This window comes from Chrysemys picta, chromosome 1 (assembly GCF_011386835.1).
Source record: "Chrysemys picta bellii isolate R12L10 chromosome 1, ASM1138683v2, whole genome shotgun sequence".
Lineage (NCBI taxonomy): Eukaryota > Metazoa > Chordata > Testudines > Emydidae > Chrysemys > Chrysemys picta.
The window spans coordinates 240,830,928-240,961,810 of NC_088791.1; the positions used below are offsets into that span (position 1 = coordinate 240,830,928).

Genomic DNA, 130,883 nt, shown 5'->3' on the forward strand with positions numbered 1-130,883 from the left:
TATAGTCTGTACTTAAAGCACACTGCAAGTAAAGCTGTTAGAATAACTGGGTTTTTGGTTTGCTGGCAGTCCTGAAAAATCAGGAAGAAAAAAGACATTTTGGGTTAACCTAAAATAAAAAATTTGAATTTTTTGGCAAACTGAAAAGTAAAAAAAAAATCATTTTGGGTTGAGTAAAACATTTCATTTAATTTTTGAGCTTTTAAAAATATTTTTTAAATAAAATTCAATAAATTTCTAATGAAAGGTAATTCAGAATGGAAACATTTCATTTAGAAAATATTGAAACAAAAAGTTCAGATTTTTTTGGATTCTTTAGGGTTTGGGTTTTTTTTACCCAAATAATTTTGTCAAAATGAATGCATAAAATGTTTTAATTGACCCAAATCTGCATTTTTCAATGAAAAAAGTTTCAGACAATTTTTTTTGCCTAACTCTAATAGTGAATACTACTGACAACAATTAAATATGCAGTATTGTTGTAGCTGTGTTGGTCCCAGGATATTAGAGAGATAAGGTGGGTAAAGTAATATCTTTTATTGGAGAGAGACAAACTTTTGAGCATACACACAGCTCTTCTCCAGGTGTAAGCTCAAAAGCTTGTCTCTCTCACCAGCAAAAGCTGGTCCAATAAAAGATATTACCTCACTCACCTTGTCTCTCTAACAGATAAACAGGAATGAATATAGATTGAGTGTGCATCACAGCAGAATTAATATTCCTGAGGAAACATTAACTTTTTGAATTTCCTAACTTTCGGGTGCTTGATATTGTAACTGTCTTATTATTATTCATTATTTATATTCTGGGACAACTGAGAGGCCCCCATTTGTGGCCCCATTTTAGCAGGTGTTTTACCAACACATAGACTGTCTCTGCCCACAAAAAAAGGTACAGTGCTCATAGGCAAAACAGATGAAGGATATGACAACATACAAGCCAATGGTCAATTTGTCATGTTAAATACAAGGTGTTTTTGTTATTTTAGGGTCCTCGGTGAGAACTATATAGAGATAGAAAAAAGGGGTGGGCTTCAGAGCCTGAGCTCCAGCCCAAGCCATAACTTCAAAGAGCCGTCTACACAGCTATTGTTAGAGCACTCTCACTAGCCTTGCTAGCTGGAGTATGTTGACCTGGACAGTGCAGACATAACCTTATAGGTCTCCTCAGAATCTCCCTTCTTGCTTGTCCAAGTTACCTGACATTATAGGGGGAGGGGGATGGTAAGCCACTGAGGTTTTGTATATTTTAATGTAGTCAGATTTTGGACAAAGGCTAGCACTTTCCAAAGTGCCTAAATGACTTGAGTCTAAGTCCCATTTACTTTCAATGAGGCTTAGGCTCCTAAGTCACTTAGCACTTCTGAAAATTTTACCTGAGATCTGTGGATTTGTACATTTGAAGTTAGGCATTGATCCCAAATTGTCTAGGATTGTATTTTTCTTAATAGCCTTACAACTTTCAATAGATACAACTTTCACATTAATTGGGAAAAAGCTATTTTATGTTGCTTCACTAGCATCACAGTGTCCAGATGGTAAACGGAGAAGCCTTCTTCAGTCATTTAAAAAACATACTTAGACTGTAAGCTCTTTGGGGCAAGGACTGTCTGTTTGTGCTGTGTTTGTATAGCGCCTAGCACAGTGGGGTCCTGGTACATGACTAGTTGCTATGGTAATATAAATAATAATAATACCTTGGAATTTTTGGGTCCATTCAATTACTCTTGGACTTTGCAAGGTAAAGCAGTAATATATGGTACTTAATAACTCAATGACAGTGTTTCAAATTGTTAGTATTAACAGGTGCTAGATACAAATCCAAGTCAAAAGAGACATGCCCTATACCAGGGTGTCGCATTTCTATAGTCTTCTATATCTTGGTGCTTGACTACACTACAAAAAAAGACATCGCAACATTTACAAAACACTTTTGGTTGGCACTGAAGGTTGCACCAGTCATTCGAATACCTTTGCATTAACTTGAGCTGGTTTTGACAAAATTGCTTTTCCAATTAAACAAACATTTTTGTGAAAATTATTTTCCTGAAATGTTCCAGATTTTCAGTGAAAAATGTGGTCAAAATTACTATTTTTGGAATCTTTCAAGAAGATAAATGTACATACTTACCTTGGCTCAGCATTGGCATGACAGTTTGGGATGTGGCTGAGAACCATTTCACTCAATCCAGGTATCTGAGGGAGACAGCAGACAGAGGAATAATACTAGTAAAACAACAGAAAACTCACACATCCAGTCACTAGTCAAGCTAATCCCACTCCTCACAAAATCTTAGATCCCAAACACAGGTTACAGTAACTTTCCCATTTTCCCCTGAAGTGGTGCACTCTTCTATCATAGTGCCTTTAGAGATCACCTCTCTCCTGGGGATGTTACTCCTTGTGAAATCAGCTGAGGTTCTTCTCTCCTTGGAATGTTACAGGTGAGATCAGCTGAGGTTCCCATAAGGTGATATGTTGCCAACTCTCATTATTTGATCACGAGTCTTACAATATTTGTTGCTTTTCTTAAAGCCCCAGCCAGGACTTGGATGGAATCTCAACTTTCTTTTTTTTTTAAAGTATGTTTCTACCTTGATTGCAGAAAACATGAACCCTAAATGCTCAAAAACCCAAAGACAAATAAGTTCACTCCCAATTTTATTATTATTTTTTAAATCTCATGATTTTTAAGCCAATCTCATTATTTCTGTAGGCTGATTTCGGAATGGTTGAGAGTGGTAATACCGAGATAAGTCCCTAGACTTGCATGGCTAAGGGCAGTGTATTCCGTGCAGAGAGTTCTTGACTCTGGAATCAGTTTTTCCCCTTTGACCTGACAAACCCCCAGTTTGTGGACTTTCGTGATGTGCTACCTAGCCCCTTTATTTATTCCGGGTTCCCTGAAGAGATGGGCCCAGTGTATTTCCTTTGTAGAGATGAGGGTGAGACTTGTTTTTATTTTATTGCTTTTTTTAAATGTGTGTGTGTGTGTGTCCTAGAAATTGTGACAGGCACACTATGGAAATCAACAAGATAAATAAGGGCTTCCATTTATGCGAAACCCATGTCAGAGAGCTTATGCAGCTTAGATTGGCTTGTTTAGCCACAAACCACTCCAAAAAGGGGACAGTTGATTCAGCCTTCCTGCTTATTTTTGGCAAACAAAGGACAAGGCCACATCACTCGATCAGGGATACAGCTCCAGATTTAGAAAACCTGAGGACTGTGCCTAACAGCTAGGCAGGTGCTGAGCTATGATCACTGTTACTAATTGATTAATGTGCATATGCTATTATTGCTATTCCTTTGGCTCCCCTACCCTCACCCCAACCCACTTCTCTCTTCCACCTGTTGTTATTATTATGACGTTATGAGCTTAAAGGGGAAGGGATTGTCATTTCCTATGTTTGTACAGTGTCCAGGACAACAGGGTCCCCATCTGGGCCCATAGGCAGTATTGCAATAAATACTTGGCACTTATGCAGATAGATCTTTTCATCAGGGGGAGGGATAGCTCAGTGGTTTGAGCATTGGCCTGCTAAACCCAGGGTTGTGAGCTCAATCCTTGAGGGGGCCACTTAGGGATCTGGGGCAAAATCAGTATGTGGTCCTGCTAGTGAAGGCAGGGGGCTGGACTCAATGACCTTTCAGGGTCCCTTCCAGTTCTAGGAGATAGGTATATATCTCCATATGTTATTATTTATCCATACATTTCAAAGCACTTTATAAATAGATCAGTATCATTATCCCTATTTTACAGATGGGGAAACTGACATTGAGAGCTGAAGTGACGTCCCCAAGATACCCAGCAGGTCAATGGCAGAACCATGAATTGAACCCAGGTTTTGAGTCCCAGCCCAATCCACTGTTAATAATGATCAATGGCAAAAAAACCAACCCTATGTTAATGCAGAGTTAAGGTGGCTTGGTGGTATGTTGTCCCCTTGCAGAACTCTGAGTTGAGCAAAACTCAAATATCTGAAAAATGGTAAATGCACAGTTAAGGTTGCCCATGCAACCTTAACTCTGCCCTCTTTCAGCGATGCCCCATTATGTTTAGTCTGGTGACTCCACAGTAGCTGAAATGCACAGGCTTTTCACTTTCACAAGTGCATTATTTAGTGTAAACTTATTTACACTTTTACAGAATATTATTTGTATTGCGGTAGTTTCATTGATGATCAGGGCTCTGTTGTGCCCCAAATAGCTTATCATCCAATACCAAAATGCTTTATTTTAATATAAAGCTTATAGAACCAATAAAAAAGAAACAGGTCTATTGTACCAACTGAGAGAAAAGAATATATGTTGTATAAAGAACTCACAAAAAATCAAAGCTCCATTTTATTGGATAGAAATCTGTATTTGCATTGAAGGCACCAGACTTTTTTCCTTTAAATTTTCCCCTTACCAGTATCATTAAAGAAACATGGCTGTTATTTCACAAGATGAAACCCAGCTTATATTTATTATATTTCTGGCTCATCTCCTTAATCATTTGGCCATTCCATGTGTGTATATGTAAATGTCAGTTGTGCCGGATGTGGCTGCTAAATTTGTCATGCTGACACATTTTCAATAAGGCTGAATGGGAAAAACCAAGACCACTCATGTGGGAACTTTTACCAAACATTTCTCTGGAATGTGTGTGTGTGTGTGTGTTCACTTTAATAAGAAGCACAGTAAGTAAGCAGATATATAAAGCAAATAATTGTTTAGTTCAAAGCATTCAACTGAGAGGTTCCTAGCTGTGTCAGTATTTAAAGCATAATGTAGAATGTAAGCTGAGAATTACATATTTCTAGAGACACGGAGCAAAGCATTCTGGAATAATGCTGACTCTATACCTATACCTACAACCCAGTATTCGGATTAAGCCGGGTAAGAAGAGTTATATACATCCTTATAAGTTGCTTATGGTTTTAACATTTTAAAAAGACAGCTAAATGGAATTGGGCCAAATCTTGGACCAAAAATGTATGGCTGAAAATATATTATATTATTATACTTTATAGGGTTTTTTTTCTTGCTGCTTCTTGAATTAACATTGACTGGCTCAACACCCTCGCCCCCCACCACCACCCTCCAACCCCCGGAAATCCTCCCCAGACCCAGGACTATGCCCAGAGTGTCAAGATTCAAGAACTGCACATCCTGCCCTCGTTTCTTCTCCATCGGAGAGGAGCATCAACGGTGCTTGTTCATCTGGGTGAGGCACATATTTCTGCAAAGTGCAGTATCTGCCGATCCTTCCCATCCAGCACTCGAGAGGCCCAAGAGCTCCAATTGAAAAAGTTCCTGAAGGAGGACCCTGTACCCCCCTGTACATCAGTCTCAGACGACCAGCAGTGCCCCTCCATGCACATGCCTGGGAGTGGAGCCTTTAACATTGAAGCCCAAGGACTCTCCTGACAGCGCCCCATGTGAGAGTAAGGGGGACACTCAGAGGCATAAGAGCAGACGCCTGCAGAGAACTGTCTGCAGAGTTTCTCCAGGTTGGGGGGAGACGTCGCATGTGGAATCCCCGGAACCAGCGCCACTGAAAACCCCCAGACTGGAGGGCAAGGGGCACAAAAAGAGGGATCTGCAGGTACCAACAGTGACTGCTGTACCAAAGTGGAAAGACAGACTTTCACCAGCCTCATCTACGAGTGCAGGTCCAAGCTCATTGTCAGTACTGCCTCATTTACTCAAAGACCATTTGGCTGCGACAGATGAGCCAGGTCCTTCAGGCATCTCTGCTGGAACTCCCTGGTCTCCAGGCCACACAGAGACCTTTGTAGCATCAGAGGACCTACTCCTCCCCTACTCCACTCCTTTCCGGCCCTACCTTCCTGAGGGATGTCCTCACTCCAGAGGACAAATCGTTGCCAATGTCTCAGGAGCAGTTCCATCTGCAACCGTTGGTCAGGAGCGACCGCTGCTACCGACGGAACTGTCCTTGGCACTGGAGGAGTCAGAGGAGATAGCTGCACCAGTATCTCCAAGGAGGCATAGGAGCCCCAACAGACAGTCGAGAGGCTGTGCTTACCATGCCTCCAGATACAACGCCCCCAGGGACTGTTGGTATCGAGTCCCATGGGGCCCACCGCAACTGATGGATCCCTCCTCTGACCTAATTGGGGCCCTTAGGATTCTTCTGACAGGTGTCTGGACCCCTCTCTGGGGGTCATACCACTCCTCCCCTCTCATCAACTGGAACCATCAGTGCACGAGGAGGAAAAGCTGGAACCAGTTCTGCTGGTACTGACTGTCCCAACAGGGGCTCCCTTATCATCTCCAGATGACGGCATGACTCCTTAGTCGCCTTCTCCACCAGATGATTACGGTCTGTACCAGCAGCTATTGCAAAAGATCACTAATGATCTGCAGAGCCCATTAGAGGAGATCCAGTTTTAGAACATGATTAAGAACAGTGCGCTGTGTGGGTCCCAGCCTGGTGGCAGATATGGTTATAGGCTCTTTTGTGGATGGGGGAAGCAGTCGCTATTAAACCTCTCTGTGAAGGTGGCTTGTTCTCCTGGAAAGCATGTAGGGTTCTGCAACATGTTAGAGATCACTGACATATTCCTTAAACTAAGGAAAAGAATTAGTATTTTCAGTGTTCACACTTAGTTTTTGATGCAGCTTGCATGCTGCGTCAATCTGTTCTCCTCTCCCCCGCATAAAGCCTGTTTAAGAATCTAATATTTATTCTAATAAACATGACGGCAGCTCCCTTTATCCATCTCTGTAGATAATACTCATCCCTTCACTGTGAAGACAGATGTCAAAAATTAAAACTGTTATGAAGAAGCCTAAGAAAATGTGTGCTTCAAAATGTTTATTACACAACCATTTAAAGCATCTTCTGAATCATGTCATTGCCCTCATTTCATTTGTTCCTTTGGTTCATTTTTTCCCCTTGTGCCATTTTCCTCCTCAAACTGTTCTTGCTGCTTCCTTATTATTCAGATGTATAATTAGAAATCCATTATTATGTTTTATGGAGATGTAAAGTGTAGGAAGAAAGCAGCGTAACTACTTTTTACATACTGCATGCAAATTATCCACCTTGTGTATTTTGGCAGTGGCTCTGAATGTTCGGCAGATGTAGTTTTCATTTCCCTTGGAGCTCTGTTTACCCATTTTATTGCTAGTCATCAAGCAGAGCAGCAGAAAATCTAAAGAAGAGGGGGGAAACTTTCTATACAAGGAGCTCAATATGTGTGGATTGTAGCTCTTTGGCTGGAATGTATATACATTAATGAGCTGCACCTACACAATGATTTTCATGGCTATTATATATAATTGATGGCCGTAAAACACACGAGTAAGAAATATACCATACAAGAACTGTCACTCCAAAATTACAATTGTTAGACTAGCATTTTATAAGATACGATTTTAAATATTCTGCCCCAATAAAGTACGCGTGGAATAAAGGAGATGGAAATACAGTGCGACTGTTTCCTTTGTACCTCAGCACTGAGAATTTTAAAAAAGCCTGTTTCCTGAGCATGCTTCCTCTAACTGAGCATATTTATGGCCTCATAAATGTCACTAGTGCCTTGGTTACCTAGGTGGTTTGATGTACTTAGAGCCTGATGAGGTCTTTTGCTGTGCACAAATGTGGCACTATGGTATTATTCATAATGTGCATACTGTATATCATGCCTTGTCTGCCTAAGTGATGTGATGTACACAAACGAACAAATTCTGGCCTCAGTTGTGTCTGTAGAACCTTGGCCCATTTTATGGATGTTCATTACAACTGCCTAGTACCTCGGCTGTGTAATGGACATATTATTTTATACTGGTGTTGGTCACTGTATCTGGGACAACCGCATGGAAATAGCTTTTACAAGACAGCAAAAGAGCAACATTTCTTCCACAATTACTTTCTTCTTTTCCTTAAGGTATTTGGAGAGGGGATAGCTTGAGGGGAAATAGGGTATTTGTTAATTGAGGTACTATGGAGCTATGGTATGTAAATGTATTATAAATGTACATAATGTATAGATGCACATAATCTGTGGTAGTGAATTTTAGCAGTTCGGTGTAAATTTGATTCCTGTGTTCTAAATATTGGAAGTGCAATGGGGGAAGTCCTCCTATGTATGGTTTAAAATGAAAACAAAGAAAGAATAATGTCAGAAAAAGTTACTATCTGACTCTTTTTATCAAAGGGGTATTCATGATAGCTGGATGCACCACAGATAACATATAGTCTTTTGCCAAAATGAACAGTTCTTTGTTTTTTTCCTTAAGATCTAATTTCATGCATCTGACCATAACAATGCAGTATTTCAGAGTATTAGGGCATGTCTATACTTAGGGCTAAATCGGCACTGGTGCGATCAATGCAGCAGTGTCGATTTAGTGGGTCTGGTGAAGACCCACTAAGTTGATAGCAGAGTGCTCTTCCATCAACTTCTGTACTCCAGTCCCCCGAGAAGCATAAAGTAAGTGAGTGGGAGAGTGTCTTCCGTTGACACAGTGCAGCGTAGACACTGCTTAAATTGACCTAAGTTACGTCGACTTCAGTTATGTAAATTATGTAACTGAAGAAGCGTAACTTAGGTCGACTTACAGCTTTAGTGTAGACCAGCCCTCAGTTCCCTTTCAGTGGTGGAAAGAGGAGGAAGCAGATTTTAGAAAACCAAACAGCACCATTCACTTAATGCTACAACATTCACCTACCATATTATAAACATAAGAATTAAGGATGACTGTTTCTTTTTTCACTTGACTATTATATTTGTATTAACTTGTTTGCATTAGTAATGGCACATAATGAAAGCCTTTTGTTTGGGAACTGAAACTATGCTTTAGTTTTGAGGGAGGGAGTTGAATTGCTTGAATTGATTTGGAACCCCAAAATTATGTAAGAAAAGAAGGATGGTCCAGTGACAGGTTTCTAATCTGCAACTTAAGAGACCAAGGTCCAATTCCTTGTTCCATCTGCAGACTCCCTGTGTGATCTGGAGCAAATCACGCCGAGCCGGACTCTCAGCTGGAGTTAATCAATAGAGCTCCAATGAAGTCAATGGATTTGTACCAGTTGAGGATCTGCCTCTTAGCCTTTCTGGCTTCAGTTCCCCATCTGTACAATGAAGATCAATTGAGTACTTCCCAACCTCATAGGACAATTGTGAGGATAAATGAATGATTGAAAGGTGGTCAGATACTGCAGGAATTGGGGTGTTAGATAGATATAGATATGTGATAAAAGATGTCAGTGAGGTAGAATGGGCTTTCTTCTACTTGCAGGTGTGTGTCTTGTATTTTGGCTTTTTTGCATAAAAGGGAATTATGATGCCTTCCTTCTCATTAGAGAAATAAAGGCATCTCGAGGACCTTTACATGATTCCTATAAAGGAGTAGAAAATTAGGAGAGTAACTTGATGAAAATAGCAAGATCCATTACCCTCCTCCTTTCAAACCTGCTTTTTCTTCTTTTTCTAAGAAAAAATGTGCACTGAGTGAAAGGTAATAAATTCACAGCCTTGGAGAGTAAAGTCTTTTATCCATGCACAGGACAGGCATAGCACAGATGGCACTGCAGGCTACCTCATACCGCTCTGTTAATGTGCCTCACCTCTGGACTAGAGGGAGCATCTCCCAGGGTAAAGCATTGTTAGATTTGCATGTCATTCCATTTGTTCTCTGCAGACTAAGACTAGTGATTGGTGAGCTTTAAAGATAAACATCTAAAAATGTATATGTCTGTCTGAATTAATCTCACTCTTAGAAGATGGCATCTTTGTGGTGGGTGTTCAGAAGAGTCCCCCTTGCCTCTGATACGGCAGTCTTTGCGAAGCCTCTCCCCAAAGCTAGGCTCTGAACAGCCTTATCTTCAAAAGGAAGATGCTAGAGCAAGAAAAATATCCAAAGGGGTGGAAGGATGGACTCCAGAGGAAAAAGTAAAGTGCTAAACATGAGTAACTTGGTGGGAGGAGGTACAGTCTGCAAATATTTGAAGGGCATGAACGCAAGAGTGGCTAAGTTCTGAGGAAGGAGAGAAATTATTTACAGTAACAATGGGTGCAAACCTGGATGAAATTAAGAATAGGAAAGGTAAGCCTGAATATCATGACAGATTCCCTGAATGTTAGATCCATTGTGTGACAATGCCCCTCATAAGGCTTTATGGAAATATGCTTATGGATGTATATATGACATAACTCAAATATGTTTTATGCTACATATGCCATGTAACATATCTCTGTAAAGGTTATGATCTACTGAATCTATTAATCCTATTTGTATGCATGTGTCGTTGTATTCGAAGTTATGAATATTGGCTGTGTACTTGCTTGATTTTTAAGTAGCCTTTGTAAATAATTTGGTCAGCTTCTTGAGAAAGGAATGTGCAAATTAAGTGCCCAATCAAGAAGCACTTAAGGGACAATGGATCTTGGAAGGCTCCAATCCACATAAGAAGTCTACATGAGGATGTTCAAAATAGCATGTGAGCAATGGACATGTGACTTGCCCAGGTGACTCCAAAACTCCATCTTGGAGCTGGACTTTGCATAGGAGAGAGGAGGGGGTCTCCACCCACAAGAGAAAGTCTATTTAAGCCCGTGGGAGACCCCTTCATTTGGTCTTCAGCTGGCTAAAGAGAGAGCCTTTCCACCCCCAAGGATACCTGAAAGAAACTGGAACAAAGGACAATAACTACAGGCGGTTTCAGTGATTGCTGGACCCAGACTAGGAGGAGACTAGTCTGTAAAAGGAAGCTTACTGGAATTCCTCTAAGGGTGAAGTTTTTATCTGTACTCAGTTCTCTAACTGTATTAGACTCAGACTTGCGTGTTTTATTTTATTTTACTTAGTAATTCACTTTGTTCTGTCTGATACTACTTGGAACCACTTACATCCTACTTTTGTATTTAATAAAATCACTTTTTACTTATTAATTAACCCAGAGTATGCATTAATACCTGGGGGGGAGGGACGACAACAGCTATGCATATCTCTCTATCAGTGTTATAGAGGGCGAACAATTTATGAGTTTACCCTGTATAAGCTTTATACAGGGTAAAATGGATTTATTTGGGGGTTTGGACCCCATTGGGAGTTGAGCATCTGAGTGTTAAAGACAGGAACACTTCTTAAGTGGCTGGGTTTGTGTCTGGAGCAGACGGGCGTGTCTGGCTCAATAAGACAGGGTGCTGGAGTCCCAGGCTGACAGGGAAGGCAGGGGCAGAAGTAGTCTTGGCACATCAGTTGGCAGCCCCAAGGGGGTTTCTGTGATCCAACCCATCACACATTGGCTGTGGAATAATCGCCAAGGGAAGTGATGGACATGTCATTGACTGGGACATTTTAAAATGGTGGTATGCAATGTTGCACTGGAAAGGAGATAGACTAGGTGACTTACTAGGCCTAACTCACCTCTAAATTCTCTAAAGTGAGTGAAATATAACCATGTAAAGAAATTCTGGTGTGCTTTTATCAGACATGCCCACTGACTGTTGAAATCCCAGCTCTTGTTCTAAATTATATGTAGATAATGATTTGCGATAATGAACCACTGGAACATTGTGCAGGCCAAAGGTTGATCCAGATGAGGTGAGAGATGTTGATGACAGTGCAACATAAAAGCGTGTAGCAGTGGACCGGTAGAAAAGGTGAGTGCTGTGATTTATGTTTTTACCTTAGGTGCTATTATCAGGCTAGTTGTGCACCTATCCTAAATCTATTGATTGTTGTTAAGCATAGTTTTGTATACTGCCTCCATGGTTAAAATGGCAGGCTTCTTCTGTTCCCCTACTGAATATACTAACACCTTTCTGTCCTTCTATTTTAAGCCTCTTCACCTTGATTTATTGAAGTAGCTGCACATCTCTCACTGCCACCAAGATCAAGTTGACGCGTCTGAATTCCTTACAATTCTATCTAGAGTGCAGAAGAACCACATGAGCATGGTTTGGGGTTTTTTTTCTCCTCTTCCTTGGGATGGTTTTCCAGAAGACAGAAGGAGATTTCTCAGAATGTATTGGTCACATCCAGGGGCGGCTCAATGTTTTTTGCCGCCCCAAGCACAGCAGTCAGGCAGCCTTCAGCGGCGTTTCTGCGGGAGGTCTGCCCCGGTCCCGTGGATTCGGCGGCGGTTCTGCGGGAGGTCCGCCAGTCCCGCGCCTTCAGCGGACCTGCCACCGAATTACCACCGAAACCGCGGGACCGGCGAACCTCACAAACCTCACGCAAACATGCCATGGAAGGCAGCCTGACTGCCGCCCTCACAGCGACCGGCAGGCCGCCCCCCGTGGCTTGCCGCCCCAGCACACGCTTGCTGTTCTGGTGCCTGGAGCCGCCCCTGGTCACATCCTGTTTAGCCAAGCATGTGTAGAGCTCGGTTGTTGCAAGGACTCGGAACTTTCCTTCTTCCCTTTGCAGGACTTGTTCTCTTAATGGCTTATTGATACAATTTGCTTAGCTAATAAGTTAAAAGATGTTGTTTTTAATGTAAACTATATGTAATGTAATGTAAACAAATGTAAACTGACTTTCAGATCCCAGTTTGTCTGGGTTCTATACTGCTTGTGCAACATCACCGCTAATAAGGAATCTTCAGGCCAAATGCTGCCCTCCTCTACATTTGTGCTACTCCAGTGTCTTCAAATTCTGCCCTCAGTTACACTTCTGCAACCCCATTGCCTTCAGCTGAAGCCTTGGCCCTCTAAGTGTAGGCCTCAATCCTGCAGACAGCCTCTACACTTGCACTTCTTGAAGTGAATAGCTCCATGTTCACCTTTGGGGACCAATTTGCAAGGCTAGAGTCTGAGGCCTCGTCTATGCTGGATGTTTGCCATGATTACAGCCATTAGTGACTAAGCAATGGTGTAGCTGAACTGATGAGAATCACTAAAGAAGCAAAACCGCTGTTTGCATTGGTGGCGCTTACCTTTGCTTGAAAGAGAAGGCAGAATTTGAAGACAATGGAGGTGCAGATGGGTTGCATCAGTGCAGTTATACTGCAGGCTGGCCACTCATGGCTGCAATTAGGCAAATCCCCAGTGTGGACAAGTTATGTTGGTGTGTGAACCCGAAAGAATCCGGCTCACTGTCCCATAACCATGTTGGCTCTGTGGTGCCAAAAGCTGTAAAGACTAATGCAAACGACAGTATTTTTAAATCACTAAAGTAAGTAGATACAACTCTGGATAGACACAGGAAGCAGAGGAAGCAGGTGTCATTTTTACATAGCTACTTTTCAGAGCAAAATTGCGCTTTAATGATCATTTTTAATTTGAAGGCAGTACTGTGTAAGAAAAATTGAAGTGTTTTTGAAATTCATTTGATCCAGCTGGAGCTTGCACTTCCTCTTTAACTTTTTCTTTTGTTATTTAAAAATCTTAATTATCTGAGACAAAATTGGTAAGGAAATCTGCAGAATCTGGGGATTCCACAGAGCTCTATCTGCAAACACTCATGCTATTCACTGTTGCCAAATAGAAATGTGCCAGCATTGAAATACCCACCCACTCCCTCCTGCTGCTGCAGCGAACTAATAAGCACATTGACTACATTCATTTAAAGAAAAATGCTGTTCTTTTAATCTTTACATTCTGTAGGCTTTAGATTTCTGATTGTGAGTAATGTCATGTTTATCACACATCAGATGGTGCAAAAGCTACTTGACACACCTCAGTGCATTAGGTATTTTAAAAAAATGCTTTAAGGGTGCCAGCCAGTGGAAGTAGCAGAATATCATCATTGCCTGCAAGTTGTCATATACCTTTTGTGTGCCAGTATCACAGCGAATGAATCAGAGGCCTCTGAAATCAGAACTGATTGTTTGTTTGTTTTGGGGGGGAAGAAGTGCTAGTCAGATTCACCAGTTGACCTCGATAATCCTGAAGCCAGCTGCTCCAATAATAGCAGACAAACTTATTCAACGTCTTCCACAATATTTCCAAACTAAATCATTCTGACAAGGATTACATTATATCTACACTGATGTATAAAATTATATGTTTAAATTAAGACTGGATGACTCTATGACAGAGGTGGGCAAATTACGGCCCATGGGCCCCGTCCGGCCTGCGGGACTGTCCTGCCCAGCCCTTGAGCTCCCGGCTGGGGAGGCTAGTCCCTGGCCTCTCCCCTGCTGTCAATCCCTCCGCCGCAGCCTCAGCTCGCCATGCCGCCAGCGCTCTGGGTGGCGGGGTTGTGAGCTTCTGCTGGGCAGCGCGGTGGCGTGGCTGGCTCCACCTGGGTGGCGCGGCTGCCAGTCCTGCTGCTCTGAGCAGCATGGTAAGGGGGCAGGGAGCAAGGGAGTTGGATAAGGGGCAGGGAGTCACGGGGGGCAGTCAGGGGAAAGGGAGCAGGGGGCGGTTGGATGGGGCAGAGATTCTGGGGACAGGATACGGGGGGGTTGGGCGTGGGAGTCCCGAGGGGCCTGTCAGAGGGCAAGGGTGTGGTAGGGGTCGGGGCAGTCAGGGGACAGAGAGCAGGGGGGGTTGGATAGGGGGTGGGATCCCAGGGGGGCGGTTCGGGGCAGGGGTCCCATGAGGGGGCAGTCAGGGGACAAGGAGCAGGGGAGTTGGATGGGTCAGGGTTCTGAGGGGGGCAGTCAGGAGGCTGGAAGTGGGAGGGAGCGGATATGGGGCAGATGGGGGGGCAGTCTGTTTGGGGAGGCACAGCCTTCCCTACCCGGCCCTCCATACAGTTTTGGAACCCCGATGTGGCCCTCAGGCCAAAAAGTTTGCCCACCCCTGCTCTATTAAGATATATTCTAGTTCAAAGACAAGATGATGGTCTTGACTGGGTGAAATTCTTTGGCCTGTGTTATGGAGAAGGTCAGACTAGATCAGTGGTGTCAACCAGGGGTGTGCATACCCCTGGAGGGATGCAGAGGTCTTCCAGGGGGTGCATCAACTCATCTAGATATTTGCTTAGTTTTACAGCAGGCTGCATAAAAAGCACTAGCGAAGTCAGTACAAACTAAAATTTCATACAGACAATCGCTTGTTTCTACTGCTCTATATACAGTACACTGAAATGTAAGTACAATATTTATATTTAAATTGATTTATTTTATAATTATATGGTAGAAAGGAGAAGGTAAGCAATTTTTCAGTAATCGTGTGCTGGGACACTTTTGTATTTTTATGTCTGATTTTGTAAGCAAGTCGTTTGTAAGTGTGGTGAAACTTGGTGTGCGCAAGAGGGTACAGTAGTCTGGAAAGGCTGAGAGCCACTGGACTAAATGATGCCCTTTCTGACCTTAAAATCTATATCATGTAAATGTCACATGTATATGAAAGCTGGAGCTGGGCTGATTCATTATTTATAAATATGCTTGTTGACTAGGATGAATTTCAGGATGTATGAGGAGCATATTATTTGACTGATTTTTAAGTTATTCATGAGGCTGGGAACTGGAAGCTCAGAGAGCCCGCTCCTTCCTAGGTGCCTGAATCGCAGCCTAGAAATCCTGTTCTTCTTTTGCTTCATGTTTAAACATACAGCTTATTGGGGGGGCAAGGAACAGGTGGGTGCCAAGACACGCTCTGCTGGGGTGTGTGTGTGGGGGGGGTCCCTGGCATACAATGCACTTGCTGCAGCCCCACCTGGGGCAAGTCAGTGAGCCGGGGGAAGACACATCCCCCAGAGCAGGGAGCTGTGATGAGTCATGACCCGGCTCTGGCTCTTCTCCCACCGCCCCCGAGGATTGCCGCTCTCTCCCCGGCAGCTCCCTTGCTGTTCAGTGGGAGGCTGGGGAGCGCCTGGAGGGGGCGATCTCGGGCGCTCGCTGGGCCACTCCATGCTCAGGAGACGCCAGCTGTTGAAATCACCCCGCAGCTTGGGCGGGCGCCTGAGCTCCGGGCTCGCCAGCCGCAGCCCCTCCGCCCGCTTCCCGGGGCCGCTGCGTCCCTGCTGCACCGGGGTAAGTGGCCCTTGCCTGAGCGCCGCGAGTTGGCTTTTGTAGGGGGATGGGTGAAAGGGTTGCTGAGGTGGGGGGCTGCCCCCCTGAAGAGTTTGGACGGGGGGTGGGGCTGCTTGTGTCACTGCCCGTGGGCGGGTTTAATCTCCCTTCTCCCCAAGAGGAGGTTGAGCAGGCGGCCCTCCAGCGCTGAGGGTCAGCGTGGTGTGGGGCTGCCCCCTCTGCTGGCTGGGGGAGGTGCTCAGAAGTGGCTGTGTTCCCTGGGGCAGCAGCCTGGCGGGTGGACCCCCGTGCAGGCAGTCCTGCCTCAGAGCAGAAACTGTGCTGAGCCCCTACACACAGAGACCCTCCCTGAGTGATCCATCCATGAGGAGCCCCGGATGTCCCCGGGTCAGTACTACCCCTCTATCTCTTCTTTCTTCGTGGGGTAGTGTGAAGGGCTAAGGGGGCCCTGAGTTTTATCATTAAATGTTTTTCTTCTGCTTCTAGTGCCAGCTCTTCTTAAAAAAATCCCATTTAACTCAATAATAAACTAGATAACTATGGAGGGTGAGGACAAGGACAGGCGCTCTGGGAGTTTTCTGTCCTGTACATTTGTTTTCCTCCAGGCACTAATGTTGGACAGATCTAATGTTAATACTGATGAGAAGTTAGTAAAATGAGGACCAATGACAGGTCAGCTGTTTGCTGTGGATAACCAACTGTTCCATGTGTTGCAGTAATTATCTAAAGTTTTCCATAGCTTCATGGTATAAGTTATGTCTTTAGGGGCCTAATCCAAAACCTCATCTCAAGATCTAAATGAGCTTTGGATAGGTCATGCTGACAAGAGCACATCTTATCTGAGTAATTTAATACCTATCACTAAAAATGCACATTCTTTAATAATTTATACCTCAGTTCTGTCACTCTCACTCATAGGCACCTGAAGATGCGATGCCTTTGAAATTCCCACCAGGTGCATCTTCAGGTGTCTAAAAACCTTTAAAAGTCTGACCCTAACTCCACTAGTAGCGGGAACGGCAAACCACAGCCACTGGGAGCTGCGGAGGGCTATGCCTGCAGACAGTCAACGTCAGCAAAATGTCTCGTGGCCCGCAATCAGATAACCCTGATGGGACGCAGGTTCCCCACCACTGTAACTAGAGGATTGTTCTAGAGTGTTTAGAAGAATGAGGAGCCCAGGATCTCCGGAATCCTAGACTTGGCTTTGCTGTTGTTTTAAACTGTCCACTTTTTCCATCTGTAAAGTAGAGATAATACCCAAAATCTAACAACCCTTTAACAAAAATCCTAATCCCTTCCCCTCAAATGAAAAAGCAAACTGCCAGAATTTATGGAAGGTGGGACTTTGTCCCCATTTTCTTCTTGTTCCAGCCCCAGTTGCAAGCTGGCAACATGCTGGTGTATGATGGAAGCAGCATCATAGTATCTTTAGTGACCATGAATGGTCAGAAGCTGTCAGCCATTTCATCTGAAAGAATTGGCATTTATATTTGGTACTTCTGACAGCAGGACTGGCTCCAGGCACCAGCTAAGGAAGCAGGTACTTGGGGTGGCCAATGCAAAGGGGCGGCACCTCCGGGTCTTCGGCGGCATTTCGGTGGCGGGTCCCTCAGTCCCTGTCTTCCTTTTTGAGCTGCCGCCAAAGAGGAAGGGAGTGAGTGAAGGACCCGCCGCCGAACTGCCGCCGAAGAATGGAGCGGCGCAATTGAGCTGTCGCCGAAGTGCCGCCGATTGGCTTTTTTTTTTTTTTCGCCGCTTGGGGTGGCAGAAAACCTGGAATTGGCCCTGTCTGACAGCTGTGCTGTCAAATCATATGGATATTACTGGTACTTGTCCTAGGTGTACATGTTCTGTAGAGCAGGGGTTTTCAACCTTTTTCTTTCTGAGCCCCGCCCAACATTCTCCAAAAACACTTCACGGCCTGCCTGTGCCACAACTGTTTTTCTGTATATAAAAGCCAGGGCCAGTGTTAGGGGCTAGCAAGCAGGGAAATTGCCTGGGGCCTCACGCCACAGGGGGCTCTGCAAAGCTAAATTGCTCAGGCTTCGGCTTCAGACCCAGGTGGTGGGGCTCGCAGCCCTGGGCTTCAGCCCCACATACCGGGACTTCGGCTTTTTGCGCGGGACACCAGCAAATCTAATGCCAGCCCTGCTTGGTGGACTCCCTGGAACTTGCTCGTGGCCCTCTAGGGGGCCCTGGGCTGAGAACCACTGCTGTAGAGATCTCCCATCCAAGAATTGTACTGCAGCCTCAGCTCAGCTTGCAAGATCTTGCTGGATCAGAGCAAAGAGACGGTGGGATAGCTGCAGACAGTAGTGCAGTTCTTTAAGTTGCTTCTTTGCTAAGATATCTGCTGCCACTGAATTTTGTTTTCTCATGCTTCTGGGCTCTTTACTCCTGTGTGCTCTATGTCAGTGGCTCTCAACCTTTCCAGACCACTGTATCCCATTCAGGAGTCTGATTTGTCTTGTGTACTCCCAAGTTTCATCTCACTTAAAAATTACAAGCTTACAAAATCAGACATAAAAATACAAAAGTGTCACAGCACATTACTGAAAAATTGCTTACTTTCTCACTTTTACCATATACTTATAAAATAAATCAATTGGAATATAAATATTGTACTTACATTTCAGTGTATAGTATATAGAGCAGTATACAGTCATTGTATGAAATTTTAGTTTGTACTGATTGCGCTAGTGCATTTTATGTAGCCTGTTGTAAAACTAGGCAAATATCTAGATGAGTTGATGTACCCTCTGGAACACTTCTGCATACCCCTAGGGATACACGTACCCATCTTTGAAAGCCACTGCTCTGTGCTACAGTCAGGGAGTAGAGGTATCTAATGAATGGCTGTGGGGGGCATGGATCAGCTTTCATGTTGCACTCCCCGTCAGTACGTGGCCCAGGCTGGGGAAGCTAATGATCCAACCAGTGGACCAAATTCTGTGATGAATCCTGGTCATGTGCCACCTGAGGCATGTTGCACATACGCTAAAAAGATGATGAATGGCTGTGAGGGCAGTGGTATGGAATAGCAGCGATGTTGGTAAAAACAGCTTGTGAGAAGGAGATGGTGGGAGGTTTTAAGACTAACTTTGCCCTGTCCTTGACATAAATCTAACCTCAAAGGTTGAAGGTCTGCAGAGACCACTGTTACGTGTCCAATGCTTGAATTGGAGTGGATACAGGTAATACCCCACTCCCTCTCTTTTTCTACTTCTGGTGAAGTAAGCCCAGAGTCCCCACAATTCTAGCTCTTCAGGCTGGTTCCTGTTACATTATCCAGTGAATACATCCATAATTATGGTAGCCAACAAGGTGAGATCATTAACACAACTGTTTATTATTAGTCAAAAATACATACAAAAAACCCTCTTCTTTTTTCCCTTCATAGCTTTTGACATATAAATTATTGACAATCACATTTTCAATCAAATATTAAAGAGAGACACTAGAATGAAATTTTTCTTGACATGTATGCAACTGTTCTATACAGCTGTCCTAGTAGACTTTCGGTGGTGAAATTTGCGAAAAATGTTCCTAATATTATTACTGTTAAGCTCCTCTTTCTCAGAATAGCTTTTCTATAGGAACGTGGCAGATAAAGCATTATTATCATCCCATAATACACAGTGACAGGGGAATGTTAGAATTATACTAGGGATAGCCTTCTGTATTTTAACCGGTTTTCCTTTCCATCTTCTTTGTTGTCACATTTCTACTGTCTTTCTCCTCCCCCTCCCCCCCCCCCCTCAAATGAGCCCAATCTCCCAGAAGGGTTGATATCTTTCCTTCCTTGTTACTTATAAGTTTTCTGCTCCTGACAGAACAATATAAAATAGCTGACCCTGTCCAGAATAATAGCATTAAGGTTACTCAAAGAAGACAGTTGTATTATACTATGTGTTGGTTTGAATCTGTGTGAAGCTCCTTCTGAATTCTTGTGGAATAAGAAAATGTGATTTATTTGTTTTAAGAATTATAAACAAATGATGGGTTTGGTACTTGGTTAACTTCCAACTTACTGAATATAAAAGCATTAGTATTTTAATACCAATGTTAGAAAAAGGGAAATCTGGAGCACTGCATGCCTTAAAAACTCGTTTTAAAATTAGCATTATTTTGATGTATTAAATTCAGTGACCATATGTTAGAATACTTTAAGAACTGTTAATTCTGTTTATGTGAGGAGAATGGCAAATTCATTCACCTTTGGGTTAGGAACATAGGACTCAGAGTGCCCTCCTGGGTTATCAAGTCTAGGTCTGGCTATCACAGGCCTTTCAGGTCAAAGTTTGAGTAGTGCACAGACTCCCACCTCCACCAGCTGCTGCCTGTGAACCAGACACACAGGCTACCTCTATCAGGTGTGATTCCCCTGCTCATGTACATGTAGTTGCACTTGCTGTCAGAGAGCTAGCATGAAGGTAAATAGCAATGTAGCCATGGTAGAGTGGGGAGCAGCAGCGGGGGCACTGCTGACCCATGCCAAGTACAATCCTGTCTGAAACCAGTGAGTATGTACTCAGCATGGCTCAGCCATACACCTCTGTGGCCACTACCCATGCTACTGCGGCTATGCTGCTATTTATACTCTCAATGAGAGCTAGCGCGAATGTGTGTGTACATAAGCAGGGGAATCTCACCCCTAGCTTGTAGCGTAGACATAGCTGTAGACAAGACTGAGAGACGGAAAGTGCCAAATACAATGGGCTGGTGTTAGCAGGCACAGTCAGTTGAAGTCAAAGGAGTTGTGCCTGCTTATCCCATTTGGCATTTGTCCCAGCAAGTTCAGTATCCCAAAGTGGGGTGGGGGGAGATCAACCACATGGAGCCTTTTTTTGGCCTGTTGCTGCCATTGACAGTGCACAAAATGATCTGACTGGGAGAAAGGACACTAGCACCACTAGAATCAAGGTGAGCTGAGGAGCCAGTGAATAGTAATACCAGTCAGTGAGGAAGAGCACCCACAGCAATTACCCAGTGTGACTATGCTAAGAGAAAATGGAATGTCATTGTTGCTAGACTGACAATAAATCTAGTTTACATCTTTCTTTTTCCCTTGGTCAGGAAGGAACCCCACTATTTTTATATGTGGATTCCATGCACACAGCCTCTCTTTGTGCATGATTTTAATTGTGCAGGAATTTAAGTGTTCATCTTCTGCTTCTTCAGTCCGCTCCTGAGAGAGTTAATGTTCCAATTACTTCCCCAGGCTGTGCTCCCATTTATAAAGGTTAAGTCATCCAGGGATTTAGGTGGTCAGTGAGAGATTGGACCAATGAATTCTAAATATCAGATGCATGAAGGATGTTGCATTGCAAATGGCTAATGAAAATCCATAGACTGAAATAGGTTAATAAAAATGATTGACAATGATAGACCAATTGTGATTTTTCTAAGTTAAGGGAAAAGATCCAAATCTGCTGCCCACAATGGTCAATTCAACTAGCTTCAGTAATATGATTTGCACCTTATGGAAGCCACATTGGCTTTTATCTTTGGGGAGTTCCTCTTACACGTACCTGACTCTCTCAGCTACCACAAAGGGCGTGTCCATTTCTGAGGGACCCAGCAATGTTTAACAAATTTTCTGCCTCCACACTGTTTGGCTGAAGAAAATACTGGAGAAGGCACATTGTCTAACTGCTGCTGATGGACCATGCTTAGGGCTAAGTTGGGAGCTAGATACTGCTACATACTGATGCATAAAGAGGACATACGGTGCAAATAACTTTGTGCAGGCTACTCACATGGTGGGCCCCTATTCCCCTTCCTCTGCACCTGGGTGGCACAGAGTGGGAGGAGCCTTGATTCCAGACCCCCCAGTGCACCAGCCAGGGCAGTATAGCTAGTACATTTTCTTTGCCCAGAAAAGCGCTGGCACAAATTACTTCCCTCATGGAGCAAGAGGGAGGCAGAGTCCCTCCTTTGTCCCTGGGATAACACAATCACATCCTGCCCCTTGCTCAGGGCCCACTGGAAGATGCCAATGTTTCTGCCTACGGTTTCTGTTTTCCACTTCAGGCAAGTCTTTATGGCAGTGATTCAGGCTGGCTTGAAGAGATCTACTGCAGTGACAGTGGCGCTGTATTAACCGTCCATTGTCTTAAATTATTTCAGAATAAAATATCAAACTTTTAAGGACCCCTCCGCTTCTGGAAAGGCTGGCTTAGATACTCTGTCACTGCAGAGGTACCTATAAGTCAGTCTGAACTCATATTGTCCCGAACTTTCTCCCTTGCATTCGATGTCAGCCTTGATCGTCATTGTACTGTAGATGTGCACAACTAAATGGATCAATTTGATAGAAGAATAATACAAGTAGTTTGATGCATGATGCTACTAAATAATAACTTTTTCTGATTTCCCGTTCTGACTCTAAGCTGAATTTCCTTGTGCTGTTCCTTTAACCCTGCAGGGCTCAGTTGTGAGCTGCCTTATATGCCTGTGCATGCCCTCGTGCAGTATGTGTCTGAGGGGGAACAGCAGCCTGGAGGGAGGGAGGCACTACTCTCCTTTCCATAAGGATGGGTAGGGAGTGGGCAGGCAGGGGCACTGAGTGGAGTCAAGACTCTACTTTCCCTTCCCTGTCCCGTTATGTGTCTGAGCTGGCTTGGAGTAGTGTTAGCCTGGCTGGTATTTGACCGACAGGCTGGCTGGTTTTTTTTTATGGATTTGCCAGTTGCCAGAAAAATAATTAAATCTGCCGGGTTCTTTTTACATGGGTCTGAAGATTTGCATTATTATCACAATACACTGGGATAGCTAATGTTAAAAGTTTGTGTTCAGCTAAAGATGCTGCAGTGTTCCCACTTCTGCCATTTAAGTAATCGTATCAATATGTGTTATCTCTCTAGATATGATAAGTGGCTGTTGAGGGAGGACGGGTTGTGGAGTTCATAGAAGATTAGGGTTGGAAGAGACCTCAGGAGGTCATCTAGTCCAACCCCCTGCTTGAAGCAGGACCAACACCAACTAAATCATCCCAGCCAGGGCTTTGTCAAGCCAGGCCTTAAAAACCTCTAAGGATGGAGGTTCCACCACCTCCCTAGGTAACCCATTCCAGTGCTTCACCACCCTCCTAGTGAAACAGTTTTTCCTAACTAGTTGCCTTGTGGTTGGGGTTGTGGTGGGCTTGCCTTGTGTGGAAGTGGGTTCTGGGTTTTTTGTTTTTGTTTTGCATTTCAAAGGTGGTAGCCCTAGTGTGGAAGGGAAACTAATCTGCGCTAGATAGAGAGCGGATGGATGTGGTGTAAGTTGTAAATGTTTAGAGCAGCTGAGCTGGCAGAGAAAAGGCCTGAAAACCCCAGTGGCCAGAGGGACCTGCTGGGGTGAGTCCAGGGAGTGAGGATGAGACCATAAGGAACACCAAAGCTAACGCTAGGCCCACAGCAGCACCAGTTTGGTTCCTTTAATGATTAGGCTACCTTACGCCACGTAGGGGCAACCAAGAAAAAAGGAGGGTGCAGGGGTGTTGGAACAATTTGTATAGTGGGGATGCCATTGAGCCACACTGTAAACCCTATATATGATGGAAACCACTTCAAGCCAGAGGGTGCAGCAGCATCCCTAGTTCCAGCACCTATGGGGTGGGGGGCACAATCAATAGTCTGGTAAAACAGCAGAGATGGCTATCTCTGACCCGGCCTATTTCTTGCACAAAGAGGAATGGCCAGTCTGGGTAAGCAGATTCCATAGTTCCATCAAGTTTTGGGGTTAGATCAGCAATCAGAGAAGAAACAAGTTAATACCCTGCTCTGTAAAATTGGATCTGAAGCAGACACATGCTCTTTTCCAGAAGCCTCTCAGCTGCTCAGATGAAACAGTTCAAGACTGTTAAAAAAGAATGGGATAAGCATTTCATGCCATGCCACAATGTGATTTTCTTTTTTCTTGTTGTGGGCACAATTTCACTTACACAAGCAAGGGAAGGGTGAGTCAGTGAATGATTTTATAATAATCCTCTACAACCTAATCCAACACTGTGGCTAGTGGGAGATAAGTTCTTCCCTCATCACAGACAGTCTTGTTGTAGGCTGAGGGACAGCCAAATGTCAGAAGGAATCCAAACTGATCCTAATGTCATACTAGAGCAGGGGTTGGCAACCTCTGGCACACGGTTCGCCAGGGTAAGCACCGTGGTGGGCCGGGCCAATTTGTTTACCTGCCGCGTCGGCAGGTTCGGCCGATCGCGGCTCCCACTGGCCGCGGTTCGCCACTCAAGGCCAATGGGGGCGGCGGGAAGCCGCGCCCAGCACATCCCTTGGCCCGCGCCGCTTCCCGCAGCCCTATTGGCCTGGGATGGCGAACCGCAGCCAGTGGGAGCCGCGATTGGCCGAACCTGCCGACGCGGCAGGTAAACAAACTGGCCCGGCCCGCCAGGGTGCTTACCGTGGCGAGCCGTGTGCCACAGGTTGCCGACCCCTGCACTAGAGATATCCAAAAACATAGTCTTTCAAAGTCAGTACATAAAGAAGCAACAGACTCTGCTCAGAAATAACTTTGAGAAGGAGTCCACTTTAGAAGCCATAGATACAGGGAGGAAGATACCTCCGGATGCCCAGAAACAATACCTAACTCAACCAGTATAAGCACAAAGGGATCCAGAGAGGGCTATGCTAACATGGAGTAAAGAAAAGAAATACAAGAGTGTGAAAGAATGCTAGTGGTGTGGCAGATCACTTCACAGCAGATCTCTTTCTCCAGCAAGGGATACCACATGCATAATGTCTTCTTTTTAGACATTTCCTGCAACAGTCTGCTGATCTAAATGTGTGGTGCCAGCTGTCTTTCAAGAAGACCCAAAGACTGCTGGGGTTGTATACCTTGAAGCCATTGGAGATACTAAAAAGAACCACTGTGTAGCCCCATAGAAAACATAAAATGAACTTCAGAATAGGCACAGCTGCTGATATAACTGATTCCATAATTACTTTAGAGGAGGATGAAAGCACCAACGTTTCAAGAGCCAAAAAAGATATTGAAAGGACCAGGACAGTCCCCATTAAACATGAAAGGAAAACATTTGGCCACTCAAAGTACATCTGAAGACGTCTATGTTTTAGATGGCCTATGCACGGTTTTGTCCGCCCAGCAATCATAGCCTTAGGCCTGGTTATAAGGATAGAACCAGTCACCATGGACCTAGAGCCAAAAATTTCTTAAATTATTCCAAGGAGTAGGGAAACTAGAGGGGGAATAACACATTAAGCTTGTACCAAATGCCAAGCCTTTGTTCTGTTGTTGCCTAGGAGAGTCTCTCTTCCTTTTTGCCCAGGGTGAAGGCATAGCTCAGCCACGTGGAGCAGATGGGTGCCATTTCCAGAATAGGCACACCAACTGAATGGTGTACAGGCATAATGATCCCAAAACCAAATGACAACGTTCAGGTCTGTGTAGACCTTACCAGACTTAATGAGAAAGTCTGTTGAGAGTAACTTGTACTCTCATGCATTGAAAATGCCATGAACAACTTAGTAAAGCAAGTCTTCTCCATATTGGATGCCCAGTCTGGTTTCTGGCAGATATCAGTTGCTGCAGAATCTATACTAGTAACAATTTTCATCACACCTTTTGAAAGGTTTTGTTTCAATCAGCTACTATTTTGGCATATCATCTGCTCCTGAACACCGAGGAAAATATCACAACACCTCAAAGGTCTGCCTGCAGAAAACGTAATGGATGATATCTATGAATCAACTTAAACCCAACATGACCAGTGTCTCTTTGTAGTCCTGGAAAGACCGGAGAAAGCACTAAATGACAAATGCAAAGTCTCAAAAGACAGAGTCAAGTTTCTAGACCAGATCATTGGTGGAGCGGGGGTCAGGCCAGATCCAGAGAAAGTGCAAGTGATTACCCAGATGAAGGTGCCTCAGAGTGTCAGTATATTATGTCGATTCATGTGCATGGTGAGACACCTGGTAAAATTCTTACATCTCCTGGGAGAGAAGTAAAAGCCATTATGAGATTTCCTGAGGCCACACAATCCTGGTATTGGAGAACTAAACAGAGTCTGACATTGGGAAATAAAGCAAGATCTGAGCACTCCACCAGTTTTGGCCTTTATATAAACCAAATACAACCACCACAGTTTTGGCTGATGCTTCATTCTATGGGATAGTGGCAGTTCTCCTTCAGGAACAATCGCTTTCACCTATGGCATCCAATAGCATATTCCTCACAAGCACTCACCAGTACAGAGCAGCACTATGCAGACATAGCAAAAGAAGTCCTGGCCATTAGATGGACTTGTGAACATTTTAGACACATTCTAGTGGGCATAACATTTCATGTGGAAATTGACTACAAACTATACCTATCTCATAGAACTGGAAGGGACCTTGAAAGGTTATCGAGTCCAGTCCCCTGCCTTCACTAGCAGGACCAAGTACCGTCCCTGACAGATTTTTGCCCCAGATCCCTAAATAGCCCCCTCAAGGATTGAAGTCACAACCCTGGGTTTAGCAGGCTAACACTCAAACCACTGAGCTATCCCTTCCCCTAGAAGAGTTACTAGTTACTCTTCTAGGTTCAAACAACCTAGATGAGTTACCATGTGGGATGCAGCATTTTCAAATGAGTCTCCTGAGGTTTCAGTTCTAGACTGCTCATATACTTTAGAAGAATCTTGTCATAGCTGATACTTTCCAGGGCACTGGTCCCAGACACACAACAGCAAGAGTGTAAACAGAACGAGTTGTTCATAGAAGGTTCTGTAGATACAGTCCTTACTACTTTGCCAGTCACAGAAAGATGCCTGCAAGAACTGAAAAAGACGTAAGAGGCAGATGAATTACTGAGCCACGTCATAATTAATTGCAAAGAAGGCTGGATCAAAAGACACAGTCAGAAACCTCTGTGAAACCATATTTGGTGGTTTCTGGAGATCTTACCATAAACCAAAGTCTGTTGTTGGTGGGGTCCAGATGAGTTATCCCTACATCCATGCAATAGGAAATCCTTGACAGACTTCATGAGGGACACCAAGACATTACAAAGTGCTTGAAGATAGCTAAACAGTCTGTTGGTAGTCTGGGCTGAGCAAACCACTACAAAAGAGAGTTGAGAAATGTGATGTTGTGATCCCATGAGAACGAACCCACTGGAATTGTTGCTACCATCTGCTCTACAAGACAGGCAATGGCAGCAAGTTGGGACTGATCTTTTCTGTCTGGATAATACAATTTATCTTTTGATTGATTATCTCTTTATTCTTTGAAGTTTGCCTGGTTGCTCGTCAAGTGCAGTTGTGGAGATTAAACCCCATCTTTTCCCATTTTGGGATTCCACAGTTTTCCTCTGAAAACTTTAAGAGGTTTGCAAATACCTATGGTTTCACTCATGTCGCTGTTGTCAGTAGCTACCAATGTGGTGCTCTGCTCTTGTTCGATGATGATAACAGTTGGCTGCGTGCGTATTCCCCCTGTGAGCTGCCCTGGCTCTGCAGATCGCTGACAAAGCAAACCCCGAGAGAACCCCCAAAGACCACAGAGCCTAGTAAGGTACGAAGGAACCCAAGCCAGGTTTATTGTCAAACGAAGCACAGTAATAGTTTCTTATAGACTCTACAGGACATACTACGAATATGTGCCCCCTCGCAATGGACACAGCTCAGTCAGTGGCGGGACACTCCACTGCCCCCTAGGCTGGACAAAGATGCGCACTCTGGGACCTACTTTTATACAGTTACAGGACAGATTACTCATCCCTACTGACGTATTGAGGTACAGCCCCTTGGCTCATTAGGGTGCTGTCTCCCCCTTTGATCATGGTGATTCAGACAAACAGATCTATCCATCATGCTGTCCTTTTGACCGTGTCTTTAAGAGGCACCTGCCTGTTCCTTGTTATGTCTGTGGAGTGTCCTGATGTCATCTTGGCACAAGTTCCTCTTATTAGCACTTATGTGTGGATGCACCTGCTTCTAGCAACCCTCTTCTGTGAGTGGGGCCTGCCTCTGGCTCACAACCCAGCTTTTGCTTAGCAATGCCTGGAAGTACTTTGGTTCAGGATTCAGGCCTCAGACTGGGCCTCTGACACAAGAGTTTGTTTCAGGACCTCATCTTACTACAGTCGCATCCAGCCCACAGTTCCCTCAAAGCAATGGTGAAGCAGAATATGAAGTAAAGACAATAAAACAACTTATTTCTAATTCCTCAGATCTTCATCTTGTCCTGTTGCATACTGGTCAACGCCCCTAGCAAATGGATTCAGCCCTGTGGAACTGTTGATGGGGAAGAAGTTGAGATCCATTATCCCAACCATCCCAAGACTACAGAAGAAGGAAGGTCAATATAAAGCCTGTCGGAAGAAGGACTTGAACGCCATAGTCAAATCCTTGAGGGTATTGAATTCAGGAGATTGCATTTGGGTGAAAATTTCTCAGGAAAAGGGGACAGTGTAAGGAGGGGCCAGAGCTCCTCGATCCTGCTTTGTTAGGCTGCCAGGGGAAATTATCTGTCGGAACAGGAGACATCTTGTTCTGGAGGTTCACCTTTTGATGCAACACCCTGATTGCTACCCCAAGACTGAACCTATGAACAACACCCTCCCTGTCCACATAGAACTGCCAGCAGTTTCTCCAGCTCCTTTCCCTGCAAGGAGATATCCAGTAAGAGAAACACTGCCTCCTGCATTCCTGGAGAATTATATAAAATCTTGAAGGTTCAAGGAAGTCAGAGAACTAGTAATCAAATGTCATAAAAGGGCAGACTAAATCCCTGGTGCAAGGCTGAAGGTTCAGGCAGCCTACCCTGCTCTTCACATGGCTTTTTGTTCTTGTTTTGTGTTGATATTTCATTTTTGCTATATGCTTTAATGTAAAGTTTGGATAAAGGTCTATCAACCGTCCCTTTTCAGAAAGGAGGATGTGGTATTAGTCGTGAATCTTTAGAGTGGCCACTAGAGGGCATAGAGCAAGCAGTTAAGAGCCTGAACAGGAAATAGTCATTTTTGCATTCACTTCAGCCCTGATATACTGGCTGTCTGAAATCTCTACCATGGAGATTACGTCCCCCCCAGAGGAAGGTGGGTGCAAGAGACCTGAGTGTGACTCTAAAGCATAGTCTTCATTACATACTTACTTCAACATAACTATGTTGCTCACGGGTGTGAAATCACCCATGAGCGATATAGGTATACCAACCTCAACCCCCATGTCGATAGCTCTATGTTGGCAGGAGAGTTTCTCCCCTTGACATAGCTACCGCCTCTCGTGGAGGTGGACTTACTAAGCTTAGAGCGTCTTCACCAGATGCGCTACAGTGGAGCAGCTGCATCGGTACAGCTACACTCATGTAAATTTGTAATGCAGACCTGCCCTGAGATACAATTTGGTCCTTTTTTTCCTTCCTTGCTCAGGGGATGGAGGGAGCAGGAAGACTGGAGGAATAATCTGAGTTACCTTGTGTGTCTGGGCGGCTCCTGGCAGTGTAACTATGCACTGCCCATTACTTTAGGTTTTGTGGTAAAACCGAATCTAGTTCATGGATATTAGCTCACATCAGAGGCTTGTTATAATTTGGGGCCACTCAAAATACTTCATGGCCCGGAGGCTGTATTTAACACAGGTGGCTCTTATCGCTGGATATATGTAAGTACCTTAGGTGAATGCACTCTCGGCTAATATTTAACCAAGCACATTTAGTGAATAACTGATGTTTCATTATAACAGGAAGCTTTTAGTACCAAAAGGTTAAGTGGTTTATTTAAATATTGCCCAAGTATCTTTGCCATGTAAATTAAAAAAAAAATTGCCCCTCTTGTGGCCAAGTCTGACAGGCAGTGGATAAAAATAACGGTAAGTTACAGGAGTCTGCTGCCATGACATAATTTTACTGGCATTCAGCAGGTAGAAAAAATTTTAATACTTCCTCTGTAGACTTTTATAAGCATGGATCCTCATTCAGTCTAATCATAACCTGGTAATAGGTCATCCTACGATGGGAATTATTGATTGGTTAGATCTGAAGCATTTGCTCTTAGAAGCACTAAGGGATTAGGGGGGAAGTGTTCCTGATACTCAGAGTGCATCAAAAGCAGCAGCTATAGCTAATGGAGATAGAAGAGGGTCAAATTCTCTGCAGCCATTTACCCAGCAGAGAGCTCGGCTCAGAAGCCATTGGGGGGTGGGGGAGAGAGTAAATCAATTGCTGAATGCCAATTAAATGATGTGATGTAAGCAGACTCCCATAACCTGCCATTATTTTTACCCACTGCCTCTCAGCCTTGGTCACAACAATGGCAAAATAACTATAAAAAATAATGTTTCTTGGTTTACTCTAAACTTTGAGATCTTTGGATAAGGGTGCTATAAACAAATTATTATTATTTATTATTCAGTTTACCATATTCTCCTGTTCTGCTTATTGGGGGGTGGGGAATGCACCAGACATATTGACTGTGTACTGTTCTGTTTTGATGCTTTGCCAAATGGGGAGCTATTTCAAACTTGCCTTCCAAGTCTTGCAATAATAGTCTGTTTGTTTTCATATACTAAAGCAGTAACAATCTCCAGAATAACCTCAGTGGGGTTGTCCCTCCAGTGACGCGCATAGTAAATGATTTGTTCCATCTGTCAGTGTTTTAGCAATACCAGTATTGATTGTTTAACTGAGTACTAAGCCTACTTATGTCCTTTCATCTTTTACATGGGGTTCTGATACTTTTCCATTGTATTTTCCATGTGAAATCCTTTGTGCTAGTGACTAATGATGATCTCCTTGCAACTTTACACCTCTGGAAAACAGATGTTACTTATCAGAGCGATGCAATTCCAAGAGAAATGTGGCTTTGATTTAGAGGTAGAGGTGTGAGGGTTGATGGGGAGTTGGAGGGGAAGGGGGTCAAATCAAATTCTTTGGATGATGTTGGGTTTCTATTTAAAAGGCTGCATTTGTCTGTAAGCAAAGTATGGACTGGTTTCCTTGCCTTATAATTAAGCCTAAAATGTTAATACATTCAAGTATTTTTTCCTGTTTAAGTATAAAACCTTTTTGTTTAATAGGTAAGGTAGAGTGGGGGCTTCTTTAATTTCTTTTCATTTCTTATTTACACCACTTTAGATTCTTAAGTATTGATAGAGTGGCCTATGGGAGTCGGTCCAAGCATAACTGAATCTATATTAGGGTAAGAGGATCTCACTTCCCCTTCCCCTCCGAGTTTGACCCACGTGCACACCTGAAGCTCTCTGAGACAGTGACTGTGTTTTATTATATGTTTGCATAGTAGGGCCCAACCTCACTGTGCCTGTGGGTGCTATTGCAAATCCCTATTTCTTTTTTCCAGAGTGCATCACTATAATTTTAGAAGTGGGGGAGGAGTATCCAATCCATCCTTTCCTTAGAAACAGGTCTAATTTTTTTTTTCATTTACACCACAGTAAATCAGGAGTGACTCCACTGCAGATAAGGGAGTTACACCAAAAAATGAAGGCAGAATTGGGCCCTGAATCTTTAAAGAATTCCTCAGAAGAACATCCTCCAGAGAGCATCATGAGGAGAAGAACACTTTGTCTTCTACTGTTGGAATGAGTTGAGCTGGACTCTGTGCTGCAGGAATAAACATCAACTGCTCCTGTTTCAAAGACCGTTTTCTCTCTCTCTCATTTTAGAAACTCAGTATTCCAAGGTATGTAAGGGTCTATCTCCATGTCCTAGTTAATGTCACTCGTATATGGGCTGCATCCAGCTAGGTCCTGAGTACACTTGCCCATATCAAGCCAACCACTTAAGCATGTGCACATGAAGCATGTGCTTAAGTCCCATAGACTTCATGTGCTTAAGTGCTTTGCTGGGTCAGGGTCAGAGTGCCCAGCATCTTGCAGCATCCTGTTCCTGGACAGGGATCAGGAACTACAAATTATGAGTTTGTGCAGGGGAAGGATATATAAACATTTGAGAAATATCCTGATCTTGTTCTCTGTTGGAGCTTGTCCTCTCTGTTTCCCTTCATGTGTCACTTCTGCCTGTTCAATCCGCAGAATCCGGCTTTGTGCGCTGGGTCAGTCTGAGTTTAGTGGACCTCCAAAGTGCATCTTTCAGCAAACCTCTTCAGAATGTCACTAAGGATCAGGCAACTAGGTAAAGCGCTTGAGACCAGAAACGCAGTCAACAATTAGGCTTGGAAAAATACGAGAGCACAAATTGAGATCAGACAGCATGTACAGAAACAGGAACTAAATGAACTGGGAACAATTTAAAAATGGTATTTATTAGGAGTGTGCATTTCCTGCAAGCAAACACAGCTGCATCTAATAGAGATTTTGCAAGCTCTGACTACAGGAAGGAGTGGTGGAAGACTGCACAGTTGTTGATGCATCTTCTCTGCTCAGTGGTTTAACATCAAGTAGAGAACTTATAAAGCAGTCCGTGTGCAACTGCAGTGTGAGAGAAGTTAAAGAAAATCTTCTGTCTTTGGACTGCTCGTCTGTTGAAACCAAAGGCATCAGAAATAAATTAACCAACTATCCAGGCATACTTCTTGGATATATGAACAAGAGCTGTATCCAGTGATGCATTTCAGTGCACTGCCATGCAGTTTCTTGGATAGAGGCCCAGGCAATTTGTAATGAAGGATCACTGTTGGCATGCGCTATCTCCTCGGAAGGTTATCCCTCAGAGGTACAACAGTGCACATGTCATGAGCAGCAGCTGTCCTGGCGTGCAGGCAATGATATGTGAGTCTCCCCTTCTGTGATCATTACTCCATATGCCATGTGGATGCAGACAATTGAAAAGCAAAGCATGAAGCAGGTTTTGGATTGGTTTGATTTTGGTGTCTGAAGTTAGTTTTATTGTGGAAAATGCCAAGTGCAAAATTGTTTGGAGAATTGTTAACGTTTTGGCTATCTCATAACCTGACCGTCTTCTCCACCACCACCATCCTCCCCCCACAGCTCATTGTGAAGTGTTGAGATTCTAAGATCTTGAAAGGCACAGTACTGTGAACACTTAATGTAATGCCGTTTATGGCATTCTATTATAATGCAAAGCAAAACTGGAGATATGGTAGATATCTAATTTACAAGCTGTTTACACTCTAAATTGAGAAGCCATGTTGTCATCTGCACATATGCTTTTTTCTTACATCTTCTAAGGCAAATACAGTATATTGTTTCTTGGCAATATCCATAAAGTATTACCAAAGCCAAGAAGTTTGCATATGATGCATTGTCATTTCTCTCAGCTAGTCAAGGTGATGTTCTGGCTGGGCTCGGAAAGCAAATAGGAACAGGTACACAGCAATGGCATCTCAAGGTCCAATCAGACCCTTGCAGAATTACGTATACTTGAATCGTTAGTTAGCTGTATGTTCTGGAATGACAAACTGATCCAAATAAATTCAGCAATCCCTAGTCCACAGTTAAATAAGCTTGTTTCTTAAACTGCCCACTCCAAAGAGTAAAGAGTGCTATTCTCTCTTAGAGGGCAGGGAAACTCTGACTCTCTGAAACCACTGGGTTTGGGTTTTTTTACAGGAAGGCAGTTGAAGAAGGCTTATTGCTTAGAAGAACTGCCGTGCAGTTAGGTTAGCAAGCAGCCCATTGTCCACACAGTTTTTTCAATGTCTTGCATGCATTTCAGTCTTCATGGGTAGACTGTCTAACAGTCATCTAGTGTAATCCACTTCTGAATTAGGTGACATTTTTATTCTTGCTGTAACTGTAGTGAAACTTGCTCTAAGAAACCACTTCAGTAGGTATTTTAAGCACCTACTTTAAAGTACCCCTAAGATTTCCAGTACCATCTTCTCCAGCCTTTAGTTAAACCATCCGTGTTAGGCAACTGTTTTTGCTGGTCCCTGGAGGTTGCTTATGATAGTTTCAACTTCATTGCCTTCACTCCCCTGAAATCAAACCTATCTTTTTGTTGTTTAGCTTCCCACCTGCCTCACAGTGGCTTAGCATATGTGGATGATTCATTTATTCTTTGCATTGCATTGTTTGATTACATTTTTTCTGCCTCTATAACCTTGTTTTCTTTTTCACAAAAACTTATTTAGACGCTAAGATTCTGGGTGAATCCTCTATAATCTTTGTTTGTTGGAGATCTAGTTATTATTAGATTGTTTACTTCTAATTCTGAAGTTTAATTATGTTTTTCCTTCTGCCGTTGGTACAGGTGCAGCAATTAGATGGCATTAAGTCTGTCTCAGGTTCATTAAATAGGCTTGTTATTGCACTCTGGTATATTTTAGGTGCTGTAAATAAGTCCCCCCCCCTTTTTTTTTTTTTAGTGGATTGGACTGAAGTTGGTGAATCTTTGGTGTTCTTCTGTTTTAGTACAACTGAGAAATTTCTTGCGTTAGGTATCTCCAGTATCATGGCTCATTAACCAGTTCAGTCCAAACCACCCTCTTCCACTGAGGCTGAAAAAGCCAGAGCTGACCAGAGTTAAAAAAGGGTAGATGGTGCACATACACACACATGTGCTCGCTCTCTTTGTTTTAATGTACATTTTGATGTATTTACTTGCACCTTGTAGCCGTTCCCATATAAAGGGAGCTTGCAGAAGTGGTTTAATAGTCAACTAAGATAAATGAACCTCAGCAAGGGCGGGGTGTGTGGGGGGTGTGGACAGTTCCAAGATTCCCAGGGCAAAACTGGTTATACAAAGTAGTTTGCGAATGTACTGATCTGGTTTCCTTGGCAACAACTGAGATGAAGGTTGAGAACAGCAGTTGCATTAAGGGAGCCAGTTCTGTCTATGACAGCAAGGAAGATATCGGTTAATTCCTAGATTTAGCAAATGAGAGCCCTATTTTGAGAATGTATGTATATAGGAGAGCGAGAGAGTAATCATTCCCCTAGGATTTACAGGAAAACAGTCTATTCCACATGTAGACCTCTTCTGTGCGAAAGGAAGTGTCAGCTGCTCTGCAGCACCATCTCCTCCATCTTTGATCTGAAAAGAGCTTTCTGAAGATCTCTAGATCCCCCTGTGGGGACAGCATGGACCAGGGCGGGGAACCAGGTAGGTTATGTTCAGTCCCGGCGGCAATGAGCTGAGGATCGACAGAGGAGTTAGTGCAGTCTCAGACGACATTAACTCTCAGCTGCTTCGCTCTGCGCTACGGTATACGCGGTGCATGTCACTTGCAACTTCTTTTATTGCATCTTTAAATATCTAAGAGTCTGGCTAGCTGCAAAGCTACTTCCATTTTCTGGTGCAGCACACTGCAGAGGAAACATGCGTCATGCCCTCTCCTGGGGAAATCTTATTTTTGTTTCTTTTTCTTGTTTCTATTTAGAACTGTGGAATGGAGTCAATGGGCATAAGTAAAAATTACTATAGAGTACTTACTCCTTAGTGGAGTGAAACCAGACTCTGGGGTAATGTTTCAGTGCTGGTCCTGTGTAGAACTCTCAGTAATAGAAATTAATTATGCAGCGTGAGTAGAGACCATTCATCTACGTTCTCTCTTGACATTCAGAACATGTAATGTATTTACTTGCTTTAGTGCATGAAGACTGAAGCATAACAAAGTAAATTTACCTAAGACCCCAAATTTCAGTGGGCAGTTCATTCAGTCCTACCTGAAATAACATTTGGTTTAGTAGTTAAACCTTGTTACAATGAATACTTCATTTTATAAAATATATGTCAAAGTATGTTTTCTTTTCAACTCTCCTGTACTTAACCACTGTCAAACAGACATGTATTTTGGTCCAGTATTTGCAAGAGGACTGTTCACTGGCCACTGCAACATGAATCCATTAAGTATAGAAAGAGGGGCACAAAAGCATCTACAAATATTTGAGCAGTCAATGATCTTGAGGATGGAAAAAGTGATGCATAATTAAGAGTAACAGAATGAAATTAAGAAAAGGAAACTTAGACTGGATAACCAAAAAAATATTTCTTGGCAATGAGCTCTGTCAGGGAAGAAAAAGTTCCAGCTGTTGAGACATAGAAAATTAGACGGAACAATGAACTAGAAAATCAACTGTGGGTAAGATTCCTGCACTGGCAGATGACATAGGTGTTTTCTGTTTTTCACTTCCACCTCTACCCCGATATAACACTGTCCTCGGGAGCCAAAAAATCTTACCGCATTATAGGCGAAACCGCATTATATTGAACTTGCTTTGATCCGCCGGAGTGCACAGCCCCCTCCCTCCCCCCCGGAGCACTGCTTTACCACATTATATCCGAATTCGTGTTATATCGGGTCGCGTTGTATCGGGGTAGAGGTATATATTATTCTGGCTGTTGTTTGAAGTGAAGTAAGTATGACAATTAATGGCAATGAGCCACATTTAGAGGTAAGTCTAAGTAAGTTTAGAGGGGACATTAACTGATGTAACTTTACACCTACTTCCAGTAGCCACTCTACCAATGTCTGAGGAAATCTATGCTGAATATGTACCCCTAAAGAGAGTTGGGAGAAAAGGTCCCTTGAACTGCATATTACTTGCAAATTCATGGACAGAATGTCTGAATCATGTCTTTTGAGAGCTAGTTTTACTGTAAAAAAGAGGCTCCCCCTTCACTGTTTCTAGAAGAAATCTACATTTACGTCAAACTCCAACATAAGCTGTTGTTTTGCCTGCATTTCTGATGATCAGTCTGCAAACTATCTCTTGTTGCAGTGACATTTGTTCAGCGAAAGGAATTTTGACTACTGCGCTAGCCTGCTGAGTCTTGATTCATGTTTTACTTTTTCTTATTAATGTAACCCTTCTAACAGGTGGGGACGGCAGCAACCAGGGCCGGGTTCGATATCTAGGAGTTCCTTTCCATCAATACAACACAGAACCAGCTCGAGCCCCCACCCCTGAGTGCCTCTGAGAGGCAATATTTCCCCACTCACAAACACAGAGTCTGAGTGTAGAAAAGAAACTTTTAATGAAAGGAGGGAAGTCACCCAACATTAATTAGGGAAAATGCCACAAGCAGGATTCATAAACATAAAACTGTGAGCAGGACACTCACCCCAGAGTGCGAGGGACCATGTCTTCTGCCTCATGTTCTTGAGTTCTATAACCAAAGGTTCCTTTTCTGTGCCCCTCTCTGCTCCCTCAACAAACCCCACTCACTGTGGTTGTCTTTGGTCAGTGAGGACCCAGGGTGCAGAAGTGCATCTGTGTGAGTTTTACCTCCCTCCCAGGGAAGAAGGCACCTGGCTTGCTCCGCCAGCTGAGCACTTGCTTTGGCTGGCCGCCCTTGCTAGCCACTGTTCCTCTCCGCTGGCCACCTCGCCAGCCGCTGCTCCTCGCCACCTGGACGTCCTGTCAGCAGCTGTTCTCTGCTCGCCAGTCACCTTCTGCCACCTGCCTCTCTTCTGTGACCTCTGCAAGTCAGTCTCTTGAGAGGCCACCCAGCTCTTTGGGCTTGTCTACATTACCCACTGGATTGACGGGCAGCGATCAATCCAGCGGGGACTTGATTTATCACGTCTAGTCTAGATGCGGTAAATCGACCGCCGAGCGCTCTCCTGTCAACTCCGGTACTCCACCAGGGCGAGAGGCGCCGGCGGAGTCAACAGGAGAGCGTCAGTCGTCGACTTACCGCAGTGACGACACCGCGGTAAGTAGATCTAAGTACGTCGACTTCAGCTACGTTATTCACATAGCTGAAGCTGCATAACTTAGATCGATTTCTTCCCCCTTCCCTCCAGTGTAGACCAGGCCTCAGTGATTGTCAGAGAGATGCTGAATGCAGGTTTATTTGAACAAGTGGAACTTTATTAAACCCTCCAGACAGCTCTAACCTAATTGGTTCTAGTCTAACTCCCTGCATTTCTATTGTCCAGTCAATAATAGTCCCTCCAGGAGACAGGGGACCTCTGATTGCAGTTCTACTGGTCAAGATACGCCTGGTTCAAGTCCCCATTCTTGGGGTTTGAACTGGGGTCTGCCACAGCACAGTTGAGTGCCCTAACCTGTGAGCTGTGGGCTAGTCTGTTGTGGGTGGCCTCAATTTCTCCTGTTGAAGCTGTTCTATTGGGGATAAATAAACTTATCACAGCAGGGGGACTCAATCATGGCTCTTCCACATCCCGGGTGAGTGCAGTAACCATTAAGTAACAAGTATTGGGGTAGCCGTGTTAGTCTGTATCCACAAAAACAACAAGCAGTCCGGTGGCACCTTAAAGACTAACAGATTTATTTGGCTTTCGTGAGTAAAAAACCTCACTTCTTCAGGTGCATGGAGTGAAAATTACAGATGCAGGCATTGTATAATGACACATGAAGAGAAGGGCTCATTAGGCAACTGTCAGTCTTGTGTGTGCACTCAGCCAGTGACTCTTATTTATCCACAGTGGAACAACTTCAAGAGGAGAGATTGAAAGAGCCTCACAGCTGAGAGATGGCAAATCCCTGTTTAAATTCTCTCTCCTTCTCACAAGTAGGACCTGACGCAGGGTCTCTTCCAATGTGAGTAACCACTGGACTAAAAGTTAGGGGTGGGCTCTCCTTCTCCCTCCCCCCACCATTTTGTGTAAGCGTGCCTATAGAACCTGATACACCAGGTGAGTTTGAGCACACTTACCAGCTAGGGCCCCACAAGCAAGCTTGGTAGAGGAACGCCTATCGTCCCCCAGTTCATGTATCACTCTGGGGCTTAGGCATCTGGACACTGAGCAAGGAGTTGCAGTGAGCATGTGCAGATGTGGAAACATAGGTGCCTAGGGAACTTCTAGTGCAACAATTTAGGTGCCAAGAGAGCTTAGGTACCTACAAAGTCTGGAGGCTGCTGAACGGGGGGGGGGGTTGAATCATAGTCAGGCCTGATTTCGGGATTTAGGCTTGTAACTTGTATTTCTCAAAATATAGCCAAGTGATCTTGACTGCACTTGTGGTTCGATATTTAAAAAGTTCAAGAGACCAAATAACCAAGCTCCAGACTGGAGCCTCCAGTCACTTATTGTCTAAAGACATGCAGTTCATTTTTCACAGGGGTGCTCCCATACCATGCACGCGAGACTACATAGATACAGTAACCTCTTTACAAGTTAGAGAGCATTCTGTGTCACCAGAGACTAAATTTAACCAACCAGCTTTTGGTCTTGTTCTTCTGGCACCATGGTGTACCTTTCCTTTGCTGTTTTGGGTATTGTATTCCAAACCAATTGTCCATGCGGGTACCGCCATACTTGTACCAGGACAATCCACAACTGTATATTGCCTTTAACAGGTTTCCTGTTTTCCAGTGCCAAAGCTGACTTTAGCTTTGCAAAGTGTTGTGGGATACTTGGCATAGGTGAACAGAATTACAGGAAGAACCTGATATATGTCAGGTAGCCTAATTACACAGCATTCATATTTAATATCATGTAGACAGTATTAGTTGTGTATAACACTTGTTAATGTGGTGCGTGTGTGTGCATATATAATGTGTCTGTGAATAGAAGCCAGTTAGGGGCGTAAGTCCTTTTGTGAATCTAGCCCAGTGTGGTATTGCTATTAGCAGAATAGGGTTATATGCTGTTTTACACATGAGTACATAAACAGGTAAAAGGCACCCAGCTATGAAGGGCAGGGAAGGCACAATTGTGGGATGAGACAGGGAATAAGAAGAAAATTTAGGGGAGAGCACTTCCCTCTCCTTTGTAATCAGGTGTCTTCCAGACATTTCAGGGGCTTATTTTTCTTGTTTCCATTTGTCATTTATTTTCTCCCTAAGCACTTCTATGGTGCTCAGTACCACAGAATGAGTATTTGGCCTCTCTAGCATTTCTACCAACAGTCAGACACTGGAGTAGGCAGGGGAGTTTAGTAGTTGAATATTAACTCTCACGATGCTTTCAGGAAGGATTTGAAGATGTACACTAGACCTTCTATTTGATAAACAGACACAGTAGAGCTGACCACAGAAACTTTGAAATAAGACCTGCCAAGTGAAAACCTGAAAAATCATTCAAACATCCAGAAACTTGAGTCATTTGTTTTCTCTGTCCAGGTAATGTGAGGGTCTAAGCATATCTAATACATAAAACTGATCTTTATCTAATGGTGGTCTTAATAGAAAATGTAAACCTTTTATTGAACACTGGAAGCATGTACTGTTAGGAGATCTGACTATCTTTACATATAAAGATTAAAGGAATTTAATCATCATCATTGTATGTATCCCATGGTTATTGAACAGATGCAGAGAATGACTTATGATTCACCTTCTTATGTTCTCTAGGTCAGAGATTCACCAAGCAAATGTACTTGAAGATGGCTTCAACTCCAATAAACCCTGAAGTTACTTGCTCTTTGCTAAATATTAGCTTTTGTTCAGCCCTCCTGATATCTGAAAAATATGTCCTCAAAGACAGACCTCTGTTTTAACCATTGATCTACCACAGCCAACTGCAAATATCTGTCCATGGCCTTTTTCTGACAGGCAAGATGAAATAATGGCAACAATCAAAGAGTTAACAGGAAGACTTTTTGGCTCTTCCTTCTCCCACTTCAGGTTTGTCAGTGATGGCATGCAACGACACTCCCATAGACAGTGATGTTGCTCTCAATGAGAGTACCCCATCCATAGGCTCCAGTTACACAGCTCTGCCTGCCCCACTCAGGATATTGTTGGTAATAATAATGGTCTTCATGATTGCCGTTGGATTTTTTGGTAATGCCATTGTCTGCCTCATTGTCTACCAGAAGCCAGCCATGCGTTCAGCCATCAACCTGCTGCTAGCAACTTTGGCCTTTTCTGACATCATGCTGTCTTTGTTCTGCATGCCTTTTACCGCAGTTACAATTATTACAGTGACCTGGAACTTCGGGGCTCACTTCTGTCGGATATCAGCTATGCTCTATTGGTTATTTGTCTTGGAAGGAGTCTCTATACTCTTGATCATTAGCGTGGACCGTTTCTTAATTATCGTTCAACGGCAAGACAAGCTGAACCCTTACCGTGCCAAAGTCATCATCGCCATGTCCTGGGCACTGTCCTTCTGCATTTCCTTTCCTTCAGTGATTGGATGGACATTTGTGGAAGTACCAGCCCGGGCTCCCCAATGTGTTCTGGGGTACACTGAATTTCCTGCTGACAGAGCTTATGTCGTGATGCTAGTTGTGGCAATTTTCTTCATCCCTTTCAGTATCATGCTGTATTCTTACCTTTGCATTCTAAATACCGTGCGGCGCAATGCCCTTAGGATCCACAACCATGCTGACAGCCTTTGCTTGAGCCAGGTGAGCAAACTAGGCCTCATGGGACTACAGAAGCCTCAGCAGATGAATGTGGACATGAGCTTCAAAACCAGAGCCTTCACTACAATTCTCATTCTATTCATTGGCTTTTCACTCTGCTGGCTTCCACACACTGTGTTCAGCTTGCTCTCTGTGTTTAGCAGACAGTTCTACTACAGTCCTTCTTTCTACATCACCAGCACCTACATCCTGTGGCTGAGTTACCTCAAGTCAGTGTTTAACCCTGTCGTCTACTGTTGGAGAATCAAGAAATTCCGTGAGGCCTGCATGGAATTCATGCCTAAAACATTCAAGATCCTCCCTAAAGTGCCTGGACGAACAAAGAGGAGAATACAGCCAAGTACAATATACATCTGTAGTGAGACCCAGTCAGCTGTTTAGGAAGAAGCTGTGGGCCAGGGAGGGAAAAGTTATGAAAGGATTGGTTAAAGTAGGCAATAGTTCATTTCTACTATTTACTTTCTGCTGTTGTCACAAATCTTTAAAAGGATGCTGTGCTCCATTGTTCTTTGTGTTAAGATTGTATTTCTAACTTCCCCCAAGCTTACAAATAACTCATTAGTACTGCTTGAATTAAAACCACTTGGTGCAATAATGGTGCAATACTTGGTGCCATGTAAAAATGTCACTTGTGACCAAAAATATAGTCTGTCTAATAACAATACAGTGGTAACAGCTGAAACCCTGTATCCTCCTTTTTAAAAATATATATAACTATTGTTTTCATCACACAGCTCAAGTGGAAAAAAATACAAGATGAAGAATAAAAATGTGGGAGAGTCGTAAGTCTAGAGTACCAAGCTCTAGAACAAAAAAACAAAAACAAATGTTTTTAATTCTGTTCATTGCCAAATCACTGCAGAATTTGAATCCTCATCTTCCTGTGAAATGTGTCAGAGAGATGGAAACAATTGTTTTGTACAGTGGTGTAACGGCAATGTCAGATTGAGTCTGTTCATCTTTGACTGTCATAAGTGTTCACAAATACACACACCAGTACCTCTTAAAGCTGGTACGAGGTGAGGTGCATATTGCCACTAACACATTTTTATATTATGACAATGACTAACAGTTGTATAGCTTTTCATTTTTTAAAATAGCCATAGCTATCATGTCCTGTGCAGCTCCCCAAGCAAGATTTTTCATGAAGGAGGCTTTTTCTGACTCTGCTTATCTCCCATTATCTAATTTGTCATTGACACTTGTATACACTTTCCATCAAAGAATCTTAATATAACACATACCTGTGAGATAGCTCTTATCTCCATTTTACAGATGAGAAAGTGGGGCACAGAAAGGAGGTGACTGACCTCGGGGCACACTGCCACTCTATGGCAGACCAGAAATAGAGTGCTGAAGTCGTGGCTTCCAAACTCATGCATTGACCTGTAGCCTATCCATCTTTTATTTCTATCTTCAGCACTCTGTCCTCTCTTTGTTACACACACTCATTTCCTTTTGTATTCATCACTCTTGCTTGATCTAGTCCTTTCTCCCCCTGCAGAGGCCTTTGTTTTCCAGTTCTACCTTCCCAACATGTTCCCTGTCACCGCCTTCTGGTCCTGTCCTACTTCCCCAGTTTGTCAAACTGTATCCTGTACCTCACCCCAAGATTGGTCCCTCCACACATGCCATGCACATTATCTCCCCGTGATCGTGTCCCTGGGGTAGGGAAAGTGGTGGTGGTAGGGCCAAGAGGCACATGTACCAAGAGGTAGATGTACAAGAGAACCCAGATGAAGCAGCCAGTGCTGGTTAGTTTTTCCTTCATGCTGCCTGCTGCAATATGCTGCTCTGAGGGATCGAGAGAGCAGGAAGAGCAGTGAGGGAGGAGAAAAAGGAAAAAGTCTGGACTCCCTAGTGGTAGGAGGAGGAACAGCAAGGGAAACCTTATTTAGTCCACATGACCCTGTTTATGCATATCATCTGGGGCAGATACATGATTGTCATGCCAGAAGTGACCTTTAAATTGCTCAGACTTGGTGCACTCAAGTTAGTTTGCAGTGACCTGTTTTGTTAAAGATTCAAATGCACAAACTAAACTGCTCTAAAGCAGTCCTATCCAGTGCTGCCAATCCAGGCAGTCAGACCAGCATCGTCTCATGATCAAAAGCTGCTGAGAGCGCAAACTGTCTGTATGGAAAACTGCCTAGTATTCCTGTTTCTCACAACCTAAAGCCATCTCCCCTCATTTTAGGTACGTAACTGGGATTGGCAGATAATTTTAAAAAATCCCATTTTCCCCAGAGGGAGTTGTTCTTCCATCATCTTCCCTCCCCCCTCTTCCCCCCAAAAGAACAATTAAAGTCTTGGTACAATAATTCAAGAAAACATCTGACATTGAGGGATCTATTGATCAGTGATCAAACTTCAGTGGAAAACCAAAGAATGGAAAACCTTGTGGTACAAAATCTTAGTTATAGAAAGACTACAAAATTACTACTAAATAAAATCCGGGGGAGGCAGCCCAGCCTCAGGGTCTCTCAGCTCTAGTACAGAGGTGCCCCTTCCAGTCACCCCTCTCTCGGGGAAGGTTGCATAAGTACTGAGAAACAATTATATAGTTAAAATAAAATGGCTGCAATGTCTAATTTCAGGGAGGCTGTACAGTAAAAAAAAAAAAAAAAATTTTCAATTACCGTCCCGGTAGAGTGGAGGATATGTTTAAAATCTATACCCAATTAAAACTACAGGTTTGGAGAAAAGTAGGGTATTCCAAATTATCTGAACATCATTCTAACATAGGGGTTAATGTTAAGGTATAATTGCTGATGGCCTGGAAAGCAAGTGTCAAAAAATAGGATTAACCTCACATTTTTTGCAAGATAGCACAGCCAAAGCTACTCTACAGTTGATGCAAATGCAATACCCAAATTTTGCATGGCCAGACTAGTTCCAGCTGTCAAAAACAAGGTAAGGACTAATGCTAAGGTCTTTTGAAACCAGTGGACTTTTCCAAATGCACATCATATAAGTAGCAAACAATGATGTGAAATGACAAGCACATTGACCCTATCAGCACACTGCACTGCAATGCTGCTGCATAATGATGTGATTGAGCAAACTGTAGATTGGTAGCATGTATGACTCTGGCTCACAGGACAAGCTATTAAAGGTGACATCCACAACTTTGAGGACATTTGGCTGACTGATTTGAAAATGCCAAGGCATGCACGTACATAATGCAACTGCAGTTGCAGTGTCTTCCTGAAAAGTTACATGTGCTATGGTTAGGAAGACACAGTCACTTTCATGTGTCTGTAACAGTCCCGCCTCCCTAGGTCTGTGGGGTGATAGACATAGGACTTTCAACAGCAAAGGCTGCCACCATTTGAGCTCAAGCAGTGACTAGCAGGAGCCTGCTCTCTCCTGGGCATCGAGATAGGGACATGTTACAGCTAATGTCAGCCTGAAAATGAAAGCTTTTTAAAGGGATGCAGTGTGATGAGGGGCATTTTTAGAAACCACCTAGGTGTCCAAACCACTGCCAATAATTGGGAGGGACTGTCAGTTATTCTGCTTATTGCATTGAGCAGGCCTTTGCAGGAACTTAGCTTAACTAAGGCAAAGCTGGAAGGGAGGAGACAGCGATCACATGGAATGTGCTGAGTCCATGTCCTCTCTGATGTGCTGGGGTAAGCATCCGTTGCAAAACAGGAAGGCTATCTATATTTGACTTCTGGTGTGTGTGTGTGTGTAGTGGGGGGTGGGGGGAAAAGCATGAGACTGAAAACTGCAAAAACTCATCTGTATAACTAATGGCTTAAAAAGTATTTGCTTAATGGTTTTTCTCTGATTGACATGTTTACTAATGTAACCCTTCTGCCCATCTAAGTTGGCAGCAACAAGGGCCGGGTTCTGTATCTAGGGATTCTGTTTCAATAACGCAATGCAAAAACGGCTCGAGCCCCCACCCAGTGGCCTGAGACAATTACATACCACCGCCTGGGCGCCTCTAAGAGACAATACTTCCCCTCTCGCAAGCATAGAGTCTGAGTGTAGCAGAAAATGTTTCATAACATGAGGTAAACAACATCAGCATTAAATTGGAAAAAACACCACAAACAGGATTCATAACACAAACCATGAGCAAAAGACCCACCCCAGCAAATTGGGCCGTGTCCTTCCCCTTTGGTTCTTGAATCCAGCAACCCAAAAACCACCCAAAGTCCCAAAAGTCCAACAACCCCCAAAGTATCTGTCCCTGGTCAGTGCAGCCCCAGACTAAAAGGGGGGCACGCAGGGTGTTAAGGGGCACCTTACGTGATCTGAGGCCGACTGGCCATCTCTCCATGGGGTTCCGCCGCAGCCTTCACCACGAGCCAAGCCACTGCCTGCCGTGCCATGAACTGCTCTGCTCTACGAGCTGCTCCGCTCACCGACCTGTGAGCCGCTCCAGCCGTCCCCACAAACGGCTCTGCTCGCCGTTCCTTGGGCCGCTCCAACCGTCCCCGCAAGGCTCCGCGCCGCTCGCTGCTCTGCCAGCCACTTAGCAATATAGCTTCAGTTTCCCCCCACTAGTTAACACAGCACTCAGTGATTTCAGCTCTTAGTAACTTTAGCTCTCAGTGATTTCAGCTCATAGTAGGGGAGCCCTAGTGCTGTTGCACTATTGGCCCAAAGTGAATTCAGCTCAGCAACCTGTAACTAGACTCTTAATGGAATCAAAGTTAGCTCTGACATTCAACAGTGAAGCAAGATGGTAGTGCAATTGATGTTTCAGGCCCTCAAAGGGGCCCAGACCATCAAGTACAAATACCTACCTCCATCCTCTCTCTATTCACTGGGTTGTGGAACACATGTCCCTTGTCTAGCGAGAGCTACTTAGGTGATGGTGAGACCCTCTGTCATAAAAAAGTTTCATTATCCTTGATTCACATAATCAGGGTAACAACACTTTATTCCTTCTGCCCCAATAACAGAGAAACTGGGGATCCCACCCCATCCAAAGTAACCACTATCAGTTGCTGTTGTCTCATGCCAGGTGAGTGGGTGTGCCTATGCAAACAAAATCAGCCCCTGGAGTTCTTTTCCACGCTCACCATAATTCACCACCAGATGTCAGGGTAGAGCTCATCCTGACTCTGCTTACACTAACAAAAACGGGGTTGACAGGTCTGAGGAATTTGGAATCCCAGTGACAGGCGGATAGCTGGCCACTTGGACCTTGTCGTTTGACCACTCGTGACCCCTCCAAGCCGTAGGTATTTAGTGTTTGGGGGTGTTGTATAACTGAGGCTGCGAGTTTGTCATAGAAGTCATGGATTTGTCATGGCAGGCACCACCCCCGCAGCTCCCATTGGCCGTGGTTCCCAGCCAATGGGAGCTGTGGAGCTGGCGCTCAGGGAGGAGGCAGCACACAGAGCTGCCTGGTCACACCACCTAGAAGCTGAGGGATGTCGCCACTTCCAGGGAGGCACGGAGTCAGGTAGGGAGCCTACAAACCCCGCCAACTACCCTGCCCCCCCGCAGCACCAGCAGGGGTCCAGGGGTGCACACCACCACCCCGTGGGCCGCCCTCCCCAGGACCTGCTGTGCCCTTTAAGTAAAAAAGGCTTTAAGTAAAAGCACTTGATTTTGTGTGATTTATGCCAGCCATATAGCAGAGGGAGGTACTGCATCTCCCTTGGTTTATTTTCTGCTACCACCTTGCAGAGAGTAAAGTTATTGAGCACTTTGGGTTTAGAGAGCCCCGGGTAACAGATTTGGAGGCCACAGCGAGGACAGCTGCGAGGAAGGAGATGGTTGGCATAAACAGTTTGTTTTGTTACAATAGGAATTAGAGGACGGCAGGACAGGATCACTCCCTACACTTCCTGTGTTCTAGCTTGCATGTCAATTGACAGAGCTCAGGTCAGTGATATGGTTGAGAGAGAAATTATACCCAAACAAAAGGGAACTTCTGGAAAGATGGAGACACTCGGCATGGTGTTGGGTAACAGCTTGACTGATTTTGTACAGGAACATGGTAATTATTTTTGGACGCTCAGAGTCTTTATCTGCCCTGGAGCTCTGTAAGCAGTGGGGAAGCTGGGTCCGGGTGTGAATGTGGGTGGCAGCGACAGTATTAGACAAAGAGAGATTTCGGTTGAAGGAGAGGGTGCAAGAGTTAGAAAAAGTGAAAGCCGAATCAGATCCCCTCAGAGTGACCACATTGCCTCAGACAGCATAGCAGCAAGTGTGCCACAGTGAGAGAGAGAGAGAGAGAGAGTGACAGGTTGCAGCAGGAAGTATTTGAGTTGCAGAAGCAGACTTATAGCAGCGAGGTTAAAGCTTTACTGAAGAATCCCAGGATAAGATCCAGGCAGATCATGGGGAAGGTAAAAGACACAGTTGTGCTCTCAGAGCCATGTGGGGAGAGCAGAAGGGAATAGCAGCTGCAATTAGAGGAAGTTGTAGTCTGGGAAGGGTCAATAGGTTAGAGGAAGACCCCGACTTGGTTCCTTCTTATGATGAGGATAGGGATGGTCCCATGAGCTTCCTTTTCCCTTGGGCTCTACTGGGTAGTCCCTGTATACTCCCTTGCATGAAACACTGGCAGAGTTGCAGAAGCCCCCACCCATAGCCTCCATAATAAACACCATAATAAGGAAAATTGGTCCCCAAGGAAGGGTAGCAGGGAAATCACTTGGCCTGTTAAACTGGAGTACAGCTTTGGGATGGCTAGCTAGGGTAGCTGGCATCCCCGGTCTCAATCTGGTGGCTGTGGTGGCTTTGATCAGGGGATACATGATCCCAGAGGATTTTGCAGGGCTCTCTTACACTATCCCTGGCATCGAGAGAGTGGGGTTGTCACCTGCTCTTGCAAATTAATATGCCTGGTGGATTGGCAACCCTAGAAGGTGCCCAAAGGCATACTAATTTGCAAGTGCAGGTGACAATCCCCCCTCTCCTCTCAATGCTAGGATAGGGACAGGGGTACAGATTCCCAGATGCTTGGACCCATGGAGCCCCACTTTTCTTTAGTTTGTTAGATTTGTTGTTGCTGTCTGTACTTTAAGTTTTTGGCTTAGGTTTTCCTTCCTAAGTCATTCTCCTGCCCCCACCCCACATGCTTCTTTCTATATCCCCCTCTCCCCACCATCTGCTTCTTTTCCACATGCACACACTTTCGCTGCTGCTGCTTTGTGTGTGTGTTTTGTTTTAAAGGTTAAGGGAAGTAGTAAATTAACAAAAGAAGGATCAGGCCCAAGATTATTGTTTATTTTCAGGCCAAAACAGGAGGTTCATGGTGTATGTGAAGTTTGAAGGGGGGTGTGTGTATGGACAGAATTTGTTGTTAGATACAGGTGCCACTTATTCCTTGATGAGTACCCAGAGTAAGGCTTGTGGTAGATTTCCGTCCCCTTAACCGGATGACCTTACTAATGGCTCCGATAGTGGTCCACTATTAGGAGGTAAGGGCCTCCCTTGTAAGAGACGGCCCAGTGGTTTTTTGTTTTAGATTTAGCCAATTTTTGTTGTTGTTGCTATCCCTTTACATTGGAACTACTACTATAAGTTTGGGGAAGCAATTGTGTTTTGCCAGAGTTCCCATGGGCTGGAACAATGCCCCTACTTAGTATATGTCATGCCCATGTAGTCAAGATGTGGGATGGGATGCCTGAAAGAGAGTGTAATTTCTTATGTGGATCAGATGCTGATCTGCACTCAGGCCACTGAAGAGAATCTGGAGGTATTGAACAAAGTGTTACAAAAGATGCAGGAAACTGGGTTTAAGGTTAGCCCAAATGTTGCCAGCAGGTAAATTATTTTGGAGCAACCCTTGGACAAGAGGGGGCACCACCATGATCAACAGAAGGTTGAGATGATATTTAAACTACCAACCCCCATGGATGTTGCTGCTCTTAGATCCTTTCTGGGAATGGTTAATTTTTCCCGAGATTTTATTGAGGGGTTTTCAGAAAAAGCAGCCCTGCTGTATGAACTGTTAAAGGAGGGAACAGAACTGGACCGGGGGTCTTAGCAACAGGAAGCCAGGGTCCAGTTAAAGCAAGCCTAAGCCCCAGCCCTAACCCATCCCTGGATGAAAAAATCATTTGTGCTGCAATTGGCAACTACAGAGAGGAGCTGAGTCAGAACCATGGCATGGGCCTCCGACCCATGGCTTATGCCTCTGGGATTCTGAGGTAGAGATGGAATTCACTCCTGTGAAAAGGAGGTTTTGGCACGAGTTTGGTCTTTGCAGCATTGGGACTATCTGGTGAAATTGTCCTGTGCTATTGAAAACTGCCCACTCCCCAGTAAAATATGTACTCACTGGCAAAATTAACAATGGTTATGTACCAACCCCCGTAAGCCCTAAGCAAAGCAGGGCTGATGAATTTGCTGAACCTTAACGGGGTGCTAAAAGCACAGTTAAAAGTTCAAGAGGCCACTCGTGGGGAAAAGGGGGGAGAGGGGGAAAGAGATGAACAAGAACCCACATGGGTCTGAATAGAAGTTTATAAATTTAGCTTAAATATCTAGCAGTACTCTCCCTATCCAGGGAGGAGAGAGGTTTGTTTTGCTTTACATTTTAGATTAGTAACCATGTAAATGCTGAAAGTCTTTGGAGATGATGCACTCCTGAGTGCTGTTTTTGCTGGCCTGGGTGTCGTGATCCTGCTCCTCTGGTGGTGTGAATTCAGAACCTGTGTTCGAGGAATGGGGAAACTTCCTGTGGATGACAGTAGTATACAAAGCAAATGACGCAGTGAAAATTAATGTCAACCTTGATGACCAGAAAAGTTTGGAGCAATGCTGCCACTGCCTCCTGAAAGTGTTTAAACGCCCATGGGACAAAAGTGACTCCTCCCTCGACCCCCCTCCAGATGCTGCAATGTCCATCTGCTGCGGGAAGGGGGGAAAAAGTAATGCCAATGCGGATGGGTGACATTTGCTACTTTTATTTTTAAGTTCTTTCCCCATCTGTAAATGCCTGTGTGTTCATTTATGGACTGACACCCCTAAGCGGACAGCACCAGGGGAAAAACCAATTCACTTTAGGCTGAAATAATACCTTTCACCTCCAAACATTTGGCAGGAAAGTCTAGGGAAGGCACGCTTACAGCTACTGCCACCAGAAGGGGAATGGAAGGTTATCTTGCTCTGCATTTGGAGGGCCTAGTTCTCAAAACTCACTGCTGAGTTTGCAGTGCCAACAAGATCATTTGCTGGGTGTCGGCTGAGAGTGCTGAACGTTCGTTGGATCACAGCTGTGGTGCAACCAGGACTCTTTATGGGGATGACCGCAGCTACGCGAAAGACCCCTTTTTTAAGGAAAAGAAGGTGACCTTCAAGGGGCATTTTTAGCACGGAGGCAGGTGTCCATGCCCCTGCCAATTATTGGGATGGACTATCAATTATTCTGCTTATTGCATTTAGTGCTATGTCTCCTGGTTTATTTCCTGATGCAGCCTTGCAGAAAGTAAAGTTACCGAGAGCTTTAGGTTTAGGGAACCCCGGGAAACACACTGGATTGAAGATGTTCATTACTCTGCACAACAAAACTGCATTCATTTCAGATCCTCACTCCGCACCGAACAGAGTGGCCAATACTAACAGCCCTCACAGCAAACATTACCGTGAGGCAGGTAGAAAAATCAGACCATGTGCCGTGAGTGAGCAGTACAGAGGATTTAAACTCCAAAAGCACCTTTACTTTGTCGCTAAAAATCAAACCGGAACAGCATTTTTAAAATTTCAATTCAATGCACAAGCCACTTGACATAAGAGATGTTTTCAAAACTGAACTGTGGGGATTTATATATACTGCAAATGGTTAAATACCTAAGTCAGGCTGTGGAGAAAATAGTATCTTCCTTTAATTTCTTTGAGGTGAATAGAAAAATGATCATGGTGTGGATACTGTGATGGCAGGAGACCAGGTCAAGGAAAGAAACTCTTGAGATGAACAGCTAACACACATTTAAGAAAACAAAACAAAAAACACAAAAGAAACAGCTTATTTCTGACAGAACATAAAATGGTTTTAGGCATATTCTGATTAATAGCTGCAGATTTCTGAAGGACTGACTGCTGAGAAAGAAATAGAACAGATACAGCAATTTGCCCCAATTTCTCTTAACCTGTCCGCTTCTTACCTCCTTTTCCCCTCTCCACTTTTGATATTGAGTTTAAGTTAATAAGCAAGTAATTTACAGAAAGGATTGATTCTTTTGTTAAAAGTAACTCCCACCTTTCCTATATTTTTCTTCTTCTTCCTATACTACAGACTCTGCCTTTTTCCTCTTATAAAGATGGGATATAGCTGTTTTTGGTGTAGCAAATCCTATTTTGAGTGGCAGGGGTAAGTATATCTAATGCTTCCGAGAGAGGTTAAAACGCACCTACCAAACTGTACAATGAATACCGGGGAGAACTCTCCTCCTTATACGATTAGTTTTAGGCCTTGAAGTACAAGATGCTACTACCATGGTCAAGATTGTCCAGTCCTTTTACATTTTCAGTTTATTATTTTAGAAGCAACATGTTATGTAAAGACACTTAGTTGTTCCTCAATGTATTGCACTTTAATGTTCTCCTAGTCAAGAGCAGAATAGAGTGATGAGTTTTCACAATTCCCTTTAATTAATAAGAGCCTAGAAGCTTTTTAGAAATTGTACCAGCTTTGTAATCTACTATGCAATTCATACCACTCGTATCTTTTTCAATTTCAGCTTTTTGCATTAAGGAAACAAAACTGGACAGTACTCTGGATATTACTTAATATAGCATAATGTTCTATGTTGTTTTTCCTTTGAATAAAATGATCCTTGGTTGTATTTACAATGAGAAGTTTAAACTTTGTATTATATGTAAGGTGTCAGATGGCATACATATAGTGAAGCAATGAATTCTACCATACGGTACAGTTAAAGGAGTAAATCCTAATCCTTCAATGAGTAAATATATAGTCAATCTTATTGGGCTCCATAGTCCAACATTCTCAAGATAACATAAGCAAAGACCAATGATCATGAACGTAGGCATTGCCATACCAGATCAGACAAGTGGTCCATCTAGTCTGGTATCTTGCCTCTGACAGCAGCCAGTAGCAGAAGCTGGCTGCAGAGGAAGAGGTAAAGAAACCATAAAGTAGGGCACAATTCTGAAGAGCCTGTACATAGTCTAAACTTCTAACATGCTCTAATCCAACAGAGGTTAGTTTACGTTCTGAAGTACGAGCTCACACCCCTTCCAATTTTTATCCTATCTAATGTAACCCTGGATGTTCCTATCCATTTAGATGTCCAATCCGTTCTGAATTCTAATAAGATTCTCAAAGATACCTTGAGGCAGTGAGTTTCCAATGTTCAGTACACAAAAAGGAAATATTTTTCTAAATCAGTTCTAGACTTGTTGCCTTGAGTGGGCCCTTGTTCTTTTGTTATGAGAAAGGGTAAAGAAGCCCCTGATTTAGCTCTCACCCTTCAAAGTTTTGTATTCCTCATTTTTCAATAAACTGAGGTCAGTCTCTCATGAGAGAGCCTAAAATAGCCTCAAAATATATTTCACCAGTGATCATGATTTAGTTGCAGCTGTCAATTTTCCTGTACTTCTGTCTTTTTCTTGTTTTGCCCATAGAGAAACATTCAACATGGATTTGCAACTTATGACAATTGTGTTGAGTATTTAAGGCCTTGTCTACAGAAGGAAGTTGCTTTTAAAAGGATAGGCCTTGTCTACACTACAGAGTTTTGTCAACAAAAATCAGCTTTCATTGACAAAACAATGGAAGCGTACACACTACAATCCTCCTTCTGCCGACAAATCTCTCCTGCTTTGCCGACAAAATAAAACCACCTTGACGAGAGGCATAGAACTTTTTGCAACAGTTATATCGACTACGTGTCAGTGTAGACAAGATACTTGGTTGTGTCGCTGTAAATGGCCTCCACAAAGTGTGCCACAATGCCCATCCTGACTGCTCTGGTCAGCAGTTCAAACTTTGCTGTCCTGAAGCAAGGTACACAGGCATCCACCCTTCTCCCTTTAAAGGCTCAGGAATTTTTGAAATTCCACTTCCTGTTTGCTTGGTGTTGCCAGCTCACTTCAAACCTTCTCAGCTGTCCCACTTGGAGCACACCAGAGTTGTTGGATCTGCTGGCGCTGTGGGGAGAGGAAGCTGTGCAGTCCCAGCTGCACTCCAGCTGTAGGAATTTTGATACCTATGGTCAGATTTCTCGTGGCAAGGGAATCAAACAGTCACTCTGGTGCTGCACCGAAGTATAAGGAACTGGATGCCATCCTCAGCAGCGCCCCCATCTCCACCACCAAGAGCCCCACGGATACTTTGGCGGGGCTGGAGACAGCGGACATTGGAATTATTTCCGAGGACAAAATCATGGACAAGGAGATCAAGTTGGAGGATGATGTGGAGCACACAGCAGGGTTGTCCAGTGGCGCAGTGAGTCAGGAACTCTTCTCCACTCCAAAGGGGTCTAGCCAGTCTCACCAGTTGGTGTTGCTCAGTTATATGAGGTAGAACTGTCTTTTGCTTTGTATATGCTAGAAGTGGGTGAAGGGATAGAAACATACAAGACTAGCTGTGTTTGCCTGTGCTTCACATTCCCCTGTGCAGCTAAGCAGTGCTGAGGAACAATGTGTTAATGCACAGTGAGATTTCACAGGAATTCTCCAAAGAGATCTCTAGGGAACTTTACTGGAGGTACTCGCCAATCCTCTGCCAAAGGTTCCTTGGCAGGACTGCTTTGTTCCTTCCCCCGTTGTAGGAAGTTTTCCAGGGTGTGCAGGGACCAATGCGGCACACAGGCAAGCAGCCCAGGGACCCCGTCTGAAGCTGCATGCATGCAGGAGATGCACCCTTGCTTACTCTCAAGAGTGAGATATCAGCTTCAATGACCCTCAGCTGTGGAAAATGGTGGCAGGGTTTACAATATTGTCCCCAGTCACCTTCAGTGAGCCTCTTAAAACACCACCTATACTTCCCCCCCACACACACACACTTTTTGCCTGCACTGTTAGGCTAACGTATTTCAAGTTGCTTCACCAAGCTCATCTCTGCTGTAGATCTATTTAACTAGCCAAATCGGGGATAATATAGCCAGTCAGTCATATAGCACCAGAAGAAGGCCATTAGAATTGCCAATCTGGAATGCTCAACGACTACTTCTATTGAATCAGTCAGGAGATAGGAAGGGAGGAGGCATGGTAAGTAATAAAAACTCCCCTCCCCCGGCCAAAAAACCCAAATTGCCTAGTGTTCAGGAACAAGGAAGCCAATTTATCCAGGATCTAGTGAAAGTTTTGAACATTTCATTTGACCACCTCTTATAAAGGCACAACTGAGCTTCCAATAAGGCAACACTTCACTCATGCGTCTATTCCCTTCGTTTAGCAGTCACATACCAGGGCACATATCCCTCTAGAAAGTAAGTTACAGAAAGTAATTAAAATAATTTATTAAAATCAACATGTTTACATTTGTACATTCCACATACCGCTGGATATGTTCACTGACATACCGAGCAAGAAGTCAAGAGAGCAGAAGAGTAAGTGTGAAGGGTGCCATAGTAGCAAGCCTAATTCAGGGGTACTTTTAGTTGTGTAACTAACCATTAACTTAGGCTAGCTATCTGCTGCATTCTCCCTTTGCAAGTAGCAGCACATTTCATAATCTGTGTTGAGGACATAAAGCTATTAGCTTACAGTTCAGACAATGTTCTACACCAAGGAAACAGTCAGCATTAGTAATTCATAGGTAATAGTAGAACAGGTGACATGAATTAACTCATTATTGCCAATGTATTTTTAACGTTAAATTACGATGTAACTGAATTTAGATCATGCTGATCGATTTAGAATGATCAGACTAAAGCTAACTGGGAAAGAATGAGTGATTGTATTATTGTAGAGAACAATGAAAACTTATCAACAGAGTGACAACTTTTTAAATAATTACTCATGGTAAAATGTACAGAAAGACTGATAAAACATTTTGTTGTAAAGTCTGAGCCTTGGTTCAGAGTTAAGCTTTCATATAAGAATGTATAATGAAAGTATTAAACTGCTTTTATGCACATATTCCCACCCCGGTAGGATCAAAGATACCAGTCTCATAATAATGATGCATAATGAAAACTGATATTTTAATGACCCCAAGAGAGACATGGCTGAGGATGCATCTAAAGCTCTTAAGGTTACAATCCAGAACTTTCAGTGTGCTGTAGCAGTGACCACATGGGATGTGAACACGTGGGCTGTAGCGTCACATTTTGAGGCCTTGTCTACACTTACAGTGTTCAGCAAAGATGCTACCTACGCCAATGGGAAAGCTTCTCCCGGCAGCATACGTACTCCACCTCCCCAAGAAGCGGTAGCTATATTGACAACAACCCTCCTGTTGACACAGCGCTGTCTTCACCAGGAGTTCGGTTAGTATAACTGTGTCACTCAAGGTTGTGGATTTCCACACCCCTCAGAATACAGTTATATCAATATAAGTTTGTAGTGTAGATCAGGGTTGACTTGCAGAGCAGTAACTTGCTGTATAAACACGCCCTTAGTGAAATGTGACATAAACCCCTCCACAAAATAAAGTTTTGGAGAGAGACACTTCAAGGAGCATAAAAATCTCATATCATAAACTTTATGTACAGTACATAAAAAGTAATAGTCTCAAACACATGGGTATGGAATTTATCAAGAATATTCTTGTAGTACAGTCAAGTTGTGTGACAATTTATTGACAGATGAAAGAGGACAACGGATTGAAATCCTTTACAGGCATAATTTGGACTGTTCACTGCTGTTTCTAGTTCTAATTTGAGCAGAACACTGGATTCTGAAGTGCTGTTTTTGTTTTATCAATTATTTTCCTCCTCCTTTTTGCTTCAGACAGGGAGGAAAGCAGACAGTAAATCAGGATAAGACAACGCCATCAGGTTTTTTGGGGGGGAAGCAGAGAAAAGTTATCCTTTCTAACCAGGACAAATGTGGACACATTAGCCAAAGTAGGTGACTAAAGGAGAGCCTCCCTAACAGAGAGTTACCTGAAATTCTAGGCCAACATTCAGGGCAGGTTTATACTACAGGGAAAAGGCTATCTCAGCTATGCAATTTGAGTTACGTTAGAAGCGGTACAGAAAGCTATGAGCTGGGTGCTGAAGCAAAAAGGAAACTCAACCGGAGAAGTTTGTTTCATGTTGATAACAGCTATCATACGAATCTGAAATTGTTGGGACAACACAGGATGGAAAGAAGATTCAACTCCTCTAGCAGTGCTGAACAGTATCATTGTTACAATGCTGTGTTTTATATTCTATGCTGAAATTTTGATTGGGAAGCTTAACAAAGATGTAATATACTAGAGAGGCTTGCTCTTGATGACAGAAGTGTTTTGAACTGATTTCAGAACCAGCAATGATTGAATAAATTGCTAGAACAGTGGCAGAGAGCCTGCAAGACAGCTGATGTGAAAGCACGCACACTGAGGGAATAGTGTCTCAAAGGCAAAAATAAACCAGAAAAATGGAACTTCCAAGTCATAGCTGGTGTCATTTCTTATCTAAGTTGTCAGCAGGGCTGCTGACACCAACCATCTCTACTGAATCCCTCGCAGAGGCAGTAAACAAAGACCCAACATGTTCTTTATGATAGAAAGTGTTACTAGCTAAAACAGAGAAGTTCCAACCTGCCCTGAATATATATGGTTAGCAGGAGGCACTCCATGCTGAAATCACTGCTGCTGCTATTAATATTAGACAGGGTTAAAAACAGAGGTAAAAGGCAGAAATAATGAGAGAAAGGAAGAAGAAGTGGCTGTAGCCCACAAAAGCTTATGCTCTAATAAATTAGTCAGTCTCTAAGGTGCCACAAGTACTCCTGTTCTTTTAATGAGAGAAAGATTAGGCATGGAGAGGGGCACACACACACGGCATCTTTCTGCAGTTTTTTTTTTTTTTTTTTTTTTAAATCCACACTTGTTAGTTTCTCTTTGACATTTTGCTTCAAAGATCTTAAAAAGGGTGGCCAGCGAGGCAGACAGTTAATGATAAAATGTTTTCAACCTTCCCACATTACTCCAAAACTTCTCCAGGGAAAGTCGCTCTTTAAGCAGAGTCATTAAAGATCTTAGTCAGCCATGTTCTGTCACTGTCCTCTGTGGAACCTGGATTTATCTTTGGATCACTTTCATTGGAAATTTTAGCAAATTTCCAAACATAGGTTATACATAGTTTAGTGATGCTGCATTAATGTACTGATTTCTACAAAATTTGAATTTAATTGGAGGTAAAGTCTCAAAGTGGATGACAATAGCAGATATGGAAAAGTTGCAGAATATGATGCTGTAACTGAAGAGGTTTTGAAACAAATACCTTGCAAATTGCTCTAGAATTAGAAGTTTAATTATGGTCTTTGTGCCAGAAGCAGTAGTCCCACAAACCTGCTAATTTATTTTTTGCACATAACTGAGTTGTTTTGAGACAAATTAATTTATACTGCTTAATTTTGCCATCAGGCTTCCTGTCAAATAAAAGTGTTTCTCTAAATTTTAGAATTGTATTCAAAATGTGCAGAGCTGTAGTTAATATACTGAAAGCAGTAAGTGATATAGAAGTTGAAATTCCAGCAGCAATATATTGTTTCTCTTTCCCCTTCCCTCCCCTCCCCCAAGATTACACTTGAGATAAAAACTTAAGCCTCTTTTTTGCCCATTATCCTTCCAGTTCAGGTTAGATTATGTTATTCTACGCTATCCATTTTTGTATACCTTTTAACATTGCCTTGCATGTGTGCTATAGCTGAATTTGAATTTGTTTTAGATGAATTACAGCTTATGTTTAGATAACATTAAATATGTTAACAGAAAAACTAATATTTGGTCTTATTCACATGTAAACTTAGTTAAGGTGTTTTACCACGAATTTGCCCTTAGCCAGGTATTGTAAGTCCCCACTTCTTGAAACTGAGTGTGAAACATCTGGATTTCACATTCTGTCTGGATAGTAACCTTACTTTAAAAAAAAAATATTTTCTTTTATTAGTTAAGACATCTTTATGAAAACAAAATTAGTGTACTGCGGGTGATATTTTTATATAATGCCTGTTTCCCAATAGGATATATAAAGCATTTCTTACAAATTCCATGCTATTGCCCACATCAAAAACCATCTATATTCAAATCTTTATAGAAGATAACACTGGTTGTGATTTCCTCACATCAGTACTCCTTGAGTTACAGGATTTTGGTTTTATTATTTTTTTCAACAATATTTTGTTTACATTACCAACCTCTGAACTTATTTTAATTTATCTGTGTTGACCATATTGATTTATGATACCCCATTCAAAAAGTAGTTTTGTCTGGGTTGCGGTACTGCTACCCTTACTTTTGCACTGCTGCTGGCAGCAGCACTGCCTTCAGAGGTGGGCAGCTGGAGAGCAGCGGCTGCTGGCCAGGAGCCCAGCTCTGAAGGCAGAGCCACCACCAGTACCAACACAGAGTAAGGATAGCATGGTATGGTATTGCCACCATTACTTCTGCGCTGCTGACTGCAGAGCTGGGCCTTCAGTCTGCAGCCGCCACTCTCCAGCCACCCAGCTCTGAAGGCAGCAGCGCAGAAGTGAGGGTGGCATGGTATGGTATTGCCTCCCTTACTTCTGCGCTGCTGCTGGTGGGGTGTGGCCTTCAGAGCTGGGCGCCCGGCCAACAGTCACCGCTTTCCAGTCACCCAGCTCTGAAGGCAGCGCAGAAGTAAGGGTGGCAATACCGCGAACCCCTTAAAATAACTTTGTGACCCCCTCTGTAATTCCCTTTTGGGTCAGGACCCCCAGTTTGAGAAACACTGGTCTTCTCCGTGAAATCTGTATAGTATAGAGTGAAAGCACACAAAAGACCAAATTTCATGGTCGGAGAATAGATTTCACGTTTGGTGACATTTTCATGGCTGTGAATTTGGTAGGGCCCTAGATATTGTGCAGATACACTTTGTGCTGAAAATCTCAACTGACTCAACCTGAAAATTTAGAGGAGTCATACCAACTATTTCAACCATGTATCATTCAAGAATCTAATACTTATTACAGCTTGATTTCTTCTTTGGCTTAAGGAATTAAAGTTTTAAAAATATGTTTATACATAATCCTCTTATGTTTAGTGAAATTGCCTCCTTCAACTCTCAGGCTCCTTACAAAATTTGGTTAAACAGTATCTTGAAGAGTTCACAGGATCAGTAAATATTTTTTAAATTATTATAGAAAAAGCGTTAGCTGAAGAGCTCTGTGGAAGCTCGAACGCTTGTCTCTCTCATTGACAGAAGTTGATCCAATAAAAGATGTTGCCTCACCCATCTTGTCTCTTAAACAGAACACTTCAGAATTTATAGAGCATTTACTAAATCATACCAAATTCACTAGCACCTGGGGGTGTCATTACTGATTTCGTTATGACCTCTCCTCCCCTTTCCATCTAGGTCCTAGATCTCACACAGGGATCCCAAAGCACTGACCCTTACTATTGCAAGGAGTCCCACTGAAGTCTCTGCTTGCTGTCAAAGTTATATTACAGCAGACATTTATAATGTAACCCATACTCTTGACATCATTGGTTACATGTTTATCCTCCAAGGACATTCAATAATAAAACCAATTTATTCAACTGTATTTACAGTATATTTGCATATTAATAAATAAGTCCATATTAAAAATTATTGAAGCCTCTTTCCCCAACAAAAAAGTGACTAGGGTCTAACTAGACTGTATCAGACAGCTTCATTATGACTGGGTTTTTCAAATACAGATGTGTGACTGTATGAGGCCATCAGTTTCCACTGAGTTTATTACTTTAGACACAGCAAAACAGTAGAAACTAGCAACAGGACAGTACTTAAATTTGTTTTATGACAACAATACAGCAGAACGTGGCGGCGGGGTGGGCCAGGGGAGACAAAAAGTGCATCAAAAGCCAACAATTTGTAGCGCACAGAACAAGTTCATAATGTGATCCTGTGGAACAGATTTCAGCAGAAATGAGGACATGCTGCAGCTAACAATCGATATGCATTTTTTTCTTGAGAATAAGCTGCATCATGCCAGTCTCTTCTCTACATGGCTACAACACTGTATAGTCTCTTCATAAAGCATTCTAGAGACAGACAATATCCGACTCCTGAATAAAAGGGTCTCTCCCCGCCACACCATGTTTATAAGCAACACATTCAGTGCAAATTTAAGTTTCCTTAAAAAACATTAGTCTGCCCCGTATTCATCCTTTCTCTGAAGAAAAGGCTTATTTTCTTTCAGAAGGTTGATTTTTTTATTACTATACACAGAAGAGCCTACTCTTGCGTGTCTCTATTTCTGATGGTTAATATTTTCTTTGCTGTCTACATTCATAAAGATCAGCAGATAAGTGGCCATATTTCACATTTATTGAAATCTTCCCATTAGCCCCAGGATAATCTCTTCATCTTGATTTATTGTTAAAGTAGCTGCACTTGGTTCTTTATCCAGCACGCTTTCCAAGAAGTAAGTCATGGAAACTAGTGCAACCTGGAACATACTTCAAGTTTGACTGTGATTGGTCATGTTCGGATTCATGAGTCTCTTTGCAGCACAATGGGTGTGAACCATACCACCATTTGGGTATCTCACGAATGCAGGCTCACAGAAAGGACTTTGGCACACCTGGCAGAGCTTTTTGTCCGAAAGAATAATTGGGCTTCCTTTTAGTTTAACCTATAAATAGGAGAAAAAACCATGAATCCAATATCACTGCAAATTAGGAAGGGAAGTAGAACAACATAACAAATCAGGTTGTTTATAAGACAACAGTGTCCATTAAAGCTTTTTACATTACAGCTACATTAGCTGAACTGTACTGAGTGGAAAGACCTGGGTCACTTGATTGGAATTTATAAAGCCCAATTACATGGATTATTTAAATTAACTTGGACTAATTTTGCATATTAACAGCAGTTTTTTGTAACTATTCCATGTTTCCTCCTAATTAATACTTAAAAAAAAGGCACTTGGGAAGTGTCAGAATTTGAATCAAGTAACTATGTGGAATGTATAGCAAGTTTTGCAAGTGTATGTTACTCAGTTTCCCCGGAGATGTATTAGCCCATGGATTCTTGTCTCAATCAGATTCTGTAGGTCAATTTGTTAACTCTCTCAATTGAATGGACATAACACTTCCAATTTGCTCTTAAGTAATATAACTAAGCAGGGATGGAAGGTGGTTTCTCAAGTGAACATTGTGCTTACAGAAGTGATCCAGTAGGCTTGAGTTGGGGTGAGTGCCGTGCAAATGTTACCACGCAACTCTATCCAATACATCTCAATCCTGATTAGAGTTCTGAGTTTCTCAAGGAGAGCATGCTAATCATGAAACTAAACACAAAAGGTGGTAAGATGTGCACAACACATGCATTAGTCTGGGAACACCAAATTCTTTCACTTGCAACCTAAACAAAGTACACTAAGCTAGCCACTACTCTACCCAGGCCCAACACCATCCCCTTTTAAAGGGAAAAGGAAATTATTTGTCACAATTTTTGAAATTTAACCCTGGGTAGAGTTGGGCAGTTATCAGAACTGTCCTGAGAACTGGAGGTACAATCAGAGAAAAAATAATTTTGGATAACTGAAGAGAACTAAGGGAAGGGTTTTTCCCCCCTCAGGAATCAACTACCTTAATTTATAGAAAAATAAAAAAAATGTATTTGAATTATAACAAAGCAAGCAATACACCCACCTTGTCATGTTTATAGATTAAGTTTTCAGCTTTTGCTAACCCAAGTGTAATTTGAGTCATTCTTTTTGTATGAATGTTTTCCCTCATTGCTCTTGTCAGGAATGGGGAGAGGAGCTGTACTGACCAGCTGTCAGGCACAAGCTGTAAGACACGGGCTGCATCAAATTCAGCAGCATGATTATTCAAGAGATCGACAGCAGCCATGACCAGTTCACAGTCCGAAGAGCCTGGATTTAGATAAACCAAGAGCAACATATGGAAAAGCCTTTGCCTGTATGGTAGATCTTTACTCTCAGAGCTCCATATGCAGTAATCTTCAGCAGCAGAAAAGTCCTTTAATTCATGGACTAGGATATGTAAAGCTTTGTCATGTTCTTCCAATTTCCCATACAGTATTGCCCTTTCCATATGAAGATCTGTCCCCTTGATTTTATCTGTCGAAAGAGAATCAATTTAAGACAGTGCTCTGTTCAATAAAGGGCATTATTTGCTGCCCCAGAAGGAATCAAAACTTAAGGGAAAAAACAAATGGCAAAATACAGCTATCTAGGTGACAAAAGGCAGTGTTATTCCATGTACTTTATCTGAAAATAAGTATATTTTCTATAAATCTACCTTGTGGGCTCAGTGTACTTCAGTCCATATTGTGAACTGTGAAAAGCACAAGAAGTCAGTACATTTCTCAGCCTCCCTTCAAATTCTGGAATCTTTCAAGTCCAAAAAGAACACAGTATGTTGAGCAAATGTCCCTTTTATGAAAGAGAGATCATACAAATACTAATCCCAGAACTGTGTTCCAGCTGCCAAAACATTAAGTGTTAACACCTGTCAGAGAAGGGGGATAATTTAATCCATCTATAAATCTCCTGTTAAGGAGGGAAATCTTAATTTTCAGCAAATGTATTTACAATAAGTAGGTGCAGCACAACTGCAGAAATTTAACATAAACACAAGTAATTTCCTTCCAAAATATGCTGCTTTATTTTCAGTTGGGAAAACACTAGTGTGCATTTCGAACCTCCACATATGAGTAAGCCAAAAGGTGGTTAAGCCTACCTTTAGTTCACTACCAATTTATTCCATGTTCATGTAAAATTCTGAAATAGCAATTCAGTGTTTCCAATTTTAGGTATTGCAAAAGTTAGCAGCTCTTTGCTCTGAAATGTAAGATTTTAAAGGGGATTGTTTATACATTACTACCTTTACCATTGGTTAGGCTTTAACCTACACATTAACATCTTCAGTGACTGGCACTGTCATATTTGTCCGCTAAATGCCAGGTGCACGTATGGTGCAACATAAAAAGAGATCTCTCAGGTTGACAAGGAGTGACTAGGGTATGTAATTTCAGTTGCTATTAAAACAGTAACAGCCAGTTCAGTGTATTGGTAAGCAGACTGAGCTCAAATATTCTATTTTTGTTTTAGGTTCATGAGCAGAGTCAGTTTGGTGGCACTGGAAACCACAATGCTTTTCCCATGTAACAGTTATAGCACAGATAAAGGCAATAAAAGTTTCCCTCCCCTCAGTGGGCCTCAAACCTGTTCCATCTCCACACCTACCCAGGTCTCAGCAGAAGCTGTCAAAGGAGAATATTGTCTTTCATTTATAACAGGGTAAAAGTACTTATCTTACCTAAAATGAAATGAATTCTATAAAAGTCAGATTTCTGAAGAAGACTGCGTAGCTTAGTCTGTGTTTCAGTCAATTCTGCACAATTGTCTGTGGTCACAGATTTTAGTTGCAGCACTGCCTCCAAATACAACACAGCTAAGTGGGTATGATACTTTTCCTTCTGCAGGCATAAAGGACAAGATTAATTCAATATGTACAAAAATGCAATTACAAGACAAAGACAACCCACTCACCCCAAATTAAACAGTGATTAGTCTTCGCAGGATATTTAGTGCAAGTACACTGACGTGTGCAGTAAATATTGCCCAATAAATTGAACATTTTTTTAATCTTATAGACTGTGCTCTCCAGAAGATTTTAGTAAGTTCTGAAGCCTTTTGTCCCTTCAATCAATGATTCTTCTAGTCCTGTATACTATCTGATGGTTGATTGGTCCATTAGAGCAGAAACTGAGTCTATATTCCTTATATGTATCCTAATATTACAGCAGATATTCCTGTTATATAAAGTGTCAAATCCTTATTTTACTCCTACTGAGGTCTTGGCCTCAATGGTTTCTTGCAACAATGAGCTCCACAGGTGAGTTGTGGTGTATAAAAACTTATCAGTTTCATTTTTGCTGCCTTCCAATTTCATTGGGCAACCCTTGGTCTAGTACTTAGAGTATGAAAAAGAGCACCTGACCTTCTTGATAACAGTTTTAACGTGTCCTTCTGTCACGTCCTTTTATATCTCCCTCCTCTGTAATTGAACAGTTTTAATCTAATTAGTTTCTCTTCATTTTTAAGTCTGTTCACTGGACCTTTTCCATTTCTATGATATACTTTTGGAGGTAAGGCCACCAGAATCGGATAAAGTACTTAATCTGAGGGTATGCCACAGTTTATATAATGGCATAACATTTTCAGCATTACTCACTATACCCTACATAGTAAAATTTAAGTCTGATCATTTTTAAACCACCATTACTGAGGAAAGGTTTTCACTGAAAAGGTCCACAATGACTCTTAGGACTGAGTGGCAATAATTAATTTAGAACCCAGAGTATATGAGTAGTTCAAATGGTTTCTTCTCACGTGCATACCTGTGCATTATCTCAAACTATGTAATATAACAGAGTCAGTAATCTGGTGATAGTGGTTTACCTAGAAATAGTCAGGACATCAGTTGAATGCCACTGCTTCATGGAAACAAGTATGCTCATTAGCATGGTCAGGGCTGCCTCCACTGCAGGATTTTAGTCAATGGTGGGAAGAGGAAACCACCACCTTATTCCAAGAATGCAAAGTTTTGTTAACAGTTCAAGTTGGGGAATTAGGCACCCGAAGTCCTGGTCTCCCCCCCCCAATCATTGCTTTGCTTTGTTATGTGGGTCAAATCAAATCACTTTCCTTTTGTGTCTCAGTGTAACACCAATTACCTGCCTCAGGAGGTTTTGCTTCACTTTTAAGATCTGTTGTATAGTGCTGCTGTGTACTGATAAAAGGCTACTGTGTTCCAATCTGAGGGCTGTTGGATGTCAGTGCTGGGTAAACTATTCCTGTATATGCAATTTCTAAAGTGCTTTGTGATCTTACAAGGGTGCTAAATGACTTAAGTTGTGTTCCTCCAGCTCTTTACACAGGGATTGAAGAACATAGAATATCAGGGTTGGAAGGGACCTCAGGAGGTCATCTAGTCCAACCCCCTGCTCAAAGCAGGACCAATCCCCAATTTTTGCCCCAGATCCCTAAATGGCTTCCTCAAGGATTGAACTCACAACCCTGGGTTTACCAGGCCAATGCTCAAACCACTGAGCTATCCTTTCCACCCATGCCTGCCTCTGAAATATTGAAACTGTGAAGTTAAAAGAAACACCATCAAAGCGTAACAAGATTAGCAATTATTGCTCAACCATTGTTTTTTTATGACCTTGCCTACAGTAGAATGTTTTAGATCTTTAATTCCCTCTGGTTGCAAGTTTACTGGTGGAAGCACACACAAGCTCAGGCCAGCTGAGGTGTGTTTAGCACCATGATGTTTAACTCTTGTGGTAAAAACACTTAAACCTGTCCACAATACAGTTTCCACTGGTGCAGGTGTACCAATTGGAATTAAAGAGTTTTAAAAAAAAATATCTTCGTAGACAACTTTCCCTCCAGTCTGGTCTGTATGTTACTTATTAAAGTAATGAACTCCTTGCAACAGGAAACGTATCTGTTTATTCACCATTCTTCATGTCTACTGCACTATGCACATGAATAGCATCATATAAGTAATAAATAAGGCTACGATTTTGTCACAGAGGTTGCAGAAGTCATGGAATCTGTGAGTTCCAAAGACCCCTGTGACCTCAGCCCACGGGTCTGGCTGCCGCCTGCGATAGAGGGACCCCTGGAGCTCCCTGCCACCATGGGAGGTAGGGGGACCCCAGAGCTTCCCGCTGCTGCAGGCACCGAGGGGCTCTTTGCTGCGGGCGCGGGACCCTACAGCTCCTGGCTGGGCCCCCGCAGCTCCAAGCCATGTGGGAAGGGGGACCTTGGAGCTCCAAGGCCCCACAGGTGCTGGGGGGCCCTGGAGTTCCCAAGGGCTCCCCATTTTGTCATGGATATTTTTAGTAAAAGTCAGGGACAAGTCATGGGCTTCTATGAATTTTCTTTATTGTCCGTGACCTGTCCCTGACTTTTACTAAAAATATCCGTGACAAAGTCTTAGCCTTAGTAATAGATGGCACTTCCATAGCTCCTTCCATCTGAAGATTTCAAAGTACTTCCCATAAATGATTTAAGCCTCACCAATGAGGCAGGAAAGCATACCTTGTCCAGAGATGGAGAAAGTGTCAGAGAGGTTAAGTGACTTGCACAATATTACAGAAGCATAATGTTGCAGAACTGGGAATGGAAGCCAGATCTCCTTATTCCCATGGTTACACTCTAGTCATAAGATCATCTTCTCTTTCTCTACCTTCTGGGTAAACTTAAAACCCATTGTACAAAATGTTCTAATTTGCCAAGAAACACTTAAGTCTAATTGTCTACTTCAGGCTCTCCATTTGAGGTATCCCAGCTTGTACACTGAATCAACCTTTTTTGTGGTATTTCTGAAGAGCTTACCTCTATTTTTCTATCCAAGACTAGGTACTCCAGATATTTAACAAGTGACTTGGGGTATTTGTTAAGGCAGTTCATGACGTTATCTGGATTAAAGCTGTTTTTCCCCTGGTCTTCCAAAGGCCTTTTCGTAAAAATCTGGTCTTCCAAAGGCCTTTTCGTAAAAATCTGTACTCCAACCTATGACAAGTTAGTTGCATTGAGGAAGTCAGACGACATCTTTATTTTTTGTTTTAAGCATTCACTTTTTTGTTAATGATTAAATTAAGAAATCAAATACAAAATATCCAGAACACAGACTATGCAAAAATAATGGATTAACAAAACATACTGAACTGGGCTGCTCAGTCACTGCTTCTTGATGCATCATATACCTACTGCCCCAATTCAGAGTCGATACATTGCCTAGTTTGTAAGCCTTTTGTGGTAAGGACCTTTTCAAACAAATACTTTTCATTCCAGGACATGAACGTGAGAGAAGCATAATAAAATATTAAATACCACAAAGGACAAGGCAAAAAAGGAAGAGTCAAAGGTCAGAATGTCAGCTCAGATTTTCAACCTTATCTCTGGATTCCTTTAAGTAAAGGTAATTAAAAAGCTTTTATAATGGCTACAATCAACAAGATTTACTAATTGTGGCATTAAATACCATGCTTCTGATACTATGACAGTACAGATCCAGGAGGCTGGTTTCAGTATCAGTTAAGTCTACATGCTAAATAGTAGATGGAACAACAATGCCTTAATTCAGAAATAACTAGAACCTATTTAGATGGTAAATTCCATGGGACAAAGGCTGCGACTTGTGCATTTTCTAGCACAAGCACTCAGTTGGCATTTAGACTGGAGTACTAAATACTCGTGGATATTACAGAAATGATGCACTTGGATTTTGGTAGGTAAAGAGCATAAGCCATCTAACTCCTGAAGCAGCATAGATGTTGCCAAGAGAAAAAGGTTGCTTACCCCACTTTCCCACACACGTCACCACTTCTGCAGCCCTTTAGAGCAATGGAATACTACCAGTACTGAACTACTAACATGAGACATCAGCTTGTGTTTTAATCTTCAAACACACAAAAAAATCCTTATTAATATGAAGCAAAACTCCAATACAAATCCCCTTTAGCATGCAAAATGTCATTTCTTCCATTATTTAAGATGACAGCTTAATATTGTTTTTAAATCTATTGTTCACAGTAGACATCTGCAAATTCTGAAATGAAGCACTTTCATCAAACAAATTAGATCAGCGATAGTTAAGACTGAAAGATTTAGAGGGGTGGGAAACATGAAAGGGAAGAAATTTTTTTCTATAACTTTTTTTTTTAAGAAGGGATACAATCACAAACCTCCTCACTTTTCTGTAAAACCCATTCAGCATACTTCCACACTAGTTCTTGGTCTGAGCAGAAGGTAAGGAAGTCTACTATATATTCATAGAGGTCCGAACGTGTAGAATCTTGAACATCTCCATTAACTATTTTCACCCATAACTGAAACAGAAAAAGTGTAGAAGAATTAAACTTCTTAAGAGTTTGCCTTTAATATACTTAAAATCTTATACCAAGTCTACTGCTCAATTAAAAAATTACAGCAACATTATTACAATTGCACATCTTTCCCTGGTTGTTGGTTCCTATTGAGATCAGTGCATGCACATGCGCACTCTCTCTCTCTCATCCCTTATCCTAGTCCCTAAAGGTTAGAGATTAGCTTAAATCCTGGAGCACGGAGGTTTAATATTCCTTTAACATTTGTTAGCACTAACTCTGGATATCCCTTTTTGAATGTTGCTAAAGTTCTTGGCCTCAGTGACTTGCACAGTCTAATTATATGCAAGGAAATATTTTTTCACAGTATCAGTTTGGAATTTGCTCTCTTTGCTCTAAAGTTACATTCAGCTTCTGGTTTCTACTTGAATCCTGCTCTTAATATTCTAGCACAGGTTCAAAATAGCTTAATCAGACAGCAATTTAGTAAAAACAACCTTATTTTCTTTAATGCTCATTTTGTTCCTAAATGCAGAACTTGCCGAAGTGTATTAGTTTGCCTAGCAGCTGCAATCAACTTACCACATTTACAGGAGTTCATACAAGTTTGTCAGAACCAGGCTAAGTAGCTGGCAGACACTATTTCATGGGAATCGGGGTGCTGGAATAATTTTTATAGTGGGGGTGCTAAGAGCCATTTAACCAAACTGTAAACCATGTACACCTCTACTCCGATATATCACGACCCGATATAACACGAATTCGTAAAGCAGCGCTCTGTGGGGGCGGGGCTGCATGCTCCGGAGGATCAAAGCAAGTTCAATATAACGCGGTTTCACCTATAACACAGTAAGATATTTTGGCTCCCGAGGACAGCGTTATACCGGGGTAGAGGTGTATATAATGGCAATCACTTCAAGCCAGGGGGTGTGGCAGCACCCCCAGTGCCAGCACCTATCAGGTGCATTACTGGGTTCAGAAGTTATCTGCTGAATGATTTTGCTCACCCTACACCACCTCATTTCTGCACCAAGGACCTGACCAGTCTTACCATTAACTTTAATGGGCATTGATTGAGACCCTGAAGAAGGGATTAAACCCTTATAGGAAATACCAGAACATAGGAAAAAACTTCTTAAATGAATAAATATGGCTGTGAAATATTGGAACGTTTTTTGTTGATGCACAATTAAACACCACAGCATATCCAGAGGCTGCTTTTCCGCCCAGGATCACTCAGGTGACTACCTGCCTCATTTACTTAGTCAAATATATGTAAGTCAAAGTTTATTTAAATCTAGGAAACAACCATATCCCAAGAAAACAGAAAAACACAAGCTACTTAAGACATCTTTACAATCTACTGAAGGGACTATCTTCTAAAGAAATTACCAAGATAGTTCTTCAGTATGAGAGGTTCCTGTTAGAGACTGAGAACATTTTAATGCTTCTAGCTGAAGATGCACAGATATGATCACAACAGTAACTAGGGTAAGTACACACACTTGGGATTTTTATGTCCATTAAAACCCATCATAATTCTGGCTAAGAATTAAGGTATAAAAGTTTATCTTGAAAATATTTTTTTTAGTAATCACTTATGTGACTTTGTATTTCTCTAACATTTTAACCAGTCTGAGGAATTAGGTTTTAAGAGAAAGTTCATCCTGCTGTGGATATATGCCACATTTTGAAATTAGAAGTTAGACAGACACATTTCCAGGGTGGTTTATGAAGGAACTAACAAAAGCTTTATTATACCATCTTGATTAAATACTGATTTGTCATTCTAACCTGAAGTGCTGCAGCATCTTGACCATTGTAGTGATACAGGAGTCCAAGTGCAAAATACCTGTATTTTAAAAAATGTATGAACATTTAAGTTCTTAGATCCTCTTCATCACTTTAAATATGGTACAAATTGCAAAGGATAAAGAGCAGTGGTTTATTGTCTTCATACATGTCATGCTTTCCTTCATTTTAGAATTCACCTATCCACAAAGTTCTATATTAAGTATCAGTGGAGCAATTCTAATTCATTAACAGCTGCTGGTCAACCAAAATCTCTTTTTTACACTATAGTATTTATAAAACTCTACCTCCTCTTTAAAAAACAAATCTGATTTTCTTTACTGCAATGTAGATTAGTGTCAAGACACAGCAATACGCAGTTCAGAACAAGAGTCTCCCCATGTTATAAAATTTGTTCTACTATAGTATGGCTCTCCATTGTTTCCATTATAATGCCTATTTCCGTGGGTTTAAAATTCTGCCTTTCATATTTATTCCAACTAAAATTAGTCATGTAAAGTCTTTGTCATCAAGTGGATTTGTTGGACAATTGAAACAGTAAAACACTCTTAAATCCAATGAAAATCACAACTGAGACTTCCAGTCCAGCCTATCCTATATTATACTATTGTGCAATATATTTTTGGATGTCTGAGAGGGAAAAAAAAAATAGAGAAAGGTGCAGACATTGCTTAAAGTTAGTTTTCACACTTATGGGTACATTTACTGTATACAGTTTTCTGAACAGTGATGAATGTCAAGCACTTGAGTCTCTACTTTTTTATTCTCTTCTGGGTCCTTCCCCCTTCTAAGGTATTCCAAAATAAACCCCTTTGGGGCTCTCATAACTGTTCTTCCTTTCTCAATTCAGTGGAAGCACCAGCAGGAAAACCAATATCAGATTTCAGAATTCAAACATGAAGTTTCTGACCAGTGAATAAACTAGTAGTTTTAAAGTTAACTACTAAATAATGTAACTATAGATTTAATTAGAATTCAACTTAAAAGTAGTTCTGTTCATGTACTAAGGTGTCTTTTCTCCCAGCGCAAGACATCTCAACAACAAAGAAACATTTTATTCTTATCATTCCGCTTTTAATTGTCACACTGTCTCTCAGATTACAAAGGGTCATACCAGTCACTCTATCATTTGTTCAATACTGTATAAGTCATTTAGTTTTAACTACTACTTAGGGTTGCCAGGTGTTCGGTTTTCGACCGGAACGCCCGTTCGAAAAGAGGCACTGCTGACCCGGGGCTAAGACAGGCTCCCTGTCTGCCCTAGTTCTGTGTGGCCCCTGGGAGCGGCCACCAGGTCCCTAGAGGCTGCAAAGACCTGGCGGCCGCTTCCTGAGAGCCTCGGTAAGCGCTGCTGGGAACCTGGACCCCTCCCACACACCTAACCCCCTGTCCCAGCCTGGAGCCCCTTCTGCGCCCCAACCCTCTGCCCCAGTCCGGTGAAAGTGAGTGAGGGTGGGGAAGAGTGAGCGACGGAAGGAGGGAGGAATGGAGCGAGCAGGGGCAGGGCCTTGAAGGGAAAGGGGTGTTCGCTTGTGTTATTAGAAAGTTGGCAACCCTACTACTACTACAAATTATCAAATAACAGCTGAGGTCCTTTAAGCCTAGAAAGGCCTAGGGATCAGGCAATCGAACAGTTTCCTAACCTCAAGGGGAATATTTCCCCCGCCAAAGTTTTCATTTTCAAGCTTGTTAATTATGAAAAGAAGTTCAAATCTTACTTGCCTGAACCAGCATAAAATTGCTGGCTTACAAGCTCCCTACACACAGCTCTGCCAATGCACCTCAAGTTTGAGCTTCAACTCCACCCAGACATTCCAGTCCATCTCTTAAAACAAATAGAGAAGTATGCTGTTTTGCCATTTGTGCATACACCAACACCACAAACTAAAGTGAGCCTCGTCTGACTGGGACATCTAGAGAAACGGATTCAAATCCTTAAGTGACTGGTAAATGTACAGACCAAAAACAAAACATTTCTCCCACTCCCACCCCAGAGCTGGTGATCTAATGAAATGTCTCACTTTTTGTGTTTCTCCAGCCAGGCAGCACTGTCTGTTAGAAGACAGAAATTCTCTGAGACCAGTAGATCCAGAAGGCTTTCATGATTAGCCTCTGCATACAGCTTGAGCAAAGCTGTATCAATGTCTTCCTTGTAGCCATTTGCAACTTCAGTGCTGCGGACTTCATTCAAATAACTCATGAGGAATCGTTTACACTTAGTCATCTTCTCCTGGTCCCCTTGGGTCAGCTGGTTTAAATCAGCATACTCGTGAAGAGGCGGATGAGATCGTATGAATGAAGAGGAAGTAGGCAACAGGAAGGGGTAAAGAGAGATCAGCTCCCGGACATCCAGCTGGCCGCTTCTGCAATTACAGTGTCAAACTAAATGAAGCAAAAAAGAAAGAAAAAGTATACATAGGCACACACAAAAAAAGCCATACTGAGGTTGTCTGCACATAGGCTTTTCAGTACAAAGACGCCATTTAAACTGTCCATTTTTGAAAGTTATTTTTATTAATCTTACTATTAGAGACATTTCCCCCAGAACAAATGAGGGGATTTTTCTAGTTCTACGGGAGAATTCTTGTGTCATTCGATGTATGTGTCCCAGGGCATGAGAACTTCATGCTTCAAAGGGACTAGTCAGGGGACGATCAGCTTTTCACTTCTTGGTGACTGGTATAATCCATCTCAGGTAAGTACTGACAAATTAACATCTGACAGCTGTGGCCAATGTGAAATTAGTTGGTGGCCCCAGTCCAGCTCTTAGGGGACTACTACTTTATATTATTTGTGCTGGTCTCTGGATGCATTCAACTATCCTCTCACACAGGGCTGAGACACAATGAAACCACCAGTACAGTATGTGTTCTGTAGATAAAGGTGACTTGTCCTATGGACAGTCCACCTGGCACCTTTCAGCAGCAACTAAATTTGCCCTTCTTCAAAAAGAGAGAACCTCAGGGAGACCTCTATGCTTTAAAAGAAATTTTGTATGTGGAGAGTAATGGTAAAGAGTCAAGAAAACAAAGATTGATTAAATGAACAGCTATTTATAGATACACAACTATATGTTGTGTACGGCAGACTAAGTACTGACCTCTAGAGTGTTAAAACCCACCTGAGTTACAATGAATGAATTACCAATGTTGAAAGAGTGCTGCCTGTGCTAACAGAAGCCTTGTTTTTCTTCGAGATGCTCCTTCAGCCAAGGCTGAAAATATTCCTGAAGGATATTTTGAGAGTAAAAAGTCTGGCTAGGAGAAGAAGTTACTGCATATGTTCAGATTTGTAGAGCACCTCAGGATGTCTAAAACATCTGTCTGACTTCTACTGTTAAGGTTTCAATGCCTGGGACAGGAGTCAGATTTGGACACAAGTTTAAACAAAGCTAATATTCACAGAGCAGATCCAGAAAGAACAGAAAAGTCGCTCAGAAGACTGCACTAAGTTTTGAGGACCCAACTGAAGTAAATTAGAGTTGCAACCGTACTGATGGGATGTTGGACCTTTTTTGTTTTGGTTTCCACACTTCCAGACACTCTACTGGACAGAACAGAAATACTGTAAACCTTCAAAAATGGAAGCAGAATGCTCATAAACAACAGGGGCTGCTAAGTCTCATCCTAAATTACTTCTCCCATCTTTTATCTTGTGAAGTAATGGAAGAAGTGTATTTATGTTTGAAGTACAGCGATCTGATACAATTTCTGAAAACCTCAGCCATAAAACTCATCCCCACCTCGGCCTCTTTTACTCCAGGGGAATCATACACCAAAAAATTAAAAATTCTTCAAAATTCTGCATATTTTGTCAAAACACCACAATATAATCACACCAGTTTCAATTATTTTGGTAATTTATTTCAAAATACCTGTCAGCAACTATGTCTGTAACAATGCAGACAACAAAAAAGATTCAGGAAATATTTTGACAAATAGATTCCTTACTAGGCATACTAGGCACATTAACACAGAATTCTGAGGAGTAATAATTCATTTAAACTAGGGCTGCTGATTAATCACAGTTAACACACATGATTAACTCAAAATTTAATTGTGATTCAAAAAATTAATTGCAATTTTAATCACACTATTAAATAGAATACCTGTTGAAATTAAATATTTTTGGATGTCTATATTTTCAAATATATTGATTCAATTGCAACAAAATACAGAGTGTACAGTGCTCACTATATTTTTTATTAGAAATATTTGCACTGTAAAAATGACAAAAGAAAAGACGGTTACTCACCGTTGTAACTGTTGTTCTTCGAGATGTGTTGCTCATATCCATTCCATTAGGTGTGTGCGCGCCGCGTGCACGATCGTCGGAAGATTTTTACCCTAGCAACACCGGCGGGTCGGCTGTGGAGCCCCCTAGAGTGGCGCCTTCATGGCGCTGAATATATACCCCAGCCGACCCGGCGCCCCCTCAGTTCCTTCTTGCCGGCTACTCCGACAGTGGGGACGGAGGGCGGGTTTGGAATGGATATGAGCAACACATCTCGAAGAACAACAGTTACAACGGTGAGTAACCGTCTTTTCTTCTTCGAGTGCTTGCTCATATCCATTCCATTAGGTGACTCCCAAGCCCAACTTAGGTGGTGGGGTCGGAGTGAGACATTGCTGTGTGCAAAACTGCTGATCCGAAGGCAGCATCGTCCCTGGACTGCTGCACTAGTGCATAGTGTTCTGTAAACGTGTGGACTGACGACCAAACCGCAGCTCTACAAATGTCCTGGATCGGAACTTGCGCCAGGAAAGCCGTCGAGGAAGCTTGGGCCCTCGTGGAGTGAGCGGTGAGGTGTGGTACTGAGACACCTGCCAGGTCGTAGCAAGTCCGGATGCAAGACGTAATCCAGGAGGATAGGCGTTGTGAGGAGACCGGTGAGCCTTTCATTCGGTCGGCCACTGCAACGAAGAGTTGCGTCGTCTTTCTAAAGTGCTTTGTGCGGTCAATATAGAAGGCCAGGGCCCTTCGCACGTCCAGGGAATGCAAACGTTGATCCTGGCGAGTAGCATGTGGTTTAGGGTGAAAAACCGGGAGAAATATATCCTGGTTGATATGAAATGGAGAAACCACTTTAGGGAGAAAGGCAGGATGTGGACGAAGCTGCACTTTATCCTTGTGGAAAACTGTGTAAGGGGGCTCGGATGTAAGCGCCCTGAGTTCAGAAACGCGCCTTGCTGAGGTGATGGCTACGAGGAAGGCTGTCTTCCAGGACAGGTACAGAAGTGAACAGGTGGCCAGTGGCTCGAATGGAGGACCTGTGAGCTTGGAGAGAACCAGGTTGAGGTCCCACGTCGGAACGGGCTGACGTTGTTGTGGGTACATCCGGTCTAAGCCCTTGAGGAATCTAACGACCATCGGGTTAGAGAATACCGAGGACGCGAGTTCCCCTGGATGGAAGGCCGATATAGCGGCCAGGTGAACTCTAATTGAAGATATCGCCAACCCTTGCTGTTTTAGGGAGAGGAGATATTCCAAAATAAGAGGAATAGGTGCGTGCAATGGGGACGTGGCTCGTTGTTCGCACCAACAGGAGAACCGCTTCCACTTGGCCAAGTATGTGGTCCGTGTTGAAGGCTTCCTACTGCTCAGCAGAATCTGTTGGACAGAGTGTGAACACTGTTGCTCTGCCTGGGTGAACCATGGAGCAGCCACGCCGTGAGGTGGAGTGATTGCAGGTCGGGGTGACGCAGCCGGCCGTGGTTCTGCGTGATGAGATCCGGATACAACGGAAGCGGGATCGGTGTCTGAACCGAGAGTTCCAGCAGCGTGGTGTACCAATGTTGTCTCGGCCACGCTGGAGCGATCAGAATCACCTGTGCCTGGTCTCTGCGCAATTTGAGCAGTACCTTGTGGACCAGAGGAAACGGAGGGAAGGCATAAAACAGGTGGTCTTTCCAGGGAAGGAGAAACGCATCCGAGAGGGAGCCTGGGGCTCGACCTTGCAGGGAGCAGAACACGTGGCACTTCCTGTTGTCTCGAGATGCAAACAGGTCTATCTGGGGAAACCCCCACTTCTGGAAGACGGAATGTATGATGTCCGGACGGATAGACCACTCGTGCGTTTGAAAGGACCTGCTGAGTCGGTCCGCTAAAGTGTTCTGGACTCCAGGGAGGAACGATGCCGTGAGATGGATTGAGTGGGCGATGCAGAAGTCCCACAGGCGAATGGCCTCTTGGCATAGAATTGACGAACGTGCTCCTCCTTGCTTGTTGATGTAAAACATGGCCGTGGTGTTGTCGGTGAGAACTAACACACAGCGGCCACGTAGGAGATTGAGAAATGCCTGGCACGCCAGGCGCACCGCCATCAGTTCCCGAACATTGATGTGTAGGGCTAGCTGAGGTGCAGTCCACAGGCCCTGGGTATGGTGCTCGTTGAGATGGGCGCCCCAACCCAGAGATGAAGCGTCTGTGACCAGGTGCAGAGAGGGTTGTGGGGCGTGAAACGGCATCCCCTCGCAAACCACATTGTGATCTAGCCACCATGTGAGGGAGGTCAGGACCGAGTTCGGGATTGTGACCACCATATTCAGGCTGTCCCGATGTGGGCGGTATATTGATGACACCCAGGTCTGGAGTGGGCGAAGCCGAAGTCTGGCATGCCTGGTTACGTACGTGCATGAAGCCATGTGACCCAGGAGGGTAAGGCACGACCTCACCGTGGTAGTTGGGAAGGCCTTGAGTCCCTGTATGAGGCTCGTGATGGTGCAAAAGCGATTGTCTGGCAGGATGGCTTGTGCGCGTCTGGAGTCTAGAACCGCACCGATGAATTCTATTCTCTGGGTAGGTTCTAGAGTGGATTTGTCCTTGTTGAGTAGGATACCCAACTTGTTGAATGTGCGCACTATTATGTGGACGTGATCGCGAACTTGTTCCTTGGTGCGACCGCGTACCAGCCAGTCGTCTAGGTACGGGAACACCTGTATCCCTTGCCGACGAAGGTACGCTGCCACGACAGCCATACATTTCGTGAAGACCCGTGGGGCCGAAGATAGTCCGAAGGGAAGGACTGCAAATTGGTAGTGCACCCTGTTTACCACGAATCGGAGGAAGCGTCTGTGAGGCGGGAAAATAGCAATGTGAAAGTATGCGTCTTTCATGTCGAGGGCGGCAAACCAGTCTCCAGGATCGAGGGAAGGGATAATGGCCCCCAGAGAGACCATGCGGAACTTCAACTTTACTACGAATTTGTTGAGTCCGCGCAAGTCCAAGATGGGTCGCAGACCTCCTTTGGACTTGGGAATGAGGAAATAACGGGAATAGAATCCCCTGCCCCTTAATTCCACTGGAACCTCCTCTATGGCCCCCATAGCGAGGAGCGTAGAAACTTCCTGTATAAGAAGTTGCTCGTGAGAAGGGTCCCTGAAGAGGGACGGGGAAGGGGGGGAGGAGGGGGGGATAGAAGAAAACTGGATAGCGTATCCCCTCTCCACCGTGCGGAGGACCCAACGGTCCGAAGTTATAAGGGACCAAGCACGGTGGAAGTGGGAGAGGCGATCCCGAAAGGAGGGGGCTGGATCCTGGGGGATGACTGGGGCGCCGTCCTCGACCGCACCTTCAAAAGTTCTGCCTGGGGCCTGAAGGTGGTCGAGGTGGCCCCTGGTTCTGGCCGGGTTGAGGGCCGGTCCACCTTCTTCTACCACCTCGCCCTCGCCTCCGGGCCGAGTCCTGTCTCTGACGAGGCGGGGGGGGGTAGAAGCGCTGAGGCTGCGGCCTAAATGGCCTGCGCTGGGGGCCCACAACATGCATCCCCAGGGAGCGCATGATTGTTCTCGAGTCCTTGAGGCTCTGCAGGCGAGAGTCCGTCTTATCCGAGAACAATCCATGACCCTCAAAAGGCAGATCTTGTAGGGTTTGCTGCAGCTCCGGAGGCAAACCCGAAACCTGAAGCCAGGAGATCCTGCGCATAGCGATGCCCGAAGCCAGGGTCCTCGCCGCTGAGTCTGCAATGTCCAAGGAGGCCTGCAAGGAGGTCCGAGCCACCTTCTTGCCCTCCTCTACCATGGCTCCAAACTCTTCCCTGGACTCTTGGGGAATCAACTCCTTAAACTTCCCCATAGAGTTCCAGGAGTTGAAATTGTAGCGGCTCAGTAGCGCCTGTTGGTTCGCCGCTCTAAGTTGTAGCCCTCCGGCTGAGTAAACCTTACGGCCAAACAGGTCGAGCCGCTTAGCCTCTTTTGATTTAGGCGCTGCAGCCTGCTGGCCGTGGCGCTCTCGTGCATTCACTGATTCCACCACCAGTGAGCACGGTTGGGGGTGGGTATACAAGTACCCATAGTCCTTAGAGGGGACAAAGTATTTTCTTTCCACCCCTCTCGCTGTGGGTGGAATGGAGGCAGGAGTTTGCCATATCGTATCCGCATTCGATTGGATCGTGCGGATCAGAGGTAACGCCACCCTCGATGGGGCATCTGCTCCAAGGATGTTCACGATCGGGTCGTGCACCTCCACTATCTCCTCCGCCTGCAGGTCCATATTACGGGCCATCCTACGCAGGAGATCCTGGTGAGCCCGAAGATCTATCGGAGGGGGACCCGTACATGAAGTGCCCGCCACTGCCTCGTCCGGAGAGGAGGAAGAGGATGCCTCCGGTGGTACCGGATCCAAGGGGGGGTCCTGATCCCCTTGCTCTTGGGCCGGGGCATCACCTGCACTTGGGTCCCTGGTGTCGGGTGGCGTGGACACCGAAGCCTCCATGCCTCCTGGCGGAGGCCGAGAGATGGTGGATTCTGGGGCCCTTCTAACCGAGTGACCCGAGCGAGAGGTCGATGGTATTGGAGCCCCTTGCTCTTGGTGGTATGCCCACGGGGTCCAAAACGACCAGTGAGATGGTCCATGAGAGTGGTCCTCTGCCATCTCTTGCCAGTGGCCGAAATTTTGTTCATCGGCGTGCCCTTGAGGGGGGTATGCCGATCTCGACAGGTCCTCCGAGGAGCGAGACACCGATCTAGACGGCCATGGCGGTGCCGAGAGAGATGAAACCATCCCGGTGGGCTGCGGTGCCGCACGGTGCCGGTCCGGAGATGATCTATCTCTACGCGGTGCCGGCGATCGGTGCCGGGACCGCGACCGGTGCCGATGACCTCGTCGGTGCCGGGAGTCGGATCTGGACCTCGACGAGGACCTGGAGTATGCCCGGTGCCGGGAGCGACCCCTCGACGTCGAGCGCCGACCGTAGCGGTGCCGAGAACTACGTCTCGACGTTGATCGGTGCCGACGATCATGTCGGTGCCGAGACGAAGAGCGGTGCCGCGAAGAAGATCTTGGCCGCGAGTACGACCGGTGCCGAGACGATATTCGGTGCCGGGACTGCGAGCGGCGTGGGGACCTGCTTCGGGACCTGGACCGGTGCCGAGGTTCCAGCCCTTGTGATGGCGGGCGCATCAAGGCAGGTTTCCCCCTCGACTGGACCGGGCGAGTCAACGGTGCAGTCGGTGCCGGTGGTTGAGGCGGTGCCGGCTCCGTGAGAGCTATTAAGTCTCTCGCCGCCGCGAAGGTCTCTGGAGTCGACGGGAGGCACTGTATCACCGCCGGCCTGGGGGGAGACGCTATTTGCACCGGACTCAACGGCCTCGGCGCCGGAGTCGACGGTGCCGGAGGCACCTGTTTTCGTTGCTCCACCGGTGGACGCGGCTCTACCCCCGACACTGGGGGAGCTGGCGTCTTCGGCACTGATGTCCCCGTCTTATGGGCTTTTTTATGCCCTGGGGATAAGGACCGGCGCCGAGGCACTTGCTGTGTCTGCGGTGCCGACGAGGTCCGGTGCCGGGGAGGCTTGTCTGACGCCACTCGCGTGGTCGTCGCAGCCGGTGCCGCCGGGGCACTGCGCACCGAGGTGCTAGGTGCCGGGGCCTTGCTCGTGGAAGGAGCGTCCGGGCTAAGAGCCGCCTCCATCAGAAGTTGCCTGAGCCGAAAGTCCCGCTCCTTCTTGGTTCTCGGACGAAAGGCCTTACAGATTTTACACTTATCTGTCTGGTGTGACTCTCCCAGGCACTTCAGACAGGATTCGTGCGGGTCGCTCGTGGGCATAGGTTTAGCGCAGGAGGCGCACAGCTTGAAGCCGGGAGCGTTGGGCATGAGCCCGGCCCCGCGGCCGGGGGAGAAAGGGGGGAGACGACCCCCTTAATCCCCTGGACTATTTAGAACAACTTTAAAACTACTTAACTAACTTACAACAAACTCTAAGACTATAACTATAACTACAACTATGATACAACAAGATAAGCTAGGGAAAGTGGAGAACAGCTAAGCAGCGCTCCACAGTTCCAACGACCGTCAGGGGCGGTAAGAAGGAACTGAGGGGGCGCCGGGTCGGCTGGGGTATATATTCAGCGCCATGAAGGCGCCACTCTAGGGGGCTCCACAGCCGACCCGCCGGTGTTGCTAGGGTAAAAATCTTCCGACGATCGTGCACGCGGCGCGCACACACCTAATGGAATGGATATGAGCAAGCACTCGAAGAAGAAATAGTATTTTTCAGTTCACCGCATACAAGTACTGTAGTGCAATCTCTTTATTGTGAAAGTGCAACTTACAAATGTAGATTTTTTGGGGGGGGTTACAAAACTGCACTCTAAAACAAAACAATGTCAAACTTTAGAGCCTACAAGTCCACACAGTCCTACTCCCTGTTCAGCCAATCGCTAAAACAAACAAGTTCATTTACATTTATGGGAGATAATGCTGCCCGCTTATTTAGGTCACCTGAAAGTGAGTACAGGCGTTCGCATGGCACTGTTGTAGCTGGCACTGCAAGATATTTACATGCCAGACATGCTAAACATTTATATGCCCCTTCATGTTTCAGCCACCATTCCAGAGGACATGCTTCCATGCTGATGACACTCATTAAAAATTAATCCATTAATTAATTTTGTGATTGAACTCATAGGGGGAGAATTGTATGTCTCTGGCTCTGTTTTACCTGCATTCTGCCATATATTTCATGTTCTAGCAGTTTCAGATGATGACCCAAAACACGTTTGTTTTAAGAACACTTTCACAGCAGATTTGACAAAATGCAAAGAAGGCAAAGAGATTTCTAAAAATAGCTAAAGCACTCAACCCAAGGTTTAAGAATCTGAAGTGCATCCAAAATCTGAGAGAGATGAGGTGTGGAGCATGCTTTCAGAAGTCTTAAAAGAGCACCACTCAGATGCAGAAAATACAGAACCTGAACCATCAAAAAAGAAAATCAACCTTCTGCTGGTGGCATTTGACTCAGACGATGGAAGTTAACATGCATCGGTCCGCTCTGCTTTGGATCGTTATTGAGTAAAACCAGTCATCAGCATGGACGCATATCCTCTGGAACGGTGGTAAATTGAATTACTTGTATTAGGGGAATTAAAAAAATACAATTTCTCTTTTTTTTACAGTGCAAATATTCGTAATAAATAAATATAAAGTGAGCACTGTACACTTGTATTGTGTAGTAATTGTAATTAATATATTTGAAAATGTAGAGAACATCCAAAAATATTTAAATACTGTAAATGGTATTCTATTAACAGCATGACTAATCACAATTTTTTTAACAGTGCGATTAATCACGATTGATTTTTTTAATCTCTTGATTGCTCTAATAAAAATAGATAATATGCATATCTAGCTTTCCCCAAAGGCCTACCATTTGCTAGATCTGTGAAGACCTTACTGCTTAAGACTCCCTCTTCAGAGTCTCTCTCTCTCACACTCAGCCTAGTTCCCTAGACAGTTTCTGTCAATCAACCCCGTTCTCGCTCTTAGAGTAACTCTGGAATGTTTGATTTCTAGCTTCCCAGCTTTGGCAAAATAAGGTTTGCAACCTATGAGAGACTGGACATTGCATTCTTGAAGCTAACAGCTTGAGCCATTTACTGTCTTTCAAGTGCATGTTGGGGTGTCAGATCTATTGGGTGACTGTCTTGTTTGCTCTTCCCACAACCCCCTATTAAGTTAGATCAGTACATTCATATTGGAAATTCTAAGAACTCTATAATTACAAAGTGTTTTGACCTCACTAAGTCACTTACAATATTACATATTATTCATAGATTAATACACAGCAGCTCTACAACCATCACAGTGGGAATGCTTAAAGCAAGCCCTTCAACCACCAGTGTCTATCCCCAGCCACCTGGAATCTGCTTCTGTAATGAAGTACTTTGATAGCTTTCCATTTTTGTGACTGCCAAACAGATCAACTGCTGGGAAGCCATACTTCCATGAGATCAGTTTGAAGATGTCCAGATTCAGACATGATGAGTTGTTGATGGTGCATCTGCTGAGTCAGTCTGCCTTCTCGTTTTGTTCTCACTTTCTATTACTCTTATCGAACTAGTTTCTCCTCAGTCCATTCCATTACTTCCAACACTTCCAAGCATAAGATCCACCTTTGAGTTCTCCCTTGGTTGTTGAGGTTTGCTAGCATGCCGCTGCTGTCCGACTGGACCAGAATAGAACAGGATTCACGAGGTGGCTCTGGAACCTTCACAGGACAAGCTTCACCACTCACTCCACAAGGCTGATGCTCTCATTCCTATCAATGGAGCTCCATGTGCCCCGCACTGTTCTGGGACCCAGATGTGCTCTTCACCCCAATAGGCTGGCATCCTTCAGGAGTACCAGAGGGACCACAGAGCAGACACAAAGACCAGACAGTGGACCCTCCCTGGGATTGTCCAACATCTGAGACTCCAGTAACTGGACTGGAACCAGCACCCACTCTTGCATGCATAATGGTGTGCAGTTCCAAACCGTCAACAGAAATTTCTGGAAACTTGATGTGGAATTATGACCATCGCATAAGAAACCAGAAGGCCCCACTCCATCCAATCATCCAATCTGGCAATCCTATTAAACACTAGATGGGTCTGACTGAAATCATGCCTTTTGGATATAAAAGCAATACAGTCCTCCTTCTGAGGGAACCAGTTCTTAGGGATATTGTTGAGAGACACCATCCTTCTGAGGAGTGGGATATTCTGTCTCCTAGATTCAAATCAGGACAGATGCACAGTCTTTTGGTACCATAGCGAAGTCCATACATTGCAATCACCTCTGCTTTTGACCCGTGATGCATGGTTTTCCCATGACTTACCTGCCATCTTCCTTTTGGTACTTCTGTGATGTGGATGAACAAAAAGAGCTTTTCTCCCTGTTGTTGGGCTTGTAATGCCTTTGAGGTACTGTATGGAGATGGGAGGGTCTGCTTTGGTTTGCATGCTCCTTTTGCATCTATCTTATCCAATTTTTTCTCCAGAGAGGGGAAAGCCTATGAATTTGGATGAGCACAGGGTTTGTCTGGTGTGAGCAACTGCAGTCCAGGATCAGATGTGGCACCTAGCTGAGAATCATATTGTCCACTGAGGTGTCTGAAATGAAAGGTGTTGCTAGGGATATTTTTGTAAGGGCAGAACTGAAGTCAGGATGGGCCTCGTCATCCAACACTTGTATGTCATCTAGCCAAGAGACCATAGCTCTCATAAAACAGATAGTGGCTAGGGATGCTCGGAGCACCCAACTAAGGCTCAAAGTCCTTACTAAAGGTGACCTCCATCTTTCTTCCAGTTGTCTCTTTGGGAGAGAAACCCCTTTCAATGTGACCATCATATCCTTTGCTATGATGCCATCACAGCATCTACTTTCAGTATTTCTTAATGGCATTTTTTGGCTCTTGCATCTTACGGTACCTAAGTGCATGCCTGCTCATATGTTTTCCCTTGTCAGGGCATTCCCATTCATCCCTGATTATGTCTTCAAAAGAAGGGGGAAGCGAATTCCTGTCTCAGGATGGGATTTGGCAGGTATTTGAACTTAGTCTTCCTATCTACTGCCACATTTGATTAGATCTATATGGAAGATGCCATTTTCCTGCAGTATCAAATTTATCAGGGGATAACATTTTCCTCCCCTTGCCCTGCTGAGATACCAAATCAGAAAGCTTTCCCTCCTCCTGAGTAGTGGAGGTGGGGTCTAAGTAAGAATAGGAAACTTTTAGATATTTTATACTCATTCTCTTTTGCGTTTCCTGGCGGCGCCTCTTTTCCCCATTTTGCAGGAGTAACTCCATGCCTGTGGCCAAGGTGAGGTAACTCTGCAGCTCAAGACACCTGATAAGAGGTTGAGCCCTTTAGATACATAGAATCATAGACTATTAGGGTTGGAAGAGACCTCAGGAGGTCATCTAGTCCAATCTCCTGCTCAAAGCAGGACCAATACCAACTAAATCATCCCAGCCAGGGCTTTGTCAAGCCGGGCCTTAAAAACCGTTAAGGATGGAGATTCCATCACCTCCCTAGGTAACCCATTCCAGTGCTTCACCACTCTCCTACTGAAATAGTGTTTCCTAATATCCAACCTAGACCTCCTCCCCCACTGCAACTTGAGACCATTGCTTCTTGTTCTGTCATCTGCCACCACTGAGAACAGCCGAGCTCCATCCTCTTTGGAACCCCCCTTCAGGTAGTTGAAGGCTGCTATCAAATCCCCCTTCACTCTTCTTTTCTGCAGACTAAATAACCCCAGTTCCCTCAGCCTCTCCTTGTAAGTCATGTGCCTCCGCCCCCTAATCATTTTCGTTGCCCTCCGCTGGACTCTCTCCAATTTGTCCACATCCCTTCTGTAGTGGGGTGACCAAATCTGGACAAAATACTCCAGGTGTGGCCTCACTGGTGCCAAATAGAGGGGAATAATCACTTCCCTCGATTTGCTGGCAATGCTCCTACTAATACAGCCTAATATGCCGTTGGCCTTCTTGGCAACAAGGGCACACTGCTGACTCATGTCCAGCTTCTCATCCACTGTAATCCCCAGGTCCTTTTCTGCAGAACTGCTGCTTAGCCAGTTGGTCCCCAGCCTGTATCGGTGCATGGGATTCTTCCTTCTTAAGTGCAGGATTCTGCACTTGTCCTTGTTGAACCTCATCAGATCTCTTTTGGCCTAATCCTCCAATTTGTCTAGGTCACTCTGTATCCTATCCCTACCCTCCAGCGTATCTACCTCTCTCCCCAGCTTAGTGTCATCTGCGAACTTGCTGAAGGTGCAATTCATCCCATCATTCAGATCATTAATAAAGATGTTGAACAAAACCGGCCTCAGGACCAACCCCTGGGGCGCTCCGCTTGATACCGGCTGCCAACTAGACATCGAGCCATTGATCACTACCCGTTGAGCCCGACAATCTCGCCAGCTTTCTATTCATTTTATAGTCCATTCATCCAATCCATACTACTTTAACTTGCTGGCAAGAATACTGTGGAAGACTGTATCAAAAGCTTTGCTAAAGTCAAGATATATCACATCCACCACGTTCCCCATATCCACAGAGCCAGTTATCTCATCATAGAGGGCAATCAGGTTGGTCAGGCATGATTTGCCCTTTGTGAATCCATGTTGACTGTTCCTTATCACCTTCCTCTCCTCCAAGTGCTTCAAAACTGATTCCTTGAGGAACTGCTACATGATTTTGCCAGGGACAGACGTGAGGCTGACCGGTCTGTAGTTCCCCGGGTTCTCTTTCTTCCTTTTTTTAAATATGGACAATATATTTGCCTTTTTCCAATGTCCTCCCCTTCTGGCTCCTAGTCTCACTGTTTATGGGAGTCTCCACACAAGAATCCTTCAATTAATCTTCGGGAGAAAAGAACTATTTAGCAGCCCTGCTTTCTTTCCTCGCAAGGAGCTGACAACACTCTTCATATTGGGAGTATTCGGGATCTCTTCTGGCTAGGGACTTCCCATATGAGCTGTCCTGATGGAGTCCTCCTTGTCCTTAGACTCTCTCCCTGAAGTGTTCAGCAACTCCTAGTTGAGCTTTTCTGCATAGCGCCTCTGGAGAGAGGGTGTCCTGACATGCTGGTCTAAGTCTGAACCCTGAGCCCAGCACAGCAAAGATCGGGTGACTGAACAGTCAGGATATAATTTGCACTCTGTAGAGCCTATAAATGCCACTTCACGTACAGAGCACTGCTCTGATTCAGGAGCAAAGTAAGCCATCTGTTCTGGCATTTATTTTCCTCAGGAGATTTCTCTATTTCACTGTTTCTTTATCCTTCCCTGCTAAATATTCACTACTCCCCATACATCACAAAACTCTAGGAACATTGGGCCGCACGTTGGGAAATTTATTTCCCATTTATTTCCTTTTTTGTGATAGCATTTCTCACAATTCTATTCTCCTTGGCATGGGTTCATTAGCCAAGGGACAACATTTAATTTTTTTTGTCTACAGTTGTAGGGCAATTAGCATTCTATACATAACTCACTGGTTGGCATTAAGGTTTTACAAATCATATTTCAGGAGTTTCTATACAGCTTTGGAATGATTTCTGGTGCGAAGCCAAATAAGGGGTGGGGACAGCCAGGACTTCATTGCAACAGTGAAAAGTCTCCAGAATTACAAAGAAGGGGAACAGCCTATGCGTCTCAGAAATGTAGGAGACACTGACAGCAGAAACAAAACAACAAAAAAACAGCCAATAGGGTGAGCAGCATCATTTTTAACCACATTTATGGAATGAGAACAGAGCAACAAGATTGTCAGCAGCCATTTTGTTTCCAAGTCACAGTAAAGTCAGGAAAAGTTGTAGAGATTTTTAAAAATGGCAAGTAGTTCTTGTGTAAGACACCCAACACTGTTTAAGAAGGCAAATTTGAATATAAAGAGCTTAATAGAAAAATTGACAGTGCAGTTGTGTATCACCAGTATATAACCTGCAACTGATTTTACCTTAATGCAGAAATGTTACTGCTTCCTAATTATTCAATTGAAGAGCAATAATACATCTCCCCTTCCACTACCTCCTACCCAACAATTTTAGTATTTTAAGTGGACACTGTGCCATATTTTGGCGTTTTAATAGATTTAAGAAAGCAGAACAAAAGCTACATCAGACCCTGATCTTGGAAGCTGATCTGCATGGGCATGAAATCAGTGGGTCTCCACATGGGCACAGTGGAGATTAGATTACAGGATCAGGGCCCTAGTACTTTATGTCAATTACAGTTATGGTACAAAAATATGAACTTAACACATTATGGGTTACCCGTCATCCAATCATAAAGCTGTTCCAAAATTATTTTGGTCCTCTTCAACTATAGCCATTTCTACCACAGCAGTATTACACTTGCATCATAAAATATTCCTATGAAATGCCTTTAAATTCAAGCATGTAACCTTGTTTAAAGACGATTAACATGAGTGTTTTTCATTTTGTCAACACAGAATTACCTGAAGAGTTCTTTTGCTTCTAGGAACTGAAGCTGTGCAAAGTGTATAAAACCTGCTTGCTGCAAAATTCGTTTGTACATTACCTGAAAGATGGGGAAAAAGGTTTGTTAGTGTAAATGACTCCATTCAAAAACTGTCATTACTGCAATAGTTAACTACTTCACAAAGTATTCAATGCATGATATAGAACTATGCTTCTGAATTACTGCACATGATACAAAACCCTCAGCTTATGCATTTAAAATCAGGTTTACTCAATAACAAAGATAATTTTGAAAATACTACCTACATGAAATTTCTGAATATTTAAAACAATTTTAGTCAAGACTCCTGAACACAAATCCAGATTGACAAATTTAACTGCTCACTGCACCATTTTACATCAGACTCTTAAGATATCATATACCCTGACTTGTCCTGAAAATTTAAAATAGGGCTGTCAAGCGATTAAAAAAAATTAATTGTGATTAATCACGCTGTTAAACAATATACCATATAAATATTTTTGTATGTTTTCTACATTTTCAAATATATTGATTTCAATTACAACACAGAATATGACGTGTACAGTGCTCACTTTATATTTATTTTTATTACAAATATTTGCACTGTAAAAATAAATAAGTAGTATTTTTCAATTTACAGTACTTGTATTAAGTGGTGCATTCTCCATCATAAAAGTTGAACTTACAAATGTAGAATTATGCACAAAAATAACTGCATTAAAAAAAATCAATGTAAAACTTTAGAGCCTACAAGTCCACTCAGTCCTACGTCACCCTATTGCTCAGACAAACAAGTTTGGTTACAATTTGCAGGAGATAATTATTAATGGAGATATCCCATCTCCTAGAACTGGAAGGGACCTTGAAAGGTCGAGTCCAGCCCCCTGCCTTCACTAGCAGGACCAAGTACTGATTTTGCCCCAGATCCCCAAGTGGTCCCCTCAAGGACTGAACTCACAACCCTGGGTTTAGCAGGCCAATGCTCAAACCACTGAGCTATCCCTCCCCCTATGCTGCATGCTTCTTGTTTACAATGTCATCTGAAAGTGAGAACAGGTATTCACATGGCACTACTGTTACCAGCGTTGCAAGATATTTTATGTGCCACATGCACTAAAGATTCATACGTCCCTTCATGCTTCAATCACCATTCCAGAGGACACACGTCCATACTGATGACTGGTTCTACTCGATAACGATCCAAAGCAGAGTGGACCGACCCATGTTCACTTTAATCATCTGAGTCAGATGCCACGAGCAGAAGGTTGATTTTCTTTTTGGTGGTTTGAGTTCTGTAGTTTCCGCATCTGAGTGTTGCTCTTTTAAGACTTCTGAAAGCATGCACCGCACCTCGTCCCTCTCAGATTTTGGACGGCACTTCAGATTCTTAAACCTTGGGTCGAGTGCTGTACTTATTTTTAGAAATCTCACATTGGTACCTTCTTTGTTTTGTTAAATCTGATGTGAAAGTGTTTTTAAAACGAACATCTGAAAATGCTATATTAACATGAAATATATGGCAGAACGCGGGTAAAACAGAACAGGAGACATGCAATTCTCCCTCAAGGAGTTCAGTCACAAAATTTATGCATTATTTTTTTAACACACATCATTAGCGTGTCCTCTGGAATGGTGGTCGAAACATGAAGAGGCATATAAATGTTTAGCATATCTGGCACGTTAATAGCTTTCAATGCCGGCTACAGAAGTGCCATGCGAACGCTTGTTCTCATTGTAAATAAGAAGCAGGCAGCAGTATCTCCCATAAATGTAAACAAACTAGTTTGTCTTAGCAAGAAGTAGGACTGAGTGGACTTGTAAGCTCTAAAATTTTACATTCTTTTGTTTTTGAGTGCAGCTATGTAACCAATAAAAAAAAAAAATCTACATTTGTAAATTACACTTTCACGATAAAGAAACTGCACTACAATACTTGTATGAGGTGAATTGAAAAATACTATTTCTTTTGTTTATTTTTACAGTGCAAATTTGTAATAAATATAAAGTGAGCACTGTACACTTTGTATTCTGTGTTGTAATAGAAATCAATATATTTGAAATGTAGAAAAACATCCCAAAATATTTAATAAATTTCATTTGGTATTCTATTGTTTAACAGTGCGATTAATCGCAATTAATTTTTTTTAGTTAATCGCATGAGTTAACGGCGATTAATCAACAGCCATACTTTAAAGGGGGAAGAAAAAAAAAGGAAAAGTGCATGCAGTCAGGTAGGAATAGCCAGACCTTATAACAACTATAAAGTGCTACAGATCTAAGGGTCTTCTAGTGTTTCTATTATAGCTTTCCTTCTGAAGTTTTACTTTCAAGATTTTTATATACTTGGCATACACATTTTCATCAACATAGAAATAGCATTTATTTAAATTAACCCATCCCCACCTATAAAAGCAGAGGTGAAACAGACCAGTATATTTTAAGCTAAATGTTGAGTTAGTTGTCACTAGATAATGATAAAGGTATATGCCATGTTTTAGGTATTCCCTGTATTAACAGAAGTATCCGTATTAATGAAAATACAGAGACAAATACACTTCTCAAATTGCAGTCTGCAGCACACCTGCTGGTGGTCACATGATGCTGGTTCCTCTTGTTTCCAGGAGCATCTACAGTTATGATAATCTGCCAGCTTCATTGATATAAATTGATTTTTACACACTACTCAAAGCTCTAAACAGTGTTATGAAAGCTGTCAACACACACAGTGCTAACAGCTCCAATTTTCAACTGAAGTACCTAGGAAAATTGTAGTATTCCTCAATCTATTGCATGCAGAAAGATACTGCACAAGAATCGGAGGCCTACCACAGGGTGGATTGATTTACAAAGTGATTTTAAGTAACCAACTTTAATCATGATTTAAATCAGCAAACAGGAAACTGTGATTTACATTGATATTAATTGTATTTAGTATATGAAACTTTTCAGTTATTTTCCTAAAGCAAGATTCACTCTCAATGGTTGATATAACCATTAACAGTTGATTTGCAACCAAATTTTTTGCTAACTGAGAGGGTATATGATCCCTATACATTTAAACAGTTATATGCTTAAAACACGTATTCAAATTCTTAATTTTTACATTTTTTATGATAAACAGTGGATGATGCATTTCTTATTTACTAGGTAATTTTTTTACTCTCAATTTGTGTCACGCAACATTTGAATGGAAACTGGAATTCAGTTAAAATGTATAAAAAAGCATTTTAAAATTAAGTTTGCTAGATACATAAAGTATCAAATTTCAATTTAACACTGCTTTATTAAGCAAAGGCTGTAGATAGTGAATTGATAGCTTGTTTCTGGTCACCGTGGGCCAGATTTTCGAAGGTATCCAAGTGCCTAAAGATGCAGACAGGTGCCTAATGGGATTCTCAAAAGTGCCCAAGCAGGGAAAGGTGCCCAACTGCCATCAAAATCAATGATAGTTAAGCATCTATCCTGCTAAGGAGGTTTGAAGGTCCCACTGGAGACCTGCCTGCATCTGTAGATGCTTAAACCCTTTGAAAATCTGGCCCCATGTCCTTTTGAGAACTAGCAGATCTCATTTTCTCCCCAACCTGTTTTTTATTCTTAGATTGGGAGTTGAAAAAGCAAGAAAACTTGTTTTCCTCTTCCAACCTGTGACTCAACTTCCAGCTAACTAGTCCAAAAGAAATGTTTTCTCTATACACTTGCTAGAAAAAGTTAATCCAAAAGTACCATATATATTCGTTCATAAACCGAATTTTTTTTAGTAAAAATGGGAAGCACCAGAGAAGGGGGTCAGCTTATGAACGGGTATAGAGAGGGACAGGTGGGACACAGCCTCTCCCCCCAACAGAATTAGCAAGGAGAGGCAGCACAGCCAGAAGGGAAGAGGCGGGGCCAGAATCTCTCCGCTTCTGGCCACGCTGCTCTCCCCCCAGCCTCCGAGGCATCTGCAGCTCCGGGGCTGGCAGACTGTGGTCGTGCTGCCTGGTCTGGCCCGCCGGAGCAGCTCCAGCCAGGGACACTTTGTTTACTTAGGTTTACCTCCGTGCCTGCGGACGCTTGAGATAAACAAACCATCTCGGCCCACCAGCAGCTTATCCTGATGGCCCAGGAGCCAAAGTTTGCTGATCCCTGAATTATAGGATCGGTTTATGAACGGGTTATAAAAATTTTCCATTTTTACTTATCCATCTTGGGGGGTGGGGGGGGTCAGCTTATAAACGAACCGGTTATGATAGAGTATATACGGTAATTTAAGGCAAAAGCTTTTCTGCCCAACAGAAAGTTCCTATATCTGGAAAAAAAAAAAAAAAGGACAGCATTCACTCCATTGCCAAGACAGCAAATATATACTTAATGAAATACAAGATGACATGACATATAAGAATATTCCACATTGCTCCTTTAGGTTCATATAAGGAAAAATAGACACTCTTGTTCTTTGCAACTACAACCGACAAGGACAAATTTACTAAAACTAAATAAAAATGAGGTGAAAAACTGAATATTTAAAATAGACTGCTATACTTTAAATGGGTCAACAAAATAGCCAGAGGACAGCGCAGAATAGTAAGAAAACAGTCTGCTGTACTTGCAATTGTTTGAGTAACAATTCACCTGTCCTACAGAATCAAAATAACCACTACAGAGTAGAATGTGTTTCCCAACCTCTGCTAAGTCCATATATTTTCAAATAAGTTACTAACTTTCAAGAAAACGACCATTTAAGCCACAGTTCATATTTATAAGTCTACAGGTAATTTTAATATTTGGTAAAATTATATTGTACAAAGAATGAAGAATTATTCAAAGGACTGTGCACCAGAAACATTCCCAAAACAAAGCTTGCATTTGAATGTTCCAGCAAAACATGTTCATAGTCATGTATAAAGTGCAATTTGCTTGATTTTTTTTTTATTTTATTTTTTTTATAAAGTGGGTGACATTTATGTCAAGGGACAGAGTCTATTCTCAGTAATGGTAGAAACAGTCACTTCTTGTCCCAAGACTTGCTTAGATGCGGTCTTAGGGCAATATGGCTATCATCATTGATAAATAATCAACACAGAAAAAATGCCCACAAAGAGGAAAAGCATTTTAAACAGAGGCGCCAGCTCCTAGTACGTAGGCCTTGAAACAAGTGGCTTTGTCTGCCTCTTCTCTGTCCAACCACAATGGCAGGCAGGAGAGGCTACTAACAGATTCCCTTGATCTCTGCCATCATAAAATGACCAACATTAAATTAGCCTCTTTCTTAAGAGAGCAAGGTGGAAATGAACAGCAAGGCTAGAACAAAATGTTGGACAAACCACTTTTGAAAGAAAAAAGGATTTGCAGTTTGCATGCTTAAAGTTCAAAGAATGGAAAGGAAAGGATCAAAATGCTGGGGGGCGGGGGGGGAAAGAGAGAATCAAACATACCAAGAAAGCGAGTGCTGGGTATTCTAGAGGGAGAGGCGAAAATACACCTGGTGCAAAATTTGGTAATATTACTAGTAAAAAGTTTTATAAAGGGATGAGGAAAATACTCCTTTTAAACTGAATTTTCCTATAGATTTCTTTCCCAGCAGGGCTTCTTGTGCAAAACTAAACAGGTACTTTGACTGTGGCAATGACAGATAATCAAAGAGGGGAAAGGTTGCTGCTTCTAAACATCAGCTCTTTGGTAACATTTTCAGAAGGCTACACTGTAGAAGCCAGCTGCTTCAAGGTAGTACAATCAGATTAGTGAAAGGGTGTGGAAACATAGCAGTGCAGTGACTTTTAATGGTTCAAGTGATAGAAACATCTGAGGGATATACAGTGATTCTGTTCACCAGTAGTAGGCACAAAAACCATCTTGTGGAAGTCTTCTGTAGCATCCCACAGAGAGCACTAGAACATCTGTGCCTTGTGCAAAAATTGAGTTTAGTAGCACTTCTCTTTGTGACACTGATGGCATGCAAGAGAATTCTAATGGCAGCCTCCTCATGGGAACTACTAAGAAACTCCACTGAACAGCATGAGGCAGCAGCTTCATTATGCTATGCAACAACAAAAACCCTCGCGCAATTCTTTACATGCTGGAACATTTTTCCTGCAAGATGTATGGTTGATTCATCCTTTGTGTGAGTATGAGACAGTAGCTTCTTCACTGCAACATTGGGGATGTTTGTGGAATCAACAATTTTGTATTAGACAAGTGCAATGCTATGGAGTCTACTTTTTGGTAAGCTTTTTAATTGATTCTTCTGCATACATGTCAAACACGAGGTGGACTTCAACATAGGTCCAGTATTTTCTCTGTAGCCTCATAATTGAGAGTTCAAGCAAATTCAGGCAGGTGATACAAGTTTCTGGTTTGCTGAGAGCTTGTACCTCAGCCATACCAACTATGATTTCTATGTTGAAAGGCCTCTGCTGGCATAAGGCACTGGGTCACATTGTCAGGAGATGCTGGCTTGGGAATACCATGCACAGCATGCACGGGATTGCTTTTTGTCTTGCACATATACCCAGTATCATGCTGCCTGGTAGGTGACACAGCTAAGAATGCCAGACTTAGGTCAGACTGCCAGAAAGTAGGGCATGTACCCCAAACTGGTGGTAGATTCTATCATAAGATTTCACCAAATCAAAATACTATACTAGTTATTACGAAGTCACAGACAATCCCTTTCAGGCACTCTAGCCCCTCATGCGCCACCCAGTCAAACCAGACTTCTGCAATAAATTATTATTAAAACCCCAAAATCACATATATTAGGTTTTTCAGTTCCAAAAACCACACATACACCCCTGGTCAAAATATACTTCAGATCTTACCTAAAAAAAAAAAAAAAACTGGCAGCCAAACCTTTAGTAACTAAAAACTAAAGGTTTATATTAAAGAAAAAGGAAGAGAGTTATTCAGAGGTTAAAATGAATCGTATACATTACAGTTGATTTCAGAGTTTGTAGATCAAGATAATAGCAGTGACATTAAATCTGCCAGTTTTTAATAAGTCTCTCTAGTTCATCTCAAACATTGGGGTCCTCAGTCCATTGCTCTAAGCTCTTCTTTGTTAGAAATCATAATCCAAAGATGTGGAGCAGGAAAGAGACAAATGAATGTCACAGTCTGCAATTTACACTCTTAGTCCAGGTACATGAAAAGTTAATGGCAAAACATGGAGTCCTGGGTCACATGTGCCTTGCTGAGACATGAGGCAAGCACTGTCTACGTGCTGCCTGAAGAGACATCAGGAGGAGTCCCTGAAAGAGCAGATTGTCCTTAATAGGCCATCAAGCAGGCTGGCTAGCCTTGATGTAAATCTGTTTTGGGGTTGTTACCCAAAAACACCACAGGTTTGAGATACAAATACATAGCAAAGTTTCATAATTACATGCATATAAACAGGATAATCATACTTAGCAGACTATAATTTTTCCAATGATACCTTACCCGATTTATCACAATTGTGCAACAGTGGTGATATATCAATGATGATACATTAGTGGAAACATAGTCACCTCTCTTTTATAAAGCGTCACACCTTGTTCCATCACATTCGAACATGTATTGTTGTACCATGACACCTTCCATCTTGACATTAATGAGCTCCAGTCTGTTATATGTGAATGGGTTGCCAGTAAGAGTAAGTTTATCTTGTAGCTTTAAAATTGCCCCTTCCTGGCATTTATCAGCGGTGGGCAACCTGCGGCCCACGGGCTGCCCACCACTGGTTTAAATGGTGCATGGTTACTTCTGCTATGCTTAAAATTTTGATCAAAATTCAATTAAGTTCTGGGGTTGGGAGGGCGAGGGGAGGAGGAACGAGCATTTGGATGCTGTGTCATACCCCACCAATCTCCCAACCGCTTTCACCGCTCTGTTTTCATGTTCTAGGGCTTCATCTAAACCAAGTGCACAGAAGGGAACTGGCAACCTTTAAAAAACCCAATTTCCTTTTCAAAACATCTCCCAAATATATAATCAATACCACTGAATTGCTTCTTTTTTTCCCCCAGTGAAGACAAATCAACTTGAAGCACTCCTTCCATTTACAACAATCTGTACCATTAAAAAAATTGATCAGGTATCACGTTCTGAGCATTAACTGATAACAGTACTATCAGTTGAAAGCCACAATTTAATTTTGATACGGCTGCATATTTGACATGTCTGTGTTAAAGTACACCGAAAAAAAAATTGTTGATTTTAAACATTTTCTTGACTATATTTACATAATTGTTTGAGATTTGCCATGTTTGGTACCATTACGTTCCTGGGAGAAAGGGCTTTCAGAATGCTACCAAACTCAACCCATTTTCAACAACACTATTATCAGTTTCCACCAACCGGAGGACCTGGAAGGGCAGTAATTCCCCCACTGTCTTGCTGCAGAGGGTGACACCATTAAAATAATAATTCTGCATTTTTTAAAACAAAACAAAAAAAGACACCTCTCCCTTGCCTTTCTATCATTAACTTGCCCACTGAATTACAGATGCTCCCAGACTATTGAGAAAAACCCATTGTTGAAGGTCATTATAGTGACCAAAGAAGGCCTCAAAGAGAAGGAAGTCAGAGAAAGATGATTAATGGTGCTTTGGAACAATGATATATTTCTACAAGTTTAAAAATGTCATTTACTTGGAGAAAAATAAATCTTATTCCGATCAAATTCATTTATTGGGTCAATGTTTTATTACATTTTAATTTCTTGAGCACTTGAAGCTTATTTTTTTTAAGAACTATGTTCTTTTAACACATTTGTGGTGACTTCATGCTACTTCTCTGTATATTTGGGCTTCCACTACAAAAGTGTTTATTAGTATATTTACTCCACTCGGTCATCTAGGACAGATCTACACTACGAACTACATTGCTCAGGGGTGTGAAAAATCCACACCCCTGAGCAACATGGTTATACTGAGCTAATCCCCGGTGGAGATAGCGCTATATCAATAGGAGGGCTTCTCCCTTCAACAGCTATTGCCTTTCATGGAAGTGGATTAACTACATTGACAGAAGCAGCTCTCCCATTGGCGTAATAGTGTCTTCACCAAAGCCTGTAGCTCAGCATTTCAAGTGTAGACCTGCTCTTAGAAGCTCATGCACATGTAGGAGGACGGGAACAGATACACTCATCTCAATGGCTCAACAAAAGTAGTTTCCAACTGAGATTCTGCCTCATGAATGCTTGTGATGACAACCAATAGTCATAATAGAATCATAGGACTGGAAGGGACCTCGAGAGGTCATCTATTCCAGTCCCCTGTACACTTGGCAGGACCAAGTATTATCTAGTATTCTCTTATTAAGTCAGCACTGAATTTCACTTTTTAAAATGCATCCATATACAACTAAACCACACATATACATATGGCACCTTAGAGACTAACAAATTTATTAGAGCATAAGCTTTCGTGGACTACAGCCCACTTCTTCGGATGCATATGCTTATCAAGGGTTGTGGTGAATTCTCCGTCACTGGAATTTATTTTTTTAATCTAGAAAGGATGTTCTTCTAAAGAGATGTTCTAGTCCAACCACAACTATTAGACTTTAAGCAGAACATAATCCAGGCAAGTCGTATGGCCTGTGTTGTATAGCAGTCAGGCTAGATCATCACAATGGTCCCTTCTGGCTGCCTTACACATCTAGAAAATGTTAGAAGTGATAAGATTTAATAAACTAAAAATAAAGATTGCAAAAGAAACTGATCCACATCCACACAAAATTGTTTTTTCTCCTTAAAACCAAAATGTCTTGTTCTGTAATCTTAATGTGTTAAATAGTTGGACAGATACTTTACAAAAGTTTGCCCATGTGGTTCTTCACTTATTCTCAGGTTTGGGGTTTTTTTAATTATATGCTCTATAGACCGAGATTTCAAAAAAATCACAACACTGAAAAAGTGGGATGATTTCACCATGATGAGGCAACCTGTCCTGCACAAGGAGAATCTAGGTAAAAAGCACAACTCTTCATTCGCTTTTCTATCCATTCTCTCACCTTAATAGCACATGATCTCTACCAGCATGATAAAACATGCACCATCTTTTAATGATGCCATTAACACCTTTAAGAAAACTGAGAAGACATCCAGACAGTAGTACTCAGCACTGCCAACTCAACCTAGAGTCAAGACAGCAAGATACCTAACTCCTCAGACCCAAGGAATAGGAGATATTAGATTTCTCCCTAGCAAGCTCTCACACTTCAGTTACTTCTTTGCCACTGGACCAGCTTCCACATATTTTGACATATGTTCAAGGTAGGACAAACCTGAAATTTCTCTTTTGGAATGTTTCTTCGGGCTGCTTTTGCTAAGACTAGGGCTTCTTCCACTCTGTGGCTGGTTAGAAGATCCTGAATCTGTCTTTCTAGAGGTAATGGCACCAAGATGTACACACCTTTATTGGTAGCTACAATTACCTTTCCTGAGTAGAGAAGACAAAAAAAATTGGCAATTGGCATTTTGAACAGTACAAACTGATTTCTAGAGACTTCATTAAACATTAACATTGCTATAGAATAACCGAATGATATAAAAGCATAGTTGTCTCTGTTTTCAAGTTCTGAAGCTCATCTTTGCAATTAATATATTTAACCGATTTTATACTATACCAGGGATTGGCAACCTTTGGCACGCGGCCAGTCAGGGTAAATCCCTGGTGGGCCAGGTCGGTTTGTTTACCTGCTGCGTCTGCAGATTCGGCCGATCGCGGCTCCCACTGGCTGTGATTCACCGTCCCAGGCCAATGGGGGCTGTGGGAAAGGCAGCCAGCACATCCCTCGGCCCACGCCACTTCCCACAGCCCCCATTGGCCTGGAGTGGCGAACCACGGCCAGTGGGAGCCGCAATCGGCTGAAACTGCAGACACAGCAGATAAACCAGCCCAGCCTGCCAGGGGCTTACCCTGATAGGCCAAAGGTTACCGATCCCTGTACTATAAGTTTGTCCTTAAAAAACTACAAAAATAAATTTTAAGTCCACTCATACTAGAAATTTTTCTTCATTTTCACAGGCATAAATGTGTGTTCTAGTACAGAAAGTTTTCTGTACATCTTAGTATATCACGAAACAGGGAAAAAAAGGTGCACCCCAGCCTGCAAACCTGTATTTGCATATTTGTCGGGGAAGAGTATTTTTCATGGTCATTTTCACAGTCATCACAGAAGGGTGGGTGAGTACATTGTGCAGAAGTAGTAAAAATTCATAATACAAGGCTGGGGTACCCTGTAATTACACAGATACATCGGCTCTCACACACACCCCTCACTAAACTGGAAACATTCCAATTTATGATTGCCAGAGACAAAACCAGAAACAACACATGCTCAACACAAGTGTCACCTTGTTCTGTGACCAAGCTCTTAAGCCAGACCTAGAGCAACATACAGCTGATTGTTGGTGTATTACTGAGTTCTGAGGATTGCTCAGTGTTTTGCTTTCCACTGGCTCACAGGGAGAGCAACATTATCTATGTTGGTATTGCTTAGATGATTCATGTTTTAGTGAATTGTAGGCTTGAAAACAGATTCCAGTGCAACTTAGCAAGGTTCTACCATAATATACAAAGCTATATTATAGTCAATGTAGATATGAAACTGAAATCCATAGCTAAAGGAAAGCCAACTTGAAATCACTTCTAAAGTTTTTTTGGCATTGTTTTTAATGGATACCACCTATGTTTTAGTAAACAAAAAACATTGGTATTTTCAATTTTCTTACTATCTGCATTTGTCAGCTTTTTCAGATAGCTTGTTTACCCGGTTTCTGATCATCTTACACAGCAACCAAAAAGAGAGAAAGTGTTATAAAGTGTGATTCCACACCTACAAAAGGGTTTGGCAGGAGGAAGAGGCGTCATCTGCAGATGTATTACCACAAACTACTCAACTCACTTACAAAATTTTAAGTTGACAGTGTTCCCTTGAAGGAAAAAATTGTGTAAAATTACAAATGAGGGCTCCAGTGGCAGACACACGTGCTCCACTTTATGCATAATGGTATCAGTCAGATGACTCGTGCATAAAGATTGCAAGTGTTTTACTTTACTCAGTTCAAAACCAATCTCGTAAAGAATCTCATAACTGGAGGTTCTTCGAGATACGTGGTCCCTATCCGTATTGCACCGGAGGTTACACATGCGTACCATGAGCCAGTAGCCAGAGAATTCGAAAGTAGCATCCATTGGTCCGCATACATGCGCTCTGGCTCACCTCGTGCCTCCGACCGAGGGGATAAAAAGCGGAGCAGACAGACTGCCTCTCCAGTTCCTTCTCCACCATGAATCAGAGGAGAAGAGGGCAGGTAGTGGAATACAGATAGGGACTACACTCCTCATGTAAGTAACCGCCTCCTCTTCTTCCAGTGATTGTCCCTATTGTATTCCACTGAAGGTGATTAACAAGCAGTACTTAAGTAGGAGGGGAGTGCAAAGATGTAAATGGCAGGGCTGAGTAAAGGTCAGCCCTTCTAAAGGAGGCATCAGCAGAGGAGTCCTGGACTAGGGTATAGTGTCTCACAAAGGTGTGAACAGAGCCCATGTGGCTGCTTTAGAGATAGGGGGATACCTTCTGAAGCGATGCCATAGTCGTTGCTTGTGCTCTCGTGGAATGAGTTCTTATCCATGATGGGGGTTTGGAGGGAAGGTTTGATAGTTGATGGTGTAGAATTCAGCCAGAGATCCATTTGGAGATCCTTTGAGTAGAGATCACTTGTCCCCCAAGTCTGTTATAGTGATGAATAGTCTATGGGACTTCCCAGTTGGTCTTTTACCTACAAAGACCATCACCAAGGACTGCTGGACATCGAAGGTGTGGACTCTGTTTCTCTGAGGAAGTGGGCAGTTTAGGAAAGAACACAGCTAAGGGGACTGATTGGTTCAAGTGGCTCAAGTGAAATTTCAAAACAACCTTGAGGGGTGAATTTGGGGTATAAATGTAGTGGAACTTTATCTTCATGGAATACAGTACAAGGAGGATCCGCCATCATTGCTCCAAGCTTGCCAACCCTTCTGGCTGAGGGGATGGCCACAACGAATGCAACTTTTGTGGAGAGAAGGGAAATGGAGCAGGAAGCTATGGGTTTAAAGGGTGGCATTGTGAGTGCTGAGAGAACAAGGTTCAAGTCCCACAGAGGGGTAGACTTATGAATAGGTGGAAAGGTTCTGATTAGGCCTTTTCAAAATCTAATGGTCAGTGGGTGAGTGAAGACTGAGTAATCTTCAGGAGGAGGATGGTAGGCACTAATTGCTACCCAGTGGACTTATAAGGTGCTGATGGATAGCCCTGATGCCTTTAGAGAAAGGATATAGTCTAAAATGAGAGGGATACCCGCACCTTCTGGAAGAATGATCCTTTGATGTGACTGAGAAAACTCTCTCTACTTAGCCAGGTAGCATTGCCTAGTGGAATCCTTCCTAATGTTAGAGAGTATGTCTCGTATGACTGTGGAACATGAGCATTCTAAGGATGATGCCCATCCAAAAAGCAACCCGAGGTAAAACGAATACAGATTGGGGTGCTTGATCTTGCCATTTCACGAGGCCAGGAGCTCAGGGAATGTTGGGAGGATGATCGCTACTCAAGATTACATACACAGGAGATTTAGGAACCAAAATTGTCTAAGCCAGTAGGGGGCGATCAGGATAACTCATGTCCTGTCAGCTTTTGCACAAAACTCATGACAAGGGTTGTAGCAGAAGGCATGCATAGTTCAGGTGATCTGATGAAGGAAGAAGTAATCTCTCGCCTTGGGAGTGGTGACCTGGGACTCCCCTGCAGCAGTGTGTTGCATTTTCTGTTCGCTATGAAGGCGCATTGATCTCCGATTAGGGTTCCCCATAGATCAAAGATTGTGTAGTACCAAGTTGTGGAGCTCCCACTTGTAGTCAACTGAAAAACGTCAGCTGAGGGAGTCGGAGCACATTTTGTTTTCTGGGAAGGTAGGCTGCTGATGGGGTGATTTGGTCGCCGACGCACCAGTTCCACAAGCTAACTGCTTCTGCGCACAGGGAGATGGATCTTGCGCCTCCCTGTTCGTTGATGTAGAAGACTGTCATAACATTGTTTGACAGCATAAGAATGTAGTGAGTGTGGATGAACAGAAAAAAGGCCTCGGCATGCCTTCCGGACTGCTCATACCTTCAGAATATGGATGCACATCCTAGACTCTTGTGGCGTCAAGGTGCCTTGTGCTGTGTGGCTGTCCAAGTGAGCTCCCCAACCAAAAAGGGATGCATCTGTAGTAATGGTCCTGGTCTGGAGAAGTGGGGAGAAAGGAGACATCCACTCTCATCTGTGGAGGATTTGTCCACCATAGTAGGAAAGAAAACTACCTTTGCAGGAATTGTTACCATGCAATTCATAGGATGGCGGTTTGGAGAGTATACCAACTGGAGCCATATTTGAAGGCAACGAAGGTGGAGTCTTGCGAACGGGGTGACATGAGTGCATGATGACATATGACCTACAAGAGACAGGCATGTTTTGACCAGTACTGGAGGGTTGATTGCCATTGGGGCTACAATACTATTCATGGTCTGAAGCCTGTCTATTGGCAAGTATGCCCTTGCAATAATTGAATCCAGTGTGGCCCCAATGACGTCCAGAGACTGTGCGGGGGTGTGAACAGATTTTTCGGCATTTACACTGACCCCCAGGGAAGAGAGGTTTAGCATGGGCCTTCTGGCACGACTTGGCAACCAGGAACAAGTCATCAAGGCAGGGGAAGACAACGAGACCAAGGCATCTGGTGTGAGCTGCCACTACTTAGGAAGCGTCTGTGAGCGGGACGAATATCTACAGGAGAGTAAGCATCCTTCATATTGAGAGCTGTAAATCACATCCTTTTCTAGTGATTATATTACAGGAGCCAGCATAACTATATGGAACTTGAGTTTGCAAATGAAGCAGTCAGGGTGGTGGTGGTCGAGAATTAGTCTCCATGCGCCCTTCTTTTGGGATATAAGGAAATAAGTCCAATAAAAGCTGCCCCCTTGGTATTCAGGGGACATATGTTCTATTGCTCCTCACTCTAAAAGGGAGTCCACCTCATGCTTGAGAATAGTCTTGAGAGCAGTCCCCGAAAGTTAAAGGGGAAGGTGACTGTGGAGGAGGTAGGGATGCAAACTCATTCCTATAGCCAGAATGGATGATGTTCAGCATGCATTGGTCTATTGTTATTGCACTCCATGTGTTGACAGAGTGCACTAGACGACCTCCAAATGGTGTGTGAAGGTCTGGCAATGTCAGGCTTAGTGGCTCGAAGCTCTTGAGGTCCCATCAAAAATAGTGCTTCGCTGGGGGTTGAGATTGGGATGGTATGCCTATTGCAGAAGGTGCAGGGAAGCAGGTCCTTTAAACCCGCTGCCTGTTGCATGGTGGTTCATAAGTAAGGGTAAGATTATGTCATGGAGGTCATGGAATCTGTGACTTCTGTGTCCTCCATGCCATTTTCCATTTCAGCCCCGGGGCCCCGGCAACTCCCAGCCACCGGCCCCACAGCTGAGGGACCCTGGAACTATAAGCTTTTACTAACACTGGGGAGGGGGGCTCTCCGGAGATCCCAGCCACAGGGGATGCTGGACTCCCCTCCTTCACAGCAGGGCTGGGGCTCAGCCCCATTTTATCACTGTTATTTTTAGTAAAAGTCAGGGACATATCACAGACTTCAGTGAATTTTTGTTTATTGCCTGCGACCCTCCATGACTTTTACTAAAAATAACAGTGACAAAATCTTAACCTTATTCATGGGGCAGAAGGTAGCCCTATAGTCCTTCTAGGTAGGGATGTTAGTCTTCTGACTGAATAACTGATTAATTGAAGGTGAGGTCCTCCACACTATTCTGAACCTTTCTAGAGAACCCTGACACATGGAGCCATGAGTTTCTAACAATGCCAGTAGCCATGGCTCTACAGGATGTATCAGCAGCTTCAGCTGCAAATTTAAGGTTGGTCTTTGCTATTAATTTGCTTTCATCCATCACCACCTGGAAACAAGCTCTGTCCTGTTGTGGAAGACTGTCAGTGAACTCTGCAAACTTGGAATAGTTCAGGAAGCTGTACTTGGCCATTAGTACCTCGTAGCTGGCTATCCTGAACTAAAAGCTAGATCATAAGAGCACCTTTCTCCCAACAAGTCTAGGCGTTTAACCTCTTTGTCCACAGAAGTAGACCAGGGGTGTTGCTGTCTAGCCCTTTTGGAAGATACTTTGACCATCAAAGAGTTGGGAGAGAGGTGAAAAACAAAGATTAGCCCCTTACCACTCTGAGTAGCGGATGTCAAGGAGTTTGTTCTAGGATTCCTGAATCTCTTCAAGAGGAATCTGTAGTTCACCAGCAACTCCACGAAGATGCTCCTGGAACTGCCTGAATTCACTTGGGGAAGTAGGGGTGCAGAGGCGAAGGAGACAAAGGGGTTACTGGTTTGTCTGGAGATGAAGGTGGAAGCCTTGCTGGTTCCAGCAGAATGCTGGATCCAGTGCATAATTCTATTCCTTCTCTGAGGGGAGGCAAGGAGTAACTCCCTAACAGATCTGACCAACTCTGCAGGGGTGTATTGGTCCCGGGGCCCCAATATGGCCAGTAGGAAGAGTCGAAAGGGGGATGTGGAGGCCTCCTGGCAAGGGGTGACAGCAACTCAGAGCTAAATGTGGAGGTTGATCCCAAGGTGGTCTAAGTCTTTCGGGCAGCAGAGGAGATGTAGGGTAAGGAAATGAAGGCTCCTCAGTTGGTTCGGAGTTTCCTGATGAGGAGAAAATAGATTCCTGTTCCAGAGGTAGTACCATCGGTGCCACTGGAGAGAAGTTGTATCTCAAGGAAAGAGTGGGAAATAAACTTCAAGTTGTTGACTCCCTAGATGATGTTATGACATCTCTGAAAAGGAACAGACCCGATGGAGGGGATTCTGGATCCAGCAGTATGAAGATGTCCTGTTAAGCAGTATGGGACCCAGTTCTCCCCAGTGCAAGCAGGGTCATCATTGCCCAGACCACTGGAGCCAGAGAGGATGCTGTTGAAGACTGCTATGAACAGGCAGTGAACAGCTTTGTCGGTGCTGATGGATCCAGAGGTTTCGGAGGTACCAAGGATGAAATGACAACAGATCACGTTCTATTATCAACAGAGCCCGATGTTTAAGAGCTTTCTTGTCAAGCCTCTGGGACTTAGTACATTCTAAGTCCACTTGGGATGAGATGCTAGTCTTGCTCAGAGCTGAATCAGACTTCTTCAAAGTGGATTTCAAGAAAAGCAGTCTCATGCATTTGAGAGTGCTTCCTGGGTTCCTGAGAGGATCCCACCAGGAGGTCTGAGGGTAGATTCTCTGGCACCAATATTGTGCTTAGCAGCAGGAGGCTCAAAACTTGATGAGTAAGGCCACTGGGGGGGGGGAGGGGGGGGGGGGGGGGAAGAGACAAATTGTTCCCTGGCCTGCTCTGATTGAGGCCTATGGTCTTTTCCATGATGTATTTTTGAAGGTGGAATTCCTGCTCTTCTCCAATATGGCTGGGGAACAAGAAGCAGATATTGCACCTCACTGTGATGTGAACTTCCCTGAGGCAGTACAAGCAGCATTGGTGGTTGTCGCTGACCAAGAAGTATCGCTGGCAAGAAGCACAGAATTTAAAGCACGGAGTCGTGGGCCTAGTCGAGTTCCCACACAAGGTACAAGGGAGGGAGGGGAGAGAAGAGAAGTGTTCCCCCAAAGATTAATCTAGCATTAAAAACTATGAAAATACTAGAGGGGTAGCCGTGTTAGTCTGTATCCACAAAAACAAACAACGAGGAGTCCGGTGGCACCTTAAAGACTAACAGACTTATTTGTGCATAAGCTTTCGTGGATAAAAACCCCCACTTCTTCTTGCCCAAATAAATCTGTTAGTCTTTAAGGTGCCACCGGACTCCTCATTGTTTTTATGAAAACAAACTATTAACAGTACAAGATACTAAAAACTATTTACAAAGCAAAATCTTATAAGGGACAAAGCTGAAGATACAGACAGAGGTTCTGACCCGGATCATGTGGTAGTGAGAAGGAACTGGAGAGGAAGTCGGTCTGCCCCATGCTTTATCGCCTCAGTTGGAGGCATGAGGTGAGCCAGGGTGCATGTGCAGACCAACAAAAAACACTTTCAAATTTTCCAGCACAGGATGAGCATGCGTAACCTACAGTGGAATACAATAAGGACCATCACTCAAAGAAGAACAAGAAGTTTCATTTGCAATATTTTGTAGGAACACAGGACATAATATTCTTTAGCGAAAATACTATTAACAGCAGGATAAAGTGTTACATTTAAGGATATTCTATTATTGTGTGTTTCACGAGAGGTAGCTTGTTCTTTAAAGGAGCCCATTGTTTTTTTTACTTGATACTATGTCAGCATAAAGTTTGATTTTTTTTTTTATGTCTCAAGAAATTCATGCAAAGAGATAGGTGTACTAGCTAATACCTTCAAAGTCTTGTAGGATGTGGCCTTCCTTAAAAGGTAGGGTCTGTTTTAGTTGTTGATCCAGCATGCTATGCACTGTAATAAACTCACTGTCAAGAGCAACTACATAAGGAAAACACAGGGCTGCTCCAATCACATTCTCGGACCAGTGCACAGGAGCACGCTGGGAAATGCCATCCACAGTTGCAAACATACCTGCAAAGAAAGGGAAGAAAGTCTGAAGCTTAAGCCAAAGCCTGCAGTTTTTCAGGAATCAAGCACTGGAACCTTTCTTGCCATGAACCCAGGATTATGAGTAATTTACAAGGGTAAACAACGAAGGACTTTTTACAATGGAAGGGCATTTCTGTTAAACTTTTTACAAAACACTGACTCTCCAAGGATCCTGTTGCAATTAGATATTTGTTGATTAATTATGCTCAAATTAGTACACAAAAATTATTTTCTTGCGCACAGTAAAGTGATACAAGCTTCATTTCAATGCTTATTCCTCCTAGATGTAAAAAAAAGTCCAAGAAACTTACAGTGAACTATTTCTTTTAAAAACAATGTGTACGCCCTTTGACCCACCAAACCCAAGCCAGCATTCCATGAGCCTGTCCCTTCTAACGCTGCTATCTTAGTAAAAAAAAAAAAAAAAAAAAAAAAAAATAGAAATATTCCTACAGGTTGCCTGAGCACTCTTCCTCTTGCAATTTGGCCTGTCTGCTCCCTTTAACATCTCAAATGCCAGCAGAACATTTCAGTATCCAAGTTAATTCAATTCACCCATATTTCCTGAGTCAATTGCTATAGCAGAGTGAGGGCCCCAATTCTTTCAGAAGAGGGTTTTTTCCCCCTTGCAAGACATGTGTCTACAAAAATTTGAAACAAACTCCAGAAAGAAAGGTAGAGGCTCTTGCAAAGCAAACTGCCACACAAGGCAAAAAAAAATACACTGGAGATTTAATAAACACATTAAAAATTAAGATATAGTCTCCAAAGTCTTATTGAATTTTTAGTAAGGCTCTTTCCACTTAATTTGTGGTTATTTTCTCTGCTAGACGTTACATATTTTGGATTTTTTCAAGTAACCATTCAATAAGTTTGACTCATCTCTCTCTTTTGGATCATTTGCCACTAATCATACTATAGACTTTAAGAATCTATATCTCCCTCCCACCTTCTCTCAGAGATTTATGCAGCATTTCTGTTCTGAGAGAAAAATCCATTAGCACTTCCAAAAATTGTACAGTAAATTCCTTATGGTAAATCAAGCCAGTTTTTTTATACAGAATACTCAATATCTAGAGATAATAAAAATCACTTATATTAGGCTTCATAATATAATTCAATATGCAAAGTTTAGAATGGAATATTGTACTGGTACATTTTGGTTTTAGTGATAATCTACAGGTACCTAGACATTTAAGTCCTCTGGAACAGGTAAAGCCTGGGCAGCAACAATATAATACTTTCTCAAGCCAATTTCTGCCTGTTTACCTCAACCCTGAATCTGAAAGGCCTAAGTAGCAAGATTATATGTCTGTCTCCATCCTCATCTGAAATTGCCAATAACACTGCCAATTATTGCCAACAGTCGTTTTGGTAGTTTTTGTGATGTGGACATGTGGCTACTGGGAACTAGAATGAAATTAACTCATTTCACATAAGAAACTGAGTAACTATGTGATGGTAACAAGTGTTAGCCACTACTGAACTACACTAGTTTCAAAACTGGAAATGCAGAGATTTTTCCAATCATCAATCTTCAGATATCCAAACACCAGCATTTTTCTTTTGAAGCATGCTGCTGAGCATGCATATAAACAAGTCAGGCAAATTAAGCCTCACTTTTCTTCTCATCTGCTTTTGCCTTTGTTTGTCAAAATGGGATATGTCCAATTAGGTAAAGTGATAGAACTTTTGCCTATCACAAAAGCTGATGGTATTAGGAGCTTTCCAAGTGGGTGAGAAGAGGGAAGAAAACAACTGTATTGGTAACTGATGACTACATAGTGTGAGCAACTGTGAGGAAATGCACCACATAATCTTCTTATTCCTCTGTCCAGTAAGTATGCGTGGAAATGATAGCCAGCATGAAGAAAAACAACCCTCATCAACATTTGCTCTAGTCCTGTCTACAATAAGGCTCAAGTATTAGTTGGAACCATGTTTGAAATGGTTATTGTCAGAAGAGTGGTAACACTTAAATGCCAAGATACATAGAACCTAACTATGTTACAAAGCAGCTGTAAAACCACATATAACATACCAGGAAAAGTGCTGGAAGCACAAAATTCTACTTAAAGTGAAGAAGGAGATGGTAAAAGAAAGAATGTAGAAAGTTACAGTGAAACAGCATGAAAGGGAAAATGTACACATTCAATAACAGGCAATTTAAGTAATGAGACACAAGCAGTTAGACCCTGTCTAGACTAGGGAAAAGGCATGAAAAATGAAACCCAGGCCACACTTGTGTTAAGAACAAAAGAATGGCCATACTGGTTCAGACCAATGGTCCATCTAGCCCAGCGGTGGGCAAACTATGGCCCGCGGAACCCTCCTGCCTGGTCCCTGAGCTCCTGGCCCTGGAGGCTAGTCCCCGGCTCCTCCCCTGCTGTTCCCCCTCCGCTGCAGCCTGAGCTCACTGCGCCGTTGGCACAACGCTCTGGGTGGCGGCTGTGAGCTGTTGCCGGGCAGCAAGCTGCAGAGCCCGAGCCTGACCTGGTGCTCTGTGCTGCACGGTGGCATGGCTGGCTTCAGCCGGGCGGCGCGGCTGCCTGCGCTGGTGCTCTGGGCGGTGCAGCTGTAGCACCGCCAGCCACCGGTGCTCCAGGAAGCGGGGTAAGAGGGCAGGAAGCGAGGGGGTTGGTTAGAGGGCAGGGGAGTTCGGGGTGGTGGTCAGGGGTGTGGATAGGGGTCGGGCGGTCAGAGAGCAGGGAACAGGAGGGTTGAATGGGGCCAGGGATCCTGGGGGGGGCAGTCAGGAGTGAGAGGAAGGATTGGATGTAGATGGTGGGGGGCAGTCAGGGGCAGGGGTTCTGGGGGCTGTCAGGGGACAGGGAACGGGGGGGGGGCTGTTAGGGGCAAGAAGCAGGAGGGGTCGGATAGGGGCCAGGGCCGGGCCACGCCTGGCTGTTTGAGGAGGCACAGCCTCCACTAACCAGCCCTCCATACAATTTTGGAAACCCGATGCAGCCCTCAGGCCAAAAAGTTTGCCCACCCCTGATCTAGCCCAGTATCCAGTCTTCCAACGGTGGCCAATGCCAGGTGCTTTAGAGGGAATAAACAGAAAAGGGCAATTAAGTGATTCATCCCTTAACGTCCAATCCCAGCTTCTGGCAGTTAGAGGCTTAGGGGCACCAGGCGCATGGGGTTGCATCCCTGAACATCTTGGTTTTCCCAGACCTGAAGAAGAGCTCCGTGTGGCTTGAAAGCTTGTCTGTCCAACAGAAGCTGGTCCCGTAAAAGAGATTAAGAGAGAGACAAGGCTGGTGAGGTAAATATCTTGAGTAATTTCGTATCACCTGCAAACTTTGCCACCTCACTGTTTACTCCTTGTTCTAGGTCATTTATGAATATGTTGAACAGCACTGGTCCCAGTACAGATCCTTTCAGGAGCCCACTATTTATCTCTCCCCTTTCTGAAAGCTGACCATTTATTCCTATCCTTTGTTTTCTATCCTAAGGAGTTACTGAACCATGAACCTTCCCTCTTATCTCATGATTTGCTTAAGAGCCTCTGGTGAAGGACCATGCCACCAAAGGCTTTCTGAAAGTCCAAGTACACTATATCCATTGGACCACCCTTGTCAACATTTGTTGACACCCTCAAAGAATTCTAATTCCTTTACAAAAGCCCTGTTGATGCTTCCCCAACATATCTGTGTGTCTGATAATTCTGTTCTTTACTATAGTTTCAACCAATTTGCCAGGTACTGAAGAAAAGCTTACTAGCCTGTAATTGCCAGGATCACCTCTGGAGCCTTTTTTTTTTTTTTTTTTAAATCAACCTCACATTAGCTGCTATCTGCCAGTCATAGACTATCAGGGTTGGAAGGGACCTCAGGAGGTCATCTAGTCCAACCCCCTGCTCAAAGCAGGACCAATTCCCAACTAACTCAATGGTTGATTTAAGTGATAGGTTATATACCGTAGTCAGTAGTCCTAAATTTCATTTTTGAGTTCCTTCAGAACTCTTGGATGGATACCATCTGGTCCCAATGATTTATTATTAAATTTATCAATTTGTTCCAAAACCTCCTCTAATGACGTCTCAATCTGGGACAGTTCCTCAGATTTGGCATCTTCAAAAAAAAAATGGCTTAGGTGTGGGAATCTTCCTCACATCCTCTGCAGTAAAGACCAATGTAAAGAATTCATTTAGCTTTTCTGCAACTGCCTTGTCTTCTTTGAGTGCACTTGAGCACCAAAATGGTCCAGATGCCTCTCTGATAGTTTGGCAGGTCTCCTGCTTCTGATGTACAGTACAGATCTGTTTACGCACGAATCCGCTTAACGCACAGTAGCGCCACGCCTCCCAGTGCTACCTATTTAACACGCGAGACTCGTTAACATGCAGCACAGGAACTTGCTATGTAGCGCTACAGATTTGCTCACTAACTCACTGACATAGAAGTCGACAGGAAGTGCAGAGCGGAAACATGTTGTACATCTTTACTGCCGACGGGGGAGGATGGGGGGGAGGGGGAAGAGGCAGCAACGTTAAAGCACTGCTGCGGCAAAGGACCCTGCAGCGGTTTAAGGTCCCTACCCCTTTTGCCCCACCTCTGCTGCCGACGGGCGGGGGGGTGGGGGCAAAGGGAGCAGCTGCCTCAGAGCCGGTGATTTAAGAGGGCCCAGGGCTCCAGATGCCACTATCGCAGTAGCGGTGTCCGGAGCACTGGGCCCTTTAAATCGCCACAAGAACCCCGGGCAGCAAGGACCAGGCAGCCTGGAAGGGCTGGCTGGGGGATGCTGACCCCTAGCCCCGCCCCTTCCGCCCGCGGCCCTGCCCCTTCAGGGGCCAGAGCCGCCCCCGCCCCATACCAGTAAGTGTCCTGAGTTACTTTCACTCCTGTATAGTAATAATAATGTTTTTATTAGATTACACATTTGAATTTATATTCTTGCAAAGTGCCATTAACAGATAGGCCTGCAGTATTTGGGACGCTGTGAATACGTATGTAATCCTAGATAATTATATATAAAGATATTTCAGCATGACCCTCTTAACCCGCGGTCCGTTAACACGCGGTCGTGACGGCTTGACTCCTGACATCCGTGTGTAAACGGGTCTGTACTGTATTTAAAAAAAAAATGCTGTTAGTTTGTGTTTTTTGCTAGTTGCTCTTTGAAATCTTTTTTGGCCTGCTTAATTATACTTTTACACTAATGTGTTTGAACACATAAAAAGATACACTGACTAATAAATAGCCTTTAAACACAACATATTTTCCTAGTCTAGACCTGAGTCCTAGATATTATGCTAGGTGAGACAGGCAGAGGGCCTAAACTGTCATTCTCTCTAGAACAGGGGTAGGCAACCTATGGCACGCATGCCGAAGGCGGCACGCCAGCTGATTTTCAGTGGCACTCACGCTGCCTGGGTCCTGGCCACTGGTCCAGGGGGCTTTGCATTTTAATTAAATTTTAAATGAAACTTCTTAAACATTTTAAAAAACCTTATTTACTTTACATACAACAATAGTTTAGTTATATATTATAGACTTCTAGAAAGAGACCTTCTAAAAACGTTAATGTATTACTGGCACGCGAAACCTTAAATTAGAGTGAAGAGACAGAGGGCTCTATGCGCTGCCCTCACCTGCAAGTACCGCCCTCTGCCGCTTCCATTGGCTGGGAATGGGGAACCACGGCCAATGGGAGCTTCGGGGGTGGTACCCACAGGTGACGGCAGCACATAATGGAGTGGCCTGCCCCACTCCACCCCCAGGAGCCACTGCCAGACATGCTGGCCATTTCCGGGAGTGGTGCGGAGCCAGGGAGCCTGCCTGCCTGAGCACCGCTGCCACCCCAGAGCCACTTGAAGTAAGCGGTGCCGGGCCGGAGCCTGCACCCCAAATCCCTCCTGCACCCAACCCCCTGCCCTAAGCCCCTTCCCGCACTCTGCATCCCTTCCTGCACCCCATTCTCCTGCCCTAGCCCCCTAACCTCCTGCGTCGCCCTTCCTACACCCCAACCCCCTGCCCTGAGCCCCTTGCTGCACCATGCACCCCAACACTCTGCCCTGAGCCTCTTCCTGTACTCTGAACCCCCTCCTGCACCCCAACCCCCTTGAACCCCTTGCCGTGAGCCCCTTCCTGCACACCACACCCCACACTCTCTCCCACACCCCAACCCCCTCCCCCCCACCCCTACATTCATAGACCTGCATACAATTTCCCCACCCAGATGTGGTCCTTGGGCCAAAAAGTTTGCCCACCCCTGAGCTAGAGTGATAAATCACAATAACTTTTTGCCATACTATTTTGAGGTTACTCATGAAAAGATAATCTAGATATTAAGCACAGTTGTCCAACATGGGTATAAAGGTTCATCCTGCAAGTGACAGAGGGATATGACAGTTGATTCTCAACCTCTGATGACTCAATTGATATACTGATTCATCACTTCACGCCTTTTAGGGCAAACTGGTGTTCTGGCCTGTTCTTAGTCTACATAGGTTTTTATACCATGCTCATCACCATAGTATCTGAGTGCCTTCCAGTAGTGCATTAAGCAACATGACTATGTATGTCAAATGTTTGTGTTCTCATCTTCTCTTCAGAGGAAGAAGCAGATGCACTGGAGTGTTTTATATTAAAAGCACACCCTCGCAAAACAAATGTACTTGCTGGTATGTGTTTATGTAAGAGAAGGGAAGTTCAAAGAAAAGTGCTTTGTATTTGGAATCCAGACTGGCAAGGTTTGTAATGGACTGTACTTAACACTTCAGACACATGACCAACAAATCTAGTACATTCAATATAATTGAAACAAACCTGATTAGTAACAGTAGTCTTGTAAATGCCCATTGCGGCTGCATTTTAATGCATTTTATAAAAGCCGCATACAGCCCTGAATTGGGACCTTGATACTTGAAACTGCTACATGCTATACTTATGATCAGAGAGGCACTCAGGTGGCTCCCCATCAATCTGAGAGAAGTGCTGGTGGTAGAGCATTCCCTGTGAGGGGCCTTCAGCTCTGAAATGGGCTTGCCTGTGATCGGAGAAGTTCAAGTATACTGGTCTTCAGAGCATGCTCTAAGACAGCTATTTATGCAAGCTACAGAGGAAGTGGGACAGAGAAATCAGACCTCCCAGGAAGAGGGGACTTTGATGTTCTGCATGCAATCTAGTTTTGTTTTCATAATTTATGGTAGAATTCCGCCAAGGTGTCCCTTTTTAAATTTGTCTAATTTAATTATTATTATTCCTGAAGTCCATTATGGAGCACTACTAATTGAACAGCACTATCCGGAAAATTTAAGCAAGTGAGCAAGGCAACCAAAAAACTAATTTCTGCTGCTATACTGCAACATTTATAAGGAACCAAGGTGGAACGCCAGTTCCGCGTATCCTGAAACAACACTTAATGTTAGTATTATAGTGAAGTGGGTGTATCAGTAGCTCTCACACTGCTTTATGAAGATGGGGAGTACAACTGTCTTTCAGTGATGAAGAAGCAGAGACACTGATTTTAAATAGCTTGTCCCCAGTCATGCAGCAAGTCTGGCACAAGAAAATGTGGGTTGCCTGAGTCCCAGTTTCAATCAGTCATTATAGCCAGAATTTGATGCCAACAGCTTTTAAAATTTCATTTGGTTCATACTTTTGTTTGCCCTGGGCGATGAGACAGTAGAATTTATTCCACCTGAATTTTTCTATTTCACTATAGACATCCCAGAATCAAATTTATCTAGATCAATTCAAGTTTACCATTTTTAAAGCGTTATGCAGATTTTGCAAATTTGTAAAACCATGCAATAAGAATACTCAGGACTAGTTTTAGTGAATTACTTATCCTTCAATTTTCAAGTATTGCAAGTACAGCCTGTAAGGAAATGCAGCATTTATTCTACATTATGGCATCAATTACTAAAGTTACCTCAATCCAGGAAGCTGATCGTGAAACGGAGGGAAACTTTAAATTGGAAGTTAAAACATTTTTAGTCTCACCTAACCCTCCAGGTCCAGCCAGCAGAAACTCCTGTCTGCCTATCCTTTTCACAATTGGCCGTTTCTCATCACTGCAATAAGGGAACAGATCCTGGGAGATGCCAGTATTATAATTCAATATGATATATTGTGTAGTGAGAGCAAGGCACAAGTAATGACCATCTACAGCCACGGCACAGGGTTGCTCCGGAGTCGACACTTCCTTTACTATCTGGACTCTATCCTCATATACCATGAACATCTGGATGGTCCGCCGTTTCACTGAGATAATGCAAACTTCTACACAAAAAGGGTCCCCACTCATAGGGTTTTCATTTAATGTGAATGTCACAGCTCCCTTGATTCTAGCTCCAGTGGGGATAGGTTCCAGGTTCATCATGTTAACTAATGTTATTGTGTTGTCACAAAGCACCAGTAGCCTGTTGAGTGCTGAAGCTGCTTTCAGCTCACTGACTGCTTTCTTGAAGCCCAAGTATTTATGCAGTTGTTTGGTGGCAGCAAAAGTTATTTTTCCAGCTGATGATATCTTCTCTTCCAGTAGGAAGTGATAGACAAAGCATTCATTGGTTCCAATATAGAGGTTTTTCCCACAACACTCAATGCATTCAACATTGATTCGAGCTTTGTCTCCCATTAGCATCTCCCGCTCAACAGCAGGAACGAGCTTGAAGGCCTTCAAACTCATTGTGTCTTCTGGATGATCTGCTTTGGAAGGGAGAAAGAAACAGCATTTTATTCACATACACACAAAAGTAAGGCCAAAGATCATCACACAAAAATGTTATCTAATCAACACAGAACATCAGATTGTCAGCGCTCTCAGAAATATATACTTGAGTCAAGTAGCAACCGTTAGTTTGAGTACAATACAGCTGGCTAAGTTAGCACAGTTGTGAGTATGAAAGACACAAAAAACAAACCGCAGTATTTCATTGTAAACAAATGCAAACCACTAACACCAAATTCCAAAGCAATTTGTTAGAAACTGGACAAAATTGTCAAGAGCATCCAACTCAATAGGGCCCTGACAATGACTGAGGCTCCTAGGTGCTATTATAATACAAATAATAAGAGCATCTAAGTCCCACTGACTTTCAATGGCCTTAATAGATTCTGAAATCATTACCCTCTGTCTTTAACATGTAAAAGGTTTGGCTACCATCAATAAACTTCTAGTGAAGGACAGCCTTTAGGTTGATAAGTTAACATCTCTCACACAGCACTTATGCCCTCTTTGATCAAATTTAAGTTAATGACAATCTAGAATGCCTTTATAAAATAAGCCATTCAGAAATCTTCTGCTTCTAATCATCAGCATATTCCACCCTCAATATGCACATGACATCTTTTACTGTTAAAAGGCAGTCCACAAAGAGAGTATACAACATATAACCCTCAAGCAATCTAGATTGTGGTGTGTATATTCAAAACAGACTCCTGATTCAAAAGAAGTCACCTTACAAAGGAAGAAATGAAAACCTTTAGGGGACTGAATAAATTGAAGAAGTATGTGTAAAGGGTGCAGAGAAAATGGAAGCATTTGGGTTAATTCAAAGCATAGCTTATTTGAGAATATAGCTGGTTGCTTTGAGTGCATAAACAAACGGGCTTCTTCCAAATGCTGGATTGTCACTTTCTAGTTTTACCCTTCAACCAATGGAGCTCCCAAGTGGTCACTAGTGTAATACAACAGCAAGCAAGCAACTTATTCTGTGTCTACATGTAAAGACACTAGCATATTTTGGGCACTGTAGAAGTAACTTTTCATAGCATGCTAAAAATTGAAAAAATCCAGACAAGAAACTTGGGGGCACAAAATGCTGCCGAGACAATTATTGCTTTATCTGAATTTAAAGAAAGGTGATTTGCAAGATAAAAAGTCTAGATCTAGTTTATTCGGCCACAAAGAATCCATTTCAAAGCAAAAGAAAAGAAAAGACTAAATAACTTAAATGTTGGTGCTGCAAAACAGCAGTTCACAATAACCAAAACTGCAATTTACATATTCCAATATATTGAAACAATTTGGTACTTTGAGTCTACATCACATCTTTCAAAACTCATTTTGAGAAGGCCGAATTATATTTTTAATTGTAGCCTGAGGGGTGAAGTTAAAGCTAGAGTACTACACTACACAGAATCCATAGCAAATCTCCCAGATAATGGGAGCTTTGCACAAAAATAAAGAGCCATATGGTACCCTCACACAGTAATTAAGTTTTAACTGGAAATTGTCAGTTTCATTCTATGAGGAAAAATTAAGAACACTACTATTTCTGCACTCTATTTGATTATCTGCATTTGCAATTACTAGATTTACTCACATAACTGCACACCCAATTTATTTGAAAATGCGGCCCACAATGTGTTCTCATGAGGTTTAAAAGTCAACACCTCAAAAATTAGTGCGTACTGTTCCCTGTTCTCACAACTGTTTGTCACACTACTACACTGATTCACTTCAGAAGGTTCTCTTTCCATCCACATTTCCCCTGTATGACGGATATATCCTGAAGAATGTGAATCTCATGGATCAGGCCTTGTGTAAATCATAGTTTTTATTTTAAGTTTTTAGAAAATTCATTATAGTGTAAATGGCAAAATACTGAATTCACAGTTTGCATGCAATTAATTTTACAACTAAATGTGGTCAGTTTCAAAGACTGAATGATATTTTCACACAGCACTAAGTAATTTTTTGTACTGAAGACTTCATTGTAGACATTTTCCATTTTATAAAAAAATGGAAAGATCATGATTTCCATGAAATCATGATTTACACAAGATCCTACATATGGATAACTACTACAAGGGGATGGATCCAACTCAGAGTGTGGTTGTTTGACACCTGATCTACACTGGTATCAATTATAGTTTCATTGTATCCAAATTAAATTTGGAATACTAAAGTTAATTTCCCATTTAACATACTAAATGTTAGGCATGTCATCGATGAAATCGAAGCATTGACTAGCTTTTCCTACTCAAAGAGGCCCTTGTCCTTAAGAAGTGTGAACCACCAGAAAGCAGCTCTCTCACATCCCTCCCTGACAGAGTTGGTGAGGAGGTAGAGTGGGTGACAAATTTAGGCCTGATCTACACTAGGGGGGGGAATCGATCTAAGTTACGCAACTTCAGCTATGTGAATAACATAGCTGAAGTCGATGTACTTAGATCTACTTACCGCGATGTCTTCACTGCAGTAAGTCGATGGCTGACGCTCTCCCGTCGACTCCACCTGTGCCTCTCGCCCTGGTGGAATACTGGAGTCCACGGGAGCGCACTTGGCGGTCGATTTATCATGTCTACACTAGACGTGATAAATTGACCCCCACTGGATCGACCGCTGCCCGTCGATCCAGCGGGTAATGGAGACAAGCCGTAAACTACATGAGAGTCTTGAGCAATTTCCCTCTAATGTGTCCCTAAAACCTGAGAATTCTGACTGGTCTTTAGTCAGTGTACAGACTGATGCTACTCTGAACATCATTTGAATATATTTTAGAGTTAGGGATCTGTGGGGGAAGTCACAAGTAATGATTATTAGTCCACAAGTAAACAAAACAAAAAAGTCAAATAAAAATGCATGTGTCCTAAACATCTGCCTGCACAAGTACAAGAAGACCAATACCTCCAAAACACCACTATTCATCATTCAGTGAATATCAAAGCATTAAATATGAAAGTTTCCATAAATATTCCCAAAACAGTCTACTTTCGAACCACTAGATCACAGAAAAATGTAAGCCTTCTCAGAAAGACACCACCAGAAACTATTTTGGGCCAATGTTTTCAAACCTGGGTCATTAAAGTTAAACTCCAAAATACATTTTTAATCATCTGCATAGAAGTGGCCTGATTAACAGGAGATAAACAGCCGCAACTTCAATTTAAGACAGTGAGTTGCAAGTGCTAAGGACCTTTGAAAAATCAGGTCACTTCTATTCAGATGTTTTAAAACAGCTTTAGGGGCATAATTAAAGGTACTCAGGTTTTAAAAATCTGGCCCTAGGGCTCTGTCTGCCCCTATGGCCGACTCAGGCAGGGGGACGGGGGACTGCAGGGCTAAAACTTGCTGTGGAGACCTTAGCGCTCAGGCTGTAGGAGTCGGAAACCCTCCCCACTAGCAATTTACAGCTTCACAGCCCAAACCCTGCAAACCCAAGCCAGCTGACCAAGGCCAGTCACAGGTGTTTACTTGCTTTGCAGATGTACCCTGAGACCTAGACCCATATAAGTCGCATTTAAAAAAGAAACTGATTCAAAACTCAGTGGGCTTGTCAGCTAACAGTCACACACAGAATGATGTTAAGTAGAAGCATTACCAAGCTGTTTTTGACTATGCTGTTTGCTGCTCTGCCTTCACAATCAGTACCTTCTAGATCATTTTAAATTGATCAAAATAAATGTGTACCTGAATGAAAGAGGAGAGCCTGTTCCAAAATAGCAACTATATTGGTTAAGAATCTCACCATGAGATAAACCTGGCCAAATTTTCCTCTATAAAGGCTGAATGTATACAGTAAAAGCACAATGTATACAGTAAAAGAATTGCACCCAGGTTGGCTGCCAAAACAAAAATCTGAAGAATAGCCTGTAGCCTAGAGTGAAAAGCCAGCCCCTTGAGACTTTAGACTGGCCTTCTGACCTGAAGCGGTCAACAGTCACTCAAAGTTCCTGTAGACCAGGGTAAAAATGCTGATTGCCAGTGGAAGAGCTATACAATTCTGGTCAGAATGAAGGGAATAAAAAACTGATATACAAGTAACCAAAAGAGAACTACAATCTTCCTGTAGCCGGGGGGAGGGGATAGCTCAGTGGTTTGAGCATTGAGCTACTAAACCCACAGTTGTGAGTTCAATCCTTAAGGGGGCCATTTGGGGATATGGGGCAAAAATCTGTCTGGGGATTAGTTCTGCTTTGAGCAGGGGGGTTGGACTAGATGACCTCCTGAGGTCCCTTCCAACCTTGATATTCTATGATTCTCTGCTACAACCAAATCATGCAAGTCCAGAGGAAGATGCTCTCTGACAATATAGATCTAGTGCCTAGAGAAAATAAGTGACTGAGCTATACAGGAGTAAGGTTGTAGAGAAAGTTTTTTCAGCTTAAGTACAATCTGTATGCTATATCATTTAAATGTATATCTGATTAAATGTTTTGCAGCATGTTGTGTTATAAGCACATAGCACTGGAATATGTACCCTGGAACATGCTGTTCCTTGTAAGTGTCAGATTACATCTCTCACAGAAATACCAAGGGAAGTTGTTCAATATTGAACATCAATAGCATGCTCCCTAAATAAGATACATGGTAGCATCCATTGTAATTAGTATTGTTTCCATTACCTGAACATTCAACATACATAAAAAATACAATATTCTGACTTTTAAACATAAATTAAGAACATTCTGAAGATATCATTGGATATCCTCTTAAGGCTTTGCCACATTGATTAGTCAGTACAATATAATATGCAGTGTAGTTGTAGCCCTGTCTGTCCTAAGATTTTACGCACACAAGGCAGGTGTGGTGATAAAACAAACACCCTATTCCTCCTGAGTGAACACTTTTCACAAAATGATCACTCTATAACTGACCTAGCAGTCCTTATTCTCAAAGGAAGCCTGCATAACCCTTTCAAAAGATGAGTCAGAGCTTAAATTCATAATTCTGCTAGACACTAAAAATCATGTATTGAATTGACACACAGGATTTATAGCTTATTACAACAATCTACAACCCGCTAACTCCCCTTTTTGTCCTATGACTGCAGAGCTGTTAAGGGGTCACGCTGCCTTGAATGGTCCCTTACAATAGGGCAGAGGTTCTCAAACTTTAGTACTGCTGACCCCTTTCACATAGCAAGCCTCTGAGTACAACCCCCCCTTAAATATATACAAAATTATATGGAGATAGGTTTATCTCATAGAACTGGAAGGGACCTTGAAAGGTCATCGAGTCCAGTCCCCTGAGTGCCGTCCCTGATAGATTTTTGCCCCAGATCTCTGAATGGCCCCCTCAAAGATTGAACTCACAACCCTGGGTTTAGCAGGCCAATGCTCAAACCACTGAGCTATCACCCCCCTCCCACCACACACACACACACACATACACACACACACGGGTTTTTAATTTCTAACAGCATTATAAATGCTGGAGGCAAAGCAAGGTTTGGAGTGGAGGCTGACAGCTCGTAACCGCCCCCCCCTGCGACTCCCTGAGGGGTCCCTACCCCCAGTGTGAGAACCCCTGCAATAGGGGCTAATACTTATGCTCCACAGCTCTGATGCTGGGAGCACCTGTCCCAGGCCCAGAGAAGATGCCGTGTGCCTCAAAAGCTTGTCTCTCTCTCTCACCAGCAGATGTTGCCTACAGCAGGTATCACTGCAGCCACCTCCGGTCATTACCACGGAGCGCCCACCCCACGCTGCCTGGGCTGACGCGCAGACCCGCCCAGCACCGGGCAGAGCAGCTCCCCGCGCCGCTCGGGCACGAGTCACACCCACCGGCTCGGGCACTAGCTCACGAACGGCTCCGGCCAGACAAAATGGCTCCAGTAAGTTTCCCCGCAGCGCCGTGGGCGCGGCCCACGCCCGGATCCCCCTTCCCCGCTCGGGCCAGCGCTGCCCCCGCACAAGGGGCCGGGGCCGGGCGGGCCCCGCGCTCGGGCCGGGCGGCGGCGGGTGGCGGCTCAGCTCCGCCCCGAGGCGTTGAACGCGGCCCCGGCGGGGGGAGGGCCCGGCGCTTACCCGGGCTGTCGGGGCCGGGACCCCTGGCTCCGGTCTGGGGCGGCTTCGCTACCGGCGCCGCGCTGCTGCCAGCCCCGCTGGTGCCGGCGGGTCTCCGCCTGCGGCCCGCCCCGGCTCCCAGCCTCCTCCGGGGGCGGCTCCCCCGGTCCTTCCGGTCACATGGGAGGCGCCGGCACGGAGCCCGGTGATGGACAGGGGAAGGGCGGGGCCTGAGGCCACGGGGGTGGGGGAGAAAAATGCGCCGCCCCATTGACTTCCATGGGAGCGTGGCCTGAGTGAGGGCAGCCCCGCCCCAGTCAACCTACTCTACCCCCCCCCCCACCCTCCGTACTTACATCCCAACACCATCTACTCCCCCTGCGTCCCACAGCCTCACTGCTCCACCCCACACTAACTCTCATCCTTTAAAAGTTAAATCCTATTGAGAAAAATAAAAAGGAGCATAAATTCTGGCAAGTGAAGTGTAAAAGGATAATTAAGGCCAAAAAAGAATTAGAAGAACAGATAGCCAAAGACCAAAAAAGTAACAGTAAAAAAAAGTGTAAGTATATCAGAAGCAGGAAGCCTGCTAAACAACCAATGGAGCCACTGGACAATCCAGAGGCTAAAGGAGCACTCATGGATGATAAGGCCATTGAAGAGAAACTATATGGAATTCTTTGCATTGGTCCTCATGGCTGAGTATGTGAGGGAGATTCCCAAACCTGAGCCACTCTTTAGGTGACAAATCTGAGGAACTGTCTCAGATTGAGGTGTCATTAGAGGAGATTTGGGAACAAATTAATAAACTAAACAGTAATAAGTCACCAAAACCAGATGGGATTCACCCAAGAGTTCGGAAAGAAGTTGCAGAGCTACTAACTGTGGTATGTAACCTATCATTTAAATCAGCTTCTGTACCAGATGACTAGAGAATAGCTAATGTGACAATGATTTTTTTTTAAAGGCTCCAGAGGCGATCCTGGCAATTACAGGCCAGTAAATCTAACTTCAGTACTGGGCAAATTGGTTGAAACTATAGTAAAGAACAGAATTATCAGACACATAGATGAACATGATTTCTTGGGAAAGAGTCAACATGGTTTTTGTAAAGGGAAATCATGCCTCACCAATCTACTAGAATTCTCTGAGGGGGGGTCAACAAGCATGTGGATCTGGGTGATCCAGGGGCTAGAGTTTACTTAGATTTTCAGAAAGCCTTTGACAAGATCCCTCACCAAAGACTCTTAAGCAAAGTAAACTGTCATGGGAAGTGGTAAGGTCCTCTCATGGATCAGTAACTGGTTAAAAGACAGGAAACAAAGGGTAGGAGGAATAAATGGCCAGTTTTCAGAATGGAGAGAGGTAAATAGTGGTGTCCCCCATAGGTCTGAACTGGGACCAGTACTGTTCAACATATTCATAAATGGTCTGGAAAAAGGAGAAAACAGTTAGGTGGCAACATTTGTAGATGATACAATACTACCCAAGATACTTAAGTCCAAAGCAGACTGCAAAGAGTTACAATGGGATCTTACAAAACTGGGTGAATGGGCAACAAAATGGCAGATGAAATACAATGTTGATAAATGCAAAATAATGCACATTGGAAAACATAATCCCAACTATACATATAAAATCTAAATTAGCTGTCACCACTCAAGATTGAGATCTTGGAGTCATAGTGGATAGTTCTCTGAAAATATCCACTCAATGTGCAGCAGCAGTCAAAAAAGCGAACAGAATGTTGGGAAGCATTAGGGAAGGGATAGATAATAAGACAGAAAATATCATATTGCTTCTGTATAAATCCATGGTATGCCCATATCTTGAATACTGTGTGCAGATGTGGTCGCCCCATCTCAAAAAAGATATATTAGAATTGGAAAAGGTTAACAAAAATGATCAGGGGTATGAAACAGCTTCCATATGTGGAGTGATTAATCAGACTGGGACTTTTCAGCTTGGAAGAGATATGACTAAGGGGAGATGTGATAGAGGTCTATAAAATCATGACTGGTGTGGAAAAAGTAAATAAGGAAATGTTATTTATTCCTTCTCATAACACAAGAACTAGGGGTCACCAAATGAAATGGGCAGCAGGTCTAAAACAAACAGAAGGAGATATTTCTTCACACAACGCACAGTCAACCTGTGAAACTCTTTGCCAGAGGATGTTTTGAAGGAGGCCAAGAGTGTAACAAGTTTCAAAAAAGAACTAGATAAATTCATGGAGGATAGGTCCATCAATGACTATTAGCCAGGATGAGCAGGGATGGTGTCCCTAGCCTCTGTTTGCCTGAAGCTGAGAATGAGCGATGGGGTGGATCACTTAATGATTACATGTTCTGTTCATTCCATCTGGAGCACCGGGCATTGGCCACTGTCGGAACACAGGATACTAGGCTAGATGGACCTTTGGTCTGACGCAGTATGGCTGTTCTTATTTAAGTCAATGCAATGGAGTGAAATACAAGTGACATTATGGGAGCTCAATACAGGCACAAAGGTCTATTTTGAGAATCAGGGCCTAATTTAAGACAAGATATAACAATTAATTATTATTATTATTTATGTATTTATTATTTTATTTGTACTTCAAAAGTCCCAGCCATGGACGAGAACTCCAGTGTGCTAGTACACTGTACAAACACAATCAAAAAGACAGTTCCTGCCCCCAAAGAGCTCAAGAGACAACAGGTGAACACGGACAAAGGGAACACAAGAAAACAATGAGAAAGACAAGTGGATATAACAGACAATTGGGAATGGGGCAGGGTGATAAAATTGTGTGGTTACATAGATTGTGCACAATTAATTTGTGTTGAGTCATTCAAAGTCCAAATTCAATTTCTTTTTAGGGTTTTTAGTACTGATATATATATATATATGCATAATTTATTTCCCTTTGCTTTTTCTTACTTTTGTAAAATGCATTAAATACTTGTGGCATTATAATTGTATGTTGTAATGGCAACATGGTTAATTTCCAAACGTAATTATTTTTAATTCTCTATTTTGTTTTTAAATGGATAAGTAGATTACTAACTCAAAGCAATGCACAATTATTTTACTTTACAGTAGCCAAACCTCTTTGGTTATTGCAGATCATCAAATGTTAATAGGCAGAGCTATCATTTTTATCAGCCAAATTCTGATCCCGTTTACTTCAATAACAAACCTCCTGTGTGTAGCTATATACATTTTTTGTTTATTGACGCCTGACTAAAGTATTTTACTATAATTAGTTTTTGTTGGTTGTACCCTGCAACACTATGCTCCATATTCTTCATAGAGATATTATTATAATATGATTATGGCATAACTATAATGTATTTTATGCAAGATAGGTCATGTGAGATATAATTGAAAAGATTATGATTTACTGAATATGATTATCCTATTTGTATGCATGTATCATTTTGGTATCTGGAGTTAGGTATATTGTCTATGCATCTATTACAAATGTATTTACACCTGGGGAATGCCCACTAGGCAGAATGCAATCAGTCTAGATGGTTGGCTGGGAAGGGCCATTAGATAAAACAATAGGCCTTAGAAATTTATTTCCCAACCTGGGAGCCTTCCTGAGGATGCTACAAACAGCCTCAGAATCATGACTGCTATAACACTACAGGGGCATGTGACCAGATCACCTGGTACTAGACTCCATCTTGGAATACCCAGTGTTTTACCACTGAAAGACATGGAAACCAAGCTTGGAGACAAGGGGTTCCCACCATATGCAAAAGCTATTTAAGGCAGGAGAGTGACATCATCGTGGTTCTTCACTGACTCCCCACCCAAAGAGACTCCTGGAAACACCTGAGGAACAAGGACTGGACCCAGGCTAGAGGGATTTCTAGGCCAGGCTAGAGGGATTTCTAGGGTTTTAAGCCGCAAGCAAGTGCAGTTTGCCCTTTAAGAGCCTGCAGCCAGCTTAAATCATCATTTAGGGTGAGAATTTGCTACTCATATCCAATCTCTTTAGTATATTAATTTTAGATTGCGTTTTTGTTTATTTGCTAGGTAACCTGCTTCGATCTGTTTGCTATTCCTTATAATCACTTAAGATCTATCTTTTGTAGTTAATCAATTCGTTTTTGCTTTATCACAAACCAGTGCATGGAAGTTATAACTTGGGGTAAAAAGCTGTTGTATATTTCCTCTCCACATTGAGGGATGGGGGCGATTTTTATGAGCTTACGCTGTACAGTTCTCTGTGCAGCACAAGATGGTATAATTTTGGGTTTACACTACAAAGGAGGGTGCATGCCTAGATGGCTGGGAAGTTCCTTAGCTGAAGCCTTCCCATGCAGAGCTGATCACATCATCTGTATGTTTCTGCAGCTGGGTGTGTCCCTGCCTGTATGTGTGCTGGTAAAGGTGCAGATTGGAGCCTGGAAGAGGTCTTGGCAGGCTGGTCACAGCAGTAAATGTAAAGGGAACCCAAGCTGGTAGGTTAGGTGGGCTCAGTGGTACCCCAGTTCCAGGTGGCACCCATCACATACCCATTTTTAGTATTTTCCATATTGATATATATGGTGTAGGGACCACCCTTCCTGACAGTCACACTAAAAGCTAATTACACCTGCCTACTGAGTGTGTCAACTCCACTTCTGGATTGGTCAGAAAAGGTTGCTTAAAAATGACGTGAGGTACAGCCCCTGTCAGGATTAAACTTAAAATAGGCAGAATATTTCACTGTTTTGACTGTCATCCTGGCCAGAATACAATTATACTAAATAGCAACATTTAACATAGTTATATAAACTGAAAAATAACTCTTCACCACACCACTATTATTTTTGTAGATTTTGCTATGCAAGTAGGCATAGCAGTGGCTGTATTATTGCTCTCTAGGGACTACTTAATATATTATGATGAAGTATTCCTGTATATGTTCTTCCCCAATGTGCATTGTATCTTTGTGCTTAAGATGTTCATTCACTGCATATAATTAGGCCTGACAGTTCAGCTTCAGTCCACTTTATTTCCCAAATGTTAGAGGACAGAAAACTGTACCCTCCCACTATCTGTACATGTTTGGAGCATGTTTGTGTGACATACTTGTTCTTCCACAGCTAGAGAAGATAAGTTCCTTTTCAGAAATATGTCTTTACCTTCTCCATAACCGAATATCCATTTTTCATATCAGGACCTCTATCCCCACATCCCCAACTAGTTGAGATTTAGCCAGGAAACTCCTCTCCCATTTAGCAATTTGGAAAGGGAAAGGGGGTTGAGATCATAGGCACCGACTCCGTGGGTGCTCCGGGGCTGGAACACCCATGGGGAAAAATTAGTGAGTGCTCTGCACCCATTGGCAGCCAAGCTCCCTGCACCACCACCCCTGCCCCATCTCACCTCACCTCCTCCTCCGCCTCCTCCCCTGAGTGTGCCACGTCCCAGCTCCTCTGCCTACCTCCCAGTGCTTGCCGCTGCCAAACAGCTGTAGCAAGTTCCAGGAGGGAGCGGGGAGGAGTGGGAACATGGCGCGCTCAGGGGAGGAGGCGGGGCTGGGGTGGGGATTTGGGGAAGGAGTTGAATGGGGCAGGGAGGGGGCGGAGTTGGGGCAGGGACTTTGGGGAAGGGGTTGGAATGGGGACTGGAGGGGGCAGGGCAGGGGTGGAGTTGGGGCGGGACTGGGGGCAGAGGCAGATTGAGCACCCACCGATGCCATTAAAGTTGGCACCTATGGTTGAGATCCATATGTTGAAAAGCCCTGCTGCAATGCACTATTGTCACTTGCATATGCAACAATATGAGTTATCAAACACTTAAAGCTATAATTTGTGATTCAAGAGAAGTACTGATAATAAATATGGTAATATAAATTGAAAGGACCTAATGGGTCTACACTATTCCTTATTTTGTTTTTTAATATATTAAAATACTCTGAAGTTTAAACTTTTTTGCACTAGGAACCAAAGGTACTTTGACAAATGCCTGGAAAGATTGGTTTGATTTCACTTAGTGTGTAGGTAGGAGAAATACAAACAGTGACTTAAAAGGTATCTATCTTAAGGTTTGATAAAACACGGCAAACTTATTTAAAATGGTTACAAATACAGTGAAAGATATTTGGTATTTTTATAAGTAACAAATACTTAATATGTAAATGATATGTGTCCTTTCTTAGACCCTGATTCTGCAAACATTTATGCACGTGCTTCATTTTGCTACTATAATTCCACTGATTTAAATGAGACTACTCACAGAGTTAAGCACATGCATAAGGGTTAGAAGTAGGATCTTAAAATGGTACATGGATGCAACTGCAAAGAAGGAATGACTTCTAATATTTGAGAAGTGCCTATCTCATTTATTATTGTTTATATAATACCGAAGATGAGCATGGTGTTTACAATATAAAGATGGATTCGTTGACCTAAAGGACATACACAAGATTCCCATTCAGCTACAGTGGTAACATGGGCTGCTAGAAAGTTTTAGAAATGACTGTATGAGTCCATAATGGTCAGACACCAGTAACCAGTAAAACTAGGCCCCGAGATCATTATTATTTTGTCCAAGGTGTTAGCACTGTAGCATGAGAATTGGTCTTTTATTCTTTCTTGTGTTATGTACACCACTGCCCTCTGCTGGATACACTGTGTCAGACCACATATCTATTCAAGTGACATCATCATAGGACCTAATCACATCAGCCATACCATCAGGGGCTCGTTCACCTGCACATCTACCAATGTGATATATGCCATCATGTGCCAGCAATGCCCCTCTGCCATGTACATTGGCCAAACCAGACAGTCTCTACGCAAAAGAATTAATGGACACAAATCTGACATCAGGAATCATAATACTCAAAAACCAGTGGGAGAACACTTTAACCTGTCTGGCCATTCAATGACAGATCTGCGGGTGGCTATCTTACAACAGAAAAACTTCAAAAACAGACTCCAACGAGAGACTGCTGAGCTGGAATTGATATGTAAACTAGATACAATCAACTCTGGATTGAATAAGGACTGGGAATGGCTGAGCCATTACAAACATTGAATCTATCTCCCCTTGTAAGTATTCTCACACTTCTTATCAAACTGTCTGTACTGGGCTATCTTGATTATCACTTCAAACGTTTTTTTTTTCTCTTACTTAATTGGCCTCTCAGAGTTGGTAAGACAACTCCCACCTGTTCATGCTCTCTGTATGTGTGTATATATATCTCCTCAATATATGTTTCACTCTATATGCATCCGAAGAAGTGGGCTGTAGTCCACGAAAGCTTATGCTCTAATAAATTTGTTAGTCTGTAAGGTGCCACAAGTACTCCTGTTCTTTTTGCGGATACAGACTAACACAGCTGCTACTCTGAAATGTGTCAGACCTGTTCAATTGTTTGTACAGTAGAACCTCAAAGCAAGCACAGAAACAGTTTCTTTACTTTGTTAAATCTTTTTTTAAACTTGTTTTTACTAGTTTACATTTAACTCAGTACTGTTCAGCACAGTATTTGCTTTTTTTTTTTTTTTTTTGGTCTCTGCTGTTTGCGTACTTCTAGTTCCAAATGAGCTACGTGGTTGACCTGTCAGTTTGAAACTCTGAGGTTCTACTGTAAATGACAACAGACACAGAGTATCTTGTATGCAGTGTAGTTTACTCCTCGGAGAATTATGCAATGAAAAATTAAACATTCTTTGCACAATATTTTATTTGTCAAAATAATACAATATAATCATGCCAGTTTCAATTATTTTGATAATTTATTTCAAAATACCTGTCAGCAAGTACCGTATATACTCATTCATAAGCCAAATGTTTTTAGTAAAAAAGGGAAGCATGAGAGAAGGGGGTCGGCTTATGAATGGGTATAGAGAGGGAGAGGTGGGACACAGCCCCTCCCCCCAACAGAGGGAGCAAGGAGAGGCAGCACAGCCAGCAGAGACAGAAGGGAAGAGGCGGGGCCAGAGTCTCTCCACTTCTGGCCACGCTGCTCTCCCCCCAGCCTCCAAAGCAGCTGCAGCTCTGAGGCTGGCAAGCTGTGGCCGTGCCGCCCAGCCCCGCCTGCTGGAATACGCTGCGGCCGCACCGCTCGGCCCCGCCCTCCAGAGCACGCTGTGGCCGTGTCGCCCGGTCTGGCCCGCCGGAGCAGGCTGTGCCCATGCTGCCCAGCCTGCCGGAGCAGCTCCAGCCAGGCCAGAGACATCCTCACCTGGCCCGCCCCAGCTAAGGTGGAAAGGGATGGGATGGGGAGAGTGTGAGGGGCCTGGGCTAGGGGTGGGGTCATGTGGGGGGTGATCATGGGGTTACTCCCCTGACCCCCAGCTTCTCCCCCCCACAAATTTTCCTACCAGTTGCTGTCCCGGCCCATCAGGGTAACCCGCTGGCAGGCTGGGACACTTTGTTTACTTAGGTTTACCTCCATGCCTGCGGACGCTCGAGGTAAACAAACCATCTCGGCCCGCCAGCGGCTTATCATGATGGCCCGGGAGCCAAAGTTTGCCGACCCATGAATTATAGGGTTGGCTTATGAATGGGTCATAAAAAAATTCCATTTTTACTTATCCATCTTGGGGGGGTCAGCTTATAAACAAACCGGCTTATGATTGAGCATATACAGTATGTCTGTAACAATATAGGAAACAAAAAAATTCAGGAAATGTTTTTTGACAAATAGATTACTTATTAGGCATATTAATACCGGCAGATCACCTGCAGAAACACTGCCGAATCCGCATGACCAGCAGACCGCCCACAGGCGTGCCGCCGAAGGCCGCCTGACTGCTGTGCTTGGGGTGGCAAAAAACATAGAGCCGCCCCTGAATAGAAATCAAGGGTAGATGCTAAGTGTATTTGTCTGTTTATCTATATCTTGTTAGAAGTTTAACAATGTAACCAGATTAGCTTGTAGATGCTAATTCCCTTTCATGTCTTAATTGCCTTATATTATGCACGCACATGGTTCTGTTAACCTTAAGATCGAATATGTAAGATACTACAGGAAACTAATAATATTATCTATGTTGTCTTCAGCTTAACTATCTATGCTATAATGAAGTACTGACTGATTGCCTTATGTGAATGAGTGAAACTAGTTTACCTGTGTATGCATAGGAAATAGAAGATTAGCTTGAAAGCAATGATCCACTGACAATCTGCACTGTCTATTCTTCCTGGGGGGAAGGTCCTGCTTTGACAAGAGGCTTCTCAGCTAGCTAGAGAGCTATAAAGGGCCTGATCCTGCCATCTCTAGTCTGCTTAAACTTTGAACAGGGAAAGTATAAGTCATAAGATGGAGATCTTCCAAATAATTATTTGGAATATCCTGGAAAATGCATGGAAAAACTTTAACAGACATTACATCTAAGCTGCCTTTGGATTCGGACCTGAATCCAGAAAGACTTTTATAAACATCTCTGCTATGAAACTGTCCTGAGGACTTGACACATATTGGTATGTATATTGATCTTTTAACCATTTGCAACTGTCATTCTTTTTCCTTTTATTATTAAACCTTTAATTTTAGTTACTAAAGTATTGGCATCAGCATAATTATTGGGTAAGAACTGAGACTCCTATTGGCCTGGGGCTAAGCGTCCGATCCTTTGGGATTGATGAACCTCACATATGATGAATCAGGTTTTCAGTAACCCCTCACTATATTAGATTGAGCATAAGTTTCATGGGCTACAGTGGGGCAAGGCTGGCGGGGTGGGGGAGGCTGGCTGGGGCTGGGTCCCTGCACTTTCCGCCACCCTGCTGCACTCCTCAGGGGTGGGAAGAGGTGGGGCTGGAGCGGAGCAGGGGCAGGAAGAGGCGGGGCTGAGGCAGGGCAGAGGTGGGGGGCCTGGGGAAGAGGCAGGGAAGGGCAGGGGCTGGAGCAACAAGCAGCTGCACAGGGCACCAGGAAATTTGCGTATGGGTAAGGACGGCCCTGACTATAATGATAGTTGAGTACTGGAATAGGCTTCGAAGGGAGGTTGCGGAATCCCCTTCATTGGATGATTTTAAGACCGGACTGTACAAACACCTGTCAACGATGATCTAGATTTACTTCAAGGAGTCCGCTGACACCTTAAAGACTAACAGATTTATTTGGGCATAAGCTTTTGTGGGTAAAAAACCCCACTTCTTCAGACCCACTTACTGAAGAAGTGGGTTTTTTACCCACAAAAGCCTATGCCCAAATAAATCTGTTAGTCTTTAAGGTGCCACCAGACTCATTGTTTTTGTGGATACAGACTAAAACAGCTGCCCCTCTGATACTTCTGTTTACTTTCTCCTGACTCTGCTCAGGAGGGTGAATGTGATCACTAAGTCCCTTTCAGCGCTGCATTTCTATGATTCTGTGATCCTCTGCTTAAAATTAAGAACAGGGCCAGCTCCAGGCACCAGCGAAGGAAGCAGGTGCTTGGGGCGGCCAATGGAAAGGGGCGGCAAGTCCGGGTCTTCGGTGGCAATTCGGCGGCGGGTCCCTCAGTCCCTCTCTTCCTCTTAGAGCTGCCACTGAAGTGCCGCCAAAGAGGAAGAGAGGGATCGAAGGACCCGCAGCCAAATTGCTGCCGAAGAATGGAGCAGC

General features: G+C 43.4%; 2 protein-coding genes across 16 annotated transcripts; one reads left to right on the plus strand and one right to left on the minus strand.

The window, feature by feature from the left end:
• Nucleotides 1-15,612: 15,612 nt before the first annotated feature.
• On the plus strand, nt 15,613-41,735 carry GPR45 (G protein-coupled receptor 45). 11 transcript variants are annotated; one of them, XM_065580941.1, is made up of 5 exons: nt 15,645-15,885; nt 22,755-22,949; nt 31,280-31,527; nt 38,164-38,278; nt 40,035-41,735. In XM_065580941.1, the coding sequence occupies exon 5, from the start codon at nt 40,319-40,321 to the stop codon at nt 41,432-41,434; it is 1,116 nt and encodes a 371-aa protein (XP_065437013.1). In that variant the 5' UTR covers nt 15,645-15,885; nt 22,755-22,949; nt 31,280-31,527; nt 38,164-38,278; nt 40,035-40,318; the 3' UTR covers nt 41,435-41,735. The 11 variants fall into 11 exon arrangements, with proteins under 11 accessions (XP_005307049.2, XP_005307054.2, XP_065437013.1 ...); XM_065580940.1 differs by lacking the exon at nt 22,755-22,949 and adding an exon at nt 30,963-31,026; XM_005306992.4 differs by lacking the exon at nt 22,755-22,949 and having other exon boundaries at nt 15,613-15,885.
• Nucleotides 41,736-55,619: 13,884 nt separating this feature from the next.
• Nucleotides 55,620-120,574, minus strand: TGFBRAP1 (transforming growth factor beta receptor associated protein 1). Of its 5 annotated transcripts, none has more exons than XM_005306990.4 (12): nt 120,362-120,574; nt 113,609-114,310; nt 105,444-105,638; nt 97,267-97,421; nt 87,017-87,099; nt 71,811-72,152; nt 69,772-69,829; nt 67,837-67,980; nt 66,485-66,661; nt 63,393-63,552; nt 61,758-62,191; nt 55,620-60,736 (listed from the first exon to the last, which is right to left on the minus strand). In XM_005306990.4, the coding sequence occupies exons 2-12, from the start codon at nt 114,291-114,293 to the stop codon at nt 60,563-60,565; spliced, it is 2,607 nt and encodes an 868-aa protein (XP_005307047.2). In that variant the 5' UTR covers nt 114,294-114,310; nt 120,362-120,574; the 3' UTR covers nt 55,620-60,562. The 5 variants fall into 5 exon arrangements, with proteins under 5 accessions (XP_005307047.2, XP_042710441.2, XP_042710456.2 ...); XM_042854507.2 differs by having other exon boundaries at nt 113,609-114,313; XM_042854522.2 differs by lacking the exon at nt 120,362-120,574 and adding an exon at nt 120,119-120,298.
• Between the last annotated feature and the right edge of the window lie 10,309 nt (nt 120,575-130,883).

Bases quoted from the DNA above. Each gene is read 5' to 3' on its own strand.
- GPR45 (XM_005306992.4), top strand. From the start codon at position 40,319: ATGGCATGCAACGACACTCCCATAGACAGTGATGTTGCTCTCAATGAG.
- TGFBRAP1 (XM_005306990.4), bottom strand. From the start codon at position 114,293: ATGAGTTTGAAGGCCTTCAAGCTCGTTCCTGCTGTTGAGCGGGAGATG. The intron at 105,639-113,608 runs GTGAGACTAAAA...CTTTCTTTGCAG, and splicing joins GGCTGGACCTGGAGGGTTAG to GTATGTTTGCAACTGTGGAT. The intron at 72,153-87,016 runs GTAATTCTGTGT...CTGTAATTGCAG, and splicing joins GAAGCAAAAGAACTCTTCAG to AAGCGGCCAGCTGGATGTCC.